Source organism: Cetorhinus maximus, chromosome 1 (assembly GCF_964194155.1).
Source record: "Cetorhinus maximus chromosome 1, sCetMax3.hap1.1, whole genome shotgun sequence".
Classification (NCBI taxonomy): domain Eukaryota; kingdom Metazoa; phylum Chordata; class Chondrichthyes; order Lamniformes; family Cetorhinidae; genus Cetorhinus; species Cetorhinus maximus.
In genome coordinates, this window is record NC_135879.1 from 35,339,924 (window position 1) to 35,484,102 (window position 144,179).

Below are 144,179 nucleotides of genomic sequence, written 5' to 3' on the forward strand. Positions count from 1 at the left end.
GGCACTCAGAACACAGGCATAAGGTTCCGATATTCTACCTGATCCTCACACATCTTCCAATGATGACAGCCTCATTCCCACCACTTCCATATACCTCCAGTTATTCAGCTGTGGCAGGCACCTCACCCAAATACAATGCTACACAATCAATGATGTTCTTCCTTCTCTCTTGAGGACAAGGTGACACACAATAGAAAAAGAGCAGAGCAGAACTGGCTGGGACTAGGATGCCTGCATCTCCTGAACCCTATAGAGGAAATGGGAAATGATTCTCCCCATCATGGGACCAACTGCGACAGAGCCTGTGGCCTCAGGCATCATTGAAAACAACTGAGGATGTATGTTACTACCTTATATCCATTCCCTGTTTATCCTGACCCTGCTAACCAGCGTGGTGAGCAAGCTGAAGATATTGTGACCATCAGCCCCTTGCTTTCCACCCCATCCACCCTTCCCTCACCCTTCCTCTTTCTGATTTCAGACATCCAAGAACTGCCACCTGGCCAATCATACAGCGTATCCAAAAGGAAGAGAGAAAGCAACAGTACAGCACTGATAAAGAGACTTAATCACTTGATCAGATATTTTGAGCCACCAGCTCAGATAATGCCACTGCCCATGCCTTAAAGGCTATTATTTAGTTGGGATTTGCATGTGACAGGTCACTGAGCACAAGTGGGTTGCAGCAAGGCCAGGGTAAGTGTGCTAGCTCACCAGGGGGTGAAAGGGAGTTCAAATGAAGAATTTGATGGGGCTCCTTACTGGAGAATGCTGATGAGGATGCATACTGAAATGCTGAGTACACAGGCTGACTTGACAGAAAGACTCCTGTCACTGACAAGGAGTAGGAAGGAGGATAGCTCTAACTTGGCAGAGGGCATCATGCAGAGCTTACCCTCCTGCAGCCTCAGCTCCATTTTCCTGTCGTTTCGCAGACCCAGAAGCAATGCAATTCCAACCCCCATACTTGTTTGCAGCCTTTGTGTGAACAGGTCACCAAGTCCTCTGCTCTCCTTGAAGGATACAACAATGCTTCCTGCCAAATCTAAAAACTCACCACAACACCTCCAAAAATGCATCAAGGTGCTTCCAGTGACTTAGCGAGAGCAGAAGTTGTTCTAAATTATGTTACCTGGAAGTTTGGTGCCTGACCCTTATAACATAGCTACTGGGCTCCTCTTGCTTGTTGTTTGGTGAGTGACAAACAAATATGTTGAGTATGTCTGCAGGGTCCCAAGTTTTGCATCCAAGAAGCCCTGCATTGTAGCTTCACCTTGAATACAGTACAGACTGCTGCAATTATGCGTCGGTGGTGGAGGGTGTGAATGTTTGTGGATGTGGTGCCAATCAAGTGGCTGCTTTGTCCTGGATAGTGTCAAGCTTCTTGAATGTTGTTGGGGTCGCACTCATCCAGGCAAGTGGAGAGAATTCCATCACACTCCTGACTTGTGCCTTGTGGATGGTGGACAGGCTTTGGGAAGTCAGGAAGTGAGTTAATCTTTGCAGAATTCCCAGCATCTAACCTGCTCTTGTAGCCACGGTATTTATATGGCTAGTCCAGTTCAGTTTTTGATTAATAGTTACTCCTAGGATGCAGATAGTGGGGGAATTCAGTGATGGTAATGCCATTGAGTGCCAAAGGAGATGGTTAGATTCCCTCTTGTTGGAGATGGTCATTGCCTGGCACTTGTGTGGCATAAATGTTACTTGCCACTTATCGACCCAAGCGTGAATGTTGTCCAGGTCTTACAGCATATTGACATGGGCTGCTTCAGTATCTGAGGAGTTGCAAATGGTATGGAACATTGTGCAATCATCAGCGAATGTCCCCACTTCTGACCTTTTGGTGGAGAAAGGTCATTGATGAAGCAACTGAAGATGGTTGGGCCTAGGACACTAGCCTGAGGAACTCATGTAGTGATGTCCTGGGATTGGAGTGGTTGGCCTCCAATAGCCATAATCATCTTCCTTTGTGCTAGCAATGACTTCAACCAGTGGAGAGCTTTCCCCCTGATTCCCATTGAGTTCAGTTTTGGCAGGGCTTCTTGATGCCACACTTGGTCAAATGGTGCCTTGATGTCAAAGGCAGCCACTCTCATCTCCCCTCTTGAGTTCAGCTCTTTTGTTCATGTTTGGATCAAGGCTGTAATGAGGTCAGAAGCCGCATGGTCCTGGCAGAAGCCAAACTGATCATCAGTGAGCAGGTTGTTGCTGTTTAAGTGCTGCTTGACAGCACTGTTGACAACACTTTCTATCACTTTACTGATGATCGAGAGGAGGCTGATGAGGTGGTAACTAGCCAGATTGGATTTGTCCAGCTTTTTATGTTCAGGACATACCTAGGCAATTTTCCACATTGTTGGGTAGATGCCAGTGTTGTAATTTTCTCGTCACAAGTTTTTGGCCAATTTAGAATTTAGGAATATAGGAACAGGAATAGGCCATTCAGCCCTTTGAACCTGTTCCGTCAATCAATAAGATCATGACTGATCTGTATCCAATTCTATCCACCCACCTTGCATCCATATCCCTTCAAGTATTAGGCTCGCAAAAATCTGTCTATTTTAGTTTTTAAATTATCTGTTGAGTTAATATCTAATGATTTTTGTAAGGCAGACATCACATTTTTGCTACTCTTTGTGTGATGATGTGTCCAAATGCTTTTCCCAAATGGCCTGGCTCTGATTTTAAGGTTATACTCATTTGTCCTAAATTCCCCACCAGTGGAAAAGTTTTTGCCTATCTATTCTATCAATTCCCTTCAAAACCCTAAATGCCTAATGACAGCATCCATTTGCTGATATTTTTTCAAAAGATTCTGGTTCAGTAACTTTGTTTCTCTCACAAAGAATAGTGCCTGAGTTTTCCCAGCAGGTTTGTTTTTTTTATTCCATTGTCATTACTGCTCATGAAGGAACTTAACAATTTGTACACTTAATTATCACTTTAATTAGTATTAAACCTATAATTCTCATCCATTAAATTATCACTTCTGCATTTAATATTTCATAGTCCTTTGGCTTATTCATCATATATATTTTACTATAATTAGTCCAGTTGCTCATTCCAGTGAGCCTAATTATGTATGTTATTATGGTGATTATTAATATACGTGTCAGCTTTAATATTTTCCCTCATTGTTAACATGCTGTCCCTTGTGTGTGGTCTTTTTATTGCGTACTTTATTCTTAGAGTTTTGAAACCAGTGAGGCTTCTCTTCAATCTGCACAGAACAGCTCCATGTCAATTCCACTGACTGAATTTCATGGGCACCAGTGAAGCAATGTCACTCGCCTTTGATCACAAAGAAATCTGCCCACCAAGATCTAGCAGGCTCTGTGGTGCAGAATCCCACTTTCCCGATGTCAGTTTGAATCTGATGTCAAGTCAAGACAATCTCCAGGCTTTCAGGAACAGTGATGTCATCAAGCGGGATAAGCAGCCAATCACATTGATGTAATCTCACAGACAGTGAACCATGAAGTGAAAATCATGGAATCCCTTTACTTATAGTTTTAAATTTTACAGATAGAGAAACAAATAATTGAGCTTAAGATAGAAGCTAAAGTATCGTAAATAAAACTGTTTATTATTTTAAAAACATAAAACTTTTCAACATAATGGAGAAACTATTGAACAAATGCAATATTACTCTCTCAGGACCAATGAGGCTGTTTAGCAGCAATTATGAATTTTGGTACACCATTAAAAACACAGTTGTTTAGCCTTCCATCATGCACGAGATGATGGGAATGTAGCCTCAGATGAGACCATTTGCTGCATTTCTTTTGGTGGCTGAACAAGCCAATTCTGAAAAGACAAAGTCTGCCACTAGTGCTACACATGGTGTCCCTCGATGGTGATGTGGGATGATCACTGCTGATGCCTTGTTTGCAGGGCCAGTAGCGGCTTCAGAGCTTCTGGAACCACATGTCATTGTGGTGCCGAATTCCTGCCCACAACTGGCGTTGCCATTTACATCAATCATCAGCATATCCTTGGGATTGTGGCCATCTTCCATCCTGTGTACATACTCAAGCCAGCCAAGCCTCATTTGCTTGGCGTGCTTTCTATAGAAAAGATTGCTTCTTCCAAGGCAGATGTCATATGTTGTCATGGCGTCAACTAAGATCTGGCCACAACTTGATCTGATAACCACCAGAAGATGCAAACTGTCCAGCGTTCTTCACACCCGCACAGTGCAGATTGTGACAGAAACATAGAAAATAGAAGCATAGAAAATAGGACCAGGAGTAGGCCATTCGGCCCTTCGAGCCTGCTCTGCCATTCAATGTGATCATGGCTAATCCTCTATCTCAATGCCGTACTCCTGTCCATCCCCGTCAGAATTTTGTACATTTCAATGAGATCCCCTCTCATTCTTCTAAACTCCAGTGTATACAGGTCTTATCGACCCAATCTCTCCTCTTATGACAATCCTGCCATCCCAGGAATCAATCTGGTGAGCCTTCGCTGCATTCCCTCTATGGCAAGTATAACCTCTCTTAGGTAAGGAGACCAAAACTGCACACAATATTCCAGGTGTGGTCTCACCAAGGCCATGCACAGCTGTAGTAAGACATCCTTGTTCGTGTACTCAAATCCTCTTGCAATGAAGGCCAACATACCATTTACCTTCCGAACTGCTTGCTGTACCTGCATGCTTGCTTTCAGTGACTGGTGTACAAGGACACCCAGGTCCCTTTGTACATCAACATTTCACAATCTATTACCATTTAAATAATACATACCGAAGTGGAAAACTTCACTTATCCACATTATACAGCATCTGCCATGTATTTGCCCACTCACCCAACTTGTTTAAAATGCCTTAAAGTCTGTTAACATCCTCCTCACCTCTTATATTCCCACCCAGTTTTGTGATGTCAGCAACTTGGAAATATTACATTTGCTTCTCTCATCCAAATCGTTGATATATATTGTGAATAGCTGGGGCCCAAGGACTGATCCCGAACCACTTGCTTGCCAGTATCAAGGTGAAGGTGCAACAATGGAAAATGCACAAGTCCAAATGCAGCGATGTGCTGGTTACCAGCATTCCATGCACCAAGGATGAACGACAAATTTCTGAAGTTCTCAGAAGCTCTCAGAAGCACTTGGGCAGTTTCTTCCACCCGAGGGCTCACCAGATAGCACTGGTGAAGTATGGAAGTCTCTGCAGTCAATCTGGGAAATTACAGATTTCTCCTACTGTTTGGGTGGAATTTTATGGCCCCTCCCATCAGCGGGATTTTCCAGTCCCGCTGAAGTCAATGGACATTTAAACATCTCGCCGCATTCCACACTCCATGCCCAGCACAATGGAACTGTAAAATTCCACCCTTTGAAAAAAGTGTATTGATATCCTTCCCAATTGATTTATCTCTACTTAAAGAATTATTTTTTCTTCATCCTCGATTCCCTCGCCAGAGGAAATAGTTTCCCCATATGTATCCTATCAAAACATAAATAAACATTTAGAAACATTTTTTGTGAAGCTCTGAGTGTTCTTTAAGTAAGCTGTTGAAGGTTCAAAGCAGTGCCAGATTACTTTGGCCAGTATCGTAACTAACATAAAGGTTGATTTCTTGAGTGTTCACACATGGGGCAGAATTTTTCACTCGGCGGCACACTTGCACTCCATCCGCTCAAGCTTGAAATAACGCGCGATGATGTTGGCCGAGCATACCCATGTCAACGCGCACTCGCGCAATATTTCACTAGGCGGATGCACGATGGAGGCAGAGGTGCACCCGCCATTAATTAAGAGGCCAGTTAAGGCCCTTGAGACACCAATTGTCTCTGACTTTACGTAGCTCGTGCGATTTTGCAGCCATCGTAAGGGCAAAATGGGCAGGCGGGCAGGCCACAATTAGCAAAAGCTCAACCTCAGGCAGGATAAGAAGGGTCAGTGGCATTGTCAATGCGAGTAGTGAGGAGTTTTGGATCAAAATTGCTTCTGGTCGCTTCTGTGAACTGGACAGCTTCATCTCGCTTCAGAGCTGCACTCTAAGCATTTCTAAGCTTCATTTCAGGACTCATTGGTGTCTTCCAGGTCCACAGAGGATTCAGACCGCATGGGCCCTCCCAGGTATCAGGCAGCCTTCCCCTTTACCCTGGTAATAGGGATTGAGGTCTCCACTGGGGGCACCTCCTCTGAGGAGGAAGAGAGGGGCAGAAGGGAGAGGAGGCTAGGTGTCCCAATGCAGCTCCAGGGGAGGGACCTGTGGGAGAAGAGGTGCAGGCACAAGGTGGGCAGGGTCAACAGGAAGTCCAGGCGGAAGGGGCCGCAGAAGATGTCACTATTCTGCTGCCAGGGTTTACAGGCAGCGATGCAACTACCTCAATATGTTCGAGGTGCAATGCCGAAGGAGGCTCCGTCTCTCAAAGGAGACAGTGACCTACATCTGCCAGGGGATCAGACCTGAGATCAGCTCCGACTGTGTGGGTGGACAGCCTATACCAATGGCACTGAAGGTCACAGTGGCCCTCAACTTCTATGCCTATGGCTCTTTCCAGGGGTCAATGGGGGAATCTGTGTGGAATGTCCCAATCAGTTGTGCAGAGTTGCATCAAGCTGGTGACAGAAGCTCTGTTCAGGCAGGTATTGACTTTCATTCATTACCTTCTGGACGAGGCCAGCCAGGCTGAGCAAGCAAGAGGATTTGCAGTGATTGCTGGGTTCCCCTGCATCCAAGGTGCAATCGACTGCATACATGTGGCCATCAAGGCATCAGCGGGTGAGCCCGGTGCCTTTGTTTACAGGAAGGGCTTCCACTCCATGAACATGCAGACAGTGTGTGATCAGAAGATGCAGATTCTGCAAGTCTGTGCAAGGTACCCCGGCAGCTCCCATGACGCTTACATCCTGAGACACTCCCAGGTGCCGAGGCTCTTCAGTGCTCCAGCACGACTAGATGGATAGCTGCTGGGTGACAAGGGTTATCCCCTCAAAAGGTGGCTCATGGCTTCTCTTCGCCATCCAAGAACAGAGGCCAAGCAGCGGTACAACAGGAGTCATGCCTCCACAAGGGCAGTGGTAGAGGGAACCATTGGTCTTCTCAAGATGCGCTTCTGATGCTTGGACCATTCAGGGGGGAACACTGCAATGCCCCCCAAAACATATGTCACTGATAGTAGTTGCATGCTGCGCTCTCCACAATCTGGCACTGGCAAGGGGGGACCCACTGGAGGAAGAGAATGCTGACGGAGCTGCACAGGCCACAGATGATGAGTCCAGTAGTGAGTCCAAGGATGAGCACGGTGAGCAGAATGCTGAGGGCATGGACGCTGACATGGGTAACCTCCAGGGAGGCAGGGACACCCAGGACACTTTGGTCCAATGTTCCTTCAGCTAGCCTACCAAAGAAGAACCACCACCACATGTCAGCGCTGCAGGCTCCATACTCGATCCCAGACAGGACCATTTTCTTGGCCAACATGCATTGTGTTTTTGCAATAAAGTTTCAGGAGACACACGCCCATCATTACATAATGGCCTACCGTGCATCTACAGAACAAATGAAGCATATAGAGGCCAAGAGCACAAAATAACATCTCATTTAATTGTGAATGAATTAGAGCTGAAATGAACATTAGCCAGTGTTTTTAATCACACCATGAAAAAATTCAAACCAAAATGGGAAAACAAAATATCACCAGTAATAAGTCCGTCATGTGCTTAAGGTTCTTTACATTTACATTTGCAGGTGCTATGTCTAGGTGCTCCCCCTCACTGGCACCAGCATTTGTGACAGCCTGCTCATTCTGCTGTCTTGTTGGCCTTGATGACTTTGGCGGTCATCCTCTGGCCTGTGGAGAGTGTGAAAGCTCTGCCTGGGAGGGAACAGCCAGTGGCATGGCTGGTATCTCTTCACTCACCGTAGCCTCATCAGATGCCATGGTAACTGGCAGAGGGGCGGAGGAGCTGCTGCCGTCATCCGGAGCACCCTGAGCGGAGCCCGCAGAGACAACAGGCAGCTCGTGTGCCAACGTAAGGTCACGTTGGACCTCCCTGCTCACCACTGATGGCCGGGCACCTAGCTGGGATACTGGGTGCCTAAACCATCTCCCACACTGACTAGTTGAGGTCGTTGTCAGTGTGTGAGTTTGCAGGTACAAGTGCATCCCCAGAGACCCCTGATTGAGTCCCTGGAGCAGCCTCTCCATCAGAGTCAGCACTCTCTCCACAGAGGAGGCATTGTGCTCGACCATGAGGGTCAACACAGTGGTCAAGCTCTGCAGGGACTCCTCCACAGCGTACACCATGGCACCCATTCCCTCTTGTATCTCCGCTAGACCCTCCTGCACACCCTGCTGGACTTCCAGCATCTGCTGCATAATGGACAGCTCCATAGGCCCATCATCGGCCATCGACTGAGCAGTCCTCCGAATGTCAGCAACCTGCGCACTCTCTACCTCCACCTGCACCTCAAGCAAGTGTGAAGTGCCCTCACCAATGTGCACCGAGATACTAGACAACAATCTTGTTCCCACCGAGGTGCTGGTATCTGTGCTGGTGTCTGCATAACAGAGAAGGTGTGACGCATATGCGTCATGCATGGTGTCCTCCAGGGTCAGGGGTGGGCCTTCAGGCTCCTCATAGCGACCACCTACTGGTGAGCCTAAAAGGGACAAGAAGGACATGTCATTAGTTTAAGTCATGACACTGTCACTCTGCATGCCAGGCATCCTTGTCTTTCCATTATCAATGGGACTCCAGGTTCAAGGCTCACATCAATATAGAGACTACACTAGAATGATTGCCATAGCTGACATCCTCACCTCAGTGCACTACACTCTTACTTTTGTCTGGCACCCCAACCTCACTGCAGCAGCTTGACCGAGGTGCATGGTGCCTCTCCAGTTCCAGGGCCTCTTGCTCATAACGCATGAGGGTTAGGAGGTGGGGGATCCCCCGCCAGTCCATGACCCCTCAAAATTGTTATGGGATGTCTTCTCCTGAAAAGATAGAGGAGCATTGATTAGTCAACTCTCTACCTGCAGCACCATTGCACCATGACCAACCCAACCTGAGGAACACCTCGCAGGGCTCAGCCTTTCGTGACCCTGGAGCTGCAAAGCAGTCAGTCCAAGCTGCCAGGGCTCACCTCCTTGGCCAGCTCCTGTCTCACTGATATTTGCCATTCATACTCTAACGCCTCTGAGGTCCACAGAGGGATGGGCAGCTCTTAACTTTTCTGCAAAGTGACTCATGCCAACCTGGTACGCACCCTTCGCCATCACAGGAGATCGTTGAAGAGCTTCCGGCACTGCACCCATGTGCACCTCACCATGTCATGGCTGCTGACCCTGGATGCCACTTCTTCCCAGGTCTTTTTGGTGAGGTGGTGGGGATTTCTCCTCTTGTCTCTGAGGACAAGGGTTTCCCTCCCGGCAGCAACCCCCTCCAGGAGGGCTGCGAGGCACTCATCCGAGAAACGCAGGGCTGACTGCCCCGCTGACCTGCCCTCCCGCCTGCCATGTCCAAACGCAACAGGATCCATCTTCACTTCCCCTCCAGGGGCTGCCTGGGCCAGTTTTGAATCGGCCGCGGGGTTGCCATTGGGCCCGGCGAACATCATGGCCCCACCCCTGCGCCCCCCACCACCTTCTCACTGATTCCCCAGCCGCCTTTCATGCTGGGCAGGCCTTAACTGGCCCGCCAGCGTGAAATCGCGGTGCGCTGCCAATCGCGGGCGGTGGTCAGCTTCCCGACAGCTGCTGCCCGCCCCCACTGAGCCTGCATGCCAAAGGTAAAGTTCTGCCCATGGTAAGCTCCCTCACTCACTGTCAGTGCTCATTGCGCATTTCTGGAAAGTAGACACTCCATCTTCTGGTCCTCACTCACCACGTGTGAGATACGTTTCCACATGCGAGGGCTCAGAAAATCCATTTTCTGCCATCAACATTTCAGTTATTGTATAGAGAGCATTTTATTAAAGTGGTGAACTATTTTACTTTTGTATTAAGCACTAGAGTACAGATGCTTTGCTACATCATTAGGCACTAGTTCATATCTTGTAAAACATGCAGGGCATTGTCACATTGTTCACTGGCTTCACCAAGAGAGTCTGGCCACTAATATCAGTAAGTGGAAAGCTGTGAAAATATTTTCTACTATCCTGATGTTTTTACAGATTTATATTTTAGCTTCAGGACATAATGGCCCCAATATTTACCCAGAGATGTGTTGGGAAGCATATGAGGGTGGAGGGGGTGTGGGATCCTCTCTCATGTGGGAAACCCGAAGCAAGTTCAATGCATTTGCTTTTGAACTCAGACAGCTTATTATCAGTTTGCCTCCAGGTTTGTTGTCCCACCTGTGGCAGCAGGCCTGATACAATCCAAACTCCAATATCTCAAGTGGAGCATAAACTCTGGCATGGACAGGTTGGGCCAAATAGCCTGTTTCTGAGCTCTGCATCCTATACAACCCTATGCATTTAAAGGGCTAAATCCATGGATGGAATTTGGAGGAATTGGAGTTTGCAATAAAGGAGCAGGAGATTAATGGGCAGGTTTGAGATGGCATAGGGTGCGTCATGTTTGAAGACACCTCCCTTGATGCTTTGCTGTGGCTGTGAGGAGAAGCAAACTCTTCTCCAAAAATGTGCCAAATAAGGCATGGCTGGAGGTGGCCCATGAGACCAACTGTTGGAGCATTGTGCCATGCTCCTGGATCGAGTGCAGGAAGCATTTCAATGATCTAGCCAGGTCAGGAAAGGAGAATACAGCTGCACATTCAGATACATCTTGTTGTGCACAACACACCAGCCCCTCAGTAGCTCCTGGACAAGATGTGTGTCACGAACATGTAGTTGTGGCATTATAGATTTTTGTAACAAAAACTAATTTTCCTTTTAAATGGACATAATAAGCCTTAAAGATGGCTGCCAGAAGTCAGCTGACTATTTTCAACTGCAATGTGGTCAAACTCCAGAAGGCTCCAAATGGATTGCATGTAGACATATCCAGACATGTGAAGAAATTTGAAATTCAATTCACATTTCCACAACGGTAAACAGAAAGTTATTGAGGCTTCCCTGGAGATGTGAATAGCTCTTTCCTATCTCCTCAAATCTGGGAGAATGGGAAACATTCAAGCTATGGCTGAGGCATTTAAAAGGTTAATTACCTCATCTAAAAAGATAATGGGTGGGACTATGCCTTATGCCTAATATGGAAACATGATTCAATAGTTTGGGTTAGCAGCCATTTTAAGTTTTGGAACTATATGAAGTCTGGCAGTGCAGAACCCCAGGAAGAACTCTGAGAAAAACATCAAGAAGGTTATTGGCCAAGGGATGACAAAGAGGAAGATATTAAGAAATTAACTGCTGTTCTGCTGAAAGAATCCAGGCAATCTGCAAGTGTCGTAATCACAGAGTTAGTGAGGAATAGGAAACCTTCTCTCTCTCCCAAAAAAACCAGCTGACCCGCTGAGTCCATTTGAAAAGGACACCTCTGAATAGTCGACTGCAGAAGCCATCGCAGCTGCTAAAAAAGCCTCAGGTTTCAATAACGTCACTTCAGAAGAAGGAATTCAAGCAACGGCCTGCAACAATATCTCACAGAGACTGATTTGAAATCTCAACTTTAAGTTTCTTTTTATCTTTATCAGATTTTAATCTTTGTATCTGGATGTTAGTTAATACATAATCACTTTTACCTAAACGTTTCAGTAGTAGTTTTTGTAATAAATTAAGCTTTATCTTGTTTAAGGCTAAAGCTTGTCGGCTGGGTTATTTTCAAATGGAACCATTAATAAACTAAAAGGTGGCTACATGCATACACACGTGCATAAATTCTTAGCTCATGGTCAACTTTGAGGAAACTCCTTTTATGTAGTCGTGACAATGTGCCCTTGTCATTTCTAATGCCTAGGTTCTTTGCCAAGTGGTGTGCAGGTTTTATTCTTAATCAATTTTTCTGTCATGGGCTGTACAAATGAATGGTTTGCTAGGCCATTTCAGAAAGTGGTTGAGAGCCAACCACATTGATGTGGTGCTCATAGTGCCTGAAGAATGGATACATGGATCCACAGGCCTTTGTCTGAGCTCCTATCTAAGACAACCATTGACTTTCTCTTCCATCTGTGATTGAGAAAGTGTCCAAAACATAGAAAATAACCTCTAAGCAAATGTACAGTGAACAAGCCTTTTCTCATGAACTGGTGAGTAAACTGTTATCAGTACTGGGTATTTATTGCAAATTGTCCACCTGAATCAGACCCAGCAAATCCCCTTCTGTTCTCACCTTGACTGGCAGATCTCAGGAAGCCTGGGAAACTGGTGGATGCACAGCTGAATTTCAAAATCCGGTGAAACATCACTCTAATTGAGCAATCACCATATGCTAATTGGTAACTCACCTCTTTCCAGGGGGTCATGCAGAAATAGCCTAAAGCACTCCAGTTAAACCAGGATGTCAGCAGCTTGGAACTGCCTTTCCGATGCACTGTCCTTTTTGCTGGCTTTAAGTCCTCAGCCACAGCCAGACCCACAGGCTCCTCCAAGGTAAAATGCCCCCAATCGTACGAAATACAATAGAGCCACTCCATACTGTTATCTTATGGAAAAATATAATAAAGTTTATTGCAAGTAGCATGTTGTAACATAAGTATTCTTCTTGTCTTAAGAAGAGCTGTCACTACTGGCAAATTAAATGGGAGGGGAAGCAGGTTTGTTTTCCAAACTAATTGTATCCATTCCTCAGAGTGTTTCTGTCCATTGGAATATATTTCCATTGGAATTTTTTTCCTATGTACCCATGATCAAGTGCTCATTATTCATGTTTGTGCCTTCAAAGCAACAGTAGACAGGCTATTCAATTCTCAGAAACTAAAGCCCAGTGATGACTAGGTTTCAAGAGAAGGAGTCAGGCGTGGGTTTTGATGATGGCCCTGCTAGCTGGGAAACTGGAATCCAATGCATTAAGCAGCAAAACAGACAGGAAGATTATGCAAGAACTTAATGGCCCAGGTCTTCCGGTCTCCGGATCGTCAGAGACCAGACATTTCCCCCGTGATGCGCTATGGGATCCCTTCAAAGTCCCAACAAACTGAATTTGTGGGAATTGCCCAGGAAGTTTGAACTTCCTGCTCCACGAGATCCTCCGAAAAAGTTTCCAACTCTGAGTTAGAGTTGGAGACTTTGGCCAGGATTTTCTGGCCCTGTCATGGCAGGACCCACCATTGGAGATTTGGCGGCCCAGCCAAAAGCCCACTAACTTTCGGCAGGACCAGACAATCCTGGCGGCAGAATTACATCTAACATTGGACACTGTGTTTTGAGTTTTGCAAGCACAGGCTGTTGGGTATGGTCTGTACCTTGACATGCTGTTTGGCATGATCCACCAGTCTTTGGGACGTATGGATATTTTGAGCGTAGAGTACTGTCTCTTTTTAGTTGAGTTTTCAGAATTTGAATCTCTTTGTTTGGTTTTCTATCTGTTGTGATCCCAGGTGCCTTTCTCCTCCCTTGTTTTAAGTAAAAGTCTTCTGCCTCTTTGATAAAAGCAAAATACTGCAGATGTTGGAAATCTGAAACAAAAACAGAAAATGCTGTAAAAACTCAGCAGTTCTTCAAGAAGGGTCATATGGACTCGAAACGTCAACTCTGTTTCTCTCTCCACAGATGCTGTTAGACCTGCCGAGTTTTTCCAGCATTTTCTGTTTATGTTTCTTCCGTCTCTTTTACGTTTCTTTGAGGGGGTTTCGTTTAATATAGATTTGAAATTTTTTTGCATCTTCACTGATCCTAAATATCCTTAGTGGTTTCCTTTCCTTTCGCTTTTTGTTGACGTTATGCTTGCTTCCATGCCCCTCTGTTTTATTCAGAGTTGCTTCCTTCTGCATTCTCACGTTTGCACCTTCTTAAGTAACCTGGTTTCAGCTTCTAACTGTGAAAGTGCCCCGAGAGGTCCTCCAACATCCCTGGAATCTGTTGGGTCCCTGAAGCCTGCACACTGCCTTCCAAGCGATGTTTACTTTATACCTCATCTGTGTTGTGCAAAGCTAAGCAGATCTCATCCCTAAGGATCTCAGATGAACTACAGGAAAGTTCTGCTTGTTTTCTTTCACATATTAAATGTAAAACACCCATGTAGAAAAGAATTGATTCTAATTATACCACTGTCCATGTCCTCCTAATAGATTCACACATAACTCAGTCCTGCTCATAAACTGCAACATCATTCCTGTAGTTTGTCTTAATTTCCCCCGATTCAAAACCCACTTGCCTATCCATGACTGCTCCGCATTCCTTGAAATACTCCATTAAGAAGCATAACATCTCATTAGCCTAAATCAAATATCAGAGCAAATATTCGATGAAAAATGCTTAAATACCCACACCCCATGCCCCTCCCTCCCACCTCAAAAACACATATTCCTAACCTCTTCGCTGTTTCAGTTCTATTAGGATAATACTAGTACCGTGCTTATTTCCATAGCACATACGAGGCAACAGAGGGCTGAGATTTCTGTTGGCCTAGAATTAATAAAGACCCAAAACCCTTGATTTTCTGAGACTGACAGGAATGGGCTTGAACAGATTCACCTACAGGCAGGTCAGAGGATGAGCTGTGCTGAGTTTTGCGATAGGAATCCCTGCCCCGAAATTGAATAGGTTACTAGCATGTGAAAAGCTACCCTACGCAAAAATGTTGACATCATTCTGCGCACAACAATGTTCATTTGCACTCATGCGATGATCTATATTCTGAGGGAATTTCTCAGTCATCATTTCTCACCTAATAACGGTCAAGTGAAATCATTGATCTGAAATGAAATCACACAGCACTCAAACCACATCAATTGCGAACATTTACTTGCTTCCAAGATGGTCAGAAGCGTCCAATTGACATCATTGGTGTTAAATTGACATGGAATGATGCGGAAACAACATCAACAGCATCAGCAAAGGCATTTCACTGACACCTTAAAACTTAGGCTGTGGGTGACTGTTAGTGATCACAGTTAACAGACATTAGATTTTTCTAAGACCCCAATGTGTAGCTTGTTTAACATCAGTGCACATTCATGGTAGTGATTATTATGGAGGTGCAAACACATCCACCTCCAGATTTTCAGGTAATTTCGTCCTGAATTGTGAAGAAAAGTGAAATCAGTATCGTAATGCAAAAGTAGCGTTCAATCAGGACACATTACTATATTTTAAAATTAACCGGGGCACATACCCTGGAGGTGCCCCGGAAGATTCGCTGGGATCACCCCGGAAGTCCACCAGACAGAGACTCATGGGAATTGCCCTGGAAGTTTAAATGTCTGATGGGCAATTATCCTGCATCTGGAACCCTCCGAAATTCCAATTTAAGTTGGAGACTTCGGATTGTTCTGACTCTCTTAGCAGAATAGTTACCCAGGAAAAATTAGAAGGATTAAAACCTCTTCTAACTCCTGGGCAACTATATTATGAGACCCCGAACCCCCACTGGAGCCCCTGACTAGCTGCCTACCAACTACCCCGCCAACCCCTCAACTACGCCCAGTCCCCAACTACCCCCACCCTCCCTGATGATGCTCCACTGACCACCTGACCCCCCACCACCCTCAACTAGCCCCACTGATTCCCTGAACCCCTAAACCTTCCAACTCCACTGACCCCACACCCCCCACCCATCCTAATCCCCCTCATAATCCCCTCTTTTTGTGTGCTTATCCAATTCTCTTCCGAAAGTCACAGTTAAATCTGCCTCCACCACACTCTCAGACAGTACATTTTAGATCCCAACCACTCCCTGCATAAGAAAAATGTTTTCCTCATATTGCTGTTGGTTCTTTAAATCTGCGTCCTCTGGTGCTTGGCCCTTCTGTCAATGGCAATACGTTCTGTCCATCTAATCTGTCTAGACCATTCATGATTTTGATCAAATATCAAAAATCAAGTATCCTTTCAACTTTCTCTTTAAGGAGAGCAACCCCAGCTTCTCCAATTCATCCACATGACTGAAGTCCCTCATCCCTGGAACCATTCTTGTAAATCTTTCCTGCACCCTCTTTAAAGCCTTCACATTCTTCCGAAAGTGCAGTGCCCAGGAAAGGACACAATACTCCAGTGGAGGCTGACCGAGTGTTTTATAAATGTTCATCATATCTTGCTTGCTTTTGTACTCTATGGGCCGAGATTTCCTGTGGGCATGGGAAAACCCTACCTGTGCATTTTTGAGCCTTCTGAAATGCACACGTATGATGTGATATTGCCCAGGATTTGTGTCTTTTCACACAGGGGTAGAGTTTGTAGTGTATTTTGTGAGCTGTGATGGATTGCTTGAGAAGTGTGGGTGCGGAGGCAAGTCAGTTAGATAGCCTGCCTCATTTCTCCAACACAGAAGCCAGCTCCCAATATTGTTTAAACACCCCCTAAACCTCAGCCCCTCAACCCCCACCCACTCTCATGCCATCCCATACCCCCTCAGATCACAAATGCCACCCCATGCCCTTCATCCCCCACCCACCCCCATATCACCCTACCCCTCAGATCGCCCATGCCTCCATGTGCAACTGCCACCCACTATCCACATGCATGCTTCCTCAGATGGCCCATGCCACCTCTATGCTCCCCATGTACCCTTCATAGTCACTCACAAAGTATCTACTATGTGCAGTCCTCAGGAGCTCATGAAATAGCAATGGGAATTATTTTAAAATCGTTGGGAAAAAATAAACCTCTAACAATCAAATAAAACCTTGACTTTAAAACCGCTATCATTGATACTGGAGAGAAAGAAAATTACTAATAGAAATGGTTGAAGTGCCTATTAGGCCTGTAAACAAACAAGAAACCAAATCAAAGGCATAACTCTGTTATTACAGTTTCTTAAAAGTGTCAGTCATTCTTGGATCAAAGATCACCTGCTGAGCTGAAGGCATTAACAGATTTTTAAATCCAACCAAGCATTTAAAATAACTACGGCTGTCATAACAAATGCTTCAGACTACACTGTATCTGAAACTGACAGAATAGAATGGAGTCCCATTTCAATTTCAAAGTAGAATGCTTGCTTATCAATGGACAGGAGCAGGTGCAGAGATTTTTTTCAGCTTTCAAAAGCAAACTTTTTAACACCCAGTATTGTTAATCAATTTAAATCACAGCACAGGACATGAAAGCAAGGGCTGAGAGAATTTTTTTTACATTTTTGATCCATTATTGCACTTTCTTCAATGGAGAAAGCTTGGTAAAGCATTGCAATGCTTACACAATGGTGGTCAATCTTTGCAGGATAGATCCCTATGATTAATCACCTCATTAAAAGCAGAATAACATTAAAATACAGCATCTAATAGTGACATTTGAAGATATGGAAACATTTTACACTTGCCTTTCAGAATGTTCCCAACTCCTCAGCAGGCTTTGCCCAGTGGTCACAAACTCTTCATGGAGGTACATTTTTTTAGGGCTTACACATCCCACACCAGCACATGAACATTGTGTACAGGAAGACATGCAATTTTCTTGTGGTCCTCACAGTGGGGATCGCGACCTTAGAAGACTTATGTGTGTATTTTTCACCCAAGGCCTTCTTGACCTGTGAAAAGGCCACATGAAAATGGTGAGGGATTGGGAAGGAAAGGGAAAATTGTTTTTGAGAAGAAAAAACTAAGTTCAGCATTTTGATTTGCACCTCCATTGGGAGGTGCCTCTATTTATAAAGCTCAGGAACCTGTATGCCATATTTATTGCTTTCTCAAACTGCCCTGGCACCTTCAACAAATTATGCACATATTCCCCAGGTCTCTCTGTTCCTGCACTCCCTTTACAATTGTCCCCTTTATTTTATATTGCCTCTCCTCATTCCTCATACCAAAATGTCATTTCACGCTTCTCTGCATTAAATGCCATCTACCATGTGTCCGCCCATTCCATCAGCCTGTCTATATCCTTTTGAAATCCATCACTATCGTCCTCACAGTTTACAATACTTGCAAGTTTTGTGTCATCTGCAAATTTTGAAATTGTACGCTGTACATCCAGGTCTTGATAATTTGACTGGCTACATAGTCTGGCATAATTTCTAACTACTTATAGAACCAAACATCCCAAATTCCAATTCCAACTCTACCCCATATCAATATTAGAGGTTTATCCTTGCAACTGGTCAGAAGTTTAGTACATTTTTACAACTATTAACAGCCTACATAAAATAGTCATATGAAAATAAAAACTAGTAGAAGTAGGTGAAGGAGCATGCTTATGGTATAGGGTGTGTGCACTCTCAAATTAAAATTTGACTTGTTTCTGCATGAGTGCAAACTCACGCCCAAAACCAAGAACCACATGAATCTCAGCTATCCATTTTACTTCCAACTCGATGCATTATGTAGCATGCTTTTTGATGAAAGTATAATAGTCTTTCTAAAAACTATGATATAACTTGTAAATAGTTTAGTGTAATGAGTAGATTATTTCTCAATAAGCAAAGGGGAATGGTGTTAGTAATTATAACACTAATGAATAACATCATATGCTAAATACTTGAAGCAAGCTAATGTCAAGTTTCAACAGAATGTAGAAAACACGTCATTAAGGAATTTATCTAATGTTTCATGTTTTCTGTAACAATGCAAATTGCATTTGATAGGAACAGAGTTTTCATTCCTGACTATAACAGGATCTGCATTATGTAACAATTCTGCAGCCATATTTTTTTCTCATCAGCAATTTAGTGGCTTCAACATTATTTATTGTGTATAAATATTGTTCAGCAGTTTATATGACCGCATGATGATACAAATCCCAAATGCCATCTCAACACAACATAAAAACAAAAGCGGATGCTGGAAATCTGGATAAAAACAACAATGCTAGAAATACTCAACAGGTCAGGCAGCATCTGTGGATAGAAACAGAATTAATGTTTATGGCCAACTTGATTGAGGTGCTGAATATTCCCAGTAATTTTTTTTTGCTTTTAATTCCAAATGTCATCTCCACTGGTAATTTTAACTTACTCGTTCAGTATTGACAAGCGTCCACAGTGTGAGTGAACAATGGACTTCTGGTGTAATGAGAAGTAATATTTTGTTTGTTCTATGGAAATTCATTATTAAAGAAACCCTGGGTTTCCTAAAGCCTCAGAGGTAAAGTCACAGGAGTAGAAAAACTACAAGAGGTGGGGCAGGGAACACTCGTTGCTGATCTTGCTAGATTTTCAGGGCCAGGGGAGGTGCCTTGGATTTGGGTGAGTAGATGAGTAGCAGCACCGCCAGGGGCATCTCGGACACCCACCTTCTCCAGATAGGTCGCAATTTGTAGTTGAAGTGCATCTATTGGAGGCAGTCCTGCATCCTCCCTCCCAAAAATAACTTTCAATTACTGCAAGCAGCAGGAGGGCTCCTTTCAGATAATAATAATAAAAAATCAACTTGTTTTTTCTTCAGGGGGCTGACCTCAGCCTGAGCCCTCAGGCAGCCCAATATACTGAGCATCTCCAAATGTATCAGTTGCCTTCCTGCCCTTGCAGGAACTGGGAGACTGGGGACTTTCGTTGTTGGGGACCCACTCCTTTTATACTGCTAGCCTCTAACATGTGGAGGGAGATTCTAATCTTTTTGTGGACATTAGAAATCCCAGCATTAGGTTGGGAGCTGGTGTATCTGGCTACCAGCCTGACTTCTGGGCTTTTAGACATACTCCCACCAAAGTTGTGATTTTAAAAAATTCTTTCACAGGATGTAGGCATTGCTGGCTAGGCTAGCATTTATTGCCCATCGCTAATTACCCTCGAGAAGATGACGGTGAGCCACTTTCTTGAATCGCTGCTGTCCATGTGGTGTAGGTATACCCACAGTTCTGTTAGGGAGGGAGTTCCAGGATTTTGACCCAGTGGTGCCCTCCAAAATCAGACAGCATGTGAAAACTCATTGACCAGTCTCGTAAAACTAGAACCTTATTTTAAATTAAATCATTCTAAACAACAAACATATGCTCATCGAGTCATTTCCTAGATGTCAGTGTTAGTTTTCTTTAAGTACGGAAATAGGCCTGAATAATACCCTCCGATAACAGGAGCAAAATGCACACGTGCCAACGTATTGTTGGGTGTAAAAAGGTTGGGTTGCGTTCCCAGCGTCATCGAGCCGGTCTGGGATAATACAGTTAGCAGGCTGTTCTGGACATCAGGAGCCCACCAGTGCTATGCACATTGAAGGTGATAGGCCAGTTGTGCTCATTAAAAAGACAATTGACTGCCATAATACAGGCAGAATGGAATAAAACGTGGGATTTATGCCAGAGGTATTTCCTGCTTTTTTTCATTAGGCAGGCTGTAATGATGGGTTAGAAGCAAAATACTGCAAATGCTGGAAATCTGAAAGAAAAGCAGAAAATGCTGGAAAACTCCGCAGGTCTGACAGCATCTGTGGAGAGAGAAAAACAGAGTTCACGTTTCGAGTCTATATGACCCTTCTTCAGAGCTACAGAGAAGTAGAAATGTGATGAAGTTTATACTGCAAACACCTTGTCAAACACCAGGAGGGAAATGGAAAGCACCTTAGAGACATCAAAGTGCCACCAAGTGCTCCAAAGCTATTCACCCCCACCCCTGGCACAGGCTGCAAAGTCATGAGCATTTTAGTGGACCGCAGAACAGTTGGACGACTGCGCACATTGAACAATCTCCTTGCTTAAGCTGACCATGGAGCAGTCACTGGTGGAGGCGCTCACAGCCCCTTGCAAAGTCATCATCCCAGTTTGGGTCAGTCTTCCCCATGGCTCAAGCTAACAGTACAGCCTTGCAGCGCAGGTTAGGAGAATGCCTGTGCCTGAGCACAGCATGCCGTCCAGTGGCCAAAGCTGCTGCCAATCGGTCAGGTGGAGTGGGGCGGAGGTGGGTGGGGCTTCAGGCAGCTATGCAGCGCACTACTCTCTGGTGATCCAAGTGGTGGCCAGCACTCTCCGGGAAGCATTAAGGGGCCTTCACACTTAACCAGGGCAGGTTCTTAGTACACCCATGCTAACCACGTATTCTCTCTTTTATCCTGCAAGAGGACTACATCAGGATCATGGAGCCTGGTGAACTAGCTGTATGCCTCATGGCCTGCAGAGAGTGAAGACGATGGAGGAGAGAGCGACTGAGGCTCCTGGCTGCACAGAAGCAGGAGCAGCAACCTCAGGAAGAAGGAACACTGGGGCTCCAGCACATGCTGCCCAAGAGCCACAGTGAGCTGTCGCTGGATGGCGCCTTGACACCCAGGGTCAATAGACGCCACTTTTCATTCCTGCAGATGACCGAGAACCAGTGTTGCCTAAGACTGCGTGTGTCTAGGGAACTGGTCGGACACATCTGCCAGCTACTGCAGGATTTGGCGCCACGAGGACATGGAGGCTATCCACTGCCAGTGGCCTTGAAAGTGACCGCAGCGCCCAATTTCTATGCCAGTGGCTCTTTTCAAGGCTCCCCAGGTGACCTCTGTGGGCTCTCATAACCCTTCACCTACAAATGCATCCATGAGGTCACAGATGCCATCTTTGTGAAGACACAGAACTTTGTGCACTTTGCCTGGGACCAGGACAGCTAGGATGCAAAAGCGATTGGATTCGCCAAGATCTTGGGATTCCCACAGGTGCAGGGTGTGATCGACCGCACTCACGTGGCTATAAGATCTCCATCACAACATGTTGTGAACTGCATCAGCCACAAGAGGGTCCGCTTGTTGAATATGCAGCTGGTGTGCCACCACCAGAAATGCATACTGCAGGTGTGCACGTGGTTTCCATGGAGTGGGTATGACTCCTACAACCTCAGTCGGTCACAGATCCCTGAAGTCTTCCAGGGTCCACAGGAGCTTCAGGGTTGGCTCCTTGGGGACAAGGGCTACCTGCAGAGGCCGTGGCTGATGACACACCTGCGGCGGCCTCAGACTGCAGCAGTGCAACGGTATAACAAGGCTCATGCTGCAGCTCGCGACTTGGTGGAGCAAACCATTGGGATGCTGAAGATGAGGTTCTGATGCCTGGATTGGTCTGGTGGAGCTCTGCAATATAGCCCACAGATGGTGTCACACATCTTCGTCATCTGCTCCGCCCTTTACAATCTGGGGCCGCAATGGGGAGACGAGTTGGCTGAGGAGGGGATGGAGGAGATGGAGGAGCTGGAGGTCTTCTCCGATGAGGAGGACACCGATGGGCATGATGGTGAAGAGGTCCTCGAATGCGACAATAATGGGGATGAGGCTCTTGCACTGGCCAGATGAGGCAGGTGCACTCGGAAGGCCTTCATAGCTGCTAGATTTGTGGAGGATGATGACAATTTGCAATGAGGTGACTCCATAGATCCTCACACTGCATTTATGAATGTTTGATTCCACTGCTTATGCCATAAGCATTGCTGCTTATGGCAGTGCGCATACCCTCTGTGAAAATGCTCCTGTCATGGAGACGCAGTGGAGGCCCTAATAGTCGCTCGATTGCAGGAGGATGATGACAACATGCAGTGAGAACTCTCCATAGGTCTTCACATAGCCTCTGAGAATGCCTGACTCCTGTCTGGCCGAGGGCAGCTCACTGGTGCTCTGTGATCAGAGTCATATCATAGAGACACAGCCATGAAAATTTAGAAGCATCTGATCCTTTGAACCTGACCCCTTCAGGGGCACAGCATCACTGGTCACAGATGCTGAAGAGATGGGGGCCAGCCCCAATTCAAAGGTGCTGGGAGCACACCGAGAGAATGAGAGAACTCTTTTTGGCATCTGCCCACTACATTCTGGTAGCAATGACAAGCACTGTCGAAGTGCAGGCATCAGTAATGTGTCCAGGGAGTGTGAGGCCGGACCATCACTTTGGTCTGAAGGCCGCACAGTGCACAGGGAAGAGGCCCTGGACTGAGACATCTGCCTTTATCTTGTGCAGAAAGGTTTCATATCTGAGTGACAAGAACACTGCTCATCAGAACAAGGAGCCATAGGCAGGGAGACATTTTTGGGGGTTTATTGACAATAGTGAACAGTATGTACAAGTGATCAACACCCGTGCCCAATCTGTGCAACTAATTCTTCTTAACTTTCCTAACCCTGCCACTACGTCTTGGTGCTCCCCAGACATCCACAGCAGAGGTGGGGGCAGCCTATTGGCTGAAATGCCCTGTCTGTGAAGACTTGGCGGGCAACCTCTGGAGGGCCGAGACTTGGAGGGTCCCGGCCTGCTTTCAGGGTCCTGATGTGTGGCAGTGGCACCCTCCTCGGCCTGTGGAGCTGGAGCTGCTGGTGTCGCAGGAAGAGGGGATTCGGATGGGCCGGATGCTCCAGGAGTCACCTGGATGGATGGCCCCGGAGCGTGCACCTGCTGATCCCCCCCAAATGGGTGCCTGGGGGCCCCAAGCTGACCCTGCCGACCTCACTGCCAGCACAGGACTGGTCCAGCTTGCCACTGGCCAGCTGGATGGTTCTGTTTTCAAAGTCCATGATGACCTTGATTTCAGACATTCCTCCACCGGCCTGCGACGTTGTTGTGTGCTAGCTTGTCCTACGCGAATAGAGATGGAAAATGTGTAAGCAGGACAGATGATAAATATGCCTGGCATGTGTGGGCAGTGAGTGGTCCAATGGATGGGATGAGGACAATGATGGTGTATGTGAGAGAGTGAATGGTGATGTCCCTTGAACCGGCAGTGCGTGAGGACCCTGTGGATGTGTGGTGGGTTTGTCAGTGTGAATTGAGAGTGACTTACCCTGGTGGACCGGAAGAGATCATTCATCCTCTTGTGGCACTGGATGGCTGTCCTCTTTTGAAGGGCATTGGCACTGACCACTGCTGCCACTGCCTCCCAAGCCAGGTTGGTCATGCCGCTGCCCATCCTGCGATCAGAACGGGGGTAGAAGACATCCTGGCAGGACTCCACAGCATCCAAAAGCCAGTTCAGTGACGCGTCACTGAACCTAGGGGCTGCAGTCTTTTTGCCTTTCATGGACATCTTCCCTGCAGCAGTTGTGGGCTAGAAGCACTGAGATGTGTGCACGTGGCTGGACATTAAATTTAGCTCCCGGTGTGATGAAGCAGTGAGGTGATGGTGGGCGGGCGAATGAGAACCCACTCACCATAGAAAGGTGTGTTTCCCAGGAATGCATAAATAATACAGCGGGTTTGGACGATACGGCGTGAAAACCTGCCATCATTGTCGGTGGGTAAAATGTTGTTTTATGCGCCCGATACTGCACTTAGTGCAAATCTGGAATGATTACGCCCATTGTCCAAGTCTGGCATTTTTACCAACTGAGTAATGACAAGGTTCGATATCCATGGGGATAAGTTTATTTGCTCAATGATACCATCTGCTTCAAGTTGGTTCAGCTCCTGTGACACTTCAACATGAATTGAAAACAGGAACCTTCTCAAATTTGTGAAACTGATGGAATTAACATGTCAATGCAAGAAGCATGACAATACCCTTAAGTCTTTCCAAACTTGATAAATAAGTAAGGATACTATTGTGCATAGTCAGTGTTATCAATCACATTAACATGTGTTCTGGTGGGGTCTTCAAGTTTGAAGCTAAGATTATCGAACAGGTTTACCTTCATGAGGTTTCCACCTTTGACTCAGTAGAACACGAACGTGTTGTGGTTGACGTTCTGTTGTGCACTGGAACTATGATGGTTCCTAAACCTGGAATAATCGAGTCATTGTAAGCTTGAAGTGCAGCTGTTGCAGGAGTGACAGCAAGCTGTGAATAGCAATGATAGAGTTTGTCACTCAACATAGATACTTTCATACCAACACTGATGCAGAGCGACATTGAGATGCCTGGGATCTCTACTGTGCAATCGTTAAAATGATCTGATGCTATACAGTCCGTGATGATATACACGTGCTATATTTTACACTTATATTAGATTCCTCCATGAGTTAAACTGATGAAGTCTTCTTCTTCGATAACCTACACGCCTTTGCAAAGAAGTTCATTTTTTTCCCTTGAGCTGGACACAGTGCTATGAATCCATGGGCATCTCCATAATTTAGTCACACTTTTTAGGGTATTTGATCATGATGGGGCAACTGTTGATGACACAGCTGAAGTCCCTTTGTCTGTAAACTTTGCACTTGAGCTGGTTGGGAAAGCTGTGTCTGCGACCCTGAGTCTGAGGGTGCATTTCTATGTAATCTCTTTGAATCAAACATGGCGAATTTAATTTGGAAGGCCAAGGTCATGGCTTTTTCCAAAGTTTAATCATCATTCCCCATGAGGACCCATTCCCAAATTCGTGGAATGGAAGTATTTTCAATAAGTTGGTCATGAAATATTTTGTTGGCTAGTGTGCCAAATTTACATGTGGAAGCCAACTGCCACCACATGTTGTTTTATAGGCTCATATTTCCCTGTTTTCTCTGACAGAATGTAAGTTGTTCAATCATCAATCTATTCTTTGGCCTGAAGTATTTTTCAAGAGTGCTTACTGCCATATCAAACATAGACATGTCTTCTGTGAGCTGCTCAAATACTCACTGGCCGTCTGCCCCAAGGCAATGGACGAATATATCTTCTTGCAGGTCACTGATACCTGAAGACTATCTATACCTGTCAAAACAAAATAGGTCTTGAACCCTGTTGAAGAAAAGGAAGACCCTGGAGCTGATAAATTTAAACGACACTTCATTACCAGATATTCTGTTTTTTGCCTCAGAGATATGTAGAGATGACACACTACATGAACAGCATTTTGATTACAATGCTTTAAAATGTCTCCTTTCACATGTTTACTGCTCATTTGCAGTTTCCCTGGGTGTACCACAGGCTTGACTTACAGAGCACAGCACAGTGAGCAGTCAACAGACTTACACAATCAAACACTGAACAATCGAACAATTGAACACAACACATAGGGCAGAATTTTTCAGTCAGCGTGCGGGGGTGGGCCTGACATGCCAACGCGTAAAATGATGCAAGATGACATCGGGCATGTGTCCTGATGTCATCGCATGGTCTCACGATATTTCGTCGCACGCCTGCCAATATGTAAACAGCCTATTAAGGCCATTATGATAGGGATTCATGTAATTAGTAACGCTGCCCAGCCTTAAGTTTGGCCTTCGCGTTTTTCAGGAAACCTTATCCACGAGCAGGGTGAGGTTTCTTAAAGCTTTTATTAAATAAGTTTTAAAATTTCCCGAAACAGTCACATGAGATGGGACATGTTTAAATAACTTTATAAATCCTTTATTTAATTATTTTAATATCGATTCAATCTCCCTGAGGCAGCCCTGTGCTTCAGGTAGATTGAAGCGCTCTTACACGTACATGCGTGAAAGAGCGTTGACTCCGACTCTCCCTCCTCCCCTGGGTAGCGCTGAGTGCTACGGCTCGCGTATTATGCTGGGCAGGCCTTAATTGGTCTGCCCGCATAAAATGGTGACTCCACGAACGCCCCCACCCACTCCCGCCGAGCCCACCCGCCAAATAAAAAATTCTGCCCATGAGGTACTATGGTCTATCAGCAGCAGCAATACTATATTCCACAACAATCTGTAAGCATAGGGTACAGCACGTCCCTTATCTCTCCATCAACACAGCTCAGGAGACTTTGTTCAATGAGCTGCATAGAAGCATATTTCAGGAACAGATATACATGAGAATGAAGTTATCAACCTTATGAAGCTACAACCTAAGGATAAGTGCAAAAACATTCAAAATTGCTGTAGATGCCGGGGACAAATTGGAGCTTTCTGACTATCAAGAGATTTTTACTGGTTGAGGGTATGGAACAAAGGTAGAAAAATGGGGCTAAGCTTCAGATCAGCCATGATCTAATAGAATAATGGAACAGGCTTGAGGGCTGAATGGCCTTCTCCTGTTCCTGTGTTGGAATTGAATGTGCTCACAATTTATTCTGCGTCTCTCTGTTGCAGGCTCCTAAAAGTGACCTGGGAGGCAATGGTGAGATGGGTTCCCCAATATTGGCAATTCTCACCAGACCAAAAGAGCCACCAAACACCAAAAGGAGAAGATTATAGATAGAACTGAGTGGCCCCACAGTTAATGGCTCAGAGCAAATTCCACAACCCTACCAGATTCAGTTGAGAAGCACTATAACTGGAAGTGGCAGAGAAGGCCAGCAGCAGGAGTGTGGTGCCTCAATCCTGGATAAAATACTGGAAGAGGTTTAGTGACCTGATCAGGGCAAGATAATCGATTAACTCAATTCAACTTCCACATTCAACTTCAACCCTTCCCTCACCCTGCCTTCCCTGCCTTCTCCTGCACTTCACTTAGCTTCTCAGATCCTCACACTTTGCAGGTGAACCCACCCCTCTCTCTTGATGTACCTCCTCACATCCTAATCTGACCAGCTACCAATGACATATGCCCTCATGTCACAGTAATGTCGCATCCATCCCTCATAGTGACCACCACAAATCTTGGCTTTCTATCCTCTCAAAACATTCCACAGCTCACACTCATGGGTTTCTATTTTCTCTCTTTGAGGGGAAAGACAGCACTGAACACCAGGGAGAGGGAGAGAGTCCGGGTGGCCCTCCAGTCATCTCCACCTTGACAGCACCTGAGAAAAAGGCATTAGAGATAAGCTGGATCTTCACATGCCTGACCGTTGGCAATGGAGTGATGGGGGCCTCCCAGATACCTAGGTGACAGAATTAAACAAAGCAGACAGCACTCACTCAGGTAGACTTGATGTCACCAGTTATTGAAATATGATGATCAGCACAATGATTACTTAGAAACCTCTCACCTTGTCAGTTCGAATTCATGTTTTTCATCTCTTAAAATTTCCACAAGCATCCTTGAGAAGCTGCCGCTGAAGGTCACTCACTGTGAGGAAACACCATCACACAACTCATATGGAGCCTACACCAGTTCAGATACTTACACCTCAATGGTTGAGAGATAGTTGGGTTGCCACATGGAGAAATGCACATCGCTTGTGAGCAGGAGCAAGTGGTGGAGACAAATACAGCTTTGCTTAGCTGGACACGGATGCTGAGCCCTTGGGGGGTCACCCACAAAGAAGACTATTCTGGAGCAGCAGCAAAAGATTTGTGAGGTTCTACAGCATTTCTCGGGGCACTACGCTTGGCTGGAGAGAGATTGGAGGTGGCTGTCTCTCGTATGAGGGCCATGATGTCTCAAGCCTTTCTGTGTCCGTGTAAAGAGTGACCACCTGCACGGGGCATCAAATGGGGCAGTCCACCAAATGCTGGCCCTTACTAATGGCCTGCACACTCTGTTTGTCACCTTAAACAAGATGGAGACCTTGCCTTGACTGTTCAGCAACTCACTGAAGTGCAGCAATTGTTCTCCAGCTCTTCGCAATCAGTGTGCGGCCATAAGAGGTGGAGAAAGGGCACATGGAAGTTGGGGGTTCTTGTCAATGCAACCCCACTTCTCTGCCCCTGAACCCTCCCTCAAGGCGAAAGCCCCGCATGCTGCCTCTGCACAGGCACATGTAGGGCAGTTCTGGCAGGACCCATGTGGGCTCCAAAACCCAGGGGACTTTAGTCAACAGCATCAGAGCGAGCAGTCATAGATGAGCAGTCTGCCTGCAGTTCTGCTGAATCCATATGTCGGAGTAATAGGAAAGGAAGAAAAAGGATTTGTAATTGCACAAGAATAATCCCATGAGTGTGTTAAAGCTGTGTTACTTTGTCACATTTCTGTTCAGTGTTTATCAACCAGAAACTTTTTTCAAAGTTCCGCAGAGATGTGCTCCCCAATGCTGCTTTCCAGCTGCCAAGCCTTCTGCTCTGTGAAAAATGGTATGAGAAGAGTAAAAGATGAGCAATGCATATCAGTGAAAAGGATGGATTGTTGATTGTGGGACTGCTTTTTGCTGTAGGGTGTCAATATATTCAGAATTGGCGTATTCAATGGCTGCACTGCTTCAGATTAACTGAAGACCGCGTGAATCAGTCTGACCTGGGCATCCCTGTGGGCAATTAAGTGAGCGGCTACCGGCGCCCAGACCCTATCAGGTTCCTCCTCTCCCCCTCTTCCCACAATTCGAACAGAATTAAAGCACTTTTCTTCAGTTCTCGCTGCAGTGCAGTGCCGTGCAAGGTGCAGCATACCACGAGCATTCAGGGCACCTTGCTGGTGCTTACTGAAGAGTGGCTCCACATCTGTCCAGGCACTGAACAAATGGTTCACTCATGACAATTCTTGTGTTCACATGGCTTCGGTTATATCTCTCCTGGGCATTGATCTTCGGGCTTGACATAGGTGTCATCTGCCATATCCTTTTGAGGTAACCCTTGCCTTTTACGGAGACATCCATTGACTCTAATTGGAGCTACGAATATCTGTGAGGGACTTGACCAGTGCAGGATGAAGGCATCACGGTAACTCCCCAGGTATCTTGAACAGACATCCATGATGATCTCTCAGTGGTTACATACCAGATGAACATTGATGAAGTGGAATCCCTTCTGGTTGATGAGTATTGCTGACTGTTCTCAGGTGCTTTGATTGCCGCACATGTTTTACCCGCTGGCCGTGATGGCGGTCTTTCACAACATATCGTCCCAAACCCGCCACATTATTTATGCATTCCCGGGAAACACGCCGTTTCCATGGTAGCAAGGCTCTCATTTGCCCCACGCGCCATCACCTCGCCGCTTCATCATGCCGGGTGCCATATTTAAAGTCCAGCCATGCCCACCACATCTCAGTGCTACCAGCCCATGACTGCTGCAAGGAAGATGTCCACGAAAGGCAAAAGGACTACTGCCCCCAGGTTTAGTGACACGTCACTGGGATGGCTTTTGGATGCCGTGAAGGCCAGCTGGGATAATCTCTGCCACCGCTCTGGCCGCAGGATGGGCAGCGATGTGACCAACTAGGCTTGGGAGGTGGTGGCTGCAGTGGTCAGTGCCAATGCTCTTCAAAAGACTACAGCCACTCAGTGCCGCAAGAGGATGAATGGTCTCCTCTGTTCCACCAGGGTAAGTCACTCTTCTCATCACTCTCAGCTCACACAGTCACAAACCCAGCACACATCCACAGGGGTCTCACTCACTGCCAGTTCAAGGGACATCACCATTCACTCCCTCATTCTCCGTCATTATCCTCATCCCGTCCATGGGACAACTCACCACCCACACATACCAGGCATACTTATCATCTAGTCTGCCAGGCATCTTGCTTACACTCTCTCCATCTCTATTCATGCAGAACAAGCTGGCACACAACAAGAGGGAGAGGTCGCAGACCGGTGGAGGAATGCCCGAAATCAAGGTCCTGACAGACTTTGAAAACAGAGCCATCCAGCTGGCCAACAACAATCTGAACCATTCCTGTGCTGATGGTGAGGTCGGTGCTGCTCTACCAAGCGAGGGTCCAGCAGTGCAACATCCATCAGACAATCATGCTGTGAGTGATGTGCCCTGTTTCACAGGCCACTGCCATGCACTAATTATCTCTCCTTGCTTCCGTAGGCACATCTGGCAAACAGCCCATGGAGTCCATGACCCAGGGCCTCCAATCAAGCACCAAGGAAACCTCTGAAGAGGAATCTGGAGGCACCATCCCTGAAGTCCCATCACAGTGCTCACCCACACCCTCCACCAGCACAGAGACACACACCTCGGTGGGACCTAGCTTTAGAGTAGCCTTGGGATCACAATCTGGTGAGCACATCGCACTGCCTGATACTCAACAGGTGGCAACAGGGACTTTCTAGGTCCCCTGCACTCAGAGGACTGCTGGAGGCCAAAACTTTGCTGAGTCTGAGTCAGACGATGAGCCTCTGGACTCGGTCATGCCACAGTTGCTGAAGCTGCAAAGGCAAGCTTGGGAACATCAGGAAGGGATGTCCGCTGCAATCCTCAGATTGCAAGGCACGATGGAGGAGCCCATCCACCTTCAGGCTGAGGTGATAGCACCGACAAGCCAATGCATCGAGGTCAACACTGGTAGTATCGCGGCCGCCATGGAGACCTTAGTCCAGGACATTGATCCTGCATTGCTTCACAGGCTCAACTCCACTGTTGATGCCACAGTTGACCTCCAACAGTGTGTACACAAGAGGGGTTCTGGGCAGCTCGATCTCACTCCAGCATCCCCTTCTCCTCAAGAAGTCAGCCTGGGGCCCCCGGGCACCCATAGGGAGGAGCATCAGCATGCGCACACCCCAGGTCCATCCATCCAGGTGACTACAGAAGCATCCGGCCCATCCGATTCCCTTGTGACCCCGCAGATCCAGCTCCACAGGCCGAGGAGGGTGCCACTGCCACACAGCAGGGCCCAAAGGCAGGCTGAGGCCCTCCAGGTCTCGGCCCTCCAGAGGACACCTGCCAAGGTCATCACAGACAGGGCGTTGCAGTCAGCAGGCTCCCTCCACATCTGCTGTGGATGTCCGGGAGCTCCAAGACGTAGCAGCAGGGTGAGGAAAGTTAAGAAGATATAGTTGCACAGCCTGGGCTCGTGTGTTTCTCGCTTGTACATACTTCTTACTATTTTCAATAAACTCCCAAGAATGTCTCCCTGTCTATGGCTCCTTGTTCTGATGAGCAGTTTCATGTCACTCGGATGTTTAACCTTTCTGCGCAAGATAAAGGCAGGTGTCTCAGTCCAGGGCCTCTTCCCTGTGCTCTGTGCAGCCTTCAGACTAAAATGATGGTCCGGCCTCACACTCCCTGGACACATTAATGATGCCTGCACCTCGATGGTGCTTGTCATTGCTGCCAGAATGGAATGGGCAGGCGTCACAGAGTTCCGTCATTCTCTCTGTGTGTTGTCAGCACCTTTGAGGTGGGGCTGGCCCCCATCTCTTCAGCATCTGTGACCAGTGACACCGTAATCCTGAAGGACTTAGGTGCTGAAGGCGGACAAAGGATCAGATGCTTCTAAAGTAACACGGCTGCGTCTCTATGTTATGGCCCTGATCACAAAGTGCTAGCGACCTGCCCTTGGCCAGACAGGAGTCAGACATTCTCAGAGGCTATGTGAAGATCTATGGAGTGTCCTCACTGCATGTCGTCATCATCGTCCTGCGATCGAGCGACTTTTCAGGCCTCCACTGTGTTTCCACGATAGGAGCATTATCACAGAGTGTATGTGCGCTGCCATAAGCCAGACTGGAGTCACATGTTCATAAATGCAATGTGAGGGTCTGAGGGGTCTCCTCACTGCATGTCATCATCCTCCACAAATCTAGCAGCTATTAGGACCTCCCGAGCGTGCCTGCCTCGTCTGGCCAGTGTGATGGCCTCATCCCTGTCATCGCCGCCTTCAAGAACCTCCTCACCATCAGCCCCGTCAATGTTCTCGTCATCGGAGGAGATGTCCAGCTCCTCCAGCTCCTCCTCAGCCAGCTCCTGTCCCCGTTGCAGCGCCAGGTTGTAAAGGGCACAGCAGACGATGATGATGTGTGGCACCCTCTGTGGACTGTATTGCAGGGCTCCACCGGACCGGCCCAGGTACCGGATCCTCATTTCCAGCATCCCGATCGCTGGCTCCACCAAGTTGCAAGTTGCAGAATGACCCTCATTATACCTTTGCTCTGCTGCAATCTGAGGCCGGCACATGGGTATCATCAACCATGGCCTCTGTGGGTAGCCCTTGTCCCCCAGGAGCCACCCCTGCAGCTGCCGTGGACACTGGAAGACTTCAGGGATCTGTGACTGACTGAGGATGTAGGGGTCATGCACACTCCCTGGAGACCGTGTGCAAACCTGTAGGAGGCATTTCTTGTGGTCGCACACCAGCCGCACATTCAGCGAATGGAATCCCGTGCGGTTGATATTGTTGGCCGTATGTTGCAATGGAGATCTGAGTGGTCGATCGCACCCTGCACCTGTGGGAAACCCAAGATCTGGGCAAATCCAATCACTTTTGGGTCCTGACTGTCCTAGGCAAAACGCACACAATATTTACCCTCGCAAAGATGGCATCCGTGACTTCATGAATGTATTTGTGGGTGGAAGCTTGTGAGATCCCACAGAGGTCACCTGTGGAGCGTTGAAAGGAGCCACTGGCGTAAAAATTGAGTGCAGCTGTCACTTTCATGGCCACTGGCAGTGGATGCCCTCCATGTCCCCGTGATACCAAATCCTGCAATAGCTGGCAGATGTGACTGACCAGTTCCCTAGACATGTGCAGTCTTCGGCAACACTGGTTCTCGGTCATCTGCAGGAATGAAAGGCGGCGTCTTTGGGTGTCACAAGACGCTGACCAGCGATGGCTCGCTGTGGCTCTTCAGCAGCGTGTGCAGGAGCCCCAGCCGCCCATTCTTCCTGAGGTTGCTGCTCCTGCCTCAGTGCAGCCAGGAGCCTCAGTCACTCTCTCCCCCGTCGTTGTCACTCTCTGTAGGCCATCAGGCATACAGCTAGTTCACCAGGCTTCATGATCCTGATGTACTCCTCCTGCAGGATGAAAGAGAGAGACATGTGGTTAGCATGGGTATACTAAGAAACTGTCCTGGTCAACCCTGAAGACCCGTTTACGCTGCCATGTAGTGCTGGCCACCTCTTGGATGGTCAGAGATTAGTGCACTGCATGGCTACACAAGGCCCCACCCACCTCCGCCCCACTCCACCCGACCGATTGGCTGCAGCTTTGCCCATTGGACTACATGCTGCGCTCTCAACTCAGGCGGAGGCATTCTCCTAACTGCACTGCAAGGCTGCACTGTTACCTTGAACCAACGGGGAGACTGGTCCAAACTGGGATGGTGACATTGCAAGGGGCTGTGAGCATCTCCACCAGTGACTGCTCCATGGCCAGCTTTAGCAAGGAGATTGTACAACATGCGCAGTCGTCCAACTGTTTTGCAGTCCACTGAAGTGCTCATGACTTTGCAGGTCTGTGCCCCAGGGGTGAAAAGCTCTGGAGCACTTAGTGGCACTTTGATGCCTCTGTGTTGCTTGAGTGGGCAGATAAGCTAGAAGCCCGACTCCAATCATATCAATGGCTGCTCTTGAATTGTCTCAGCTGCAGAGGAATGGTCACTTTATATAAGGTGTCCTGAATGTGTCGTCACTTTCCTTGCCCACCCTAACCCCTACTCTGAATGCTTATGCACTATATTCACATGCAAAGCAGCCCTTGCACCCCTCCCCACAAGACACCTCAACTGCAAGACAGCCCTTTCCCTCTCCACTAGTCACCTCCACTGTAGGGCTGTCCTTAGCACCCTCCCCCAACAAGTCACCTCAATTGCAAGGCAGCACTTGACACCCCCCACCAACGTGCCTCAAGCTTAAAATCCAACAGGCGACCCTGACGAGCATTGCACATGGTTGCCGTGCACTCACGTCCGAGTTCCCCTGCAAGTGCAGCCCGCCAAGTGCATGCCTTTTATATGCTGTTGTGAAACAAGTCAGCATGCTTTCCCACCGATGTGGATGGATGATCCAGCAGGCAGGGGTTGTTACCAGCGGGCTGACCTTATAATTACATGCAGATGTGTTACAATGAGGTTCCCGACACCCGATGATGGGAAACGTGACCCGTTGTCGGCGGGCTGTGGACGATCGCAAACTGGTTTCACGCCATCATGAAACCAATCGCGCCACATTGTCCGCTCACGCCATTGAACATGCCTGCCACCGGCAGGCAAGGAAAATCCTGGCCCCTTTACCTGTGGGATCCAGTTAGTGCAACAAATCCCAGACACCTCTCATTCTGACCAGACTCATCAGTAGCTAAGTGCAGTTAAGTGCAAGCCCTGACACGTATGACATCAGGTGGTGCGCTTGTGTGTTGCTGAGTGTGAAATTCTACAAATGTCACCTGTGGATCCCTGGAAAGAGCTGGAGGTGAAGGAATTAAACGCTGTGGTGACCTTAACTGCCACATGCAATGTGTGTCCACCTGGTCCACTTGGCAGGAGGTCGTCTCCTCTGAGGTTGCAAAATGTCAGCAACCACCTAATGGGAAAGTTACAATTATACTTGCCTCAAGCCATTCCTGCATTGCTGCCTCCTGAGGCCCTGGTGCTCAGTCATGCCCAGAAAGCTAATCTTCTGCCTTTCTGTGCACTGGGTGTATCGCCTCCTGTGAACTAAAGCTCTCTGCTCATCCTCTATGTCCTGTGGAAGAGCAGGTGGTTGAGAAGAAAGTTGCTGCTGCTACTCCTGCTGCTGCTGGTGTTGCTGATGCTGTACCTCATCAGAGCTCCGAAGCAGGTTGTGTGAGCTGCTCCCAGGCTACTGTGAAGGCTGACAGCAGGGAAGTGCAGATCAAAGGCAAAAAAGTCCAAGGTAGCAGAAATGACCTCTAAAGTACTCAAAATCACCTCCAAAGCAGTGAAAGCACACTCGCAGAATAAGTCTTGTGTGTAAAAGCCTTTTACTTAGGCAAGGAAGCAGCTGTCATACTTCATTATTTAAAGACTTTCCAGCCTGTTAATTGCACAACCCCACCAACTGCTGCTATCCCCTCACCTTTTTCAACCTGGCGAGACCCAGGAAGCCCAGGAGGTTTATGCACTCACAGTTAAGGATGAAGCCAGGGTTAAAACTGCAGTTAATGAGCATTTAACATATGTAAAGACCAGACCTGCCTGCCCCCAAGGGGGCTCTCCTGTGAGCTGATCAATGAACTCGAGTTAACTGCAAAAGTCAATGTGTTCCAGCCAGTTTCCTGACACGCCAGCAGTTTATGGTGTTTTAACTTGCTGCCTGCACAGAGACTTGCCCACCCTAGCAAATTAAAATTCAGCCCACTGATTCTGTTTTCTAGGTGCTACACAGCACAGTGGCAGACACAATAGGTTTCTCCATTACACTGACCTGAAAAAAATGGAGGAAAGCAACTGGATGAATAAGTGAATGTCTAACAATGAAAATGTAAAATACAAAATATATTTTTAAGAGTTTGCTTGGGGTACATATACATGACCTTTTTTTAAACATTTTTCTCTTACTTTAGCAAATGTGACTTTTTGTTTAGCATCTGTACAGTTTCTGCACAAGTAATTTGAAAATGAAATGAGCCATCTTTAAAAAAACACACACACACAAAAGTATCAAATCTAAAAGATTACTGATGGACCACTTGCAATTGGCGAATTCCATGCTGCCTGTGCAGAATTATCACATATAACACTGTATTCAATGTAGTTTATAAAATGGCATCTTAAAATCGATTATTCTGTGATACTTCAGGTTATCAAACTTCTATCATATGATCAGTTTGATATACCGAATGAAATATATATTTTTACCTAATAATAAAACTGAATTGGTTCCAAGCTACTTTGTTGAACAACTTAAAAACAATCAATCCAAACTAACTGCTGTCTCTTAGTCAGGATTATGAGAAACGCTTAAAAGCACAAACAGAAATACCTTAAACATGGCATACTCCAGTACACTGGTTGCATTAAAAGTGATATTAATGTGGAAAATTAACCCATTAGGTAATGCTTGGAATAGAAGTAAGTTTGTAACATGGCCGAGGATGTGTGAAATCTCCATTGTCAAATATAACAAATTCCTTTCATTTTTTACCCTTAAAACATTGTTAAACTGCAGAAAATGTGGCCCTTCTGTCAGCAATTTGTGATCCTCAGGGATTGACACTGCAGTGTTTGATATGCCCCTAGTCCCATGATTCAGCACATTAATGCAAAGCTACAAACTCAACCATGAAATGCTGGTTAGTTTCAGAAGGGGGAAGGGAAATTTCCAGCTTTACAGCCTATTATCCAAAACTGCCTCAATGCAGCAATGGCTTGAGGCAAGTATAATTGTGACAAAGTCAAATTAATAAGATCCAGTTGCTTAAACCAAAGTAATGAGATTTCACATAAAACAAAATTCAGTTACGATATAATATACCATTACTCCTTTGATTTGGATTTCTGTCATACAAATTCTCAGCCTTGTTGGAAATGTGTTACCGTTTTCATTAAGATGTATTGTGATAAGCAGCAGTCTGAAGCTTCTCTATTGCTTCCAGATAATTTATGTATGAGAGAACATAGACCAGAATAGGCCATTTAAATTAAACTTTAATTACAGGAACATTTTAGCATCGGAGCAGAACCCACCAGACTCTAGCAATTCTCTGTTCCTCTCCACCTCCAATTACAGTCTTGTTCTATGGGTGTGTGAAATATTGTAAGCATCCTCCATTCTTTCTTAAACAGTAATGAGCTATTGATTTTTTTGTTCGTGTTTGACTTTGAGTAAATTTTACTTCAGAGGTATAAGGTTTTCTGATGACATCTGGCTGTCAGATAGCAGCACAAATATTGACCTTTCAGATAATGAGGGGTTTTCTGAACTCAGTAACAAATTTCCTTACAGTCATATAAAATACATACAAACAGGGGATAGAAACTTTCCTTTTCTTTTCCATTGGTAGACAGTTTGGCTTCCTGATTCTCAAAATGTAGCTGGTCAAGCTCCAAGACAGTAGCAGATTATTCTTATTATGCAGCAGATGTTATCTTCCTCAGGACCTTATTCACTGTTTATAGGTAATGGCCTAAAAATTGGGCTGTGCAGCATAAGTTGTTCAAATGCTAGACAACCTCCTAAAGTTCCAAAATGGTGGGATTGATGTGCATGCAAACTGTGCAGCCTGCCATTCTGAGGAGGTAGCACTCGCGGAGATTGAGATTTAAAGCAGCCGGTCATCTGCTGGGTCGAGGACTGCTCCAGCATGCCACATGCTGGCCTCACTTAGCACATCTGGTTGCTAACTAGCATGAAGGACCCCTTGCCAGTCTAGTTAAAGAGATCGTGCATTGCTTGCAGGTTAGTTGCTGGTTCACTAATTCTGGCTTCTGTTTCAGTGCTCGGCAATTTTTCTGTGTTCTAGCATTCACCTGAGTTCACTTTATCTACATAGAGAGAGGTTTGTCTACTTGTGCACAGCTTTTGTTGTAGTATACGGTTGTTCAGCATAGCAAAGGTTAAGTGGGACTGGAGAACAGTACTGCCCACAATATGATGTAGAGACTCACATAACAATAGGCAGTAGACAGAGTTATATGGGGAGACTTGAGTGGAAGTCAGCACGAAGTTAGGTCCTAGGCTGGGCTATACTTTGTACATATGTATATAGTTATGTGTTACAAATAAACACTACTATTTAATATTATAAGCCTCTAAACCTCTTCATGAGAGCTCCTGAACAAACCCTTTCAACAGTTGTTTGTCTCACAGGTGTAACTCATATATGTTTTTGCTAAATATTACATTATACAGGGCTCAAACCGATTTTCTTTTATTCATTCATAGGATGTGGGCGTCACTGGCTAGGCTAACATTTATTGCCCATTCCTAATTGCCCTTGAAAAGGCAGTGAGCTGCCCCCTTGTACCGCTGCAGTCCATTGTCTTTTTAGCAATACAAGAAGCGGTATAAGAATGGCTTGCTGGGCCATTTCAGAGGGCATTTAAGTGTCAACAACTTTGCTCTGGGTCTGTAGTCACATGTAGGCCAGACAAGGTAAGGACAGCAGATTTCCTTCCCTAAAGGACATTAGTGAACCAGATGGGTTTTTACGACAATCAACAATGGCTTCATGGTTATCATTAGACTTTTAATTCCAGGTTTTTATTAAATTCAAACTTCACCATCTGCCGTGGTGGGATACGAACCCAGGTGCCCAGATCATTACCCTGGGTTTCTGGATTACTAGTCCAGTGATAATACCAATACCACAATGCCATTATGCCACTGTCTCCCCGTATCTGTAGCATTACAATAACCAAAGCCAAAAAAAATCAAAGAATGGCTCATGACTGTGCTAATTGAAAACCAAAGTCAACTGATTGGGAAGTCAAAGTCTAACTGAAATACAATACAGAACTGGCAAAATGAAGAAAGTCAAAGCTTTGCAATGAATTATGTTTCAGCGCTGGAGCTCTTAAAATGGAAGCAATGAAGGATAATTTCAGGTGCGAACATTGTGATTCTCAAGGATGCCTCATGGCCTGGCATATCCCCCACCCTATCATTACAACTAAGCCAGGGGATCAACCCTGGTTCAATGAAGAGTGCAGGAGGGCATGCCAGGAGCAGCACCAGGCAAACCTAAAAATGAGGTGTCAACCTGGTGAAGCTACAACACAGCACTACTTGCATGCCAAACAGCATAAGTATCAAGTGATAGACAGAGCTAAGTGATTCCACAACCAACAGATCAGATCTAAGCTCTGCAGTCCTGCCACATCCAGCTGGGAATGGTGGTGCACAATTAAACAATTCACTGGAAGAGGAGGCTCCACAAATTTCCCATCATCAATGATGGGGGAGCCCAGCACATCAGTGCAAAAGGTAAGGCTGAAGCATTCGCAACAATCTTCAGCCAGAAGTGACGAGTGGATGATCCATCTCAGCCTCCTCTGGAGATCCCCAGCATCACAGATGCCAGTCTTAAGCCAATTCGATTCACTCCACGTGATATCAAGAAACAGCTGAAGGCACTGGATACTGCAAAGGCAATGGGTCCTGACAACATTCTGGCGATAGTACTGAAGACTTGTGCTCCAAAACTTGCTGCGCCCCTAGCCAAGCTGTTCCATTACAACCACTATGCCCTGTACAAAAAAAGCAGGACAAAACCAACCTGGCCAATTTCCGCCACACCCTCGATCATCAATAACGTGATGCAAAGGGTCATCAACAGTGCTATCAATCGGCACTTTCTAGGCAATGACCTGCTTACTGACACTCAGTTTCAGTTCTGCCAGGGTCACTCAGCCCCTGACCTCATTACAGTTTTGGTTCAAACATGGACAAAAGAGCTGAACTCCTGAGGTGAGGTGAGACTGTCTGCCCTTGACATCAAGGCAGCATTTGACAGAGTGTGGCATCAAGGAGCCATAGCAAAAACTGGAGTCAATGGGAATCAGAGGGAAAATTCTCTGCTGGTTTAAATCATACCTAGCACAAAGGAAGATGGTCATAGTTGTTGGAGGTCAATCACCTCAGTTCCAAGGCATCACTGCAGGAGTTCCTCAGGTTAGTGTCCTAGGCCTAACTATCTTCATTTGCTTCGTCAATGACCTTCCTTCCATTATAAGATCAGAATTGGGGATGTTCACTGATGATTGCACAATGTTCAGTGCCATTGGCAACAGCTAAGATATTGAAGCAGCCCATGTCCAAATGCAGCAAGACCTGGACAATATCCAGGCTGACAAGTGGCAAATAACATTCACGCCACACAAGTGGCAGGCAATGACCATCTCCAACAAGAGAGAACCTAACCATCATCCCTTGACATTCAATAGCATTACCATCGTTGAATCTCCCACTATCAACGTCCTGAGGGCCACTATTGATCAGAAACTGAACTGGACTAGCCATATAAATACTGTGGCTACGAGAGCAGATCAGAGGCTAGGAATTGTGCGATGAGTAACTCACCTCCTGGCACCCCAAAGCCTGTCCACCATCAACAAGGCACAAGTCAGGAGTGTGATGGAATACTCTCCACTTGCCTGGATGAGTGAAGCTCCAACAACACTCAAGAAGCTTGACGCCATCCAGGACAAAGCAGCCCACTTGATACCATGCACAAACAGTCACTCCCTCCACCACCGATACACAGTGGCAGCAGTGTGTGCCATCTACAAGAAGCACTGCAGGAACTCATCAAGGCTCCTTAGACAGCACCTTCCAAACCCACAGCCACTACCATCTAGAAGGTTAAGGGCAGCAGATAGATGGGAACACCACCACCTGGAAGTTCCCCTCCAAGTCACTCACCATCCTGACTTGGAAATATATTGCCGTTCCTTCACTGTCGCTGGGTCAAAATCCTGGAACTCCCTCCCTAACAGCACTGTGGGTGTATCTACACCACAGGGACTGCAGCGGTTCAAGAAGGCAGCTCACTACCATCTTCTCATGGGCAACTAGGGATGGGTAATAAATGCTGGTCCAGCCAGTGACGCCCACATCCTATGAATTAATTTTTTAAAAAGAGCCATATGGACTCGAAATGCTCATTCTGTTTCTCTCTCCACAGATGATGCCAGATCTGCTGAGTTTTTCCAGCATTTTACGTTTTTATTTCAGATTTCCAGCATCCGCAGTGTTTTGCTTTCATCAAAAATAAAACTCTGCTGCCTGTATCTTACCTAGCAGCAATTCCCATTCTCCTATCACTCCTGTGCTCCTGGCCAAGCAACATCTGGATTTTAAAAATTTTATCCTGGTTTTCACATTGCTCCATGGCCTCACCCCTCCCTATCTCTGTAATCTCCCCCAGCTCAAAACCCTCCAAGGTATCTGTGCTGCTCTAATTCTAATCCATTGTGCATTGCTGATTTTAAACACTGGTAGATGTGCCTTTGGATGCTTGGGCCTTAAACTCTGGAATACCCTCCCTACAACTTTGCGCCCCTCCCCCTCCTTTTTTCCTTTAAGACAGTCCTTAAAATTTGCCTCTTCGTCCAAGCTTTTGGCACCTGACCTAATATTGTCTTATGTGGCTCATTGCCATATTTTGTGTTATAATGCTCCTGAGATGCTTTTTGAGATGTTTTTCTTTAAAGGTACCGTACAAAAATAAGTTGTGGTTGATATAGTTCCCAGCAATTTAGGGCAGAAATCAGAGCTGGGGGATGAAAATGAGACCAGGCAGTTAAACTTTTCCAGATCTCATGCTCTGAAGGGGGCCAGACAGTTTCCAACCTGAGTTAAGAGCAACCCTTAAAAGCTACTCACAGATAATGCTTTGGGGGAAACGCGCAATTGTTGTTTATGTTCTGAGTGAAAATTTCCAGAAATGTATCTGCTTCACCTGACAAACGGTATGTTGAATCATAACAAAGTACAACAAAATCTCAGCAATCAAAGTCTGGGACAGGACCAGTAGGTTCTCATACCACAGATGGAATTTGTATCAATGTGTCCCTATAAAGGCAGAATGTGACTGCAACTGTCGCTTGAGCTGTTGCCAAAAGCTCTGCATGTTTTCCAAACCAAGTAAACTTTTACCCGACCACATTTGGCCGGGCTTGATCTTCTCTTCTCAGACAGTTTACATCTGGAATTTTTATCTTTGTTTCAAGGCTGGTGAAATTATGAAGTAAAACAGACTTTGCGTTTTCAACTGTTTTAAACAGATTTGCTTTTTGTGCATCTGAAACATTCTGTTTCTTTGCATCTAAAGGAATGGAATAATTAGTAGCAATCTAATGTGACGTATATAGTAACTAAATGGGGAGTAAAAAGCAACCTGGTGCCAAAGCAGATGCCAAGGGTGCTCATTCCTGGGCTTCCGAACAGCCCTTTCTGATAGCCTCTACTTGGATTCACTTCGATGGTTTTTAGGAAGGTTGCTTGGCAGAATACTTCACAATTGCAGACCTGTTTAGAGCATGCCAAAACATCCAAATCTCCCTGTCGCTTGCCATTTTAACACTCCACCCTGCTCTCTTGCCCACATTTCTGTCCTTGCCTTGCTGCATTGTTCCAGTGAAGCCCAACGCAAACTGGAGGAACAGCACCTCATCTTCTGACTAGGCACTTTACAGCCTTCCGGACTGAATATTGAATTCAACAACTTTAGATCTTGAACTCCCTCCCCTATCCCCACCCCCTTTCCGTTTCTTCCTCCTCCCTTTTGTTTTTTCCAATAATTTATATAGATTTTTCTTTTCCCACCTATTTCCATTATTTTTAAATCTATAACTGTAATGCCCTGTCAGTCTTTCCACCCCACCCTCACTAGAGCTGTACCTTGAGTGTCCTGCCATCCATTCTTAATTAGCACATTCTCTTAGCTAATATCACCACCTTTTACACGTCTTTGTTCCTTTGTCTGTGACATCTTTTGATTATATGCTCCTATCACTGCTTGCTTGTCCCTACAACCACCCCTCCCCCAACTTCTCTCCCCCCACCGCCTCCCCCCCCCTTCCCCCACCTTAAACAAGCTTATATTTCACCCCTCTCCTAACTTTACTCGGTTCTGCTGAAGGGTCATGAGGACTCGAAACGTCGACTCTTTTCTTCTCCACCGATGCTGCCAGACCTGCTGAGTTTTTCCAGGTAATTCTGTTTTTGTTTTGGATTTCCAGCATCCGCAGTAGTTTTTTGTTTTTATCTCTGTGTCATTTTAATGTCTGTCCCTGATGGCTCATTAAATTGTCCTTTTTGTTTTAGGAAATTATTCTTGAGCTCACAATAGGGAAAAGCACAACATTTCTCAGCAAAGCATCCTTCATCTTGAGAAGGACACAAAAAAATGTGCAATTTATATGTCTTAAAAAATGTATTTCAAATCATGCAACTAGATCATGCTTGTGCTTAACTGTTTATGCGGTTCCTTTGCATTATTATTATAGTCACAGCTATTAAAATCTGACTATTTTAGGATTTAATGATCCTAAAATTACTTTTCCAAAGGAACATAAAATGAATATTTTATTGTGAATCTAATGCACCCTCAAAAGCTCACCAGCAAAATAAGTTTTGTCAACCATTTTGTAAATGGCTCAGTCGGTAGCACTCTTCCCTGTGGACCAGGAGATTATTAATTCAAAGTTGATACTTCGTGCAGTACTGAGGGAGTGTTACACTGTCGGAGGTGCTGTCTTTTGGAAGAGGTGTTAAACCAAGGCCCTGCATGTCACCTCAGGTTGATTTAAAAGATCTAACAGTGCCATTTCAAAGAAGAACAGGGGGGTTATCCCTGGAATCCTGAACAATATTTATCCCTCAATAAACATCACAAAAACAATGTTTTTTAATCATTCATGGGATGTGAGCGATGCTGGCAAGGGCAGCATTTGTTGTCCATTCCTAATTGCCCCTGAGAAGGTGGTGGTGGGCTGCCTTCTTGAATCACTGCAGTCCATCTGGTGCAGATACATCCACGGTGCTGTTTGGGAGAGAGTGCCAGGATTTTGACCCAGCGACCGTGAAACAAAGGTTCCAATTCAGGATGGTGAGTGTCTCGGAGGGGAAGGTACAGGAAGTACAAGAATGCAACTTATATGAGGATAGTTTTGAGGTTGAGATAACTGTGTTCAATTCATCAGTGTTTCATAAAGAATTCTGTCAGATGAAATCTCCATTAGAAAAAGAACATGCTGGCTCGGATTTTCATATGGGAGATGGGAATCACGCATTGGGCCATTTCCTGAAATTGTGATCCTAGCACCTGTCCGGCCGTGTCCGCCCATGCTTTTTTCATCATGGGGTGGCAGAGGTAGCTTGTGTCCGGGGCGCTGCCTCTTGAAGCAGGTTAGAGGCAGAAACGGAGCTAGAAGGCCCATCTTGGTTCCCTGGGACATTGGCTCAGTTCTATACATGAATGTTAGGCATCCTAGACCCCAACCCCCACCCAGCCCTATATCCTTCCCCACCTCCATAGCCCCCATGCCCACTCACCCAGTACTCACTATTGACAGAACTCATGAGCCCTATAATAACATTGGGATGTCTTTGAGATGCTCATGAAACTATCAGAATAGACAAACACTCAAAAAACTTGACCCTATTAAATGGTCACAAACCTGTCAAAATAAACAACCAGCCATTCACAAATTTCCTCAAAAACGTGATCCCTTGAGCTCATAAAAGTAAATCAAAACAAAGTTCACAGTCTCCTTGACAGCTATACCAACAAACCCTACTTAGTGGAATCCATTAGTGGGGTTTGGAGCTCAGCCAAACTTTTGTAATGAGATTCTATTGCACAATCATATCAAAGATTCCAGAGCTGAATACATTAAATCCTTTGAAATAGTGGTACAGATGGTTATCTGTTCCATTGATTCACAGGCTGAACAGATACTGACCTGTCAAACAATGAGAGAGTCAAAGCACAGAGTGCAGCTGACACAGTAAAATCTGAACCTCAACACTGTCCAATGCAGTATAGCACTTTATCCAATAGATAATGTGTTCTAATGCATCTGAAGATTTTTCAACTTTCACAATGCTGATCAATTTAATGGTCACTTACCTTTTCTAAACAAAGCTCTATCAAAAATTACTGTATTAAGAACATACCTAATTTATCATATGCCATTATATTATGATACGTGAAATGCCAACTCACACAATAGAGCTGGCAAGGACAGGAGTGTTGCATGTGGGTTCACTACTTGCACCCTTATCCTATGCCGCTAAAAGTGGATGGCAATGGGAATGAGGGGTGGGAGTTCCATTCTCCATGTTTAAAGCCCACCACCTCTATTCAATCAGGGGCAGAGGCCTGGAAATCAGGCCCTCGGTGTTGTTTATGGTTTAATGAGTAAATATATCACATCACGTGAGATTGACCATACAGATGAGGGAAATTTACTTTTGATCCCTCATGGAGATTGTAGCAGTGAGGATGCTACTCTGGCATTAATATTCTACCACATAGGCCTCTCTCTCCTCAACTTCCTACACTGTTCCACTGAAGCTCAATGTAAACTCACGGAACAGCACCTATCTTTTGCTGAGATATTTTACAGTTGTCTGGGTTCAACACTGTGCTCAAAAATTTCAGCCCCCACGTTTCTGTACAGCCTCTGTTGTTGATGAATCTGCTCTTCCCATTTACACCACCGCTAGAGACCCAACTTTCTTTATTTCTTTATTTATTTCTTTATTTATCCCATTAACACCTCCTTTTGCCTTGGACCATCATCCCTTTTGTTGTTTAATCTCTCCTACCTTTCTCTCAATCACCCCCGCCCATCACCCCATGACCTATCCCTACCTCTGCAATTGCTTAAAACCTGTTACAGCTCTAACATTTTCCAGTTCTGATGAATGATCATCACCTGAAACATTAACATTGTTTCTCTCTGCACAAATGCTGGCTGACCTGGCAAGCATCTCGTGGAATTCCTGTTTATGTTTCAGATTTCCAGCACCTGCATCATTTTGTGTCAATGGCTAGAATTTTATGCTGAGGCAGTGGCTCCACCAGCCTCAGCTGAAAAGTTAGGGGCAAGCCTGTCTCTGTTTGACTAGGACGCACTGCAGCAATTTAACAGCCATCGGGTCATTAATTGGCTCAGGGTGAGACTGCTACCACTATCTGGGGTGTTACGACTGGGATGGAAGGAGTGCTCAGCTGATCTAGCCCCACTACTCCACAGGTCAAACCATTAGTTTAATAGTTTAATTTACTCAGTAACATGGCCAATTGTTTACCTTCATTACTGGCACACAGAATAAAAGAGATTTTAACCAGGCTTCTTTCAATAAACAACAAACTTATTAGTTTATTATAAAGTCAGTCTTGTCAAATGGAAAGGCAAAGCTTATCAACATATGGCACACACACACACACACAAAGTAAAAATAAAAATGGAGGAATTCAGCCAAAGGTTAAAAGTTAAAAATGGCTCAAAAGCAAAGGATAGACAATGTAGTTCTTGAAATGGCATCTGGGTTATACGGTTGGTCTCTCAGCACTGATCCGTGAAACAATCAATGACTCTAGCACTGTTTTTCAGGTGGACTCATGGAATACTTGCGGGTACTCTATTTCAGCATGTAGAGCATCTCAGGTGCAGCATATATTCGCTTCTGGCTGTGGACTGACTCTGGACTGCAAAAGGCTGCTGTCTTTCTTCTCAAGCAGTTGGTCCTTCCCTTCTTGAAGCAAAACCAAAACCCACTTTTAAAACACAGTTCTCCAGGCATGTTGTTTTTTGCCCAGAGCTATAAAACTCATGTGACCCCTTTTGTACACAGTTCACCTGGGTGAAGAGGTTGACCTGCTTAATTACCCTTTCTTGTAAAAGGAGCTTTTTCCAGGAATGAGAGTGCTGCATTGACCCTTTATGGGACAGTGTCTTTTAAAACACAAATTCTTTCAGAAAGTCCTTAGTCCTTGAAGTTGAACCATTTTCTGTGATTAAAGTGTTCATGACAGGGGAAAATCCTGCCTCAGAGAGCTGCTGACCAATCGTATGGCATGCAGCTCTCTAGTCCCAGCAATGCCAATGGGAGCTATAGGCCGTCCCCAACACTGAGGACCCATGGAGCCGGGGGCAGGTTGGCAGGCCTCAGCGAAGGTGTTGGGGGACTAGTTCAACAAGGCAGGGGGGGGAACATAAGTGTGATGGGGGCGTCATGTACCATTGGGTAGGGGCTTTCCATTGGGTACAGGCTGCCCGAACAGGAAGGATCCCCATTCAGCACACACATAAGCCACCAGGTTTTACTAGGATAGGGGGTTAAGCCTTAGAGCAGTATCAGGAGAGGAGGTTGTCAAGGGAGTCGTTGAATGGGTGGGGACGCTAGAGGGACAAGTTTCAGAAGAAATTATGGATGCCAGGCTGGGAAAAACAGGACATGAAAGGGTAATAGTACACCAGGAGATGGCAAGCAGAGGAATAGACGGACTTGAGTATGATGGCAACCATTTTGCATGGATGAGGGTACACAGCGATAGAACTTTGAATCTATAAAATACTTCAGAGCTCATCAAAGGAGCTTTTAAATAGAGGTTTGAGAACATGATGGTAGAGAATATGGGCAGGTGAAGTGCCTCATTGTGTCATGAGGGCAGAGTTCAAGCTCAATGCAATCATGGTGTCCCAAGGCTGAGATTTCTGGTCAGAAAAGTTGGTTAAGGAATGCTGCTCATTCGTTCTCAGCATCAGCTAAGCTTTAAATGGTGAGCAATTGTCAGGAAAATCTCCAAGGGCAAAATTTTTAGTTCGGCGGGCGGGCGCGTGCCTGGCCCACTTGAGCATGAGATGACGCACGTTGATGTCAGGCGAGCGTCCCGACGTCAACATGCAGTCGTGTGACAGTTCAGTCAGCGGGCGCCCACTGGAGTCGGCAGCGCGCCCGCCGACAATTAAAAGACCTGTTAAGGCCATTAAAGAATCAAATAAGTTAAAGTTTTTGTTGCCCGTCCAACCTTACGATTGGCGGGCAGGTGAAAAGGTGAAGCGGCCTTTGCATTTTTTTGGAAACTCATCCACGGGTGGGATGAGGTTTCTAAAAGCAAATAAAAATAAAATAAAAGATTTAAAATTTAATTAATAACATGTCTCTGCTCATGTGACAGAGTCACATTTTGCATGTCACGAGGGGACATGTTTTATTACATTTTTCAAATCTTTATTTTTTTAAACAACACTTTATCCCCCCCGAGGCAGCTCTGGGATATTTTCAAGCGCTCACTCGCGCACATACGCGAAGTTTGTACTCGCCCTCCTCCCCCAGCTTGCCCTCCTCCCCCCACAAGCACAGGCAGCACTGCCGCTCGGGTTTTGCACTGGGCAGCCTTAATTGGTCCACCAGCATGAAAAAGCCTTCCGACCTTGATCGCGGGCGGCGGTCAGCTTTCTGACTGCCCCCACCCACCCCTGCCGTGCCCACCCAACATGGGCTAAATTCTGCCCCAGCTGGTAGCTTTGGTCCTGGTCATGGAGCTGGTCAGTTGCCTGAGAATTGCCTGCTGGTTAGTGCACAGGGTCTGTCTTAACAGTTTGTGACCCAGGCTACCTGAATCGGAACTACTTAGTCACTGGCAGTCTCAGGATACCTGGAATAAAAATAGAAAATGTTGGAAATGTTCAGCAGGTCAGGCAGCAGCGGCAGCAAGAGAAGCAGAGTCAATGCTTTAGCTCAATGGCTCATCATAAGGACTGGGAAAAGTTAGAAAAGTAATAGGTTTTAAACAAGTGAAAGAGGAATGGGTGGAAAAAGAACAAAAGAGAGAGTTTGCGAAATGACAGAAGGCTGGCGCAGGACTAAGGGAGTGGTAATGGGACAATTAAAAACCCAGAAAAATCACCCAGAGAAGCTTGAATGGTAGAATGCTGCACAGCTGCATCTGAAAGCGATAACATAGAAAAACAAGAATAAAACCAAAACTTGCAACGAGAAAGGAAACAAAATAGGGACAAAGATTATAATCTGAAATTGTTGAACTCAATATTGAGTACCTAATCAAAAGATGAGGTGCTGTTCCTCAAGCTTATGTTGACTTTCACTGGAAAGGAGGCCAAGGACAGACACGTTAGCGTGAGACCAAGGTGGAGAATTAAGATGGCAAGTGACCCGAAGCTCAGGTTGGCTGGCCTTTGGTGTACATCCAGAATTACCTAGCTGTTGGTGGTGGAGTGTTGCCTTGAGGTAAGATTCCAGAGCCTGCATTTTTGCAGGATTCAGACTCTATGAAGGCAACCAGCAGCTGAAGAAACTTCAATGTCTTATGAGAAATGCAAAGATCAGCAGTAGGTGATGCTGTACACACTAAACCAGTTAAGCTGCTTCTAGGTGTCAGGTCAATCAGGTTCAAAATAGTTTGCCCGCAATATTCAGTCTTGCATGAGGTCTGGAGGCTACAGTGGTTGGAGGATGTAAGGGGCCACAGAACTCCACATGTTGTGCTGAACTTCGAACACTTTATTGGGCTAATGTAGGGAAGAGTAAGCTGAGGATTCTTCTGCAAAACCCATCATGCAACACCAAGATATGCATTTGCAAAAATCCCATGTACCAAATTTCACTCTGTGCTGACAGAGGAAACAATGGCTAGACATTTTACAAGGCAGATATCAGGAATTTACTTGTTATGGGGACTAATTTGATGTAAAATAAAGATGGAATTTTTTAGATGCTTGATGGATACTACTCTGTATTGTGTAAAATCAGGCTGTTAAAAAGGCAAAAGTACTTGGGTCAGGATATTCTGGCCCCACTCTGGCAGGTTCCCCCATAGAATGAGTCATTCAAATCCCGATTGACTTCAGCGGGACTGGGAATAAAATACATTATTTTCTTGCTAGATAAACATTCTATTTGCAAGTAGAGCAGTCGGTAGAAAAGCAATAACATCTTAATGTAGTACGCAGCTAGCATTTTATGAAAGGTCACTTGTGAGCACTTGTCCCTGCTTGTGATAGGGAGACCCAGTAAACAAGTAATGCTTCTTTCTGAGAACATTCCAGCAGGAGCTGAAGAATGCCTGACAAAATGTTACGCAAGTACCACCATGTTTGTGTCTCTTAGCTGATGACAAATTGATAAATGTCTTTTCTTAGAACAAGAATGAGCTATAGAGATCGGTTTGAGTTAAAACAAAGGAGGTCTTTTTCCAATCCTGTGCTCTCTGTGCTCTTCCACATTGCCCATTGTGGGAGAACATACCTGTCAGAGAGCTGGAAGTAGACAATCTCACTGATGGTTGCAATGTGAGGGTTGAAGCTCAGCCCAGGAATGGGTTTTTGAACTATCTGCTTCAGCCTGAGTGATGCAGTTTTCGAAAGGAGTGGAGTTAGGTGCAAGGGTACACAGTTTTTAGTTGGGACCAAGTAGCATGCCATCAGTCCCTGCCCCCCTGTTCAATTAGAGGCTCCCTGTTGGGTGTGTGTAATGACCTGATGGACTGAACAGGTTTCAACAAGAAACAGATAAATATTATTACAGAGAGCTTTTCAGCTGCTACATGCTCGATCAGGACTCTTGTCAGGAAGCCCCATCCCCTGGACTGTGTGTGCTTAGGGCTCATTGGTCAGAACTTCCCAGAACATCACGTGACCTGCTGATAGACAGCATTTCAGTTGACCCTGTGATCAGAACATCAGCTAGGTAGGCTACCACTCGAGGAAGTCCTTGCAAAAGACTTGTTCTTTTTGTTCTCTGGAACATTACACATGCAGACGATAATCCAAAGGGTAGGCGAGTATACTGATAAAAACCCCTCTGTGTGTTGACAGTCATGTACTCGATCTTGACATGCTATCTAGTTCTAATTGCTGGTAGGCATGGCTCATATCCAATTTTGTATAGGACTTGGCTTCAGCCAGTGTTGCATATAAGTCTTGGAATGGGGTACTTATCTAGTTTTGTTGCCTTATTTGCAGTGAATTTATAGTCCCCACAAATGCATATGGTTTGGCCAGGTTTAACCACTGGAACTATGGGTGCTGCCCATTCCAAGAATTGGACAGGTTGGATGATGCCCAGCTTTTCTAATTGACGCAGTTCTGCATCTACCTTCTCCTTCAACGCAAAAGGCACAGGTCTGGCCTTAAAGAAACATGGTGTCGCCTGAGGATCCATATGTATCCTGGCCTGCTCACCTTTTAACTTCCCTAATTCATCCCAAAATACAATGTTGTATTTCCTTAGCAGTTCAGGAACTCCTCCTGTTTTCAGGTGAAATATCTCAGACCAGTCAAGCTTTATCTTCTGTAACCAGTCTCAGCCTAAAAGACTGGATCGTTCTTTCACTACTATTACAGGCAGCTGGGCTGTTTCTTGCCTGTAAGGCACTGGTACTGTGGCGATGCCCTTTACCTGAATAGATTCTCCAGTCTATGTCTTTAATTTAGCAGTTGTCTGCTCCAGGTTTATTGGCTGTATACCTTCATTAAGGTATTTGAAAGTTTGCTCTCCCACCACTGTAGTTGAGGCACCGTATCCACCTCCATTATTAGTGGCTTCTCTAACTTGGATTGTGACAGTGATAGATTCGGTTTTCTCTGAGGTTACGTTACACAGGGAATAAATGCTGGGGTCTGCAGCTTCAGGTTCTGCTGTATTTTTAAATTCAATCCTGTTGGTTTGCTGGTTTATGGGCTGTTTTGACTTTGCCCTGCATTGCCTTACTATGTGACCTTTCTTATAGCAGTAATGGCATTCTGCCTCCTTGAATTTACAGGTGTCTGGTCCGTGGTCACCTCCACATCTATAACAAATTAACCTTGGAATCACTGCTGAATTGTTTCTACGAGGCCTTTTCATGTTTCTAACAGCGGACATTGCATCTCACTTCGATGCTGTGGGTCTGGTTTTCATGCCACACTCAGCGGTAGGTTCCTGCCCCACATGAAGAACAGCGCCATGTTGTATATGTTGCAAAGCCTGTGAGTCTCTTACAGCATTTGCCATGGCAAGGGAGATTTCTTGGGCGTGTTTCAAGTTGAGATCGACATCGGTGAGGAAATGGTGTTGTATGGCGTCATCCTTAACTCCACAAACCAATTGGTCCCGCAGCAAATCATTTAATGCACCCTCGAAGTCGCTGCGTTCTGTCAACTGCATAAGGTTCGCTACACAGTTTGCGATGGACTCTCCCGGGGCCCTAACTCTGGAATTAAATTTAAAATGCTGCATTAGTACCGATGGCTTTGGCTGGAAATGCTTTTTCACGAGGTCCACTAATTCATGATTGGACTGGACGCGTTCAGGGCCCTCAGGCTGTGAATGAGATTGTATGTTTTACTGCCACACACACTCAAAATGTTTGCTTTCTGCTTTTCCTCCTATGAAATAAAATTCGAGGTGCTCTACATACTGGCTCCAGTCTTCCATAATTGAAACATAGGGATCAATTCTGCCAAAGAGTGGCATGACTGGTGAGTAGTCTTTTCTTGCTTTTAAGATTCGATGTACTCACGGTAACAAGGCGAGGTGCAGCGTCGGAGCTATTTTACCTTCGCCGCCAAATGTAATCACTCGACAGAGAGGACAGGTTTCAACAAGAAACAGATAAACTTTATTACAGAGCTTTTCAGGTGCTACATGCTCGGTCAGGACTCTCGTCAGGAAGCCCCACCCCCCCGGATTGCCCGCGCTTAGGGCTCATTGGTCAGAGCCTCCCAGAACACCACGTGACCCCTGATAGGCAGCAGGAGAGGCTATATCTTCAGTTACTACAGCGTGCAGAGTTCTAAAGTTACTCCTCAAGAACATTTAGGCACAGGAACAAAACACAAGATGCAACCAGCCCCATTCCATTTTGATTGATCTCAGCCCAATGCACTTTCTTGTTCATTCATGTTTTCGCCCCACAGACAAGACAGCTCTGTTATAGACATGTACTGAGAATTTGACTGTGGCCCGTATCATGATTAGAATTTTCTGAATGATCAAGTAGATTATTTTTAGCCTGTATTTCACTAGTGGCTTTTTGCTCTAAACTGTCCAATTTTCTCAGAAGGAGATGGCAATAGAACAAGTAAAGAAAGAAAAGGAGAGTCTCCAGAAGGGTAAATGGGGAATAGCAGCATCATTGCCAAAAGTCAATGCCCAGGAAACTTAGGCAGTGGTTATAATTTGAATTTGTTGAACTCAGTACTGAAACTGGAAGTCTGTGAAGTGCAAAAGAAAAGATGAACAGGGTTGGAGGCCGAGGACTCCTCAGAGAGGTCAGAGTAGGAGTTAGACAATCAAATTGATAAGTGGTCTGAAGCTTGGAATCATGTTGTCAGTGTGTGATGGGTCAAATGGGCAATTTTATTCTATGCTATTGAGTACATTTTTATTCTCTATAATCTAAAGTATCAATTTTAAAATTATACCCCGAAAATGGATATTAGGACTCGCTCAAATGTTCAACCTTACTTGTGGTTCTTACTGTATCGGTTTGTAGGTAATTTAATCTGAGAGTAATTGATATATTCCTCTTGAAATAGGAGCATAGGATTGGCCGCTTACACTCTGAAATATTGTTTCTGCTCTGAAGTCTAAGTTCGGTGGCAGGTGCGGAATGGCGAGTGATTCTGAGTGGGGGTGGGGGGGGTGTTGGCGGGATGGTTGAACACATGCAATCTTGCACTGGTCAGCTTATGCATCCATGCGGAGCACAGCGAATCTTGTGGCGGGTTGGACATGAAGCCTTCTGTTACCTCATGGGCTTGAGGGTCCGGGTGCAATATTTAAAGGGCACTTGGACAGCCTCTCTCCCTTCTCCCCTTGGCCAGCCTCCCAGATTCAGCCTCCACTCCACCCTTCCACTCTACCCCCCACCCCCCACAACCGCACCACCACCCCCCCACCCCCCCCCCACCCCACCACTTCCAGCCTTCACATAACTTGTGTTACCGGCACCCGATATGAGTGAAGTTATGAGTGGCCCCCAAAAAGGTGAAAGCAACATCTACTGACCTCAAAGTCATGGAAGAAGTGAAGGTCACCAGGTGCACGCCACTTGTATACTGTTGTAGAAGTGAACGTTCTAATTTCCCATAGCAGGGAGTGTAATTTGGAGGGATGAACTTAATTCTGGTGGGGAGGTCTTTTAATCAGCGTGCAAAAGATGCTGATTCATGCCAAAGGGCTTCCTGATGTTGTTGGTCAGGAAGCTCGACCCGTCTTTAAACTGCCTTTAAAGCTCCAAAAACAGAATTCCTACAGCCCATCCCGAAGACAGGAAACTGGTTTTTGGCCTCCCACCAAATTAAGTTCCCCAGCCCACCAGGCTTCTCGCTGTGGTGGGACTGAAAGATTCCACCCAATATTTCTGCATATTCATTTTGAATTTACCACCCCTCCCTCTCTGCATTGCTTCCCCATTTCAAGTGTAGGCTGTGTGCTCTAGCTCTACTGTTCTGCACAAGGTAAAATAGCTTGTCATGGTCGACATCACCTAGTCCCTTTAGAATCCCCAAAACAGCAATCATATCACCTTTTTTCTCTTTCTAATGAGAAAATGCCCAATTTACCTATGCACTCACCAAAATCCAATCCCTCCATTATGCTGGTTGCTCTGTTCTGTGTCCTCGCAAAACCTGCAGTATCCTTATTGCATTCTGTTGACCAGACTGTACAGAGTTATTTATGGTATTTATATTTGTGGTTTATTTTATTTATAGATTATATTTATAAATTACTCCCAAAGGATTATAGCGCTGAATCCTGTGTGAAGTTTTGAATAAACACTGAATGATTGAAGGGGTGAATCCAAAATTAAGAATTATATCCTGAATGCAGCGACTTTTCGCACTCATAGCACATATTTCGTATGTTACCAATTATGCTCTCCATGCAGAGTGATGTCCATTAAAAGACTGGATTTACTGGCAGATAGTTTTACAAAATTCTTTTAAAGCCTTTTCTGTTATGTCACTGGGTCACCACATAACCCAGTATGTGATGACTTAATCCCAGCTTGTTCAATATTGTTGTGAGTGCTCCCTTTAAGATGTTACGATCTCTGTAGAGACCGATAACTTTTAAAAAGAAGTTGGAACTTCCGGTTCATAGCTGAAAGGATAACAGGACAAGATTTCTCTTTTTAAGATGTTTACTGTAACAAAAGACTAAAAGTAAATTGGCTAAACACTATCTTTATAGGCAACTGATGCTTTAAACCACAGGATGGGATGCCCCACTTCTTACTTTTAGCACAACCGAATAAATACACTTCACAGTTACACTGTCCTTTAAGTAGGCATTCAATTCTCCTGAAATCAGTTCAAAGTGATTCTTAACTCCCAAGACTTTACTTCTATCCTTTTCCTCTCTCAGTGTGGTAACTTCTAACCCCAGAAGTGTGCTTCACAGTGAGAATATTATTGAAGACCCTTCCTCTAGTGCAAGCTACGCAAATCTTCGAGCTTCAGTTTGACTCCTCACGAATTTGCTCCTTTCAACCCGAGCATGAGCTTCCACCCACATTCTGGAATGGTGAACCACAGCATCTTACTGTCTGTAGCTCCACTCTCTCTCTCTCTCTCTCTCCTTCTGTCTCTCAATCACATGGACACTGGCAGACTAAGCCACCTGTCTGTGATGCTCAGTGATATTTTAGGAATGTCTGTAACCTGATCTTTACAATGGCTTCCTCTGCAGCCTTCCCCATGTCAACACGAATCACATTGATCTTGAATCCAGGTAAAGCCACTGATTAGCTACTCTTTAGACTGCAACTCTATCCTCCCTGGAATCAAATGTACAGTTCAAAATATATCCATTTACAAACTTCCATTTTTGACAATTCCCTGAGACTTGGAGAATAACAGTCTGTCCAAAGGCATCACAGCTGCCTTTGCCACTGCCTGCAAGTGTGAAAACCTTGCACCTTTTTCCCAGTAAAACAATCAAGGCCTTCCTTTAATCTTTACCAGCCCCATCACCCAGACCTGTTGTCAGGCAGACTTCTGCACAGGTCTCATGGCCCCTTCATTTCATCCTAACTTTAAAGTCACAATCCCAAAACATAATAATCTTATGAACTTCATAACTGTAGCAAAGAATCTAGTTAGGTATTATCGATAGAAGGAACATGTTGTAAAAATCTTTTTTTTTTTACTATTGTAGGGTTCTTTCAAACTCAAAGAATATTATTTCACTAATGGGGCAGTTCAGCAAATGTCATCCATGTAAATGAGGTATTACAGTTGCTGCTTTCTGACAGGAGCATTTAAGCAATTGAAGAGCCAGTACAGGAACATTATCACAAAGTGCAATGTTTGACAGTAGTATGGGCAGAGTCAGCATTATGTTTTCCTGGCAGCAGCACTGTAGAAGTGCTTGATAATGAAACTTGGAGCCCAAAAGAGCAAAAAATATTCTATCACACAGTTCACCAAGCACCAAAAAATTGTAACAATATATAATTTTTTCAGTTGGCATGTTGATAAAACAGCCTGGAACAACATTTATCTGTACTGTATTGTATTGTACTGTTATGTATTGTACTGCATTGTACTATACTGTATTGCATTGTAATGTATTGTATTGTACTTTACTGTACTGTATTGGACCATATTGTACTATATTGTAGTACTATAATGTATTGTACTTTACTGTATGTTATTATACTATATTTTACTGTACTGAACTATATTGAATTATACTCTATTGTATTGCAATGTATTAACTGCACAGTATTGGTCACTAGCAGGAGCACAACAGCAAAATAGAGCACCTTTCATGTTATTAGGATGTCCCAACGCACCTCACAGCTAATGAAGTACTTTTAAAGTGTAGTCACCATAGTAATGTAGCAACTTTGCTAACCAATTTGCATACAGCAAGATCACATGAATAGCAATAAAATAAATGACCAGATAACCTGTTTTTGGTTGTATTGGCTGAGGGATAAATATCGACCAGGACCCTGTAATAACTCCCCTTTTTTACTTTAGGAAGAACCTTGGAATCGTTTACATCCAACTGAGAGGGTAGGTAGGGCCTCAGTTTAACATCTCATCTAAGAGACAGCACTCCCTCAGTACTGCATCGATTTGTCAGTTTAAATTAAGTCTCTGCAGCAAGATTTGACTCAGTGGTAAGAGTGCTATCACTAAGAAAGGCAGCTCAAACTTTAACAGAACATAGTTTTGATTAAATGCAATTCATTTTGAGGCTGGCTTTACCTCAACACATGCAAGTATTGATGGCATATGATGACATCACAGCATCACCAATGCATATTTGATGCATGGGGCGGAATCTTCTGCTCTCGCTGGAGGCAAGCTTGGAGGTGGGAAGGGCACATAATTAGGTAAATGGTGGCGTACCAGAGCCCACCGCCTTCCAGCCTGCCCCAGAATTAAGTTCTGGATGGAAAAACCCATGGTGGGCCTTCCTGCCCTGCGGCCAACTGAGGCCTTTAAGTGGCCAATTAATGACCACTTAAGGGCCGCATTCCACCGCAGCTGTGATTACCCCACTTGCAGGTCGACCTGTTGCCGCACGGCAGATAAAGCTGTGAGGCCAGATTGTCACCTCCAAGCCGGGGGGGAGGTCCCTTGATCAAAAGCACTAAGTGCCTGATCGAGAGGCTGGACATCAGGAAGTTGGGGGAGGCAGGGATTGGGGCGCCAGGAGCCAACACCTTGCTATTGTTGCTGACCCCTGTGCCCCACTCCCTGCAATCTCCACTCTGCGCAACCACCATCCCACCCCACACCCCCCTCCCCGCCCCCTCACCCTCATTACTTACCTGTGGCCTGGGTCGCTCCACAATCCTGAGGCCCCAGTGCCTATCCTTCCTACCGGCCTTTGATTGGCCAACGGTTCTTGGTAGGTGCAAATTGCACCCCGGAGGTCTTGATTCCAAGGGAAGGCCCACCTCTGGCCTCGCCATTGCCTGATTGGCTTTTGGTTCTGCAGGCCTTCCTGAAAAGAGGCAGCACAGGTCTTTCACTGGCTCTTCTGCTGGCAGATGAGACCCCTGGTGCATCAACAAGATTCCGCCCATCAACTCATCTCAGAAGACAATTTAAAAGGCAATAATTTTCTTTAAAATACTGAACTATCTATGGACTCCACCATTTCATGATAACCACTGTTGACCATTACTCAACAAGTATGTCAAAATCAACAATCCTTTAAACCCAGAAATTGCATAGCTCTGTTCCCAACTCTGAGTATCTTTTGACGGGATGCAAAACAGATAATCAAATGAGGAGGTCATTGATGTTAATGGCCAGAAAATTGGGATAGTCATGAGTCGAGCGTGCTGACTTCTCCACCAGATCCAGTGGTCTATACTGTGAGACAAGATACTGCATCAGGTGCAGACTATGGTAACTTCAGGCCTTTAGTACCAATCTGGCCATGAGGGCAGGTTTTAAAAAAAAAACATAACGAACTGGCAAAGCCCTACAGTATTTTCAAATTACATAAAAATATAGCTGGATGCAATTCAAAATTGCAACCTTAACTGAAGAGTTCAACTAGTAGTTATAAAATATTAAAACTTCAGTTTTTTTCCTGTTTTTATGATTACTTCTAACTCCTCGTGGTGAGATTATGGTTTGCTATTACTCCCAGGTAACCGTTATTCCCTGTTTAATGAATTGAGACAATTTTGGCATTGAATTCAGAAGCTTGCTCGTCAATCTCTTCCTTAGAGCACTCACCCACTATAAAAGAAAATAACTATGGCACCTCAGCACAGATTTCTGGCCCTGACCTTGCTCCGAGTTTGTTACTATATATGGACAAAATAAAAAAGAAAGAAGTAGCCAATATAAGTGTCACTTTGTTTATGATATAAAACCTAAGGGACGTTCATAAAATCATAGAATGGTTATATCACAGAAAGAGGCCATTTGGCCCATCATGTCCATGCTGGCTTTCCTCAAGAGCAACTCAGCTTGTCCCACTCCCCTGCTCCTTCCCTGCAGCACTTCAATTATTTTTCTCTCCAGATGCTATCAATTTCTTTTGAAAGCCACAGTTGAATCTGCCTGTACCACATTCTCAGGCAGTGAATTCCAGATCCAAGCATCTCGCTATCTGAAAAAGCTTTTCCTCATGTCGCCATTGGTTCTTTTGTCATTCAGGTTATATTGGTGTCCTTTGGTTCTCAATTTTTTTTTACTTGTTCATGAGATGTGAGCATCACTGGGAAGTCCAGCATTTGTTGCCCATCCCTAGTTGCTTTTGGGGAGGTGGTAGTGAACCATCTTCTTGAACCGCAGCAGTCCATACAGTGTAGATACATACAGAGTGCTGTTAAGGAGGGACTTCCAAGATTTGGAGCCAGCAATGGTGAAGGAATGGCAATATTGTTCCAAATCAGGATGGTGTGTGACTTTCCAGGTGGCAGAGATCACGGGTTTGGAAGGTGCTATCAAAGCAAGTTTGGTGAGTTGTTGCAGTGCATCTTGTAGATGGTACACATTTTTATCATATTATATGCCTATAGAAGACTTCTGGATCCTCTTTTATATTAACTTTCTGTCTCTTCCCATGCTCTCTCATTGCCTCTCTTTCTCACTTCCCCTCTGCTCTTTCTACATGCAGCCTGGTTCACATTTGCATTATCAACCTGACATCTGTCATATGCACCACTTTTCTGATTCATCTTACATTATCTTTCATCCTTCAGGGAGCTCTGGCTTTGGTTCCCCTACCTTTCCCCTGTGTGGATGTGTACATTGATTGTACTCAATTCTCTTTTAAGGCAGCTCATTGTTCTGTTACAGTTTTGCCTGCCAATCTTTGATTCCAATTTACCTGCGCCAGATCTTTCTCAACGACTAAAATTGGCCATCCTCCAATTTATTAACAATATTGGTTTCCCAATCTCCCTTCTGGCTCCCCACAGCTGAGACACTTATGGTGCTGTGGACTTGGCTCTGGCTGTACTCCCCAGAGGAACCATCACCCTCACCAGTGTTTAGAATTGAATGCCAGTTAGAGACCGAGATGCACTCAGGGCCTCAAGGGCCTCCTGTGCTACCTGCCTGGTCCTTCTAGGCTGCCAATGGGGATCACCCATTCCCTCTATGCCTGCATACCCTTAAGCTGCCAGGTGACCACATCCAGAAATGTGCTTCACATGAAACTCTCAGCCTTGTGGATGCACCTTAGTGGCACCACCTGCAGCTACGGCTCCAAAAGCCAGAGCTAGAGCCCTCCAGCTAACAACACTTCCTGTACATGTACCCTGGAGTTCCCACATAGAACAAGCTGTGGACTCCATGGGACATGCGTCTATTTATTAGACTAACTAAACTTACCAAAAAGAAACCAAAGGCTTATAAAAAAAACTCATCAGTCAGCGCATTCCAGTGCGCTGATGTCATGTATGGTTTTTTTTTCGCCACGCTCCCTAACGCTTGCCCTCTCTCTACTCGGCTGCTCTTCTCCAGAACTCGGTCTGTTCCTTTACTTTTACCTGTTGGTCTCTGGTACTGTTTCCCCTGAGGCTTGCTCTCACTGACTCATTTGTACTGATGGTCTGTACTCAGTATCCGGATCTGTTTCATAACCACCCTCACTTGATTGACCTCTACTTTCAAACCAACCAGCAGTACCTGCCAAAATAATCACAAAGTATTTCCCATGCACTTCCCTTATGAACTCTCCAGGTTTCTCTATTCCAGCAAGCCCAGATGGCTGTTGCTGTTAATAACCTGGGAACTGGCAATGAGTGGTTTCAGGGTATTATGCTTATGTGTCCTTGAACTTTGAAATGTTGCATTGGGAAAGATCAAGTTATTGTATGCAAGCTGTATCTATACATTTATATCCCAGTGCAGCCATTGTCACTGAAGGTAATGTGGCCAGAAGCAAAAAAAGAAACTGCAGGCACTGGAAATTTGAAACAAAAGCAGTCAATGCTCAGCAAGTCAATCAGTAACCGAGGAGAGAAGAGATAGATTCATGTTTTAAGTGGGGCCCCTTTGACAGAATTAAAATGAAGCATTGTGCAGCCAGCTGCAGCACTGAGTACATGGGATAGTTTCACTGCGATGGCATCAGCAAGCGAGCTCGAGCAGTTGTCTTTGTTCCTGGCATCAGCAGTGATTCAAGAAAAGAAAGGGAAAAAAAAATCTTGACATTAGTTCTGGTTTGTGTCTAAGGGGCCAAGAGGAAAATAACTTCCAATCTGCAAAACAGACAGGAAACAGAGAGTAGCTTTCACAGAAAGAAGAAAGATATACTGCGGTCAAAGAGAGCAGCTGCTCTAATGGATGCTGGCATTCGTTTTTGACATGGAATTTGAAAATTACAAATGGTCATTTGTTTTCACTTCTTTGATTAAAAATATTTTTTCCACATTCCAGTTCTCCCAAACCAACTGTTTTAATGTAGAGAAAAGAATCATGGGCTGATAGTTTGTTTTCATAGAACCCTCTGGTTGTTCTGTTTAAAAGTAATGCAAACCTATGCAAACAGATGAGGGAGGATGGTAAAATTAGTAACAGATATTTCAGCCCATCTTACTTCTACTCTGAGTTTTCTTTCTATGAGTGAAAAGAAATGTGAAAAAAATTATCCTGTTTAGAAGACTTTCCTGTGAAACTGCATTTTGTGCACGAGTAAACAACGTGAAAGATGAATATTGATCTCAGATTAATAACAGGAGGTAGTTGTATGAAACTATTAGCATATACTCTTGCCCTTTGTGTTGTAACAGCATAATACTAACGAGAAATCCAAATGGGAAGAAACTAAACACCTTTAACACACATGTTATAGGCAAAACCTGCCAAATGTTTAACCATGCTTCCTATTATTTCCTTCTTTGCTTTTTATATCAGTGACCTGGATCCAATTGTACAGGGCACAATTTCAAAATTTGAGTACGATACAAAATTGGATGCATCGTGAACATTGAGGAGGATGGTGTGGAACTTCAGAAGGATATAGACAAGTTGGTGGAATGGGCGGACAAGTGACAGGTGGAATTCAATGCAGAGAAGTGTGAAGTGGTTCATTTTGGTAGGAGGAACGCTAAAAAGATAATATAAAATAAAGGGTACAAATTGAAAGGGGCTGCAGGAACAGAGGGATGTGGATGTATATGTGCATAAATCGTTGAAGGTGGCAGAACAGGTTGAGAGTGCAGTTAATAAAGCATACAGTATCCTAGGCTTTATTAATGGGGGCATAGAGTACAAGAGCAAGGAGGTTATGTTAAACTTGTATAAAACACTGGTTCAGCCTCAGCTAGAGAATCACATCCAGTTCTGGGCACCACACTTTAGGAAAGATGTGATGGCATTAGCGAGAGTACATAAATCCCTCGTATCAGTTACATAGATAGATCGGAGACATTGGCACTGTTTTTCTTGCTGAGGTAATGTTGAAAGGAGGTTTGATAGAGTTATTCAAGGTCATGAGGGGTCTAATAGATGTGGGAAAACTCTTCCCAATGGTGGAAGGATCAAGAACGAGAAGGCACAGATTTAAGCTAATTAACAAAAGAAGCAAATGGAGAAATGAGAAGAAACTTTTGAATGCAGTGAGTGGTTAAGATCTGGAATGCGCTGCCTGAGGGTATGGTAGAGGCAGGTTCAAAAGGGGATTGGATTATTATTTGAAAAGGAAGGTGGGGGAATGGCACTATGTGCACAGCTCATTTGGAGAGCCAGCACAGGCTGAATGGCCTCCTTGAGCCCTTTATCAATTCTGTGATTAAAGGCACAATAAATTCAAGTTTGTGTTGCTGCTGGTCTTACGGGTTCAGACTGTTTGTAGCTATACAACAACAATTAGATGTATAATCAGGTTGATTTTGGTGTTGCAGACTGCTAAATTGAAGAAATCACAGCTTCATATGGGGGAGTCTGGTATACTGGAAGTTATGCATCTCTCAACATAACTAATAATGAAACACCTGGGAGGAATAATTAATCCAGATGCTTCATGTCAATAAATCTGTTGTCCTGTTGATTTACAGCATTACCTTGGTGGTCTTTTACATGTCATGATCCTCAAAATACAGCAGTCAAATTCCATCCATTCTAATGCAAATTATCAGAGTATTTGTATTCACCACCTGGGTTGTAATCTAGAGAAGCCCATTGATTGTCTATTATACAGTATGATATATTGGCATTTTTCCTTTCTTATAATGCATTCCACCCAGAAACCCTTGTAATCTGACTTCGTTCTCTAGGCCTTATCAAGCCGAGGTATTAGTAACTGGTGGAAGCCAGAGAGAGGGCACTTCAGAGCAGGTGGTATTACAAACTCAATGGCACCAGATAAAACAACAAACACAAGAGAAACAAATGGAGATGGCACCTGAGGAACAGCAAACAGTAACCCATGGACACAGCCCTGGATATTCCCCTGCTGCATAGCAGAGGATTGTGTTGTATTTAGAAGTGAGATTATCAATGAGCACGAGGCCTTCATAACATATTTTTGACATAATTTTATAAGATGGCTTCATTTTCTCAACCCATCTTACATTACTTTCTATAGTTATCTATATACACAAACCATTACATTACCATGTGCATGCATTAACATAACAATATATACAAATTCAACAGAGGTCATTTCAATCCAGAGTCCAGGTTTTAAATGTCCTATTTCCTTAGAGCTTTAAACCTTCGACAATGCATCTGCAATTAGATGTTCTTGTACAGCCACATGTATAATCTGTAAATTAAACAGTTGCTGTAATAAACTCCAACTGAACAGGCTCACATTTCAGTCTTGAAATTTGTCCAGAAATTTTAAATGATTGTGGTCTGTATAAACAATTGTTTCTGAAGAACTGCTTGCAACAGAAACCTCAAAATGCTACAATTCTAATACCAGACCCAGAGTCTCCTTTTCAATAGTTGAATATCTTCTCTGTTGTACATTCAGCTTTTGTGAAAAATATCCCCTCGGGTTCTCGATTCCAGTTTCATCTTCTTGCAACAGTACAGCACCCATGCCTACATTACTTGCATCAACTGCCAACTTAAATTGTTTGGTGTAATTAGGCACTGCCAAAACTGGTGTCATAGGCAATACAGTTTTTAAACAGTCAAATGCCTTCTGACACTCCTGTGTCCAGTGAAACTTCTTGTTCTTTTTTAACAGTTCAGCAACCACTTGGCTAAAACTTGGTACAAACTTTCAGTAAAATCCACTCATGCCCAGAAATCTCAAAACTTCTTGTTTTGTTGTAGGCACTGGGAAATTCGTGATGGCTTTTACTTTCACATCTCGGAGCCGCCTTACCACGGCCAATGGTATGGCCTAGATATGTAACTTGAGCTTTTGCAAATTCACCCTTAGCCAATTTCACCACCAAATTAGCTTCTTGCAGTTGATCAAACAGTTCTTCAGATGTTGTAAATGCTCCTCTCATGTTTGACTGAAAACTAGCAAGTTGCCAATATAAACAGCACAATTGCTCAACTCTGCAATTACTTTGTTTGTCAGTCTTTGAAATGTTGCTGGTGCATTTTTCATACCAAATGGCATAACTTTAAACTGATATAGTCCACCTAGCATCACAAAAGCCGATATCTCCTTTGCTCTCTCCGATAAAGGTACTTGCCAATATCCTCTCAGCAAGTCAATCTTTGTGATAAACTTTAATTGTCCCATTTTCTCAATGCAATCTTCTAACCATGGTATAGGATATGAATCTACATTTGTCACTGCATTCACCTTTCAATAATCCACACACAGTCTTTGTGTTCCATTCGGTTTCAGTGCCAACACAATAGGTGAACTCCAGTTACTGCAACTAGTCTACAATAAGGCCATTTTGAAGCATGAATTCATTTTCTGTCTGTACTTGTGATAATTTTGTTGGACTTAATCCATAAGGATGTTGCCTTATTGAAACTGCATCACCTACATTCACATCATGTGTAGCTACATTTGCTCTCCCTAGTTTATTCCCACTAAAAGCTTTGTGTGGCTTCTCCAAATCACTCTGACATTTGTGTGGAAGGTAACTCAATATTACATTTACATTTTTAAGCTCCCCTTCATTATCCAATTTGATTAGAGGAAAATCAATTTCAGGATCCTTCATTTCTACCTCTTTCTCTTCATCTACCACCACTAATGCCTCATTTTGGCCATCTTCCCTGTCAAAGTACATTTAAGCATATTTACATGATACACCCTCTGATTCTTTCTTCTATCTGGAGTATTTATTAAATAATTTACTTCACTCAGTTTCTTTTCAATCCTGTAAGGCCCACTAAACCTGGCCTTTAATGGTTCACCCAATACTGGTAATAAAACTAACACTTTTCCCCCCAGCAACAAAGCTATGAGCTGTGACTCTGTTATCTGCCTTCGCCTTCATCACCTGCTGTGATATCTTTAAATGTTCCTTAGCTAACTCATGCTCTGTTCAATCTTTCTCTGAGAAATCCAGGAGAGTAGTTTCCAAATGTTGATCCACTAACTTCTCTTGAACCAACTTTAGTGGTCCCCTTACCTCATGACCATAATTCAAAAGGACTAAATTCTGTCAATTCGCTACCTAACAGCAAATAATAAGAATGAAATTTCTCCATCCCAATCCCGTGGATGGTCTTGACTATGAGCCTTCATCATAGTTTTCAAAGCCCGATGCCATCTTTCCAAAAACACCTTGTGATTCAGGATGATAGGCTGATGATTTAAACTGTTTCATCCCCAAGCTGTTCATTACTTCCTTAAACAGCTGTGATATAAAATTTGAACCCTGATCTGATTGTATTTCTTTTGGAAAACTAAATTTGGTAAAAAATTTAGTCAGCTCTTCCACAATTATCTTTGCTGTAGTATTTCGCAAAGGTATCCCTTCTGCAAACCTTGTAGGTACATCATTTATTGTCAGCAAGTACTGATTTCCACTTTTAGTCTTGGGGAGGGGTCCTACACAATCAATCATGACCCTAGTTAAAGGTTCCTCAAATGCTTGAATCAGAATCAAAGGTGCCGGCTTAATCACTGCTTGAGGTTTTCTTGTCATTTGACATGTGACATGTTCTACAGAATTTAACTACATCTCTATGCAGTCTGGGCTAATAAAAATGCTTTTGTATTTTCACCTGAACCTCCTTAATTCCTAAATGTCCCCCCATTTGAATTTCATGAGCTACTCTCACTATCTCACTTCTGTACCCAGGTGGTATAACTATCTGATGCACTACCACTCATTTTTAATCAGCTGAAACATGAGACAGTGTCCACTTCCTCATTAACAAATTACCTTGAAAGTAATAACATTCTGGAATACATGCTGCCTCAGTCTCTGAGTAAGCTGTCTGATGTAACTGCTTTATTCGTGGATCCTTCTGCTGTAACTCTACCAACTTCCTTGAGCTAAACACTTCAGCTTCATACTCCTCCATTCTTTCTCCCTGAACAATCTTATCAAAGGTAGTGTCAGCCAATTGAGTATCAGCATCTTTTCCCTGCCTTTTAAATTCCTCCTTTGCCTGTTTTAAGCTGTGAGTTTGTGATCTCATTACTATACAATCCAGGATGCTCTTTCTGCAACACTCCTGTTGAATGCATCTCCGGAGGCTGCTTGACAACTGCAGGCATCACCAACATCTGTGACCCAGCTATATCATTACCTAAAATAAATTGAACCTCTGCAATGGGCAATTTTCCCACTACTCCAACAATCACCTCACCTGTTTTCAACTTACTCTTTAAATTAACCTTACACAGAGAGAGTGAGAGATAAACAGCAGGGTCCTTTACAGGGAGAGAGTGTGAGTGGAGTGGGGACATTTACAGTGAGAGAGTGTGTGAGAAACAGCAGGGCCATTTACAGAGAGAGAGTGTGAGGGAAACAGCGTGGTCATTTACAGAGAGAGAGTGAGAGAGAATCAACGGGGCTATTTACAGAGTGTGAGAGGAATAGCGGGGCCATTTACAGTGAGAGAGTGAGAGAGAAACAGCAGGGCCATTCACAGCGAGAGAATGTGAGAGAAACAGCATGGTCATTTACAGCGAGAGGGTGTGAGAGAAACAGCATGGTAATTTACAGCGAGAGAGTGGGAGAGAAACAGCATGATCATATACAGCGAGAGAGTGTGAGAGAAACAGCGTGGTCATTTACAGGGTGAGGGTGAGAGAAAAACAGCATGGTTATTTACAGTGAGAGTCTATATATTTCCAAGTCAGGATGGTGAGTGGTGTGGAAGGGAACTCCTAGGTGCTGGTGTTCCCATCTATCTGCTGCCCTTGTCCTTCTAGATGGTACTGATCATGGGTTTCGAATGCGCTGTCGAAGGAGCCTTGGTGAATTCCTAAAGTGCATCTTGTAGATCGCACACACTGCTGCTACTGAACTTCGGTGGTGGAGGGAGTGAGTGTTTGTGGATGTGGTGCCAATCAAGCAGGTTGCTTTGTCCTGAATGGTGTATAAGATTCCTGGGTGTTGTGGGAGCTGCATTCATCCAGGCAAGTGGGGAGTATTCCATCACACTTCTGACTTGTGCCTTGCAGATGATGGACAGGCTTTGGGGAGTCAGGAAGTGGGTTACTCATCGCACTATTCCTAGCTTCTGACCTGCTCTTGTAGCTACAGTGTTTATATGGCTAGTCCAATTCAGTTTCTGGTCAACCCCCAGGATGTTGATAGTGGAAGATTCAGTGATGGTAATGCCATTGAATATCAAGGGGCAATGGTTGTATGAGAGAAACAGCGTGGTCATTTACAGCGAAAGAGTGTGAGAGGAGCGGGACCTTTAACAGTGAGAGAGTGAGAGAAGGGTGTGAGACCATTAAAGAACGTGAAAGGGAAAAGAGCGCAGAAAGCAGCTGATTGGTGAGTAGGATTGGTGAGCATTTCTAGCCTTTAGTTTGTGTTTAGATCCCTAGCCTTTTTTCCCTCTTTTCTTAAAGATAGCTTGTTAAGTATAGGATCGATACTGGTGTGTATTAAAAAAAATTATAATAATGTGTAAGTGTGGGGATACTAGAGTAATTAATTAATAAAATAAAATATGATAGCGGTGGCAGGACGGGTGATGTGTTGCTGCTGCAGCACGTGGGCGCTGCTAGACACCAAGGTGATCCAAAGCGAACACATCTGTACCAAATGTTTGTAGCTTGAGGAACTGCGGATCCGAGTTAAGGAGCTGGAATCCGAGCTGCAGACATTGCACCACATCAGGGAGGGGGAAAGTTACCTGGACACTTTGCTCCAGGAGGTGGTCACACCCCTCAGATTGGGTAATTCAAACTTGGTCTGTGATAAGGGACAGGAGGGTGTGAGTGCAGGTGAAGCAGGTGTGGGGATTCAGGGGGTGGCGGTCAAGGAGCCTCAGTCCCTGCAACTGTCCAACAGTTACAGTTTCTTGCAAGGTGTGTGGATGAGAGCGGGGACTACAGGGAGGATGAGTGAACTGATCATGGCACTGTGGGACAGGGAGCTATTCAAGTGCGGGGAGGAAATGGGATCGTAGTAGTGGTAGGGGACAGAATAATTAGGGGGATCGATACTGTTCTCTACAGCCATGAGCATGCATCCCAAAAGCTTTGTTGCCTGCCTCATACCAGGGTTAAGGACATCTCCTCAGGGCTGGAGTGGAACTGGGAGTGGGAGGGCAGGGATCCAGTTGTTTCATCCATGTTGGTACCAACGACATTGATAGGATGAGGAAGGAGGTTCTGCTGAAAGAATTTGAACAGTTAGGAGCTAAGTTAAAAAGCAGAACCTCCAAGGTAATAATCTTGGGATTGCTACCTGAGCCACGGGCAAACTGGCATAGGGTAAAAAAAGTCAAGGAGTTAAATGTGTGGCTCAGGGATTGGTGTGGGAGGAATGGGTTTCAGTTCATGGGGCACTGGCACCAGTACTGGGGTAGAAGGGAGCTGTTCCAGTGGTACGGGCTTCACTTGAACTGTGTTGGGACCAGTGTCCTGGCGGACTGATTAACTAGAGCTATAGAGAGGGCTTTAATCTAAATAGAGGATGGGGGGGTGGGTGGGGAAAGGGGATATGTAGGCTTGCAAAGCAAAAGGACATGGAAGCCTTGCAGGGCAGTTATTTAAGAAACGATACCCAGAGTCTGACAGGAAGGGACAGAGTGTGCAAACATAAAAAAACAGCAGCAAATAGGGTCAAAATGGGAAAAAATGGTAAAAAGGCAAAATTAATGGCTCTTTACTTAAATTCAGATAGTTTTCGGAATAAAATAAATGAATTAACTGCATGAATAGAGGTTAATGGGTGTGATCTTATAGTCATTATGGAGGCATGGTTACTAGATCAAAGCTAGGAACTAAATATTCAGGGGTATGTGACTTTTCGAAAGGACAGGCAGGGAGGAAAGGGTGGTGGGGTAGCTTTGTTAGTATGAGAAGGGATAAGTATGATAACAAGAAAGGATCTTGGATTGGAAAATGTAGAATCCATATGGGTGGAGGTAAGAAATATCAAGGAGAAGAAGACACTGGTGGGAGTAGTCTGTAGGCCCCCTGACAGTAGCTATACTGTAGGACAGAGAATAAATCAGGAGATAATGAGGGCATGTAAAAAAGGCAGTACATTAATCATGGGTGACTTTAACCTTTATGTAGATTGGGAAAATCAAATTGGCAGAGCTGGACATGAGCAGAAATTCATAGAGTGTATGCGGGACATTATCTTAGAACAATATATTGTGAATCCAACCACGGATCAGGCTATTTTAGATCTGGTAATGTGTAATGAGACAGGTTTAATAAATGATCTCCCAGTAAAGGATCCCCTAGGAAACAGTGACCATAACATGGTAGAATTTAGCATTCAGTTTGAGAGTGAGCACCTTGGGTTGGAAACAACTGTGCTAAACTTAAATAACGGTAATTACAATGGAATGAGGGCAGAGTTACCTGGAATGGACAGGGAAAGCAGTTTAGCAGAAAAGATGGTTGATGAACAATGGCAGATGTTTAAGAAAATAGTTCATGACTCTCAACAAAGATATATCCCAATGAGGAAGAAGGATTCAAAGAAGGGGATAAACCAACAATGGTTAACCAAGAAAGTTAAGGACAGTATAAAATTGAAAGAAAAAACATACAATGTGGCAAAGATTAGTGGTAAGCCAGAGGATTGGGAAAGCTTTAAAAACCAACAAAAGATGACCAAAAAAATAAAAAGAGGGAGAAAATAAACTTTGAGGGTAAACCAGCAAGTAATATAAAAATGGACAGTAAGAACTTCTTCAAATATATAAAAAGGGAGAGAGGGGCCAAAGGGAACATAGGCCCCTTAGAGAATCAGGCTGGGGAAATAATAATGGGGAACCAGGAAATGGCAAAGGAGTTGAATAAATACTTTGCTTCAGTCTTCACAGTAGAAGATACTAATAACATTCCAAAAATACTAAATAATCAAGGGGAAAAAGTGGAAGAGGAAATAAATACAATAACTAACATTAGAGAAAAAGTACTAGGGCAACTATTGGGGCTAATGGCCAATAAGACCCTTGGACCTGATGGGTTGCATCCTAGGATATTAAAGGAAGTAGCTACAGAGATAGTGGATGTACTGGTAGTAATCTTCCAAGAATCCTTAGATTCTGGAAAAGTCCCAGAGGATTGGAAAACTGCCAATGTAACACCCTTATTCAAAAAGGGAGGAAGACAGAAAAAAGCAGGTAACTATAGGCCAGTTAGCTTAACATCTGTCACTGGGAAAATGTTGGAGTCTATTATAAAGGATGTAATAGCAGAGCATTTAGAAATATGTAATCCAACCAAGCAGGGTCAGCACAGCTTCATGAAGGGGAAATCATGCCTAACAAATTTATTAGAATTCTTCAGGAGGTAACAAGCAGGATGGATAAAGGGAAACCAGTTGTAATATATTTAGATTTACAAAAGGCATTCAATAAGGCACCCCGCATAAGGCTACTTAATTAGTTAAGAGCCCATGGTGTTGGGGATAGTATTTTAGCATGGATAGAGGATTGGTTAACTAATAGAAGACAAAGAGGTGGGATAAGGGGGGCATTTTCGGGATGGTAGTCTTTAACTGGTGGAGCGCCACAGGGATCAGTCCTGGGGCCTCAATTATTTACAATATATATTAATGACTTAGATGAGGGAAGTGAACGTACTATCACCAAGTTTGAGGATGACACAAGGAGTCTACAGAGGGATATAGACAGGCTAAGTGAATGGGCAAAAACTTGGCAGATGGAATATAATGTGGGAAAATGTGAGGTTATGCACTTTGGCAGGAAGAATAGAGGAGCTGAATATTATTTAAATGGAGGAAGACTGCAGGAGGTTGCAGCAGAGAGGGATTTGGGAGTCCTTGTGCATGAATTCCAATAAGCTAACATACCAGTTCAACAGGTAATAGGGAAGGCAAATGGAATGTTGGCCTTTATTTCAAAAGGAATGGAGTATAAAAATAGGGAAGTCTTGCTAAAACTATACGAGGCACTAGTTAGACCACACCTAGAATACAGTGAGCAATTTTGGTCCCCTTATCTCAGGAAAAATATACTGGCATTGGAGGCAGTCCAGAGGAGGTTCACTAGGTTGATCCCGGGTATGGAGGGACTTTCTTGTGAGGAAAGGTTGAGTAGGTTGGTTTCTGTACTCATTGGAGTTTAGAAGAATGAGAGGTGACCTTATTGAAACATATAAGATTCTTAGGGGGCTTGACAGGATAGATGCTGAAAGGTTGTTTCACCTTGTGGGAGAGTCTAGGACCTGAGGGCATAATCTCAGAGTAATAGGGTGCTCATTTAAAATAGAGATGAGGAGGAATTTCTCTCAGAGGGTAGTGAATCTGTGGAATTCTTTACTGCAGAGGGCTGTAGAGGTTGGCGCGTTAAGTATATTCAAGGCTGAGATAGACAGATTTTTAATAAGTAAGGGAATCAAGGGTTATGAGGAAAAGGCAGGAAAGCGGAGTTGAGGATTATCAGATCAGCCATGATCTCATTGAATAGCGAAGCAGACTCGACGGGCCAAATGGCCTACTTCTGCTCCTACGTCTTATGGTCTTAATACTTTTTTTTTCAATTAATTCCCTTTAAAATCACTTTTACCTGCGATATTCCCCCTCAACAACAAATGCTACCATCCATAAAATTAAGGATTGACTAGCTCCTGTGTCTCTTAAAATTTTAGTATCTTTGCCTACTCCACCCTGTACACATGGAAAGACCTCCCCTTCACATACAAAATCTTTAAACATTTCTGTAACCTGCCCTTCAGCACTCCCTTGGGTAAGTTGTGAACGCATTTCCACTTCTTTACCTATCACTGATTCTTCCTGCTTCACCTGTACACAAACCATTGTTTTTTTCCTGAGCCTGGGTCTTAGAACCCACTGTATTCTTATTTCCAGAACTTTTCTGCATTCCGGTTACTGCAGCAGATTTTCCCTGTAACCTCCAATACGTTGGGCAGAATTTTCTGCCTGCCGGGCAGATGGGCCCAACCCAACCTCCAGTGGGCGGGGAGCCGATCCCTGCCGGAGAAGCGGACCGTGCTGCCATTTTACGTGGGTGGGCCAATTAAGGCCCGCCCAGTGTGACATCTGCCGGGAAGCGCTATGTGCTCCCTGTGTGGGCCGGGGGTGATTCCCCAAAAGCGAGAGTGCGCTCTTTCGTGCACATGCACGAAAGAGCGCACATCTCCATGAGGCTAAGTGCAGCCTCAGGGAGATCGCTTACACATTTAAAAAGATTAAAAATAGAAAAAACAAAATTCCCTAACATGGCCCCTTCATGTGACAATGTCACATGAGATGGGACATGTTCATAAATTACAGTAAAACTTTATTAAACTTTTTAGAGCCCTGTATGAAACCTCATCCTGCCGCTGGATGAGGTTTCATGTTTCTCCTATTGCCCACCAGGGCTCCTGGCCTGCCCGCCAACCTTAAGGGTGGACAGGCAGGTCCTTTAATTGTTTAAATGATCCTGTCAATGGTATCAATTGGCCATTGACAGGTTGGCGGGCGCACAGCTGATTTTGCTATGCCCCCTGCCTTCCTGAAAATTTAAATGGGGCGGGATGACGTCGGGGGTTCCGTCCGACGTCATCCCGCGTCATTTTACTCATTGGCGAGCGGGCCCTGCCCCCTGCTCACCAACGGCAAAATTCTGCTCGTTGATTTTGTGCATCCAACCTTATTGCAATGTAAACACCTCAGTTTCAAGTGTCACTTCTACCCTCAGGATCCTCCTTTCTGGCCTGAGAAAAAACATCCTGAGAATTTCCAACTGCTCTTTCTCCCCCTTGACTACCTACTTTCCTTTTACCTTCCCACTTTCTATCCTTCTCAGATTTAAAAGGGTGACCAAAAAAAAGTTTAGATCTATGAACTAGCTCATAATCATCAGCTAACTTTGCTGCTTGCCTTGCTGTTTTAATCCTCTGTTCCTCTACATGAGTTCTCACTGCTGGAGGAATTGAATCTTAAAACTCTTCCAAAATAATTACTTCTCTAAGAGCTGCATACCTTGTCTCTATCTTTAATGCTCGTATCCACCAGTCAAAATTACTTCGTTTTACTCTCTCAAACTCAATATAAGTTTGACCAGGTTGTTTCCTTTTCTCCCTAAATTTCTGCCTGTATGCCTCAGGAACCAACACATATACACTCAAAATAGCCTTTTTTCCTGTACCATAATCTACTGATACTTATTCTGACAGTGAAGCATAAATCTCTACCTACCAACCTAGATTGTAAAAGCAATGTCCAGATTTTTTGTGGCCGTTTCATCTGCTTAGCTATCTCCTCAAGCAAAACAATGAATGCCCCTACCTCCCTTTCCTCAAATTTCAGAAGAGCCTGCACAAATTTAAACATCTCCCCACTGGGCTTTAGATTGGAAGTAATCATTTCATCCTCAGAGCCTCCCTCGGCCTTTGAGATCTCTTTTTTAACTTCCAGATCTCCCGCTTCTTCACTCTTTCCTCCATTGCTAATTTCTTCAGTGTCAAGTCCCTTTCCTGTTTTCTTTCTCTCTCCTGCCTTTCCGCTTGCTCCCTTTGAAATGCCCTTCCTCTTTCCTTTCCCTTTTCCTCTGCCTCTATTCAATTCAAGTTTTTTCATTTCCATTGCTTGTTCATGTTCAAGCTTCTTCATTTGTAACTGAAGACTCAGTACCTCCAGCTATGACTCACTAGTCTCAGGTATCCTTTCCAATTTCAAATGCTGTGCTACCACTTCAATTATGTCTACGTTCCATGGTCCCATAGCTAACCTTAAATGTAACTTATCCATCAATTCTGCTAACTTACCCTTAGATACTTTTTGTAAACCAATCAGAGCTATGTCCTCTACTCCCAGAAATGTCTTAGCTATGGATAAAGGCATTTTTGCAGTCTCACCACTTTAAAATTCCTCAACACCAGCTCCTAAGTTCAATGTGCTTCTTGTACTCTTAGGCTCAAGATTCACCAACTCCAAAGCAATCAAGGAATTTCAAATATCTCGCAAAGAGCACCCAATTTTGTTAAGACGTAGCAGGTGATATGTGCCAGGTAGACCAAATCCACAAGGGAAACTTGGCCACGCTATCACAACAGTTTTGCAAATTGCATTTATTATGAGATATGTGCTTGAATCTAAAAGTAACAAGTCCACTAACACCCTTTAGAGGTTTTATAAATTAAATTAAAACATTTATTAATAAAAGAAAAGATTTCAAGCACATACATAAGATTACAGTTGCTTAATGCTACACTAAATCTTAAAATTCTTAATTCGCCTAACTCCCAGCTACATAACAAAAACAGAATTACCTGGAAAAACTCAGCAGGTCTGGCAGCATCGGTGGAGAAGAAAAGAGTCGATGTTTCGAGTCCACATGACCCATCAACAGAACTGAAGTATAGTTAGGAGAGGGGTGAAATATAAGCTGGTTTAAGGTGGGGGGCGGGGGGAGAGAAGTTGAGGGTGGGGTGGTTGTAGGGACAAGCAAGCAGTGATAGGAGCAGATAATCAAAAGATGTCACAGACAAAAGGATCAAAGAGGTGTTGAAGGTGGTGATATTATCTAAGAAAAGTGCTAATTAAGAATGGATGGCAGGACACTCAAGGTACAGCTCTAGTGGGGGTGTGGTGGAAAGACAGACAAGGTATTAGTTGTAGATTTAAAAATAATGGAAATAGGTGGGAAAAGAAAAATCTATATAAATTATTGAAAAAAAAAGGGAGGGGGAGGAAACGTGGTGGGGATGGGGGGAGGGGGAGTTCAAGATCTAAAGTTGTTGAATTCAATATTCAGCCCGGAAGGCTGTAAAGTGCCTAGTCGGAAGATAAGGTGCTGTTCCTCCAGTTTGCGCTGGGCTTCACTGGAACAATGCAGCAAGCCAAGGACGGACATGTGGGCAAGAGAGCAGGGTGGAGTGTTAAAATGGCAAGCGACAGGGAGGTTTGGGTCTTTCTTGCGGACAGACCGCAGGTGTTCTGCAAAGCAGTCGCCCAGTTTGCGTTTGGTCTCTCCAATGTAGAGGAGACTGCATTGGGAGCAACGAATGCGGTAGACTAAGTTAGGGGAAATGCAAGTGAAATGCTGCTTCACTTGAAAGGAGTGTTTGGGCCCTTGGATGGTGAGGAGAGAGGAATTGAAGGGGCAGGTGTTGCATACCCCCTTTAAGGCAACAGTCCAAAATATATTTTAAATTTAAAAAGCAAGCCAGCAAGTTACCAAAGCACTCACTTGACAGTGGAATTCCAAAGGCTTTTTGCCAACTTTAGTTACTGGACATAGCAGACTTTTGCAAAAATGGCTGGAGGCTTCTTCAAGGCTATTTTACACACTCCTGTTAGATCTTACATCCAGCAAGTGCTAGACATAGCCTTTCGTTCCTCTTTATATGTGTCTCTCTTTCTTTAATTATTTCATTGTTCCATTTGTCTTTGCAAATTTACTTTCCCCGTAATATAGAAGTCTTTCATGTTGCCAATATGACCTCTTTCCTTTTGGGAAAAATAAACACACTGCTTGTCCTGCTTATCTTACCAGTTGTAAACATCCTACCATCCCTTTGAAATCTGAAAAACTCCTTCACTTATCTAAAAATGCAAATTTCCTTCACACCTTATATGCTAAGACCTCATCCATGTTTACTCATTAGTATTTCAAGTACCCTTCTACACCTAACTCCTTTTGATAATTCCAATTCAATTAAATCACACATAGACAGAATCACCCATATTCACCCCTATAAACCTTCTTTACAATAACCCACAATAATATTATGAAAATCATTATAGTTTCATGACACTTGTCACATGATTCCTCGCCTCTCACCTGCTCTTGTAGCCACAATATTTATATGATTAGTCCAGTTCAGTTTCTGATCAATGGTAACCCCCCAGGATGCTGATGGTGGGGCATTCAGCAATGGTAATGCCATTGAATGAAAAGGGGTGATGGTTAGATTCCCTCTTGTTGGAGACGGTCATTGCCTGGCACTTGCGAATGTTACTTGCCATTTATCAGCTCAAACCTGGATATTGTCCAGGTCTTGCCGCATATGATCATAATGCTTCAGCACCTGAGACATCACAAATGGTGCTAAACATTGTGCAGCTATCTGCAAACATCCCCACTTCTGACCTTGCAATGGAGGGACTGTCATTGATGAAACAGCTGGGCCTAGGGCACTACCCTGAAAAACTCCTGCAGTGATGTCTCAGGACTGAGATGATTGATCTCCAACAACCACAACCATCTTCCTTTGTGTTAGATATGACCTCAACCAATTGAGAATTTTCCTCTGATTCCCATTGACTTCAGTTTTGCTAGGGCTCCTTGAAGCCACACTAGGTCAAATGCTGTCTCGTTTTCAAGGGCAGTGACTCTCATCTCACTTCTTGAGTTCAGCTCTTTTGTCCATGTTTGGATCAAGGCTGTAATGAAGTCAGGAGCTTAGTGACTCTGTTGAACCCAAACCGAGCAGGTTATTGCTGAGCGAGTGCCAGTTGATAGCACTGTTGATGACCTCTTCCATCACTTTGCTGATGATCGAGAGTAGACTGATGGGGCAGTATTTGGTAGGGTTGGATTTGTCCTTTTTGTGGACTGGACATACCTGGGCAATTTTCCACATTGCTGGGTAGATGCCAGTGTTGTAGCTGCACTGGAACAGCTTGGCCAGGGGCAAGTTCTGGAGCACAAGTCTTCAGTACTATTGCCAGAATATTGTCAGGGCACATAGCCTTTGCAGCGTCCAGTGCCTTCAGCCATTTCTTATTATCACATGGAGTGAATTGAATTGGCTGAAGTCTGGCATCTGTGATGCTTGCTCCTCAGGAGGAGACTGAGATACATGATCCAGCACTTTTGGCTGAAGAGGGCTGGAAATGCTTCAGCCTTGTCTTTTGCACTGATGTGCTGGGCTCCCCCATCATTGAGGATGGGGATATGGATGTGGCAGGACGGCAGAGCTTAGATCTGATCCATTGGCTGTGGGATCACTTAGCTCTGTCTATTGTATGCTGCTTCCATTGTTTGGCATCCTGTGTTGTAGCTTCCCCAGGTTGACATCTCATTTTTAGGTATGCCTGGTGCTGCTCCTGGCATGCCCTCCTGCACTCCTCTTTGAACCAGGGTTGATCCCTGGCTTGATGGTAATGGCAGAGTAGGGGATATGCTGGGCCATGTGGTTGCACATTGTGGTTGTATACAATTCTGCTTCTGCTGATGGCCCACAGTGCCTCATGGATGCCCAGTTTTGAGTTGCTAGATTTGTTCGAAATCTATCCCATTTAGCATGGTCGTGGTGCCACACAACAGGATGGAGGGTATCTTCAATGTGAAGACAGAAACTTCACAATGAGTCTACTGGCTATGGTTCCTTTGGATTAGTTTATGGACATGAGGTGAGAGGTCCTCTGAAACTGATCAAGGAAATGTTCTTAAAGCAAAGGGGCAAATCTTCTATGTTAGATCCTCCTGGCATCACCTTTCATCTCCCCTCTGGACAATATCTGTGTTCTGGGAGCAGCTCATGTGGTCCAGGAGGAAGTTAAAATTCACAGACAGTCATGAAAATAAGAGCAGACAAACATGCCAAGACCCAAACATTTCAGCCAGGGGATCATGTGTTAGTTTTCTACCCTTACAGGTTGAACAGCTGAAGGCCTGGTTCAGTGGCCCATATAGAATTGTGAGGAAGATTGGTGAGGTGAATAATTTAATTGACACCCCAGAATGCAGAAAATAGAGCAGACTGTGTTACATCAACATGCTGAAGCAGACTCACAGTTGGGAGGAGGATAAACAAGCACAGGTCTGACAGGCAGCAAGGATAGTGGAGAATGAAGGGGATAGTGAGGATGAGGCAGAGGGAGGCTTGGACAAATCCCAAATTGAACCCCCTTCTGTCTGGTTAGCTAGCACAAACTATTAGGGAGATTAGATACTGTGCTCCACTATTTAAATGCAGAATGGAGAGGAGACGTGACAGAACAGCTCACAATGTTTAAAGGAGTCTGTAGGACTGGTGGGGATCAGGCATCTGTGAGGTCCGGTCCAGGTCAGATGACGAGCCTCTGGGTTTGGCCTTCCAACTCATCCTGGAGTGTTGGCAGAAGGTATGGGAGCATCACGCAGAGCTATTGGAAGGCCTCAACAGAGTGGCACGTTAGTCAGAGGAGTGCCTGCTCACTGATGAAGTGGTGCCCAGATGTGCATGTATGGAGGTCTCCATGGGAAGGATGGCGGATGCCATGGAGACCCTGATCCAGCAGAATGTGGAGGTATGTGCAGAACTGCACTCCATTGCGGTAGCCATGGGTGAGTTCCTGCAGTGGCAACATGAGAGTGAAACGGGGCACCTTGACATCCCTCCAGGTGCTCTTTCCCCTCAAGGAATCAGGCCGGGGCCCCCAGGCACCCAAAGGGACGAGGAGCAGCAGCTGGACATCCTGGTCATCCATTCAGGAATCTCCGAGGCTGTCCTCTCCCTTGAGGCCCCTTTGCCTGTCACCCCCTCAACCTCATCTTCTGTCACTGCAGAGGGAGCAGCTGGCTAGTCAGTGATTCTGGAGGGAGAAGTGTGTGTGTGGCAGGGCCATTCGGAGCCTCGTGCAAGCATTCTCCCAAGCACATGGATCCTTCCCATATCATACTCACCTCATTGTCCTGAGCATTTTCAATGCTGCTTGCTGGGGTTCGCTTTCAGTTGTCCATCTGAGCTGACCTGCATCTCCGCGCACCCAATGATCACACTCCCATGCAGCACCTGATTTCGCCCATCATGACTGTCATTTCACTTTCGATTTAGACAGCATGGTCTTGATTTGCTTTTTGTAAGCTCCCCTGTCTTTTCCCCTCCCCCAGTCACACATTTCTATCCCCCATCACTGTTGACCCCCCTGGCATCACCTTTCACCTCCCCTCTGTGACCTACCAGTCACAACCCTTTTCCTTCAGGGATGTCCAGGTGTACGTGCATGTTCCCTTCCTTCCTGAAAATCCCACCCCCATCCGGTTGCACCTCCCCGACCTCTTCCTTCCCACCCCCAGGGTCCGTGTCTGCCTCTGAGTCCCCAATTACCACCCTCACTATCCCTTCTACCGCTACCGTCAAACCCTCACCCTCCCACCTTGCCGCCTCACTCTGCCCTAGGTCATTCCCACCATTCCCTCATTCCAAGCCACCCTCTGTTCACTCCCTGGGATACAGTCAGGGACTCATCAGAGCCGTCCGTTGCACATTCACCTTGACATTCCCACCTCCCGACCCCTTCCCCTCTTGGAACCGTATCTCCCCTTGGAACTCCTTCCCCCACAGGCTTCTTCCCTCTTGCTCCTCCCCCTCCACCCAAGACTCCACCCCTGCTTAGTCCTTCCCGCTTCCTGATTCCTTCAGACACCCTTACTTCTGCCGCCACCCTTAGTCCTTCCCTTCTCCTGGCTACTTCTTCCTCCAGCCTTACTCTTTCCCCCTTCTTTACTCCTTCAGCCACACTTACTTCTTCCTCCAGCCTTACTCCTTCTTCCAACCTTAGTCCTCCCCCATCCCGACTCCTTCTTCCACCCTTACTTCTTCCTCGAGCCTTACTCCCTCCCCTGTCTGCACTGCTTCCTCCCCCCCGGACTCCTTCCGCTTGCTGCGCTCCTTTCTCCCCCCCGGACTCCCTCCCCTCTCCGCACTCCTTCCTCACCGAAGGACCCCTCCCCTCTCTGCACTCCTTCCTACCCACAGACTCTCTCCACTCTCCACAGTCCTTCCTCTCTCTGAACTTCTTCCATTACACCTTCCACCACCCGTACATCAATCTCTCTAGTTGCTTTCTTCTCCCCGTTATCCCCTCTTCCCTCGTACCCCTTCCCCCGCCAACCTCCCCCAACACCTTCATTCCCCCATCCCAACTTTACTCCATCCTGACACCTCCTCCTCTCCCAGTCGATAATAGACCTTTCTCTCCCACTGCCCGGTACTTCTTCCTCTCCCAACGGCGACTTTCCAACTTCCGTGAGCTGCTTCACAGCAGAGCGATGTCCATGAGAATCCACCCAGCAAGCCATAGACGTTCTTCCAGTGGGCCGTTGGTGTCGGGCTTCAGCATCTCCTGCTCCTCGGATGTCCGAGGTGTGACCAAGGCCCTGGCGGTAAGTCCCGACTTCTGTACTTGTCAAGATGTGTTCTGCACCAATGTTTGATCATGCCGACGTGGACGGATGATCCAGTGGGGGTGGTGGGGGCGGGGGGCGGGTGGGGGGGGGTGATTCTGGCGGGCTAGCCTTATAATGATATGCAGATGTATTACAATGAGGTTCCCAATGTTCAATGGTGGGGAACGCTGCCCGACATCGATGGGCTGAGCGGGCAATTTCAAACTGGCTTCACGACGTCGTGAAACCGATTTTTGGTCTTCTCAACATATTGTGCGTTCATGCCGCTGAGCAGACCTGACGCCAGCGGGCACAGACAATTCTACTCGTTATCAGCTGGTCGTGCGTAGGTATCAAATTTTTTTTGAAAAGGACATTTATTGCTAAGCAATAGACACTTGCTACAGCAGCTATTGTGTTGCATTTGCGAAGGAAAAACTTTAAAGGAAACTTACAAACATTAAACCAAAATGTGATTAAAGGGGTCAACAAAACACCCCAGTCCCCGCGGTGCCCACCGGGCACGGAAGGCCTCGATGGTGCCGGCAGACACCGCGTGCTCCCTCTCCAGGGACACCCGGCCGCGAACGTAGCCGCGGAAGAGGGACAAACAATCGGGCGGGACTCCCCCCTCGATTGCCCGCTGCCTGGACCTGTTAATGGCCAACTTGGCCAGGCCCAGGAGCAGGTTCACGAGGAGGTCCTCCTCCTTCCCGACCCCCTTCCGCACCGGGTGTCCGTAGATCAGGAGTGTGGAACTGAAGTGCAAACAAAACAGTAACAAAAGGTTTTTTAAATAACTAAAAAGGGAGTGCAGCCTACAACACCCTATATATGCGTGGTCCACGGACTCCACAAGACCGCAAAAAGGGCAAGTGTTCTGGGAGTCCGTGAACCTAAACATCCTTCGATTGTATGGGACTGCTGCATGCAACACCCTCCAACCCAGGTCCCCGATAGAAAAAGGTTAACTTCTTTTAGAGTTAAAATAATTAACTAAATTAACAATAACAAGGGAGAAATCAAGCACAGCCCCTAAATCAGGTCAGCTGTAAAATCAAGGAAAAACTTTAAAGGAAACTTACAACCATTAAACCAAAATGTGATTAAAGGGGTCAACAAAACACCCCAGTCCCCGCGGTGCCCACCGGGCACGGAAGGCCTCGATGGTGCCGGCAGACACCGCGTGCTCCCTCTCCAGGGACACCCGGCCGCGAATGTAGCCACGGAAGAGGGACAAACAATCGGGCGGGACTCCCCCCTCGATCGCCCGCTGCCTGGACCTGTTAATGGCCAACCTGGCCAGGCCCAGGAGCAGGTTCACGAGGAGGTCCTCCTCCTTCCCGACCCCCTTCTGTACCAGGTGTCTGTAGATCAGGAGCGTGGGACTGAAGTGCAAACAAAACAGCAACAGAAGGTTTTTTAAATAACTAAAAAGGGAGTGCAGCCTACAACACCCTATGTAAACATGGTCCACGGACTCCACAAGACCGCAAAAAGAGGTGTCCTGGGAGTCCGTGAACCGACACATTCTACGACTGTAGGGGACTGCTGCGTGCAACACCCTCCAACCCAGGTCACCGATAGAAAGCGGGAGCACACCTCCGTAGAGGGCGTCCCATCGGGGGCCTCCACCGCCGGACGGCAACAAGGCACGCCAGGGTGTGTCCGGGCGGCGGACGAGGGTGAGAAAATGGAAGGTGTGCAGCAGCAGTCCGTACAGGAAACTCCTCCGCGCTGTGCCAAATGGCACGGAGGGCATGTCCCCGAGGCGGCTCATGTTATTGCGGGGCACCGGCACCCGAGGGAGGGTTCAGGGCTTGGGGCCAATGTGGAATTCCGTCCGAACAGGGGAACGTTCAGGCAGAAGACCACCGCGCACCTGGGCCACCTCGAGACCTAAAATGACATCGGGTCCGAGCACGACCGTCCTTAGGTCTTAGATGGCATCGGCTGCGATCTGGACACTCACTGACGCGCGACACGCCAACTCCTGCGGGAGCATCCAGCCCAGTCCTCCGCCACCCAGCACGTCCCCGATCCTGGTCACCCCGGCAGCCACAGCCCTCCTCTCTGCCAGCCACTGAAAAGGCCGGAGGGGCGGATTCCTGAGCAGCGGCTCTCTGACGATAGCCGCTACTCCTGACGGGGGAGAGCTGCGTCGCGAGGCGACCACGTTCCAGACTTTGATCAGGTCCTGGTAAAAGACGGGCAACGCCTGGAAGGAGCCACCGAGGCCCCTCTGCTCTATAAACAGGAGCTGCACGTCATAATTCAGGCCGTGCACCTGGCGGAAGAAATACGTTGCCAGGGCACACCATCTCGGAGGAGGCTCGACGTAAAGGTATCGCTGCAGGGCCTGAAGACGGAAAGTCGCCACCTGTGTGCGTAGGCACACTAGCGCCTGACCGCCCTCCCTAAGCGGGAGACTCAGAACCTCAGCAGCGACTCAGTGCAATCTTTTGTCCCAGAAGAAGCCGACTAGCATTCTCTGGATTTTGGCGACAAAGTCCGAGGGAGGGGTCAAAGTGACCAGCTAATACCACAACATGGCGGCGATCAGCTGGTTTATGACCAGAACTCGACCCCGGTAAGACAGCACTCAGAGCAGTCCTGTCCAGTGCCGCAGGCAAGCGGTGACTTTCGTCTCCAGTTCCTGCCAGTTCGCCGGCCAGGATTCCTCAGCAGGGCAGAGGTGGATCCCCAGGTAGAGGATGCTGGTCCTGCTCCAGGTGAAAGGCCTGAGCTCCTCGGGTAGGGGATCCATCTGCCATGGGCTGACCAGGAGTCCAGAACATTTCTCCCAGTTGATCCTAGCAGAAGAAGCCGCAGAGTAGACCTCCTGGCACTCGCGCATCCTCCGCAGGTCAGCCGGGTCGGTGAACATGAGGAGCAAGTCATTGGCGTATGCCGAGAGGACCACCCCGATGCCCGGCCCACGCAGAACCAACCCCAACAACCTCCTCCGCAAGAGGGACAGGAAAGGCTCCACGCAAATAGAATACAACTGGCCAGACAGGGGGCAGCCCTGACGTACCCCTCTCCCAAAGCGAAGGGGCACCGTCAGGGACCCGTTAACCTTCACTAGACACTCCGCGGCGGTGTACAGAAGTCGGATCCGGGCGACAAAATGCGTCCTGAACCCAAATGCTCGCAGAGTCCTGAGTAAATATTCGTGATCCACCCTGTCGAACGCCTTCTCCTGATCAAGGGACAGGAAGGCGCTCGACAGACCAGCCCTCTGGGAATGGTGGATAATGTCCCGGACCAGATGGATGTTATCATAAATTGTGCGGCCCGGGACGGTGTAGGACTGGTCAGGGTGGATCATGTGGTCCAGCACGGTGCCGAGCCGAGAAGACATGGCTCTGGCGAATATTTTGTAGTCCGTGCTGAGGAGGGAGACCGGGCGCCAGTTGTTAAGGTGGCGGAGATCCCCCTTCTTCGGCAACAGGGCAATCACGGCCCTGCGCCACGAAAGGGGCATCTCTCCGGTAGCAATACTCTTCCCCAGGACCCCCGCGAAGTCGCTCCCCAGGACGTCCCAGAACACCCTGAAGAACTCCACGGTCAGCCCGTCAAGTCCCGGGGATTTGCCCCTTGAGAGACTGTCGAGGGTGCCGGTCAGCTCCCCCAGACTTACAGGGGAGTCAAGCTTTCCGGTGCCCTCCGGGCCGACCTGCGGCAGGTCCTCCCACAAAACTCTGCAAGCATCCTTGCTGGATGGATCCTGAGAGAACAGGGCAGTGTAAAAGTTTCGGGTGATGGCCCTAATGCCCTCCGGATCCGAGACAAGGGATCCGTCGTCGGCCAGCAGAGTAAGGAGCTGCTGATGGACCCCGTGCCTTTTTTCCAGCGAGTAGAAGAAGGGGGAGCCATGGTCCAGGTCCTTGAGGAACCGGATCCGTGACCTCACAAATGCGCCCCGGGACCCGATGAGTTGCAGGTCCCGCAGCGCGCCCTTCTTCTCATCGTACACCGGCCGCAGGGCCGGGTCCGCATCGGGCTGACGGAGACGTGCCTCCAGGTCGAGCACCTCCTTCTCCAACTCCTCGACCCTGGATTTCCGCCTCTTTGTCGACCCCGTGTACTCCTGACAGAAAACTCGGACGTGAGTCTTGCCCACGCCGCACACCCCAGGCGCACAGTCAGGTGCAGCAACCGGCCTGGCACCGGTTCCTTAACCCCCAAGATCTCCGGCTGAAAATGCGGGGCCAACAAGATAGCCACCCCGCCAGAATTGGAGGCTAGGTGACTCATGTAGAAACCCCCTCGCCACTCCAGGAGCCACGTAGCTTCATCTCCCGGAACGGTATGGGTTTCTTGCAGGAAGCACAACGCATACTTCCCGTCCCCGAGGACCGAGAAGTTCTGGAACCTGCGCTGTGCGTCCCTGCTGCCGTTGATGTTGAGGCTGGCTATAGTCGTCTTCATTGTCAAAGAGTACATACGACCATCACCTTATTTAAAAGGAGAGGACTCTTAATCCTTCCTCTCCTTCAGGAGCCCAGCGAGAAACGTTTGGGCCCTCCGCTGGGCGTTCCTGTCCAACTCGGGATCCTTGAGAGCCTCGCGAGTGGACCAGAACACCAGCGGAAAAGAATGCCACCGGGCCAAGGCCAACTGGACTCTGTTTCGGCGACCGCGATGACTCGCCAAAAAGTCCCGGAGTTCCCGTGGGGGGATGAGGGGAGAGTCAGTGGAGGGCACCAGGGTATCCATCGACTCGCTTGAGAACGAGTCAAGGTCATCCCCGGTGCTCACCACCGAAACTCCGTCCTCCTCCGGGTCGTCGCCTCCAGCTTCCAACCCCTCCCCCGTATTGAGTATGGGGGCTGGTCCGGAGCTGCCAGTAGGCTCCACCCCCACCTCGATCCCACCCCCAGGATCAAGGCCAGAGTGGTTCTCTCTGGTCTCCTCTAATAGAGTCGGGCCAGAGGGTGGCGGCGCTACGGATGCCCGCTCTCCTCCCGGCACCGGGTCGTCCGGGGAGCTCAAGACGAGCTCCTGACCTAAAACTAGGACGCCCAGTGCTAAGTTCTGGGAGGGAGCGGGAAGGCCTTCTTCGCCACCACCACCCAATGACCAGTTAAATTTTTTAAATCAGGGAGCCTGCAGTCCCCCGACGGGCCAGAGGATACCTCGGGGGTATTCAATGGGTCTAAATTTGGCACCCCCACAAGGGAGGTGCCCTCAGTGACCCCCGAGGGGCCCTGCTCAGGGGACTGCAGCAGGTTGATGGGGGGAACTGTGGGTGCGGGGGTTTGGGTCTCTCCCAGAGGGCAGGTCGAGGTCTTACTTGGTGGTGGAGACGCCACCACCTCTTCATCAGGGGAGGGGACACACCCAACCTCTTCAGATTGGGTGTCGCCCTCCCCCTCCTCTTCCTTCTCCGAGGGGTGGCGTCTCTTCCGAGGGAGGCTGGGGGCTAGGGAGACCTCCATCTCTGGGGCCTCCTCTACCTTGTCCAGCCTTCCCGGACGCCCCGCCCTCTGGGGTTTGGGATTTTCCTCTTGCACCGGCTCAGGGGCACGAGTCTCACCCCCGCTAGCCCCGGGAACCCGCGCAGGGACGACGCCGGGCCCAACACATGGCGCCTCAGCACCTACAGGCCCGGGAGCACGGGCGGTGACGACGCAGGGGCCGGATGATGATTTTTACCCCGAGCCGGTGTCTACAGGGGTCTGGGGATCTTTGGGGGTTTGGGGAGTCTCAGGGACCGCCCCTAGGTTGCAGGTCTTCCTCCGCGTCTTCTTACGACGCGGGGGGCTCTCCCCCCGCCTCACCGGCAACCAAGATGGCAGCGGCTGCCGGCGACGCCTCCCCTTACGGGGAGGGAGATGGAGAAGTGGCAGTGGGAGGAGGGTCGGTGCCAGCCACGGCCGCCTGAGTGGAGCTGGCGGCCTTGAGGACGGGGCAGTTCTTTCTGACATGCCCCGCCTCCTTGCAAGCATGGCACCGCACGCCCTCCGCAGTCCAAAACACCCGGTAGGCGGTCCCCTCGTAATTTATAGAAAAGGCCCCCTCCAGGCACTCCTCCCGGGCCAAGCGGACGAATACTTGGCACTGGAAGGTGTACACGTGGCGGAGGGCTGCGTCCTTGAGGCCGAGCGGGATCGGCGGCACCCCCGACCTGACCTCCCCCAGTTTACAAAGGTGGGGGAGGAGGAGCTCACTCAGTAGAAAGGGCGGGACGTTGGAAATTAAGATCCTCTGTGCGGTGGCCTCAAGAGGGTCCACCGCCAGAAAGGTCCCGCCCACAGTGAGCTCCTTTTGTAGGGCGAGGTGCACCGCCTGCTCGGACCTCAGGAAAAATATGGCCTTCCCATACATTTTAGAGGCTGCAACTATGGCCGAGGGGCCGACGACCCCAGCCATAGCCTTCACGCATGCCTCAATAGTCATATCAGGGTGAGCATATCTCTTTACCCCTAGGGCCCTCGTAAGGAGGCGGAATGGTGACAGGGCTGCGGGAGCAGCAGGAGCTGCAGAAGCAGCCACCCCCGCATAGGTCTTTTTGGGAGGCCCTGCAAACGGTGACAACACCGCCTCCACATTAGCCCTCGAGGGCCCGGCCACAGGCGATGGAAAATTGGCCTTTGGGCCTGAGCTACACCCACCCTGGGAAGGATTGGCCATTGTATTACTGTTTTTTTCCTTAGTTTTTTTTTGTTTTTAAATTGAGTTCCTCCCTAGGAAAGTGAGAGGGGGTGAAAGGTGGATATATTCTCCCCCTTTAATGCAGGAGAGGAGAGGAGGGAGAGGGGTAGAGGACAGGGAGGCAAAGGAGAAAGTCCAGGTGGGCGTCTCCTGATGCAAATATGGAAGGTGGGTGGGGGCTTGTTGGTCTTCCGGCAGGGGGAGGCGATGCCTTCAGCCAGCAATGGCCACTGGAAAAGGCTGGGTGGGTGGGTGGGGGGGAGGAGTGGCAGCAAGATGGTTGAACCACACACACACCCTCCCTCTTCCTTCCCCAAGTCCTCCTGGTAGTCTTCTGGCCTCCCCCTACAATACACAGTTCTTAATAACCCCCACCTGAACAAAACCATAAATTCAAGACACCCACCTAGGATGTTATATAGTCCCAAGCTCTGGCCTCCTGGCCTTCCTGTCCTGCAGCAGCCAAAAAGTGGTCTTCCTCTCTCTTCCTCTGGCCCCTCTGGAGCAGCAGTAGACACAGCACCCAGGAGCAGCAGTAGACACAGCACCCAGGAGCAGCAGTAGACACAGCACCCAGGAGCAGCAGTAGACACAGCACCCAGGAGCAGCAGTAGACACAGCACCCAGGAGCAGCAGTAGACACAGCACCCAGGAGCAGCAGTAGATGAAGTCAGTCCTCCGGAGCAGCAGACACAGCAGCAGGAACACCTCCTCTCTCCTCTGAGTCCTGCTCCACACTGAGCAACCAACGATTTCAACGAGGTTGTTAAAATGCAGTTGCACAGTGTTGGAACAGGTGTTAATCATTTGTACATAATATTCACTGTTGTCTCCCTGCTTATGCTCCTAGTTCTGATGAGCAGAGTTCGTGTCACTCAGATGTGAAACCTTGGTTCCTGCGCAAGATAAAGGCAGGTGTCTCAGTCCAGGGCCTCTCCCCTGTGCTTTGTGCAGTCTTCAGACCAAAGTGATGGTCTGTCTTCACACTTACTGGACATAGTAGTGATGCCTGCGCCTCCACTGTGTCTCCATGACATGAGACTTATCACAGAGGGTATGTGCGCTGAATTCAGCCAGACTGGGGTCAAACGTTCATGGATGCAATGTGAGGATCTATAGGGTCTCCTCACTGCATGTTGTCATCATCCTCCACAAATCTCGAAGCTATGAGGGCCACCCAAGCACGCCTGCCTCGTTTGGCAGTGCGATGGCCACATCGCCCTCATCCTCGCCTTCGAGGACCTCTTCACCCTCTCCTCTGTTGAATTCCTCCTCTTCGGAGCGTCTCTGGACCCTTGTAGCCTCTGTGGACCCTGAAGATATCAGGGATCTTTCACCGACAGAGAATGTAAGCGTCGTGGACACTCCCTGGAAACCATACACAGACCTGCAGGATGCATTTGTGGTGGTCACATGCCAGCTGAACATTCAGCGAATGGAAGCCTTTGCAGTTGACAAAGTTGACCACTTGTTGCCACGGAGATCTGAGCGCCATGTGAGTGCAGTCGATGCACCCTGCACCTGTGAAAAACCTGAGATCTGGGCAAATCCCAGCGCACTTGCATCCTGGCTTTCCTGGTCCCAGGCGAAATGCACAAAGTTGTGTGCCTTCATGAAGTTCGCCTCCGTGACCTCATGGGTGCATTTGCCGGTGGAGGCTTGCGATATTCCACAGAGGTCACCTGTGGAGCCCTGAAAGGAGCCACTGACGTAAAAATTGAGCGCCGCTGTCACTTTCATGGTCACTGGCAGTGGATGCCCTCCACGTCCCTGTGGTGCCAAATCCTGCAGTAGCTGGCAGATGTGACTGACCAGTTCCCTAGACATGCTCAATCTTCAGCGGCACAGGTTCTCAGTCATCTGCAGAAATGAAATGCAGTGTGTATAGGCCTTGGGTCTAACTAGGCGCCGGCCTCCGACGGCTCACTGTGGTTCTTTGGCAGTGTGTATGGGAGCCCCAGCAGCCCCTTCTTCCTGAGGGTGCTGCTCCTCCCTCTGCCCAGCCAGAGCTGCCTCAGTCACTCTCTTCTCCTTTATCTCCACTCTCTGTAGGCCATGAGGCATACAGCTAGGTCACCAGGCTCCATGCTCCTGATGTACTCCTCCGGCAGGATGAAAGAGAGTGATGTATGTGTTAGCTTGGGTGTTCTAAGAACCTTTCTTTGTTAGGTCTGAAGGCCCCTTCACATATTCCAGAAACAGCTGGCCACCATTTGGATGGCCAGAGTTTAGCATGCTGCATGGCTGTCCGAAACCCCACCCACCTCTGCCCCACTCCACGTGACTGATTAGCGGCAGCTTTGCCCATTGGACTGCATGCTGTGCTCTCAGCTCAGGCGCAGACATTCTCCTAACCTGTGCTGCAAGGCTGAGCTGTTAGCTTGAGCTACGGGGAGTTGGTCCAAACCTGAATAATGACATTGCAAGGGGCTGTGAGCGCCTACAGCAGTGACTGCTCCATGATCAGCTTTAGCAAGGAGATTGTACAATTTTCCAGTAATCCAATTCTTCTGCAGTCCACCAAAGTGCTCATCAGCTTGCAGTCTGTGCCCGAGGGATGAAAAGCTCTGGAGCACTTGGTGGCACTTTCATGCCTCTGCGTTGCTTGAGTATACAAGGTGATTAACACCTCTTCCCACGCTGTGCAACAACATTTTCTTAACTTTCCTAACCCTCCACTATGTCTTGATTCTCTCCCGACAAAGCGGATGTGGAGACAGCCTGCTGACTATTATACCCTGTCTGTGATGACCTTGATGGGCGTCCTCTGGAGGGCCCTGGCCTGATTTTGGTGTCCTAATTTTTGGTGCCTTCCAATTCTTCTTTCGTTGTGTCTTCAGGGCTTGATTGGAGGTCCTGGGTCGCGGACTCTCTTGGCTGTTTCCTGGATGTGCCTGCAAAAGCATGGAGGGAGAATTAGTGCATGGCAGTGGCCTGTGAAACAGGACACATCACTCACAGCATGGTTGTCTGATGGATGTTGCACTGCCGGATTCTCTCTTGGTAGAGAACCGCTGACCTGACCGTCAACGCAGTAACAGTCCAGATCTTCACCGGCCAGCTTTATGACTCTATTGTCAAAGTCGGTGAGACTCTTGATTTCAGGCATTCCTCTACCAGTCTGTGACCCTCTCCCTTTTGTTGTGTGCCAGCTTGTCCTGCATGAATAGAGATGGAGAGAGTATAAGCAGAATGCCTGCCAGGCCAGATGATAAGTATGCCAGGCATGTGAGGGTAGTGAGTGGCCCCATGGACAGAATGAGGATAATGAAGGTGAATGTGAGAGAGTGAATGGTGATGTCCTTTGAACTGGCAGTGATTGAGATCCCTGTGGAGATGTGATGGGTTTGTGAGTGTATGATTTGAGACTGACGAGAAGAGTGACTTATCCTGGTGGAACGGAGATCATTCATCCTGTTGTGGGACTGGGTGGCTGTCCTCTTTTGCAGGGCATTGGCGCTGACCACCGCCACCACTGCCTCCCAAACCAGATTAGTGATGTTGCTGCCTATCCTGCGGCCAGAGCGCTGGTAGAGGAGATCACGGCGAGCCTCCACTACATCCAAAAGGTGTTCCAGGGATGCATCACTGAACCGGTGAGCTGCAGAATTCTTGCCTTTCAGGGCCATGTCATCTTTGCAGCAGTTCTCAGCTGGAAGCACTGAGAGGTGTGGTGCAGCTGCGCTTTAAATATGGCACCCGGCGTGATGAAGCAGCGGAACGACTGTGGTGGGCAAATAAGAGCTTGCCCACCATGGAAATGGCATGTTTCCCAGGAATGCATAATTAATGTGGTGGGATTGGGACCATATAGTGTGAAAAGCTGCCATTGCGGCTGGCGGGTAACACATTCTTTTTCCCGCCCGCTGCCGCGCTTAGTGCAAATTTGGGATGACTCCACCCTTTGCCTATGGCTCTTTTTTAATGAGCAGTCACTCAGATGTGTAACCTTGGTCCCTGCACAAGAAAAAGGTAGGTGTCTCAGCCCAGGGCCTCTTCCCTGTGCAGTGTGTAACCTTCAGACCAAATTGATGGTTCGGCTTCACACTTAGTGAACACACTAATGATGCCTGCACCTCGACAGTGCTTGTCATTGCTGCCAGAATGTCATGGGCAGGCATCACAAAGTTTTGTCATTCTCTCTGTGTGCTCTCAGCATCTTTGAGATGGGGCTGGCCTGCCCATCTCGTCAGCATCTGTGACCAGTGACACTGTGTTCCTGAAGGGGTCAGGTGCTGAGGGATAACAAAGGATCAGGCGCGTTTAAAGTTTCACAGCTACGTCTCCATGATATGACCCTGATCACAGAATGCAAGTGAACTGCCCTCAGCCAGACAGGTGTCAGGCACTCACAGAGATTTTGTGAAGATCTATGGAGTGTCCTCACTGCATGTCGTCATCATCCTCCTGGGATCTAGTGACCACTGGGGCCTCAGCTGAGTCTCCATGACATGAGCCTGAGCACTGAGGGTATGTGTGCTATAGATCTTCAGCTGCGTGCACAGCAGGCCCTGCCACCCCTTCATATTGAGGGAGGTGCTCCTTCTTTTGCCAAGCCAGGTGCCTCCACCACACTCTTTTTCTTCTTCTTCTCTGCTCTCTGTAAGCCATGAGGCATACTGCCACACAGAGTCAAACGTTCATCGGTGCAAGGTAAGGATTTCAGGACTGTCCTCACTGCACCTCATCAGCATCCTTCACGAATCTTGCAGCTATGAGGGCCTGCCTCATCTGGCCAGTGCAATGACCTCATCGCCGGCATCCTCATCTTCGAGGACGTCATCATCATCCTCGTTGATGTCCTCCTCATCGGAGGATACATGCAGCTTTTCCATCTCCTCCTCAGCCTCTCCCTGTTGCAATGCCAGGTTGTGGAGTGTGCAAGCAAGCAACGATGATGCACAACACCCTCTGGGGATTGTATTCCAGTGCTCCACTGGACCTGTCGAGGCACTGGAACCTCAGTTTCAAGATGCCTATTGTTTGCTCCATCAAAGTCTGAGTTGTGGCATGAGTCTCACTGTACCATCGCTCTGCTGGAGTCTGACGCTGCCACACGGGCATCATCAGCCATGTCCTCTATGGATAGCCCTTGCCCCTGAGGAGCCAACCCTGCAGCCTCTGTGGACCGTGCAAGATGTCAGGGATCTGAGACCTGCTAAGGATGTAGGAGTCATGGACGATACCTCGGAATTGTGCGCAGACCTGCAGAATGTGTTTGTGGTCACGTACCAGCTGAACATTCAGGAGTGGAAGACCTTGCGTTTGACATAGTTGACTGCTTGTTGCCTTGGAGGTCTAAGTGCCACATGAGTGCAGTCAATGGCACTCAGGAAAACCTGAGGCCTGCCCTCCATGCCCACGTGGCGCCAAATCCTGCAGAAGGTGACATATATGACTGACTAGTTCCCTAGACATGCGCAGTCTTTGACGACGCTGGTTCTCAGCCATCTGCAGAAATGTTAGGTGGCATCTGTAGGCCCTGGATCTAGTGAGGTGCCTACGAACGACAGCTCTCTGTGGATCTTCAGCTGCGTGAGCAGCAGACGCTGCCACCCCTAAATCTTGAGGGTGGTGCGCCTCCCTTTGTTGAGGCAGGCACCTCCACCGCTCTCTTCTTCTTCTTCTCTGGTCTCTGTAAGCCATGAGGCATACCGCTAAATCACCAGGCTCCATGATCCTGGTTTTCTCCTCCTGCAGGATCAAAGGCAGAGACACGTGGGTTAGCATATACGTCCTAAGAGCCTCTCTTGGTTAAGTCTGAATGCCCTTCATGCATGCAGGAGAGTGCTGGCCACCACTTGGACGGCCAGTATGTACTGCACTCATTGGCTGTCAGAAACCCCACCCACCTCCGCCCCACTCCACTTGACCGATTGGCGGCCAATTTGCCCACTAGATTGCATGCTGTGCTCTCAGCTCAGGCGCAGGCATTCTCCTAACAGGCACTGCAAGGCTGCACTGTTAGCTTGAACCATGACGGATACTGGTCCAAACCTTAATAAAGACATTGCAAGGGGCTGTGAGCACCTCCATCAGTGACTGCACCATGGCCAGCTTTCACAAGGGGATTCTACAACCTGCCCAGTCGGCCAATTGATCTGCTACCCCCTAAAACACATATTAATTTGCCATCTGCGCCCGAGGGGTGAAAAATTCTGGAGCATTTGGTGGCACTTTCAGGCTTTTGTGTTTATTGAGCGGGCAGAAAATCTTCAGAGGCCCAACTTCAATCATGTCAATGGGGCTGATGGTAAATGGTCTCAGCTGCCGAAAAATGCTCACTTTTGACAAGCCTTTCCAAGTGCGTGGCCGCTTCCCTCAACTCTGCTCCCCACCTCCCACCCAGCACGTGCTTGAGCATTCCCTTCAGTCTGTCTGTGCTGCCTTGCCCCCTACCCCAACCACCCCCCCCACCACACCCCCCAGGTCTGACCCGCAACGGAGCCCTTGCCCCGGTGCCATACTCGAAAGCCAGCTAGGAGAAAGTGACTTGCCTGTGCCCCCTGCAAATGTGCAGCACCTCTTCCTTGATGTCCTACAGGCGATGCTTGTGAACGCTGTGCAAGGTTGTGTGCACTTACTTCTGGATTCCCCTCAAAGTTCAGCTTGCCAGATGCATGCCTTTTAAAGGCAGTCATGAAGCACGCCGTCCTGAAGTCACGCTGACGTGGGTAGTAAATTTGATGTGGGAGATGATTCCGGCAAACAGGGCTTATAATTAGATGCAAATTCATTAAAACGACGTTCCCGATGTGCGATGGCGGGAAACAAGGCTCACCATTGACGAGTGGAGCAGATGATCATAAACTGGTTTCATGATAGTGTAGAACCAACTTTTGGCCTTCCCGTCACATTGTTTCCCACCCCCACCCCCACCCACCATGGCGCCCAATGCCAACGGGGCTGGAAAATTCCAGCCATAGTGTTTAGACTTTCAGGATGAATGCGTGAATAAATAATCTTCTTTATTTAGACCCACAAAAGCTTGGTGCTGTTAATCAAATTGATTACATACTCAAGGGGCTGAGAGACAGGTTTCCACCTCACTTTCCAAAATGACCCTGATTACAGGCAGTAAGGGAAGAGAAATAGGCATTTCAGTTTATCTATGCCCCCCCCTGTAACACCAGAAAAAGGTGTGACAAGTCCTCATCAGACATTTGCTCTGCATCAATAAAGCCGCAGTAGCGTTCCATACTGAGGAAAACATTCAATAGCTATTTGACAAACTCTCTCAATGCCTGTGAAGTGTTTGGCTTGACCATCGGAATCAAGCGACGGGATTTTCCATACCTGCCCGCTGCCGTGATCTTCCGGTCCTGCCACAAGTCAATGGACTTCTGGCTGGGGTGTTGCCTTGTCCCGCCCATGACGGGGCCGGAAAATCTCAGCCAAGAAGACAAATGTCATGGTCCAGGATTTTGTCATGCCTGTCAATCAGCATTGATAATGTGATGCTGGACGTTGTTGGTTGCTTCACATCTCTTGACTCCACAATCACCAATAACCTGCCACATGATGATAAAATCAACTGGTGCGTTGCAAAAGCTGCAGCTGTTATGTTCAAGGCTGTGTGGAACCACAGTAACTGGATCGAAAGCGCCAGGCTGTATGTCTACCAAGCCTCAGTGCACTCGCTACAGTGGGGAGACATGAACAGTATGTGCTAGGCAGGAATAAAGGCTGAACATTTTCCACTCTCGCTCTCTCAGGTGTATCTTTACTGTCTCTTGGCAGGCCAAGGTTGCCAACTCAGAGGTCCTGGTGCATATTAGTCCATTAGCATATTCTCGTTGATAAGCAAACAATGTCTGCACTGGTTCAGCCATCTTTATCGGAAGGATGGTGGTGGTATGCAAAAAGCCTTCTGTACCCATGAATGGACTGCTGGGTCATGATCTGCTGGACATCCACATCTCTGCTACAGGGACAGCTTTAAGCAAGTTATGAAGATGGCAGACATTGACACAGACCACTGGGAGACAATCGCCGATGGCTGTGACTTCTGGAGGCTGACTGTTAGGAGGGGTATTGGAAGTGGCAAGGAGAGATGGAAAGCTCAGCTGGCTGAAAAGAGGGCCGAGAGAAAACAAAGGCCAGCAAGTCCTGCACCTTCTCAGCTCACTATCTTTGTCTGCAGAAAATGGGGCAGATACTGCCATGACAGTGGAGCTCCTGTGTCACACCAGGCGATGTTTAACACAGAGTTGGCCACCTAGGTGAAAAACATAATCTCACGAGATGGAAGGGTGCAAAAGGATATCACTTTGAGTTAGTAATTTGCCATTTTAGTGGGGTGCAAATAGTTACCAAAGCATAGGAGCAGGAGTATGTCATTCAGCTCTTTGAGTCTCACGGTTAGGTGCTTGATTTGTTACTCAACTCCATTTACTTGCCATTGCTCCACAACTCCCATTGTTGGCTTGGCAAGTTTGTACTGTGTGGATACTGCATCTGTTGCAATACATACTTTATTATTGTGGTATTTGGTTTGTACTCTGTTTTTATTGAAACATAGTTTAAAAAAATAGTTGAAGCAATAGAATCAGCAATACAATTATGTCTTCATTTCAAACATATCTCTGAACCCTTTCCCAATGATACTCTGCTTTCATGAACAGTCCCTTTAAAACTTATAGGATTTTCTTACACCAACACTTAGACAGCTAAGGATGCACCTTTCCACAAACCCTCACAGCCAAAATTATTGGAAACCACAGTTATGTGGATTCTCATAAGTTTTGTGAATAGGCATCTTTGTCTCTTGCCTCAGTTATGAATTAAACACCTTCCTAGCAAAGTACATAAACAAAACTATGGACTCCTTTGTTTTTTGTGGTGTATCAGATACCATAACAACATGATAGAGTCAGAACAATTGCAATAAGGGTGAATGACTCATGTAATTAACCCTGGTGATTTTGAGGAGATAGATAGACTTGCTTGAATTCTATGATAGCATCTTTGGCTTTCCCATTGATGCTATGTGCTCCAATGCATGCACCACTAACCCTATTTAGTAGATAATATTTAATTCTGTGTTTGAACCTCTGCACAGTACTCTGGAAGTGAGTTCCACAGGCAGAAGCAGTTGTCTGTGAAGATTTGTTGATGGTATTTAGTGTGGACTTTTTGGGCCAATAGTGGGAATGGAGGCGCAGCAGCACCTCCAGTGTTGCTACTGTATAAACGTGTTTAATTCTTGTGATACTGCTCCAAACATTATCTTGAAGCAAATCTTGCCATATCTCCAGTTTGGGAAAACATTGTTAAAAATTGCCCATTTCTTAAACATGCAATCCATATCTGCATACTCAACTTCCTAAAACTACCCGTGCTTATGCTTTCCTTCCCTGTTCCTCCAATTCTCTGGTTTTCTCTGATTTCATTTATTCTAATTAATGGCACATAAACACTGAACAAGAATATTTGGTGTGAAGTAATCCATTCTCGTCACACCTATTGGTTTTCATAGCTTTGGACGGTAGTGAGTAGGGAAGCTAGGAACAGCCTTTCTCTAAAACTAGAAACAAAATATGTTGGCAATACTCAGCAGTTCAGGCAGCATCTGTGGTGAGAGAGAAATAGAATTAATGGGCTGGATTTTATGGTGTGCCAGCTTTCTCACCCACCATCAACCACACCACCACCCCCACCCCCCCCCGCCACCCCCGCCAACCTCCCCACCAGCTGACTAAAAAGTCAGTTGAGAGCCAGCTCAGCAAAAGCATTTTACGCACAGAGGGGTGTTAATTAGCTCAGGGTGAGACGTTTGCCCCCGCCTGGGAGTATCAGAGAGCTGACAGCTATTCTGATTGGCCAGAAGCTCTGTAGTCCCAGCAGGCTGGAGCAGCGATCACTGCCGGGACGACAGCCAGTTAAAGCCAGTCCCCGAACAAGAGGTGGTTACGCAGCCGGACTTCAAGGCAACTCCGGGGTATTGGTGGGGCCTGGTTGGCAGACCCCAGCGAGGGAGTGACGAGGGTGCAGGGGGTCGGGGTGGGGGTGGGAGCTGGGTATGAGAGGCTGGGTGGGAGGGTTAAAGAGGGCTCTGACCTTTTGGGTGACTTGCCTCCAATGGGCACAGAGGTGCCCCAAAGAAGCTTTGCCTCCCCACCTGTCGGACACCAGTCTGCGCAGTAAAAGCTGCCGGGCTAGCAACCTGGCATGGGCCCCTCCCTGCCGTAGGTAAAATAGGAGCGGAGATGGGGTGAGGCAGTTTGTGGCTGGTTTTGGCCTCTTAGAGCTTAAAAGGCCCAAGGGCAGGCTGGCCGTCCGCCCTTCCACCAGACCCCGTAAAATGGGAGACAGGTTGGGGACGGGTGTGATGGTGGTGGGCAGGCGCACGCTACAATTTACAAGTCTCCTGCCTTCACTTGCTGGAAGGCTGCCGTAGAATTCAGTCCAGGGCAGAACTTTACGCCTCATGGGTGGGCCGAGTGGATATGAAATAGTACAAGAGGATGTCGGGCTAGCATCCTGATGTCATCCCGCATGCGAGCAATCTGCAGGTCGGCAGGTGCGGGTGTCAGGGCCACACCCACCAACAATGAAAAGACCATTAAAGGCAATTGTTCGTGATGTTACGTTGCCCATGCAATTTTACGCTCATCGCACAGGCAAAACTGGCAGGCGGGCAGCCCACTTTTGACAAAACCTCATCCAAGGGCGGGATAAAAAGGGTCAGCAGTATTACTGTTGTGAGTAGTGAGGAGCTTAGGAGAGAGTTTTCTGCTGGTTGCTTATTTGAACTTGACTTCATCTCTGTTCTGAGCTTCATTCTTAGCATTTCCAGGCTTCATTTCAGGGCACCTTGGTGTCTGCAAGGATCCCGGAGAATTTTGACAGTGTGGACCCTTCCAGGTATCAGAGAGCCTTCTGTGACCCTGGTAATGGGGATTGAGGTTTCCACTGGTGGCACCTCTGAAGAAGAAGAGAGGGGCAAAAGGGAGAGGAGGCCAGGCGCCCCAATGCAGCTGCCAGGGTAGGGACCTGTGGGAAGAGAGGCACAGGCACAAGGGGCACAGGGACAGCAGGTAGTCCAAGGCGTAAGGGGCCGCAGAAGATGCCACTATCCTACTGTGAGGGTTTACAGGCAACAATACAGCTACCTCAGAATGTTCGAGGTGCAATGCTGAAGGAGGCTCCGTCTCTCCAGGAAGACTGTGACCTCCATTTGTTAGATGATTGGGCTTGAAATCACCACAACTGTGTGGGTGGACACCCCATGCCAGTGGCTCTTAAGGTCACAGTGGCCCTCAACTTCAATGCCTCCAGCTCATTCCAGGTGTCAGTGGGGGATTGTTGTGGAGTGTCCGAATCAGCTGTCCACAGTTGCATCAAGCAGGTGACTGATGCTCTGTTCAGGCGGGTAATGACGTTTATTCATTTCCGTACGCATGACGACAGCCAGTCTGAGTGAGTCAGAGGCTTTGCAGAGATTGCTGGGTCCCCCCGCGTCCAGGGTGCCATCGACTACACGTATGTGGCCATCAAGGCGCCAGTGGATCAGCCGGGTGCCTTTGTCAACATGAAGGGCTTCCACTCGATGAACATCCAGATAGTTTGTGACCACAAGTTGCAGATTCTGCAAGTCTGTGCAAGACCCTTGACAGCTCCCATGATGCTTACACCCTGAGACACTCCCAGGTGCCAAAGCTCTTCAGTGCTCCAGCCTGACTGGATGGATGGTTGCTGGGTGACAAGGGTTATCACTAGAAAAGGTGGCTCATGACGCCTCTCCGCCACCCAAGAGAAGAGGCAGAACAGTGTTATAATATGAGTCATGCCTCCACAAGGGCGATGGTACAGAGGACCATAGATCTTCTGTTGATGTGCTTCCGATGCCTGGACCGTTCAGGGTGGGCAATACCCCCCAGAGCGGGTGTCACTGATAGTGATTGCATGCTGCGCTCTACACAACCTGGCACTGGCAAGGGGGGACCCACTGGGGGAAGAGAATCTTAAGGCAGCTCCACAGGCCACAGAGGATGAATCCAGTGGTGAGTCAGAAGAGGAGCACAGTGAGGAGAATACTGAGGGCGTGGAGGCAGACCTCTGGATCTTTCAGGGAGGTGCCTTAAACTTATGTTTACGAGTGCTGCATCTTGTTGCGTTCCCCTCATCGCTCTCACTGGCAGCGGCATTGGAGACAGCCTGCTGACTCTGCTGTCTTGTTGGCCTTGATGACCTTGACAGTTGTCCACTGGTTAGTGGAGCCTGTGCTAGCCCCGCCTGAGAGGGAGCGGCCAGTGCCATGGCTGGCAGCAGATGCACAGTTGCTGGCAGAGGGGCGGAGGAGCAGCTGCCATCATCCACAGCACCCTGAAAGGAGCCTGCAGAGATGACAAGCAGGCCATGTGCCAACATGAGGTCACCTTCTTGCTCACCATTGATGGATGGGCGCCTGGCTTGGATATTGGGTGCCTTATCCATCTCCCACACTGGCATTGACCACCTGAGGTTATTGTCTGTGTGAGGGCTTACAGGTCCGAACGCAACCCCAGGAACCCCTGATTCTGTCCCTATAGCTGCCTCTCCGTGAGAGTCACCACTCTCTCAATGGAGGAGGCAGTGTGCTCGGCCATGAGGGTCAATGCACTGCTTATGCTCCGCATGGTCTCCTCCACAACAGAGACCATGGCACCCATACCCTCATGGATCTCTGCCAGATCCTCCCGCACATCCTACTGGACATCCAGCATCTGCCGCCTAATGGACGACTCTGGATGCTCATCAACTGCCTTCAACTCAGCATCGTCCTGGTCTTCAGCGGTCCTCCGACTGCCAGAGAGTCCTGGGCACTCTCTGCCTCCACCTGCTCTTCAGGATTGTGTGAAGTGCCCTCACCAGTGTGCACTGACATTCTAGCCAACGATCTAATGCCCACCAGGGTGCTGGTATCTGCACTGGTGCTTGGTGCAGAGAGGGGGTGTGATGCAAGTGACTCTGAAGACTGGTGGTCCTCTGGCGTCAAGGGAGGCTCTTTGGGGTCCCGCATACGAGTGCGAGCTAGCGAACCTAAGGGAGAACAATGACATGTCATTAGTTTAAGTAATCACACTGTCACTGTGCATGCCAGGTGCCCTGGTGAGACAATGGAGATCTGCATCATGCTGCCATCATCTTTCAATGGTCAATGGGGACTCCAGGTTTGAGGCTCCCATTAATGATGAGACTACACAAGAAAGTTTGTACAATCTGAAACTCTCACCTCTGTGCACTGCACTCTTACCTTTGTCAGAGACCCCTGCTTCTCCATGACTGGCTGACCCAGGTGGGTGGTGGCTCTCCAGCTCCAATGCATCCATTTCATACCTCATAATGATTAGGAGGGTTGGGGTCCTCCGCCTGTCCTTGACCTCTTGATGATGTTATGGCTCCTCTTCTCTTGAAAGGACAGAGGAGCATTGATTAGTCCAATCTCTACCTGCAGCGCCATTGCAGCCTGGCCAACCCCACCTGACGAACATCTTGCAGGGCACAAGTGAGTCATGGCCCTCGAGCCGCAAGGCACTCAGTCCAAGCAGCCAGGGCTCACCCTCTTAGCCAGCTCCAGTGCCAGTAACAGTTGGCACTCTCAGACTCTAACACCCGAGCTCCATGGGAGGACAGCCAGCCCTTAACACTTCTCCACACTGATCCATGCCAACATGGTACTCCCTCTTGCCGAGTGCAGCAGGTCGTTGAACCTTTTGTGGCACTGCACCCATGTGCGCCTCACAATGTTGTGGCTGCTGACCTCGGCTACTACCTCCTCCCAAGCTTTTTTGGTCTGATGCGGTGGCCTCCTCCTGCCATCCCTGGGTATGAGAGTGTCCTGCCTGACACCGACCTCCTCCATGAGGACCACGAAGCACTCAATCGAGAAACGGGGGGCCCACTGCCCACCTGACTTGCCCTCCCGCCTGACGTTTCCTGTGCTGGTGAGGCCATTGTTTCAGTCTCCGGGCTGACTCTAAAGATTCTCCCCTGGCAGCCTTCAGGGAGCTTCCTTTGCTGGTTTTAAAGCACCCGCTGGGTTGCCATTGGACCCGGTGCCCAACAGGCCCCAGCCCCTGGCCAGCCCTTCCCGACCATTCAGAAGATGTGTTTCACGCTGGGCTGACCTTAATTGGCCAGCCAGTGTGAAATCGCAGGCAGGGGCCAATCACGGTCAGGGGCCCGTTTCCCATCCGTTTCTGGGCTTGTCGATCACGCGCACCCGACGAGGGAAAAATTCAGGCTCAGGGATATCTCAGAAATGTGAGATGTGTTTCAATGAGAAATGGGAAAATGGAAATAGGCACCTAGAATGTTATACGTGCTTATGTGTTGTCCAGTTTTAAGGGCATCATGCTACCTTTTAGCCAGCTTGTGCCATTTATCCCTGTTTAGAGAGCATATAGCTACCTACCTATTGGATGGGATGATTATGAACTAGGTTTTTCTTGAAATAATTGATTCCTAAGCATTAGCAAGTTGAATTTTATTCAAACTTTCTCACTTTTCATCCCGAACAAAATAATTCTCTTAGTTTCGGGAAGGTCACACCTTGTTATGTCTAAGGAGCTTCCAACAGACAAATTGTACAGACCAATTTCAAAGGGAGCTATAGAAATGCCATTTGCATTTGATAAGCCAACCTTTCTAGCAGAGCCATGGGTCTGTTGAGTAATAGCTTCCCAAACACCATACCCTCAACACGAACTTTCAGCCCATAATTCTGAGACAATATCAGTCCTGAAAACAAAACCATATTCCAGGCACTGGAAAAACATACTTTGTTGAAGTCACTGTGGAGAAGAAAAGCTACATGACCCAAGGGTCTGGCCTTTTGGGAAGTTTAATGTTACCTTTCTGAGCTGTGCAGCCGGTCTGCTGTTTAACATCCAACTGGCAGGCCACACAGAAGCAAGCTCTGTCCAGGTTGGACCACCGGCCTATCTAACCTGGCTCTACTGGAAGATTTTGTATCCTCGTCTACAGAACTGGTGCCATCTCTGCGTGCCTATTTTATCTTATGACATCACGCCACCTGACAACACTGTTCTCCAGTCAGCTGACCATCGAATGCCCACCTGAAAGATTTCCTCATCGGATTCTGACTTTGGGACTCTGGAACTCACGTGAACCAATATTCAGTTTTTCTGTGGTCCTTGTACTGTAAACCCCCTTTCCTCTATCTCTCCCTTTTCTGTGTGGAGGTGGAGTGGGAAGTTGCAAACATCCCTTTTCGTGGGTTTTGAATACATAAAAATAAACTAACCTCCTGAGTTAATCCTAACTTAAGTTTGCTGCGGAATTATTAGTAAAAATGGATCACACAAAAAAAAGGGGTTGGGGAAATACACCACTGCTTATTCTAAAAAAAACTAATTCAAAACATCTGTTTACGGACAGGTGGTAAGAGGAAAACAGTGCTGATGGAACTGAACACCTTCTGTCCATAACAAAAGGTTCTGACTAACGACAGGATATGGTTCATTGGTACCAACAGCTCTCTAATATTTTACCCAAATAACCGGTCTCCATGTATGAGTCTAGATATTGGAAGTTGGAAGGTTACTCAATAATATGAAGTATCATAACTTAGTCCAATTCTGTTCTCTTTCAATGTCCACACAAGCACATTTACTCAGCAGGAGTTATTGGACTTCACTGAGGAAAGGCAATACTAGCTGTTTCTCCACCCAGGGTGTTGAAGCCACTTGGGACCCCTAATTGCTGTCTCTGCTGTGATCAGCAATGAACACAGATGGGGCTGGAAACTAAAATCTTCTGCTTTACAAGGCTTAACTGGTATCTTAACCCACTGATCACAATTCACCTACTACTTATTTTTCCTTCTTTTCCCCCAGAATTACAGCACTGCATACTTAATTTTAATGGGATGTCGTGGGTCCCGTCTTCGGGACCGAATATGGGACCAGTATTTGTGCAGGCGAATAGCAGGATCATGGAGGGGATTTTATTGGTGGTGGGCAATTAAAAGGCCACTGCTAGGACTGCTATCCAATTAAGGGCAACGGCCCAGAGCTGGACACAACTGAAGCTGCAGGGAGAAGGAGAGGGCACCTCCATGTTGAGGCACTTTTGAAGGGCCAATGAGAAACATTTCCAATATTTTGCAGCCAGGCAGATAGGCCCCAGCAATTGGATGAGTGAACCCTTCAACAGCTGTGGTGGAGCTCAGTAGTGGCCACTGCTGCCGGGGAGGGGAGTGTAGTGATCGTAAGTCAAACCTTTCATGCTGTTTTAAGGATCTCATGATTATGCTGATGAATCAGCCCTAAGCGCGAGTAATCTTAGGGGTGGAGCTTTCTAGTCTTGGACCTGGTTCAAGCATGTAACTTCTTCAGGAGCTCTGTAAATAAAGTTTACTGTTTCTAACAAGAAACCTGTTTGGTACACCAAGTTTATTACAGGAGGAATCCCCCTTCATGGGACATGAAGCTACCAGGGAAGGAAAAATTCTTCCGGAAAGCCAAATCAATGTACCTGCTGGTCTCCTCACATGGCCATCCTGACGCCTGTAAAATGCTGGCCGGGGCATAAAATAGCTGTTAATAAGCCAGTTAATTGGCCAAACGCCTCCGGTTGCAGGTGGCCAAGCTGCTGCCTGCGAATATCCTGTGGTGGAGGGAAGAAATCGGGCTTCCCACTCTTTGCTTTCGGCCACCATTGTACCAGCCCATCTCCAGAGGAGCTTGTGTTGGAAGGGCAAGCAGGTTAATAAGTTTCTATTTGCAAGATATGGATAAAAAGTACTGCACAGCTATACAGGAAGCACTTCAGGAAAAGTGCAGATGTTCTGACACATATTGCATCCTATCTACTTAGCTGCCATCATGTTAGAAATAATTATTTAAGATCAGATATTTCGCTGCTTTTATTAGATTCATATTACTGCAGTGGTTCTGTCTGAGCAAGATATATCAGCATTGCCCAAACAGTTCTCCAATTCCATAAACTGTTATTGATCTTAAGAAATACTTAGCTTTCACTGCTTAATACTTGCAGATTAAATACTGGTTTATAAATGCTCATGTGTTATAAAATACAAAGCAATGTCACAAAATTTCTTATAGATGGCAAAGCACTGAATGCACTTTAACATGGCTGCCAGTGGTACCTCGCTGCAATTTTGATAAAGCGACAGTCATTTGTGTGGAATTTGTATCATAATCAGATTTTATTAATTAGCTGATAACTCTGTGCATACTCCATTTGAGGAAATGGTATTGACATCATTAAGAATCTGAGCACACCTACCCTATCTTATTTCAATTTGCAATATTTAGGAAATACACACACGGTAGGTCAAGTGTAAAACAAACAGCTTTAACATGCTTTTATTGCAATTTACCTTTAACATGCCTGTTTATTATGAGTATTGCTTCACCCAGTAAAGCATTGTATTCATAAATTTGGATTTTGATGTTTAAAATTAGAATTTAATTACAAAAGATTCCAAAGTATTCATGCTTAGATATATATTGGTTTTAAGTTATCTATGCTACATTTATGCTTTATATTCTAATAACTCTCTCATTTGCTAATTAATGACTATTTTAATTATGTTAATTGAATTTTGACATTTTTTGGGATAGGATTGAATTTACTCCTTGCAGATATCTTAAACTACAATCAATCATAATGACTCTGATTATTAAATCTGGACAATTACACAGGGTATATATTAATTAATTCGTATAATAGGAAGAGAGAGGCGCATTAAGATGAATATCTGGAGAAAAAGAGACCAAGAGACAGAAAGATTAGAGACACTTAAATATAGAGACAGATAGGCTAAGAGATGGAGTGTGTGCATCTGTCAATCTCTATACATTTAATCTGCATTGTGAAATGTATTAAATGCATGCTTTAAGAAAATGCCCCCTCAGTACAAATAAATAACTGGTTTAACACACTAAAGTGCATTATTATGATGCATGTAAATAAATATTTTAAATTTGGTTAAATAGTACCAACTAACATGAAGCTACTTTTTAATAATAGACTCCCTGCTATCCATAAAAATAATAGGAACACTATCTTGATAAATAAAACTACATGAAAAGTGTATGCATTCTAAGCTTCACCTACTGATTTAATTGCACTTAATTCAAATCCTCTGAATTTTTCCAATGTGGCACAAATTTAAATATAGATCAGTTTTTGTGACCTCAAGTGACCTCAGGTTATCAGTATCATATTGCGTGTCAGAATACTTGCAACATGAAGCATAATCACACAAGCGGTGAGTTCAATTAAGTGGATGACAACAAATCAAGACAGCTTGGGTACTGGAGGTTGGTGCTAAAGGCTAACAGTTAATTACTGTGCAAAGCAAATCAGCAGATGCCTTTGTTGATGTTGTAAATGGTCATTTCACAGGTTAGAACATGAGAAACGCTCATTGAACAAGAAAAGATTGCTCGATCAATCATGCCTGTTCCACTTAGAGACACGAGACACAGTTCTATCACCGAATCCATCCAGCTCATTTAATCTCCTGTGAAAAAGCCCTACAATATTTCCCCCTGTTCTTATTTAAAAAGGTAAATCCGGAAAAACAGCATCGGTTTTTGACACGGATGTTCAAAAATAAACAAAATCATTTAAAGAAGGTGATCGGGCGGAATGTTCCGTGCTTGTGCGGCAGTGCGAGCGGACAATATGGCGAGAAGGCCAGAAACCAGTTTGTGATTGTCTGCTCAGCCCGTCGGTGGCGGGCTGCGTTTTCCGTCGTCGGACATTGGGAACCACATTGTAATACATCTGCAGATCATTGTATGGTCAGCCCGACGGACTCATTCCACCCCTGCTGAGTCATCTGCCCACGTCGGTGGGAAAACACACTGGTGCAGAACACATCTTGTCAAGTGTGACGTGCAGAAGTTGGGACTTAACATCAGGGCCTTGGTCATAACATGGATATTCAAGGAGCAGGAGATGCTGGAGCCCGACAGCAACAGGACCCTGGAAGAACGTCCATGACATGCTGGGTGGGTTCTCATGGACATGGTTCCGCTGTGAAGCAGCTCGTGGAAGATGGAAAGTCATCACTGAGTGTCTGTTCACATGGTTGATGGTTGACGGGGTGGAGAGGACGGTCCAGCTGTGTTTGGGAGAGGAAGATGTACCGGGGAGGCGGCTGGGAGAGGAAGGTATAGGATTGACTGGGAGAGGAAGAGGTGTTCAATGGGGGGAGGGGCAGCGGGGGAGGGGGTGAGTTTGGGAGGAGTGGAACAAAGGTGTTGGGGTGGGGGTGAGGTTGGGAAGAGGCAAATGAAGCTGTCGGGGGAGAGGTCATGAGTGGGAGGGGCTACGGGGGGAGGAGGGAGTACTGGGGGAGAAGATGGCAACTGGGGAGGGGGGTTGAAGGTGTAAGGGAAGGAATTCCGAGGGGTGGAAGGAGTGCAGCGAGGGAAGGGAGTCCAGGGTGAGGAAGGAGTCCAGGGGAGAAAGGACTGCGGAGAGAGGAGGGAGTCCAGGTGGAAGAAGGAGTCCTGGCGGGGGAGGAAGAGGTAGGGTGGAGGAAGGAGTGTGAAGGGGGAGGCAGTAAGGATGGAAGAAGAGTCAGGAAGGGGGAATCAGTAAGGTTGGAGGAAGAAGTAAGGCTAGAGGGTGAAATAAGGCTGCAGGAAGGAGTTGGGAAGGGAGAAGGACTAAGGGGGAAGGACTAAGCGGAGGAGGGGACAGAGTCCAGTGGGGGGGAAGTCTGGAGGGGGAGAACGAGTTCCAGAGGTGGAAGGTGTTCCAAAGGGGGAAGAAGTTCCAAGGGGGGAAGGAGCTCCCGGAGGGGAAGGAGTCCAGAGGGGTGGATGTCCAGGTGAATGTGCAAGAGAGGGCTCTGATGAATCCATGACTGTATCCTGGGGAGCAAACTGACTGTGGCTGTGGTATGAGGGAATGGTGAGAATGATCGAGGGCCCAGTGAGGTGGTTGGGTGGGACAGTGAGGGTTCGATGGTATCGGTAAAAGGGACAGCGAGGGTGGATGGTGGGGACTCAGAGGCAGACACGGATCCTGGAGGTAAGAAGGAGGAGGTTGGGGAGGTTAATGTGGAGGGGGTGGAACTTTTGGGAAGGAAGGAAACGTGCATGTTCACCTGGATATTCCCAAAAGAGTACAGGAGCAAGGATGTCTTACTGCAGCTGTACAGGGCCTTGGTGAGACCACACCTGGGGTATTGTGTTCAGTTTTGGTCTCCTTACCTAAGAAAGGATATACTTAGAAATAGAAACATAGAAAACAGAAGCAGGAAGAGGTCATTCGGCATTTCGGGCCTGCTCCGCCAGTTAATATGATCATGGCTGATCCTCTATCCCAAAGCCACACTCCCGCTCTCTCCTCATATACCTTCACATCTTTAGAGTCTAGAAATCTATCTATTTCCTTCTTAAATATATTCACTGGCTTGACCTGCACAGCCTCCTGTGGTAGAGAATTCCATAGGTTCACCTCTGAGTGAAGAAGTTTCTCCTCATCTCAGTCCTAAATTGTCTACCCCATATCCTGAGACTGTGACCTCTTGTTCTAGACCCCTCAGCCAGAGGGAATATCATCCCTGCATCCTACTTGCCATAGAGGAAATGCAGCGAAGGTTCACCAGACTGATTTCCTGGGATGGCAGGATTATCGTTTGAGGAGAGATTGAGCCGACTAGGCCTGTATTCACTGGAGTTTAGAAGAATAAGAGGGGATCTCTTGGAAACATATAAAATTCTGTTGGGGTTGGACAGACTGGATGCAAGGATGATGTTTCCTCTGGCTGTGGGGTCTAGAACAAGGGGTCACAATCTCAGGGTGTGGGGTAGGCCATTTAGGACTGAGATGAGGAGAATCTTCTTCACTCAGAGGGTGGTGAGCCTGTGGAATTCTCTACCACAGGAGGCTGCAGAGGCCAAGTCACTGAATATACTTAAGAAAAAATAGATAGATTTCTGAATTCTGAAGGCATCTGGGGGTATGGGGAGAGTGCAGGAGTACGGCATTGAGGTAGAGGATCAGCCATGCTCATATTGAATGGCGGAGCAGGCTTGCGGGGCTGAATGACCTACTCCTGCTCCTTTTTTCTAAGTTTTAATGTTACAAGGGTTGTGGCTGGTGGATCACAGAGGGGAGGTGGAAGTTGATGCCAGCGGGGGTCGACTGTGATGGGGGAAAGGAACTGGGTGACTGTGGGAGGGGAAAGGATGGGGGAGCGAATGAAAAACTGTTTTGCCACCATGCTTGCTAAATCGAAAGTGAAATGAGAGTCATGGTGGGTGAGGTCAGGCGCTGCCTGGGAGTGTGATCAGTGGGTGGGCGGAGATGCAGGTCAGCTCAGATGGACAACTGAAAGTGAACCCCAGCAAGCAGCATTGAAAATGCTGAGGGCATTGAGATGTGTGTGACACGGGAGAGTGCAGGGGAGAGTGCCTACACAAGGCTCCGAAAGGTTCTGCCACACCCACACTTCTCCCTCCAGAATCCCTCATGGGTTTGCTGCCTGCAGCTGAACTGCTAGTGGGGAGGGGAATGCAGTGGGAGGACTCACAAAGCCTATCAATGAAGCTGAAAGACACCATTACACATTATTCAGTGTAAGTGGATTTATTTCCTGATTGAAAAGTGACAAAATGTGTTCACCAAAACAACCAACTGTGATCAGCATTTCTTAACTGTTGAACGCCTTAGACTTCTAGTTGCTGTCTTGACATCAGCAGCAGGGGTGGAGACAGCTTGTGCAATGGTTGGCCCTGTTGCCTCTGATGCCTTTGGTGTGGGTCCACTGGAGAGCCAAGGCCTTGGGGGTCCCGGCTTGCTTTGACTGTCCTCCTGTGGGCCAGCTGCTCCCTCTGCTGTGACAGAAGGTGAGGTTGATGACAAGCAAAGGGGACTTGGAAGGAGAGGACAGTTTCTGAGGCCCCTGAAGAGATGACCCAGGGATGTGCAGCTGCCGATCCTCCTCCTTTTGGGTGCCCGAAGGCCCTGGCCTGACTCCTTGAGAGGAAGGAGCACCTGGGTGGATGTCAAGGTGCCCCGTTTCCCTCTCACGTTGCCACTGCAGGAACTCACCCATTGCTCCCACGATGGAGTGCAGATGTGCACACATCTCCATGAACCTCACAGATGCCTCTTCCCCAGCAGTGCTCCAAGTGCTGGGGAGCTCGCATGAACCTGCCTCCTTCTGCTGCGAACATGTGTCCATGTGGTGACCACCAGATTGTGAACCTGAGCCTGCTCTAGACCTAGGTCCCACCGAGGTGTGTGTCTATGTGCTGGTGGAAAGTGTGGTAAGCACTGTGACAGGTCTTACAGGTTGCTTAATTTAGCTCTTCAATGGAGGAGGACTCCTCTTGGCCGGAAGTGAGGATGTGGATGGAGCTGAGGGACTGGCTGTCTGAGGGTGTCGGTCGCTTAGTAGAGCTCCCTGTGAACCAAAGTAGAGATAATTAGTGCATGGCAGCACATTCAAAAGTAGGAGAGAGAGCACTCACATTTGGGTTGAGAGGGGGATGATGTGGTGCAGGATCCTCACGAGGGTGTTCGCTGCCGACCTCACTGTCACCGCAGGCACGATCCACATCCTCACCAGTCAGCGCAATGGCACACTCCTCAGAGTGAGTGAGATGTCTAATGTGAGCCACTCCACCCCCCAGTCTGGGATCGCTCCCTGCTGATGTAAGCAGGCTTCTCCCGCATGAAAACAGATGGAGAGAATATGGGCAGATACAAAGCACTGCATGGAATGTTTGTGTGGTGAGCAGAGACATGGATGGGCTGAGGATGCGAGCTCCGGAGAATATGAATCTGAAGAAGATGTGAGGGTGTGTGTGAGAGTCAGTGATATTGTCCCTTGAGGCGTGAGATCCATGTGGCTGTGTGATGGGCTGGTGAGTGCGTCAGTTGAGAGTGATGAGAAGAATGACATACCCTGGCAAAACTGTGGAGATCATTCATCCTCTTGCGGCACTGGGTGGCTGTCCTCTTTTGCAGGGCGTTTGCACCGACCATCGCTGCCACTGCCTCCCAAGCCAGATTGGTGATATTGCTGTCCATCCTGTGGCCAGAAGGGGGAGGTAGAGGACATCATGGTGGGCCTCCAATGAGTCCAAAAGACACTCGAGGGACACGTTATTAAACCTGGGGGCTGCAGCCTTTTTGTCTTTTGGGGGAATGTCTTCTGTGCAGCAGGAAGCACTGAGAGATGTTTGCGCGGTGGCACTTTAAATATGACACCTGCGTGATGAAGTAGCGAGGCAATGGCATGGCGGGCGAATGAGAGCCTACCCACCATGGAAACAGCGTATTTACCTGGAATGCATAATTAATGCAGCAGGATTGGGACGATACGGCGTGAAAAGCTGCCATTACGGCCAGCAGGTAAAGCATCGTTTTTCCTGCCCGCTTCTGCAATTTGATTCCGCCCGTCATCTTCATGAAAGGAGAATAAAAGCCACAAACAGATTTACACTCAATGGACCTATGAAGGGTAAAAGGGAATATTTATTTTCAAACTGTTGAAAATATAATCAGATTTTAAGCTGGTTAGATTTGCAAAGATGGCAAATAGCTTGAACCAGATTGGGCGGGAAGGTTACCAACATGAAAGAAAAATAGATAGCTTTCAAGATTATCTTCATGACTAAGGATGCATGTATCTCCCTACACTTAAAGTAGAATATCGTTAAATAAAGGCAAAAAATTAGTTCACAGGTTATGTTGAAAGGCATATCACACTCGAGCATAAATATTTTATTTAGAGGCTACAGAACTGAAATTCTGCATACAGTTATTGATTGTAGCTAAAGGAAATGAAATCTGCCATCAGAACAGCCAAAAGAACACTGGAGTAGAAGATAGTGGATAGTAATGTGGTCCTTAACCTATTTTGGGAGTTAAAAGGCCAATAATGACTATATAGGGCTATTGAAGGACTTTGCGGTAGATTCAGATGGACACCCAGGAAATGGCAGGGAATTTAAATGGATATTTTGCCTCAGCCATTTCTCCATTAAACTATGTTCAGTTATCAATAGCACAAATCGAGTCAACTGTACATTATAAGTGTCAAAGCGGGTGCAAATACAATTCTAGATAGAATGTGAGGTCTCAAAACAGATTAGGCTGTTGACCCCGATGTCACTCACCCAACAGTATTCAAGGAATTGGAGTATGCATTCCGTGAGCCACTTGCTCATGTATTTAATAGATTGTTGTTGTTTGAGATTGTTCCCAACAACTGGAAATAGGGTTTATACAGTGCCAATATTTTTAAAAAGAGAATAAGGTTGAACAGGAAATTATAGGTCCATCCTCTTGACATTACTTTAAGGCAAATCGCTAGAAGGAATCATTAGAGATACACTGGGTGGAATTGTCCCAGATTTGCACTAAGTGCGGTAGCAGGTGGGGAAAACGGCATTTTATCCACCGGCCACAATGGCGGCTTCTCACACCATATCGTCCCAAACCCATCACATTAATGATGCATTCCCAGGAAACACACTGTTTCAATAGCAGGCAGGCTCTCATTCGCCCGCCATGCTATCACCTTGCCGCGCACCACATTTAAAGTGCACCTCTCAGTGCTTCTGGCCCAGGGCTGCTGTCACAGAAGACAGAATGGCCCCAAAAGGCAAAAAGACTGCAGCCCCCCCACCTCCCGGTTCAGTGACGCGTCCCTCAAACGCCTTTTGGACGTTATGGAGGCCCGGCAGGATGTCCTCTACCTCCACTCTGGCCGCAGGAGGGGCAGCAGCATCACCAATCCAGCATAGGAGGTGGTGACAGCGGTGGTCAGCAATGCCCTGCAAAAGAGGAAAGCCATCCAGTGCTGCTACAGGATGAATGATCTCATCCGTTCCGCCAGTGTAGCTCACTCTTGTCATCACTCTCAACTCACACACTCACAAACCTATCACATATCCACAGGGATCTCACACTTCAAGGGACAACACCACTAACTTACACACATGCCCTCACATCTCCAGCAGGCTCATATCCTCTAGAGCTCGTGTCCTCATCCTGTCCATGGCTCCGTTCACCACACAATCATTCCATGCAGTGCCATGTGTTCTGCTCACATTGTCTCCATCTGTTCCCATGCAGAGGAAGCCTGCTCACATCAGCACAGAGGTCCCAGGCCAGGAAGTGGGTGGGGGGTGGGGGGGGGGGGGGGGGTTGGTGGAGTGGCCCACAATAAGCCCCTCACCCACTTTTAGGAGTTTGCCATCATGCTGACTGGTGAGGACATGGACCGTGCCTGCAGTGAGCATGAGGTCGGCGGCGAACACCCTCGTGATGATCCTGCACCACATCATTCCTCTCTCATCACAGATGTGACTGCTCCCTCCCCTTTTTACTGGGCTGCCCTGCACTAAATATCTCTACTTTGGTTCACAGGGAGCTCTGCCAAGCTACTGACACCCAAGCCAGTCCCTCAACTCCATCTAGGTCCTCATCTCCAGCCAAGAGGACTCCTCCTCCATTGAAGAGCTGGAAATAAGCAACTTGGAAGACCCATCACAGCGCTTACCCTGCACCAAGGTAGAGACACACACCTCAGTGGGACCTAGATCTAGAGCATGCTCTGGTTCACAATCTGGTGGTCACCGCATGGACACGTGTCTGCAGCAGGAGGAGGCAAGTTCAGCCGAGTCCCTGTCAATCAGAAGGCTGCTGGGGAAGAGGCATCTATGAGGTCCGAGCCAGATGACAAACCTCTGGATTTCGCCTTCCAACTCATGCTGGAGAGCCTGCAGAAGGCGGGGGAACATCACACAGAGCTGCTGGAGTGGCACATGAGTCGGAGGAGTGTGTCTGCCTGCTTTCTGATGAAGTGATACTCAATTGTACACTTTTGGTGGCCTCCATGGGGAGGATGGCAGATGCCATGGAGACCCTGGTCCAGCAGAACACAGAGGTGTGTTCAGAACTGTACTCCATCGTAGGAGCCATGGGTGAGTTCCTGCAGTGGCAAAGTGAGAGGGAAATGAGGCACCTTAATGTCCCTCCAGGTGCTCTTTCCCCTCAAGGAGTGAGACCAGGGTGCCCAGGCACCTGAAGGAGGGAGGAGTGGTAACTGGACACCACTGGGTCAGCCACTCAGTAATCTCAGAGGCTTCCTCTCTCTCCGAGTCCCTTTTGCCTGTGAGTCCCTCAGCCTCATCCTCTGTCACAGCAGAGGGAGCAGCTGGCCAATGAGTGATTCTGGAGGGGGAACTGTGTGTGTGGGGCGGGGCCTTTCAGAGCCTCGTGCAAGCACTTTCCCATGCATATGGATCCTTCCCATGTCACGATCTCCTCAATGTTCTGAGCATTTTCAATGCCGCCTGTTGGGGTTCGCTTTCAGTTGTCCATCTGAGCTGACCTGCATCTCTGCCCACCCACTGATCACACTGCAGGGATCAGCCAGGAACAGTACCAGGCAATTAGGTGCTAACCTGGTGAAGCTATAACACAGGATTACTTGCCTGCCAAACAGCATAAGCAGCAAGTGATAGACAGAGCTCAGCAATTCCACAACCAATGGATCAGATATAAGCTCTGCAGTCCTGCCACATAGAAACAGAAACTAGCAGCTGAGTAGGCCATTCGTTCCTTTTAGCCTGCTCCACCATTCAATATGATCATGGCTAATCCTCTAACTCTATCTCCAATGTGAATGATGGTGGGCAATTAAACAACTCAGCGAAGGTGGAGGCTCCACAAATATCCCTATCCTCAATGATGGGGGAACCCAGCATATCAGCACAAAACTTAAGAATGAAGCATTTGCTACAGTCTTCAGCCAGAAATGCCGAGTGGATGATCCATCTTGGCCCACTCCAGAAGTCCTCAGCATCACAGATGCCCGTCTTCATCCAATTTGATTCACTCCACGTGATATTAAGAAATGACTCAAGGCACTGGATATTCCAAAGGCTATGGACCCTCGCAATATTCCGACAATAGTACTGAAGACTTGTGCTTCAGAACTTGTCATGCCCTAAGCCAAGCTGTTACATTACAGCTACAACACTGGCATCTACACAGCAATGTGGACAATTTTCCATGTATGTCCTGCACATACAAAACAGGACAAATCCAACCCGGCCAATTACTGCCCCATCAGTCTACTCTCAAGCATCAGTAAAGTAATGGAAGGGGTTATCAACAGTTCTATCAAGCGGCACTAGCTTAGCAATAACCTGATTCCCAGTTTGGGTTCCGCCAGGGCCACTCAGCTCCTGACCTCATTACAGCCTTGGTTCAAACATGAACAAAAGAGCTGAACTCGTGAGGTGAGAGTGACTACCCTTGATATCAAGGCAGCATTTAACCAAATGTGGCATCAAGGAGCCTGAGCAAAACTTGAGTCAATGGGAATCGGGGGAAAACTCTCCAGTGGCTGGAGTCTTACCTAGTACAAGGGAAGAGGTTGTAATTGTTGGAAGTCAGTCATCTCAGCTCCAGGACATTACTGCAGGAGTTCCTCAGGGTAGTGTCCTCGGCCCAGCCATCTTCAGCTGCTTCATCAATGACCTTCCTTCCATCATAAGGTCAGAAGTGGGGATTTTCTCTGATGATTGCGCGATGTTCAGCACCATTTGTAACTCTTCAGATACTGAAGCAAACCATATCCAAATGCAGCAAGACCTGGAAACATCCAGGCTTGGGCTGACAAGTTGCAAGTAACATTCGTGTGACACAAGTGCCGGGCAATGACCATCTTCAACAAGAGAGAATCTAATCATTGCCCCTTGACATCCAATGGCATTACCATCACTGAATTTCCCACCATCAACATCCTGGGGTTACCATTGACCAGGAACTGAACTGGACTAGCCTTATAAATACTGTGGCTTCAAGAGCAGGTCAGAGGTTACGAATCCTGTGGCGAGTAGCTCACCTCCTGACCCCCCAAAGCCTATCCACAATCTACAAGGCACAAGTCAGGAGTGTGATGGAATACTCCCCATTTGATTGCATTCGTGCAACTCTAACAATACTCAAGAAGCTTGACACCATCCAAGACAAAGCAGCCTGCTTGATTGGCACCCCACCCACAAACATTCACTCCCTCCAGCACTGACGCACATTGGTAGCAGTGTGTACCATCTACAAGATGCACTGCAGGAATTCAACAAGTCTCCTTAGACAGCACCTTCCAAACCCACGACCACTACCATTTAGAAGGACAAAGGCAGCAGATACATGGGAACACCACCACCTGGAAGTTCCCCTCCAAGTCACTCACCATTCTGACTTGGAAATATATCGCCGTTCCTTCACTGTAGTTAGGAAATAGAAATAGTTAAGTAAGTTATATTTGTAAGTTTTGAGTGTTAGGAATGAGTTTTAGCTTTAATGTTTAAGTTTGATTTGTATTTCTGTATCTCTGTGTTAAGAAGAGGTCATGTTGAGTTTTAGTTTCACTTTAAAAGGTGCTTGCATTTCTAATGAGAGTTTTACGATGTAAGCTAAGTTAAACAAGCAAGAATAAAAAAAATAGTGCTGTTGCCTAGCAACAGGAGCCCAGAGAGGCAAGTTCCTCCCACAGACATGGATAGAAAAAACTAGACAGTAGCAGTCTGATTTGGAAGCTGTTGAGTTCAGTTAGTTTTGAAGATAGCTGCCAGGCAGAAGCAGCCTAGAAAGGGCAGACAACCAGCTCCAAGCTAAAATTGGTTGAAAATAGCTGCCAGAGAGAGACTGGAGCAAAAGGGACAGGTAGCAAGTCCCAAGCTAAAGAAAAGACCCAAAATCCAGGGGAGTGGAAGAAGAGAAAGTCCCAGGCAGACCTTCCAGTCAAAGGAAGGACAGAAACCTGGAAAGGTCCTGTTAATGAAGTTAAGAGTGAGGGGCAGAGAGAATGACTCCAAGCTTCAGAATTAAAGGGACAAAAGCTGCAGAAAGCAGGTTTAGAGCGAGAACAGTTCGCAAGAGGCAAGAAGGTCCAAAGAGACAACTGGAGGCCTGTGACTCTTTGCTATGGGCATGTGAAGCAGCTGCACTGTTGACGGCTGAGTCGGTCAGAGAGACTGCATGGAAGACAGCTTGAATGCATGTGGTGACTCAGAGAAGAGGAACATCAGAAGGAGAGTTTGAAAACCTGGAGGCAAACCCTTGCAGAAGGCATCTGAGAGAAAGGCTTGGGAGAATATTCCAAGGCGAGGTCTTGGAGAGTGGAGATTGGAAACGCTTGTTTGAAAGACAGAGTGCAGTGATACCGTTTGGCTCAGGGTGTGACATGCGTCTGGGGTGGTGTTGAGGAGAGATTTGTTTGAGGTGGCATCTGTCACTTGGTTTCAGAGTATGGTGTGTCTGATCACAAGGTGCCTACTGGTTTACATGGACTGTGTATTTACAGTGAACATTTAAGTATACGATAGCTTTTGTAACTTGTGTTATTCTTACAAATCTGTAAACACCTATAAAGCTGTAGTTGTGGGTGAAGGAGTAATGTAATATAGTTAATCTTTCCTTGTTGAATAAATGTTTCATTCTTTTGTTAAAAGTTCCTCAGCTGACTCCTGTGACTTTGTTCAGTAGCTACTCTCCATGTATCTAAATAAACAAACAAAAGCTAGGGTCTATCAAACTGGTTTCCACTCTGGGATCAAGCTTGTCCAGGGATATCCTCATCTGGGATCATAACACTGTCACTGAGTCAAAATCCTAGAGCTCCCTCCCTAACAGTACTGTGGGTGTACCTATACCACATGGACTGCAGCAGTTTAAGAAGGCAGCTCACCACTACCTACTCAAGGGCAGTTAGTGATGGGCAATAAATGCTGGCCTAGCCAGCAATGCCCACATCCTGTGAATGAAAAAAAAACTTCACATGGAGCACCTGATCCCACCCACCTCAACTCTTGTTTCACTTTCGATTTAGACAGCATGGTGGTGATTCAGTTTTTCATTTATTCCCTTAGTCCTTTCCCCTCTCCCAGTCGCCCATTACCTTTCGCCATCACTGTTGACCCCCCTGACATCACCTTCCACCTCCCCTCCATGACCTACCAGCCACAGCCCTTTTCTGTTCAGGGAAGTCCAGGTGAACGTGCAAATTCTGTTCCTTCCAGAAAATCCCACCTCCATCCACATTAACCTCACCGACCTCTTCCTTCCCACCCCAGGGTCTGTGTCTGCCTCTGAGCCCTAAAGACCACCCTTGCTGTCCCTTCTATCGCTACTGTCAAACCCACAACTTGTCACTCTACCATCTCACTCTGTCCTTGGTCATTCTCACCATACACTTGTACCATGGCCCACCTCAGTTAAAAGGGTCATAGATTCATCAGAGTCCTCTGCTGCGTGTTCATCTGGACATCCCCCCCTCCAGACCTCTTCCCCCCTTGGAAGCCCTTCCCTCCCCACCCCTTGGACTACCCCCCTGCAGCTTAGTCCTTCCCCTTTTCTGACTCCTTCACTCTTATTTCTGCCAACATCCTTAGTCCTTCCCCCCTCCTGACTCTTTCCTCCAGCCTTACTCCTTCCCCCTTCCTGACTCCTTCAGACACCCTTACCTCTTCCTCCACTCTTACTCCCTCCCCTCTCGGCACTCCTTCCACTTCAAACTCCTTCCCTTACACATTCCACACCCCCCCTTATACCTACCTCCCCAGTTGCCCTCTTCTCCCCCATTACCCCATCCTCCCCCCGTAATCCCTTCTCCCCTCGCAACCTCCTCCCAACACCGTTGTTCCCCCCCTCCCAATATCGCCCTCCCGTGCCACCTCTTCTCTCAGTAGATCCTAGACCTTCCTCTCCCACTGCCCGGTACATCTTCCTCTTCCAAACACAGGTTGGACCTTCCTCTCCACCCCCTCAACCATCTTCCGTTGTGAGCAGACCCTCAACGGTGACTTTTCAATTTCCATGAGTTGCTTCATAGCAGAGCCATGTCCATTACAATTCACCCAGCATGCCATGGATGTTGCTCCAGTGTTCCTTTGCTGTCGGGCTCCAGCATCCTCGCTCCTTGGATGTCCACGATGTGAGCAAGGCCCTGGTGGTAAGTCTCGACTTCTGCACGTCACACTTGTCAAGACCTGTTCTGCACCAGTCTGCAATCACACCGGCATGAGTGGACGATCCAGTGGTAGGGGGTGGGGGGGGTGTGGTGGTGAGGGGGTGTTGATTCTGGCGGGCTGGCCTTATAGTGAAATGCAGGTGTATTACACTGCGGTTCCCGATGTCTGATGGCGGGAAACGCGGTCCATCATTGACAGCCTGAGCGGACGATCTCACACTGGTTTCACGAGGCTGTGAAACCAATTCCTGGCCTTCTCACTGTATTGTCCGCTCAAGCCACTGAGCATGCCTGATGTCAGCGGGCACGGAAAATTCCGCCCACTGAATGACAACCAGATGGAGAAGGGGTTATTATGGAGTCATGGCAATGTGCTTGCAAAATAATTTGTGTCTCACAAGCCTGGTTGAACTTTTTGAGCAAGTTACTGCTATATTCCAGATAACTAGGTAGTGAAGGATAGCGCTGGAGCCAATCTTTCAACACTTTTATTAGCATTTATTTACAGAGGTATACATTACAAACACTCACATCCTTACCCAAGAAACAAAGTCTGTTACTTTTTAAAGTTCCTTTTGAAACCCACCTATTAAACGTCACATTTGAAAGGGTCACTATTAGCCCGCTGTAAGAAAAACAAATATTTTAAAGGAAATTTGTCAACTAAAATTTAAATGTGATTTCCAGGGCTGGTGATGCACCTCAGCCCCTCCCCTGTCCCTGACACCCAGCAGTTGTTCCTTTTTGAAGGGGCCCAAATGAATTTCCAGCTAGCGCCCATCACCTGCATGAAAATAAGCACAATTAATATACAATTCTCATTTTAGCTAAAAATTTGCATTATATGCACAGCCAAAATTTCAAAACAAATTAAATCAAAGACCTTCACATTCTGTATAAAGTGAGATTGCAAATCACTTCTCGTCTAGAATTCAAAAATGCAGGAAAAAATTTGAACTAATTGTAGTACATTCCAGGACAGGATAGAAGGCAATTTGGGATTTCACCCGTAGACTAGTTTATAGGGACTATACCCTACAACCAGTGTATTCTTTGCATGAACCGCCCATGCAAGGGCAGTTCTCAACTTGTGGGTCGGTTGTTAAGACCATTACACGATTCCTTTCACAAAGTCGATTGCTAAAAGGACTTTCAACTGTGGTAGTCATGACCATATTTTCACACATCTCTAAACTCATCAGGGGAGTTAGGGGCATTTCCTTTATTCTGGCAGAAACAATGTTGTGGTTTTCTTGTTCACTCTTTATTGAACGTTCATGTTAATGTCCAGTGTTGCACTTGCTACTCTGTGGGACATGGTTGAACTTGCAGGCTCAGCTGGCTCTCGCTTCTAAGCATTTTAAAGGACATTGTCCAAGATCACTCTCAGTGGGGATCACTGAAATGTTGTAGGTGAACTCAAAGCCCTGTGAGGATTCTGCCAGCCAACACCCTGAGATGGACACATATTTGGGTAGTACTGACAACTCCCTATAAACCCCTCATTTTCTTACCTTGACTGATTGTTCTCACTAACCCGCCACCCAGGACACCAGGCCCTTCCCACTTCACTCCTCTATGCCTCCCAGATCTCTTTGTTCACTGCTCCATGCCTCTGACCCCACTCCACACCCCACTCACCACTGACTCACTCTTGCCAGTCCCAAACCTCCAAACAAGTTGCCATTCTTCTGCTCCCCTCCCCTGTGCTGTGGAGTTAAACAAGGCAAACTGCTGACCTTGCACACAACTGCACAAAGCCAACTTGTGCACGCCATCTTTAGACAAACATGAAATGGGTGCCACAAGATTCTCATGCGCCACTGAATGATCTTAAAAGCAGGATGTAATTTTTAAAAGGTTTTATGCTAATGAGCATTATGGAATGTAAATGTGTTACAAGTAGGAACCTGCCACAGGCGTAAGGTTCGACACGCCACAAGAACATTGCTGACTTCATCGCTGCATCTTAACCCACCATCGGGAAATTGAAATTTCACATCCTGCCTCATTAAGCCTCCCCGCACGCCATGTTTCCCGCTCTTGCAGGCTCTATGAAATACTCCCCTAAGTCTGGTCACCAGATCTTTAATATGTAGACTTAAAACATTTCTGTCTTTTTCCCATACCTTTAGATCCATGGCAACTAGTTTGTTAAAGTCATGTGCCAATGGAACGCTTACAAATACGATGTGCCAGGTCCTCCAATACGTTTGACAGATTTCACAATTCTCACTAATCTCTTCAATTAGCTTCTTGTGTTCTTTAAGTACAGCTAGTAGGATTTTGCAACCTTTGTTAAATAGGGTGAGAAATTTATTGATGTAACTTTAAGACAATTGTCTCTTTTTCCTCCCTGATTCTTATCGCCTTATGCCAGTAATACTTGTCTAACACTCTAATGAGAAACACCCTGGGTTTTGTTGAAGCAATACAATCATATCCTGATTGGGTAACCTGCAAAACCATTAACTTTCCAACAATAATTGTCTTCTCATATTCCAAGTCAAGCTTCATTTCAGCCTCTGACATATAAGCTTTTCTCAATAGCATAGGTATCTCACTAGTAGCTACATCAGCAATGGCTTAGTCCTGCTTTTATATAAGGAATTATAACTCTCCTTAGTGACCTCAATGTGTTGTCATCACCAAACCTAAAGCAAGTAGTACTTTTATATTGCTTAACCTTGTGCCAATCTTCACTATTAAGTGAATCAAGGTAACATTTTAAATAATCTGTCCCACATACTGTTGAAGTACGAGAACTGTCTTGCACTGCACAGTTAAAGGAGTCTGTGGCTAACACATTCATCAAATGATAAAACTCCTTGAGACCAGTAAAATTTGGTATATTAATTCTTTTCCTCTGAATTCTCTTCATGTATCATTTTGAGGATCCTGCCTCTTCATGTTGGGTCATTCGCTACACAATGATTCTTCAAGTCGCACCTGAAGCACCTATTAACTGTTCCTTGGGCATTGCTGAGATTCATTCACCTATTATTGCTGTTTCAATTTTGTCTTCTGCTCTAACAACCAGGTCTGCTAAGGTGCTTCCATCTTCATTCTGCCAGTCTTTAATTCTTCTATTGTATTGACAGTTGCATCCAATATCTGGATGATTTCAAAATCTGGCAATTGTTGAGCTTTCTATACTCTGAGTTACCATTGATTGTCTGATTTGTTTCATGAAGGTTGAAGGAAATGACTGTTTCCCCAAGATTTTTTTAAGGCTGCAGATATCTGATTGAACAGGATCTCCTTCTCCAAGAACCAAACAGCAGTTAGAACCATTAGCCTGTCCATTTCAGACACCTGAGCACAATCCAGTAATTTAAATGCTATTACCAATCTAGGGATCCCCAAATTTACTATCATCAATCTTTTATTAAATCTGTTAAATTCCCATGATATAGTCTTCCATGGAATTACCATCTGTTTTCCAAAATCTATCAAATACTGACCGTGCCTCGTGGGCATTTCACCAATCAACTTTCTTGTAGATTTCACCTAAGAATTCTAATGGGTCAAAACCTTCATCACTATCCAACATGATCTTATTGAATGGCAGAGCAGGTTTGAGGAACCAAATGGCTCCTCCTGCTCCTATTTCTTTAGTTTTTATGTCCTGATGACAGGCATCCATTTCACAAAATACTTTACTTATGGTAAAGGGCAACAATGCCATTGCGTGTTTTGCCTTAGCCCCTGTATATCCACATATCCACTTCATTCTTCCACTGGTCATATAGTTCAGACTCTAAGAATATGAGCATGTAATGATACCCCAACAATTTACACTTGTCTTCTGTCATTTTCCAGAATGGCCAGTAGGATTTTAATTTTCTGTTTGATTTCTTTTCTTAGTTTCCAACCCTCATCTTTAGGCAATAATCCTTTGCTACCATATTATATTCCAGAAATCCAGGCGGTGAAGGATAGAATGGGAACCATTCTTTAAACATTAATTTACAGAGATACGTATTATCAACATTTTCCTCCTCACCCACCCACCAATCGTAATTCCTTTTATACTAGCACAAGTGAGTCACCAGTTGATGCCTACCATCTGCATATAGTCAAATACAATTAATATACAATTACTAGATTGTTTAATGCAGGAATTCGATAGATATTGTGTACCTTGATTTTCAGAAAGCCTTTGCAGGGTACCATGCAATGAGCTACTTAATAGTATAGTGTCCTGTGGAGTTGGCAGGCATACCCTGGGTTAGATAAAGTTTTGTTTGCATTCTCAAAGGCAAAGGCTGTTGTTAATGGTAACTCTTTCGAGTACACTCACAGTTCTTGGTTTTTTTTTTCCGGGGGTGGGACATGAACCCACAACCTTCTGACTCAAAGGCGAGGGTGCTATGAACTGAGCCACAGCTGACGTGGTACTGCATGGGGATTAGTCAGTCATGAAGTTATGCAGGAATTGTTGTTCAGCCAATTGATTTTTACACTCTTTATTAATGATTTAGATGAAGGCATTGGAGGGAGAGTTATCTGTAAGTACCTCATTTGAGGGCTTAATATTCTGTAATGACTTGACAGAGTGGACAGGTTTCAACAAGAAACAGATAAACTTTATTACAGTGAGCTTTTTGGGTGCTTCATGCTCAATCAGGATTCTTGTCAGGAAGCCCCACTCCCTGGATTGTCCACGCTTAGGGCTTATTGGTAGTAGCCTCCAACATCATCACGTGACCCCTAATAGATAGCAGGAGAGGCTATACCTTCAGTTGCTACATTTCCTCCCCCTTTAGTTTTTTTTAGTTTTTATTTACAGGGAACATTTGAATATCCAACAACATATACATATATACAACTTCAGGTGATCAAAGATGAGGTCTCTGAGAGGCTCTCCTTATATGGTTAGAGCGGCGTAGCTCTACCACTTGAGATCCCTCAACAGGATCGACATGATCAGGAACTGCAGCACGAGACACATCATTATAAAGTGGCAGGTCTGGGTTTGGAAACTCTACAAAGACATCGGGCATGTCTATTCTAGGTCAGTCTGTCACCTCAGGAATTGATGGTTCGATGTTAATCACAGGTGGATTAGTTGGTTGTTGGAATGTCTCTCTATCATGAATCTGGTCGACATGTTTACGAACAATTCTATCTTGGAAAGGCAGGGGACTGGTCTCTGAGACAATGGTTCCAGGAACCCAACAAGGTCCAATTCTGAAATTTTGCATGAATACTGTGTCACCTACACTGAATGTGTAAGCTTTGCTGTGAATATCATGATTCAATTTTTGATTACTCTGATTGCTCTTTAACTTACCCTCTAAATTTGGAAACACCAGACTTAACCTTATACATGGGCGGCATTTCACCAATAATTCATAAGGTGTTGAACCTATAATCGAATGTGGCATTTTACGATAACTGAGAAGAAAGTGGGAAAGTCGAGTCTCTAGACTACCTTCTGATAACCTCTTCATACCAAACTTGAAAGTTTGCACAGCTCTCTTGGCTAAACCATTTGATGAGGAATGGTAAGGAGCTATTTTAATGTGTCTGATTCCATTCAGACTCATGAATTTCTGAAACTCTGTACTGGTAAAAACTACCATTATCAGAAACGACAATTTGAGGTAGGCCATGTATGCTAAAACAGTGACACAGCTTCTCGATAGTTGTGCTCAATGTCGGTGATTTGACTTCGTATACATCCATCCATTTAGAATGTGCATCTACAATCAACAAAAACATGGTACCCAAGAATGGTTCTAGATAACCAATATGTAGTCTAACCTAGGGTTGACCAGGTCACTCCCACGGATGCAGGGGAGCTGAAACAGGCAACTTATGTTGTTGCTTAATGGAGACAGTGCTTGACCATGCTTTCAATATCACTGTCAATGTCTGGCCACGAGACATAGCTTTGTGCAAGTATTTTCACCTTTGATATGCTTGGATGAGCACTCTGAAGATCCATCAAAAGTGGTTCTCGTCCTTGTGAAGGGACGACAACTCTTGATCCCCACAACAAAATTCCATCTTGACAACTTGACTCTGTTTTCCTGGCATGGAATGGTCTCAACTCTTCAGATACAGGCAAATTTGCCCATTCTTGCAAAACAAGGCCTCTGACTTTCGACGATATTGGATCTCTGTTCATCAATTTCTAACCTGCTTTGCACACACAGATGAAGAATCCAAGAAATTCAGTACTAGCACAACTTCTTGTGGAACAGGAGCATGTACAATGTTATCTGGTAATGGGGGATGACTGAGTGCATCTGCATTTGCAAAATGTAAGCCAGGACGGTACATAAAAGATAATATCAAAGCCCAATGATGTATTTTTGCTGGTGCTATTGGCAGAATGGCCTTATCCTCACTGAATGAACCCAATAATGGTTTATGGTCCAACACAATGGTGAAATGTTGTCCATACAGGTACTGGTGGCATTTCTTCTCTCCGAATACCACCAGTAAACCTTCCTTTCCTAGTTGTGAATAGCCCTTCTCGGCTGTGGAGAGGGTTCTCGAGACATAGCCAATGGGCCTTTCTGATCCATTTTCCATTCTATGTGATAACACAGCTCCCACACCATAAGGAGAGGCATCACGTTAATACCAACTCTTTCAATGAATCGTGGTGTACCAATAAACATGACGAATGCAACAGTTTTTTTACTTTCACAAAGGCTTCTTCTTGTTGTGAATTGCACAACCAACGGTGATTTTTTTTGACAACAAGAGTAATGGTGCAAACACAGTTGATAAGTTAGGCAAGAAGTGGCTACAGTAGTTGATCATACCCAGAAAGGAGCTGAGGTCAGTTAAATTGGACAGTGAGGGTGTACCTTTTATTGCCTGAATTATCTCTTCTACCAGTATTAGGAAATAGAGACAGTTTAAGTAAGTTATATTTATATTTGTGGGTGTTAGGAATGAGCTTAGCTTTAAAGTTTAAGTTTGATTTGTATTTCTGTATTTGTGTGTTAAGAAAAGATCAAGTTGAATTTTAGTTTCACTTTAAAAGGTGAAACCTGGGATTTAGTTTCATCTTTGAGGGACACAGCAGGTCTAAAGCTGTTTGTATACCTGCATTTTATGATTCTTCAGTTGAAGTGAACACAAGAGTAGAAAAAACTGTGCTGTTGCCTAGCAACAGGTGTCCAGAGAGGCAGGACCCACCCCACCCCCTACACACACACACACACACACACACAGGAAAAACTAGAAGAAGCAGTTTGAGTTCAGTTGGAAGGAGTTGCCAGCAGAAGCAGGTTTCCCCAAAGTAACTAAAGAATAAACTCCCCAAAACCAGGGGAGTGGAACAGGAGAAAGTCCCAAAGGAGATCTTCTAGTCCAAGGAAGGACAGGAACCTGGAAAAGGTCCTGTTAAGTGAAGTTAAGAGTGAGGAGCAGAGGAAGGGTCCAAGTTTTAAGCTTAAAGGAAGAAAAGCTGTAGCATACAGATTTAAAGCGAGAGGCCAGAAGGTCCAAAGAGATGGCTGAAGATCTGTAACTCCTTGCTGTGGGCATGTGAAGCAGTGGTGTACTGTTGATGGCTGAGTCACTGAGAGAGATTGCATGGAAGAAAGCTTGAATGCATGTCGTGATCCAGGGGAGAGGAATATCACAAGAAGAGTTCGAAACCCTGGAGGTGGACCTTTGCAGGAAGTGTCTGAGAGAAGATTCCAAAGTGAGTTCTTGGAGAGTGGAGATTGGAAACCCTCATATGAAAAATGGAGTTCAGTGAGACTGGTTGGCTCATGGTGTAACAAATATCTGGGGGGAGTTGATGAGGGATCCATAGCATCTGTCTGGGGTCAAATTTATTACTTGGGTTTAGTGCATGGTGTATCTGACCACAGGTCACCTATTGGTTTACATGGAGGGGACTTACTGTGAACATCAGCGTTTAAAATAGCTTTTGTAACTTGTGTTATCCTTACAAATCTGTATATCTGTAAAGATGTAAATGTGGGTGAAGGAGTAATGTAATATAGTTAATCTTGTTTGATAAATATTTTATTCTTTTGTTAAAAGTTCACCAGCTGACTCCGGTGACTTTGTTCAGTAGCCACTCCCCACATATCTAAACAAAAAAATAAAAATTAGGATCTATTGAGCCCGGTTCCACCCTGGGATCAGGCTTGTCCAGATGTAGCATCAGCTTGGATCATAACACTGAATGCAAACCCATGGCATCCACCCTGTGACCCAGGTAAGTAACTTCTGGTGCTTAAAATGTGCATTTTTCCTTCTTCAATCGTACGCTGGCTTCCATGAATCTTCTTAGCACCTCCTCCAAGTTGGCCAAATATTCTGTCTTGGTTGATCCTGTAATCAGAACATCATCTAGGTAAACTAACACTTGGGGAAGTCCTTGCAAAAGACTCTCCATTGTTCTTTGGATGATAGTGCATGCAGACAATACTCCAAAGGGTAGATGAGTGCACTGATAAAGACCATTGTGTGTGCTAATAGTAGTATATTCTCTTGACGTGCTATCCAGTTCTAATTGTTGGTTCACATGGCCCATATCCAATTTTGTATAGGATGTGCCTCCAGCCAGCTTTGCATATAAGTCATCATCCTTGGAATGGGGTACTTATCTAGTTTTGCTGCTTTATTTACAATCAATTTATAGTCCCCCCAAATGCGTATGGTTTGGTCAGGCTTAACTGCTAGAACTATGGGTGCTACCCATTCCGAGAATTGGACAGGTTAGGTGATGCCCAGTTTTCCTAACCTGCACAGTTCTGCATCCATCTTCTCCTTCGAAACATAGGGCGCAGGCCTGGTCTTAAAGAAACGTGATGTCACCTGAGGATCCACCTATATTTTTGCTTTCAAGTCTTTTAATTGCCCTAATTCATCCCAAAATACACTGTTATATTTCCTTAGCAGTTCAGGAACTCCTCCTGTTTCCAGGTGAAATATCTCAGACCAGTCAAGCTTGATTTTCTGTAGTCTTGGTCTAGAAGACTAGGCCCTTCTCTTCTCCTTTCACTGTTACCACAGGCAGCTGGGTTGTTTGTTGCCTATAAGACACTGGTACTGTGGCAATGCCCTTTACCTGAATAGACACTCCAGTGTATGCCTTTAGTTTAGTGGTTGTTCGCTCTAGGTTTTGTGGCTGGGTACCTTCATTTAGGTATTTAAATGTGTGCTCTCCCACCACTGTAGTTGAGGCTCCCCTATCCACCTTCATTATTGATGGCTTCCCATTAACTTGGACAATGATAGGTTAGTTTTTTACAGCGGCTATGTTATACAGGGAATAGATGTCGGTGTCAGCAGCTTCAGATTCTGCTGTATTTTTAAATTCAACTATGTTGGTTTGCTGGCTTACGGGCTGTTTTGACTTTGCCCTGCATTGCCTTACTACGTGGCCTTTCTTATGGCAGTAATAGCATTCTGCCTCCTTGAATCTACAGGTGTCCAGTCCATGGTCACCTCCACATCTATAACAAATTAACCTTGCAGTCACTGCTGAAGTGTTGCTACGAGGCCTTTTCATGTTTCTAACAGTGGACATTGCCACTCGCTTCGACGCTGTGGGTTTGGTTTTTGTGCCACGCCCGGCAGTAGGTTCATGCCTCCCATGAAGAACAGCGCCATGTTATATGTGTTGCAAAGCCTGCAAGTCTCTTGTAGCACTTTCCATGGTGAGGGAGATTTCTAGGGCACACGTAAAGTCGATGTCGACCTCGGCGAGGAAACGGCACTGCCTGGCATTGCCCTGAACGCCACAAACTAAATGGTCGCCCAGCATCTCATTTAATGTGTTTTCCGAAGTCACAGTGTTCTGTCAACTGCTTCAGATTCGCTACAGGGCCTTAACTCTGGAATTAAATTTAAAATGCTGCATTATTACGGATGGCTTCAGCTGGAAATGTGTTTTCAAGGCGTCCACTGATTCGTTAAAGGGCTTTGAATTGGGCGCGTTCAGGGCCGTCAGGCTGCGAATGAGATTATATGTCTTACTGTCACATACACTCAAAAGGATGGCTTTCTGCTTTTCCTCCGCGGTAATTTCGTTCACTAAGAAATAAAAACCAAGGCGCACTACCTACTGGCTCCAGTCTTCCATAGTCGCATCATGAGGATTGATTCTGCCAAGGAGTGGCATGACTGGTGAGTAGTCTTTTCTTTTTTCTTAAGATTCGATGTACTCATGCTAATAAGGCGAGGTGCTGTGTCGGAGCTATTTTACTCTCGTCATCAAATATAATGGCTTGACAAAGCAGACAGGTTTCAACAAGAAACAGTTAAACTTCCTTACAGAGAGTTTTTCAGGTGCTACATGCCCGATCAGGACTCTCGTCTGGAAGCCCCACCCCTCGGATTGCCTGTGCTTAGGGCTCATTGGTTGGAGCCTCCAAGAACATCACGTAACCCCTGATAGACAGCAGGAGAGGCTATATCTTCAGTTATTACATAGCCATATAAAAATTGCTTCACTATTTGGACCTTGGATGAGAAAACCATAAATTAAAGGCAGACCTAGATATGATGGGGGAAGGGGCACATGTTGAATGAAGTCATTTAATGCAGGTAAATGTAATGGGCAGTGAGAACACCAGGCATGTGTGTAGCAATCAAGGTTGTGAGCTTAGATGTTTTGGTGCAGTAATCTCTAAAAGCCTAAGCTGTGCTATGAAGCACTTGTAAAAAACAGAGTGTTTGGAAGTGGATGATTGCCAGGATGGTTAAATATGAAACAGAAAGTCATATCCTGTCACAATACAATAGCTTGTTTAGGTCTCATTTAATATTCTATGTGCAGTTTTGGTCCTCTCGTATGATTGGTGGTCGAGAAGCCCTGGAAAATGTTCAGAGGAAAGCCATTGAATACATGTGAAGTGAATTTCAATTTGTTGTAAACATTCAAAAGAGAGCTGGACAAGTTCCTGAATGTGGATGAAAATTGCTCTAAAATGAAGTATTGGTCTAATGTTTTTGGCCATCTACTAATCGATGCTAAGAATCACTAGGAACAGCCTTACGCTCATCCAACAATTGCAACACCTTGAATGCAAAAATAAAGTGGATTGGGATAACATTCAAAATGAATAGTAGGGGATTGCAGAAAAGTGGGAATCTTTTGATTAAGAACTAAGATTGCAATGCAAGTTTACAGCCTCTTATGAACTTCCAATAAGCCAGAACTCAAAATCCAACATTAGGAGGTGTTCATTCATAGCTGCAGTGGTACTGTCCTCTGAAACTGGTCAATTAAGAAGAGTATTATTGATTCATAGTTTAACATGTGCATAACTGCTTGGCTGCAACCTCATTTAATGCTATTCTCTACATTCCACAGAAAGTTGTCATAGGTGCACGCCTCTGGTTGACATGGCTGTAACAATTAGGTACAATTTAGTGATTATGTAATGTGACAGGGGCTTTCTTGTTGTTCTGTCACCTAATTTAAAACTGCTAGTTGCTGTTAGGTTAGTCAGAGTATTTCTAAGTAGTGAGAAGATAAGGACTAAGGAACAGGGAAGTTTAAGGGTCCATGTACAAATAACATTAAATATTAGTGGACAGATAGAAAAAAATGTGTAAAAAGGCTAATGGAATGCTTGCCGTTAAGTCAAGGGTGCTGAAATACAAAGCAGTGGAAGAAACCACAGTAAGAGAGCAATGGGAATGATCCCAGGCACTGAGATATCCGTACTCCTTCAATTCTGGCCTCTCAATTTTATTGCAACCCAGATTTTACTTGTTCCGTCACTGCTGACTGTGCTTTCAGTTACTGTGGCCCTAAACTTTGGAATTCCTCCACTAAACGTCTCTGCCTGTCTACTCCTCTTTCCTCCTTTAGATGCCCCTTAAAACCTGCCTCTTTGACCAAGCTTCTGGTCATCTGGTCTAATACCTCCTTGTGTAGCTTTGTGTCAAATTATGTTTATAATGTTGCTTTGAAGCATGTTCGGACGTTTTACTACATTAACGGCACTATATAAATGCAAGTTGTTGTTGATGTAGTGTGGGATCTACTGCAATTATGGGATCTTGCTGTGATGGGAGAAGAGGAGTCTGGCTACGATCATGGGTGGGTGGGTGTGGGATCTAATTGCGATTGAGGGGATGGAAGAAAAACCAATCCAAGGAAGGTTCAAGGAACCTCTGGTTCTCAGGAAAACCTGAAACATAAATTTAAAATTGATCTTCTTGGACTTTTCTAACTCAGAATTCAGCTTCTGCCAGGTCTTACCTACCTCCTTCCCACACCTACCCCTGCTCAGGCCTCAGTTTTAAATTGCAGATAACAGATTCCTGATAAAATCATCAGACCTGATCTGTATATTTGAAATAGGACCCTGATTTCTTTCTACACGTGTCCTACTCAGAAGAACAGGATAATATCAGGACTGTTTAGCAGGTATTGTCCAATCATGGAATCACATCTAATGTGGGTGCTGAGAATTACACTAAAAACAAATTTGAGATTGTCAGTTGGGCTTGCAGTGTGGCTCACTTACGCTTGCTAGGAGCCACGTGGATTGACACACAGGGCCCTGCCCTTTGCAGGCAGAACGAACATGTCCACACATTGTGCCTTTTTCAACTAAACAAAAGGCTGGGGAACAGTCATTCCCTGTTTCATTCCCCAGGGCAATGCCTTGTCAACCTGCCAGTTTGAATTTGAACAAAGCTGGGCAGTTAACTGTTCCATGCTGCATTCCCAACGGCAATGCCCTCACCAATCAGAGTCCACTTGCCAACCAATCAGCACTCTCTTTAGCAATATAAATTGTTGTTCACACTTTACTGTTGGCAATTTCCTGCGAGCTGTCCTGATGAGTGCAAGACGAAAGACTTTGAGAATATGTCTATTTCTTCAGCAAGAAGCAATGGGCGGAATTATCTTAGATTTGCACTAAGTGCAGTAGCAGGCAGGAAAAAGGGCGTTTTACCCGCCGGCTTCAATAGTGGGTTTTCACATCGTATCATCCCATTCCTGGCATGTCCGCCTCATTAATAATGCATTCCCGGGAAAAACGCCGGATCGCTGGCAGGGCAGCCTCTGATTCGCCCATCCCGCTGGCACCTCGGGCCTTCAGTAATCCCGGCGCCATATTTGAAGGGCACACCTGCACAGAGCTAGCTCCACCTAAGGAATTGGTAGCTGCTGCAAAGTCATGGCTGCCAAAGGGAGGAAACATGTTGTCCCCAAATTGAGCAAAGCCTCCCTCGGGCGCCTAGTGGATGCAGTGGAGGCCCGCTGTGAAGTCCTCTACCCCTGTTATGGGTGAAGACCAGCAAGCAAGGTGACAAATCCAGCATGGGAGGCAGTGGCAGCAGTGGTCAGCACCAACACCTGCAAAAGAGGACAGTGCCGAAAGAGGATAAATGATCTTTGTTCCGCCAGGGTATGTCATTCTTCACATCACTCTCAACTCATACACTCACAAACCCATCACACATTCACAGGGATTTCACTCACTGCCAGTTCAAGAGCCATCACCATTCACTCTCTCACACACACCTTCATTTGCCCTGCGGATCATGTCCTCATCCCATGCATGGCACCACTCACCACCCACGTGTGCCAGGCATCCTTCTCATCTGGCCTGGCAGGTATCCTGCCGACACTGTCTCCACCTGTTTTCATGCAGGACAAGCTGGCACACAAGAAAAGGGAGGGGTTGCAGACTGGCGGAGAAATGCCTGACATCAAGGCCCTCACAGACTTTGAAAAGTCATCCAGCTGGCTGGCGAAAATCTGGACCGTTCCTGTGCTGACGGTGAGGTTGACTGTGCTCTACCGAGTGAGGATCCAGCAGTTCAACATCCATCAGGCAACCGTGCTATGAGTCAATTCCCCTGTTCTGCAGTCCCCTGCCATGTACTATTTATCTCTCCTTGCTTCTGCAGGCATATCTGGGAAGCAGCGAGGGGGTCCATGACCAGGTCTTTGACTCAAGCCCCGAAGACACCTCAGAAGAAGAATGCGATGATACCGTCATTGGAGATCTGTCACAACACTGACCCACACTCTACATCAGCGCAGAGACGCACACCTTGGTAGGACCCCGTTCTAGTGTAGTCTCAGGGTCACAATCTGGTGAGCACATCGCACAGTCTGATCCACTGCAGGTGGTGGCAGGGACTTCCCAGGTTTCTGGCACTTGAAGGACTGCTGGAGGCCAGGTGTCTGCTGAGCCTGAGTCAGATGATGGGCCTCTGGACTTGGTCATACATTAGTTGCTGAACCTGCAAAGGCAAGCACAAGAACATCAGGAAGGGATGTCTGCTGCACTCCTCATATTGCAAGGCTCGATGGAGGAGTCCACCCACCTTCAGTCTAGATGATGTTGCCGGCATGCTGACGTACCGAGGTCAACACTGGTAGGCTAGCGACCGCCATGGAGACCTTGGTCCAGGACTTCGGTCCAGCACTGCTACGCAGGCTGAACTCCATTGCTGACAGCTTAGTTGGCCTCCAAAAATGTCGATGCTCGATCGCACTCCAGCTTCCCCTTCTCCTCAAGGAGTCAGCCAGGGGTCCTGAGGCATCCATAGGGAGGAGGATCAGCAAGTGCACACCCTGGGCCTTCCAACCAGGTGACTCAAGTAGTGTCTGGCCCATCTGAATCCACTGTTCCTGTGACCCCAGCATCTCCAGCTCTACAGGCCAAGGACTTTGTCACCGATAAGCAGCAGAACCCTGAAAGCAGGCCAGGGCCCTCCAGATCTCAGCCCTCCAGAGGACGCTTGTCAAGGTCATCACAGAAAGTATGTAGCAGTCAGCAGACTGCCTCCACCACTGCTGTGGATGTTAGGTCAGCACCAAGAATAAGCGGCAGTGTTAGGAAGGTTAGGAAGATGTAGTTGCTATGGCTCCTTGTATGGCGAGCAGTGTTCGTGTCACTCAGATGTGAAACCTTGGTTCCTACACAAGATAAAGGCAGGTGCCTCCATCCGGGGCCTTTTCCCTATGCAGTGTGTAACCTTCAGACCAAAGTGATGGTGCGGCCTCACACTCACTGGACACATTAGTGATGTCTGCACCTTGATGGTGCTTGTCATTGCTGCCAGAATGTCATGGCCAAGCATCACAGAGTAACGTTATTCTCTCTGTGTGCTCTCAGCACTCTTAACGTTGGGCTGGTCAACATCTCATCAGCATCTGTAACTGGTAACACTGTGTTCCTGAAGGGGTCAGATGCTGAAGGCTGACAAAGGATCAGGTGCATTTAAAATTTCACGGCTGCGTCTCCATGATATGACCCTGATCAGAGAGCACAAGTGAGCTGCCCTCAGCCAGACAAGAGTCAGACATTCACAGAGGAAATGTGAAGATCCTCACTGCATCTCTTCATTGTCCTCCACGAATCTGGCAGCAATGAGCACCTCACGAGTGTGCCTGCCTTGCCGGGCCAGTCCGATGCCTCTTCGCCGGCATCCTCGCCTTCGAGGACCTCATCACTGTCATCCCCTTCTACGTCCTCCTCATTGGAAGATATGTGTAGCTCTTCCATCTCCTCCTCAGCCAGGTCCTCCCCTCATTGCAGCGCCAGATTGTGGAGCCCGCAGCAAGCAACGATGATGCGCATCACCCTCTGGAAACTGTTCTGCAGTGCTCCACTGGACCTGTCGAGCCACTGGAACCTCAATTTCAATTGCCTATTGTTTGCTCCACTAAAGTCCGGATCGTGGCATGAGCCTCGTTGCACCATCACTCTGCTGGAGTCTGAGGCCGCTGCACGGGCGTCATCAGCCATGTCCTCTGTGGGTAGCCCTTGTCCTCAATGAGCCAGCCCAGCAGCCGCTCTGGACCCTAGAAGATGTCAGGGATCTAGGACCTGCGAAGGATGTCGGAGTCATAGGCGCTCCCTGGAAATCCTTCGCAGACCTATAGGATGTGTGTGTGGTGGTCGCACATCAAATGAACATTCAGTGGGTGGAAGCCCTTGCGGTTGATATAGTTGACTGCTTGTTTCCATGGCGTTCTAAGCATCACATGAGTGCAGTTGATGGCACCCTGCACCTGTGGAAAACCTGAGATCGGAGCAAATCCCAGCACTTTTGGTTCCTGGCTTTCCTGATCCCAGTGAAATGTACAAATTCCTGTGCCTTCGCAAAGATGGCATCTGTAACCTCCTGGATGCACTTGTGTATTGAAGTTTGGGAGATCCTGCATGGGTCACCTGTTGAGCCCTGAAAGGAGCCACTGGTGTAAAATTTGAGCACTTTCACAGCCACTGGCCATGGATGCCCTCCATGCCCTTGCGGTGCTAAGCCCTGCAGCAGGTGGCATATGTGACCAACCAGTTCCCTAGACGTGTGCAGTCTTTGGCGACACTGGTTCTCAGTCATCTGCAGGAATGACAAGTGCCATCTATAGACCCTGGGTCTAGCGAGGTGCCTATGAGCAACAGCTCTCTGTGGATCTTCAGCTGCGTGTGCAGCAGGCCCTGCCACCCCTTCGTCTTGAGGGAGATGCTCCTCCCTTTGCTGAGCCAGGTGCCTCCGCCACTCTCCCCTTCTTCTTCTCTGGTCTCTGTAAGCCATGAGGCATGCGGCCGAATCATCAGGCTCCATGATCCTGTTGTTCTCCTCCTGCAGGATCAAAGACCCTTTTTCATGTGGGTTAGCATGGGTATATGAAGAAACACTCTCGATTAAGTCTGAAGGCCCCTTCATGCATGCAGGAGAGTGCTGGCCACTCTTGGATGGCTAGTGTGTGATGTACTCATTGACTGTCCGAACCCCACCCACCTCCACCCCACTCCGCTTGATCGATTGGCCGCAGCTTCGGTCATTGGGCTTCAAGCTGTGCTCTCAGCTCAGGCGCTGGCATTCTCCTAACCTGCACTGCAAGTCTGCACAGTTAGCTTGAACCATAATGGATACTGGCACACACCTTAATAAAGACATTGCAAGGGGCTGTGAGCACCTCCACCAGTGACTGCACCATGGCCACCTATCGCAAGGGGATTCTACAACTTGCTCAGTTGGCTAGTTGTTCTGCTGCCCCTAAAACGTACATTAATTTGCAGTCTGGGCCCGAGGGGTGAAAAGTTCTGGAGCATTTGGTGGCACTTTCATGCTTTTGTGTTGCTTGAGTGGGCAGAAAAGCTTCAGATGCCCGACTCTAAGCATGTCAATTGAGCTGCAGCTGAACGGTCTCATCTGCAGAAGAATGCTCACTTTTGACAAGCTTTTCCAAGTGTGTGGTCACTTCCCTCACCCACCCACCTCCCCCCACACTCCCAGCATGTGCTTGAGTATTTCCTTCAGTCTGTCTGTGCTGCCCCAGTCTGACCTGCACTGGGCCCTTGCCCCAGAACTGCATTGAAAGCCAGCCAGGAAAAAGCACTTGCCTTTGCTCCCCGCGAATGCAAGGCACCTTTTCCTTGATGTCCTATGGGTGATGCTTGTGAGCGCTGCGTAAGGTTGCGTGCCCTCACCTCCAAGTTCCCCTTGAAGTTCAGGTCGCCAGGTGCACACCTTTTAAAGGCAGTCATGAGGCACGCCATTCTGAAGTCATGCCGATGCGGGTGGTAAATTTAACCTGGGAGGATAATTCCAGCGACCAGGGCCTAGAATTAGATGCAAATGTATTAAAATTACATTCCCGATGTGCGGCTGTGGGAAAGATGGCCCGCCATTGACCGGTGGAGCGGACGATCCTAAACTGGTTTCATGATGGCACAAAACCAATTTTTGGCCTTCTTGCCATATTGTCTTCCTCCCCCGCCACCACAATTCCAGTCCGCCATGGCACCCGACACCAATGGGGCTGGAAAATTCCGGCCAGTATTAACATTTCAGATTAATGATCCTTCACCGGAACAGCCTGGCCTACCCTGGTCCACTTCTCAGCCACCCAGACAACCCCTCCCTTTTCTACAGCACTTTTACATGCAAGCACAAGAGAGGTAACATCTGCTCTTCTACCTCCTCCCTTCTCACCAGCCAAGACCCCAACCACTCCTTCCAAGTGAAACAGTGATTGACTTATATTTCTTTCAATTTATTATACTGTATTTGCTGCTCATGATGTAGTCTCCTCTACATCGGGAGACCAAATGCAGACTGGTTGATTCCTTGCGGATCACCTCCATTCAGTCTGGAAGCACGATCGTGAGCTTCCTCATGCTTATAATTTCAATTGTCCACCTAGCTCTCACTATCTGACCTTTCTGTCCTTAGCCTGTTACAGTGTTTTAATGAATTGCAATGCAAGCTCAAGGAACAGCACCTCATCTTTGGACTTGACACTCTCCAGCCTTCTGGACTCAAGGCTGAGTTCAACAATTTTAGATCATAACCTCTGCCTCCATTTTGTTTCATGTTATGTTTTTCTGGTTCACTTTCCTTCTGATCCTCTTTCTTTATTCCTTCACAACAGTGGGAAGGAAGTGGGATCAGAGGAGGATATCTGACTTGCATTCTTTTAACATTTCCCCAGCCCAATTTCCAGCAGGCAGGTCAGGGGCAGTTAAAATCAAAGTCCCCAGGTGGAAGAGTCCGGAACAAAAGGGCATAACCTTACAATTAGAGCTAGGCCATTCAGGGGTGATAGCAAATATTTCCACATGCACAGGACAGTGAAAATCTCAAACATCTCCCTTCAAAAGCTATTGAGGCTATGTCAATTGAAAACTTTGAAACTGATTTGATAGATTGTAGGTAAGGGCCTTAAGGGATATAAAACCTAGACAAGTAAATGGCGAAAATACACAGGTCAGCAATGATCTAGTTGCAGACCAGGCTTGAGGGGTGGAATGGCCTAGTCCTGTTCCTATGTACTTTTAACAATGTCCAGATTAAGCGAATAATGGTTCCCCAGGTCCTAGGAACAATCAGCATGCCAGCTGAAAATGCAATTCACTCATGGATTTATTGGTTCCTTTTTGCACATAAAGGCTTTTAAAGACCTATTATTCTCAACAATTAACTAACTTGACTAAACAAAAATATCTATTGAATGTAAATTAGTAGTCATTCACTCACAGGAGCTCTGAATACTTTGACTTGTGCAAGTTTACAATTTTCGTGAGACAAACCTTAAGCCTGAATGTGGTTACTCCAAGGACAAAATTCTCCTCACTACATCTTTTGCTCCTCTATGCTCAGTCCCAACCTCTCCAATCTATCCTCATAGCTGAAGTTTCTCATCCCTGGAATCATTTTTGTAAACCTCTTCTGCACTGCCTCCAATGTGTTCACATCCTTCCTATAATATGGTGCCCAGAACAGTACAGAATATTCCAGCTGAGGTCTAACGAGGGTCTTATATCAATTCAGCATAACCTCCCTGCTCTTGTACTCTATGTCCCTATTAATAAAGCCCAGAATACTATATGCTTTACTAACTGTGCTCTCTACCTGTCCTGCCACCTTCAATGATCTATGCACATATACACCTAAGTCCTGCACCCCCTTAAAAATTTCACCCCTTATTTTGTATTATCTGTTCATGTTCTTCCTACCAAAACGCATTACCTCACATTTCTCCACATTGAACTTCATCTGCCACCTATCTGCCCACTCCACCAACTTGTCTCTGTCCTCTTGAAGTTCCACACCGTCCTCCTCGCGGTTCACAACATTCCCATCTGCAAACTTTGAAATTGTCCCCTGCACACCAAGATCTAGACCATTAGTATATATCAGGAAAGCAAGGGTCCCAATACCGACCCCTGGGGAACCCCACTACAAGCCTTCCCCCAACCCAAAAAATATCCATTGACCATTACTCTCTGCTTCCTAGTTTTCAGCCAATTTTGTATCCACATTGCTACTGTCCCTTGGCTGAAAACTTAATTTTCGACAGAGGTAGCAAAATTTGGATGCGTAGTGCCCATATTTTCAGCAGTTGAGTAAGTCACTAATGCGGGCACTGGGAATGCGTGCTGGAAGTATTTAGAGTAGGTAGGTTGTGACATCAAACAGCATCAGAGCTGAAGTTCCTTGAGCTGCAGACACTTACTGCAGATATGGTTGCTGTGGATCAGACAGGTGTCCAGCTCCCACAGCTACAGCTGTTCTGCCATCTTTATTGTGTTTAATTTCACTAATTAAATTTCAAGTTTAGAAATATCACTCAACTGTTGTCTGTAGTTACACCATGTTGATTAACTAGTTAAGCTATAAATTAAATCTGCTCACCTAATTAATGCCTTGAACACTCACCAACTTCTAGAGGCTGAAAAGAAGATATAAAAAACACACCTCTTATTCCCTCTGTAGCAAATTTCCACCTGCACCAAATTACCAAGATGGCACTCATACCTCGTCACACTCAGGCCTCATCATACTCTGTGTGATAGCAAACCTGTACACCTTTGCAGCAAAATGATGACTCACATCCAAGTTGCAACTGCTCAGACAGCTTCCTTTTACAGCAATTTTTTTCCCCATCTGCTTGGGTTGAATTCAACACTAGACCCCAGAGACAAAATGACCCTGTGTAGCATCTATTCCTTCATTAATCTATAAGCGCCTTGGGATGTCTTATTATGTTAATGGCGCTATATAAATGTACATTGTTCTTGTTGTTGTGTGAGTAATACAGTAATCTGGGATATTGCCTGTTGGTCGTCATCATTATTCACACCCCATCGGATGCAAATCATCTGGTTCATGGCCAGAGGAGTTAATTCATTCAATGCTGGGACAGCAATGATAACAATTAATGATTCCAGATACTTATTAAAAAAAAATCTACCTGAGGAATTGAAAACATCAAAGCTCTCAGAGTCACTTATATGGAAGAGAAATATTGCTTCGTCATATGTAACTTGACAATATGTGGCTTTATTTCATCACCATCTCTCTTGACCCCTCCACTGTCTCTCATTTGCTACACTTATTCAACATCCAGTATGGGATGAGCAGAAATTTCCCCCACTAAAATTGAGTCCCTGCCACAAACTCAGTTCTCTGACTACATTTTCCACCCCTCTGCCTGCAATGGTCTGAAGCTGGGCCAGGCCATTCTCAGCCTTGTGTTATGGTTGCTCCCAAGATGAGTCACTGACAACACATCTGCATCATCACCAAGACTCCCCAATTCCACTTCCATAACATCACCTGACTCTGATCCTGATTCAGCTCATCTCCTATTGAAACCCTCATCCATGCCTTTGTTATCTCCAGACTTGACTATTCCAGTGCTCACCTGGCCAGCCTACATCAATGTTCACTCATCCAAAACTCTGCTGCCCATATGTTAATGCACACCAATTTCCATTCACTTGTTACCCCAACACTTGCTGACCTATACTAGCTCCCTGTCCAACAACAGCTCAATTTTAAAATTCTCTTCCTTGTTTTCACACCCCTCCATAGTCTCACCCCTCCTTATCTATGTGACATCCTCTAACCTTACACGCCTTCAAGATCTGTGTACTCCTCCAACTCAGGCATCTTGTGCATCCCATCAGTGGTGGCTGTGCCTTCAGCTGCCACAGCCCTACGCTCTGGAATTCCATCGGAATCCTCTCCATCTATCTATATCTCTCGCATCCTTGAAGATACTCCTTAAAACCTATCTCTTTGACCAGCACCATTGGCAACTCCTCAGACACTGAAGCAGTCTATGTCCAAATGCAGCAAGACCCATACAATATCCAGGCTTGGGCTGACAAGTGGCAAGTAACATTCGCGCCACACAAGTGCCAGGCAATGACCATCTCCAACAAGAGAGAATCTAACCATCACCCCTTGACGTTCAATGGCATTACCATCACTGAATCCCCCACTATCAACATCCTGGGGGTTACCATTGACCAGAAATGGAACGGAAATAGCCATTTAAAGACTGGCTACAAGAGCAAGTCAGAGGCTAGGAATCCTGTGACGATTAACTCATCTCCTGACTCCCCAATGCCTGTCCACCATCTACAAGGCACAAGTCAGGACTGTGATGGAATACACCCCATTTGCTTGGATGAGTGCAGCTCCCACAACACTCAAGAAGCTTGATACTATCCAGGACAAAGCAGCCTGCTTGATTGGCACCACATCCACAAACATTCACTCCTCCACTACCGATGCACAGTAGCAGCAGTGTGTACCATCTACAAGATGGACTACAGGAATTCACCAAGGCTTCTTCGATAGCACCTTCCAAACCCACGACCACTACCAACTAGAAGGACAAGGGCAGCAGATAGATGGGAACACCACCACTTGGAAGTTCCCCTCCAAGTCACTCACCATCCTGACTTGGAAATATATCGCCGTTCCTGCACTGTCTCTGGGTTAAAATCCTGGAACTCCCTTCCTAACAGCACTGTGGGTGTACCTACACCACATGGACAGCAGCGGTTCAAAAAGGCAGCTCACCATCACCTTCTCAAGGGCAATTAGGGATGGGCAATAAAGCTCACATCCTGTGAATGAATATATAAAAAAACCTTTGGTCAATTGCCTTGTATCTCCTTCTGTGGCTCAGTGCCCAAAGTTTTATTTTATGACACTCTTGTCAGTGTCTTTGGACGTTTTGTTACATTAAAGCACGACATAAATGCAAGTGATTTTTGATTTCCAAGACAAGGGCAGAATTTTCTGTTCATCGGGCGGGCGCACGCACGACCCGAACGAGTGTAAAATGGCGAGCATCCTGACGTCATCGCGCACTTGTGCGATATTTCGGTTGGCTGGTGCGCACAGGAGTTAGCAGCGCATCTGCCAACAATTAACAGGCTTATTAAGGCCATTAAAAATGTAACTGAATTAAATTTTTCGCTGTCCGTCCAACGTTACTGTTGGCGGGCAGGCAAAAAGGCCAAGCAGCCTATGCATTTTTTGCGAAACCTCATCCACGGGCGGGATGAGGTTTCAATACGTCATTAAAAAAATAAAAACTAATCATGCTAATTTCTAACATGTCCCTGCTCATGTGAGAGGATCACATGAGGGGACATGTTTTTAACAATTTTTTAATTCTCTGTTTTTAATTTTTTATACCTTCAGCTCCCTGAGGCAGTTCTGTGCCTCAGGGAGCTTTTCCTGTGTGCACCTGCGCGCATGCGCAAAGTTGCCCGCTTGCCATCCTCCACCTCCCCACTGACAGGCAGCGCTGAGCGCTGCAGCACACCTTTCATACTGGGCAGGCCTTAGTTGGCCCGCCAGCATGAAATCGCGGTCGGGCCCCGATCACGGGCGGCAGTCGGCTTCCTGACCACTCCCGCTTGCGCCTGCCAAGCCCACCCGAGAGCAAAACCGTGGCCATAAAATACCATGGCAATAATTAGTTCCAATTCATATTACACCAAATTTTGCTGTAAAAGAGCATCTAATGGTTTATTTGCATTAGTTAGACTTGCCCTTGCACACTTCAGCTCCAAAACCTTGTTGTAATTAAATTGCTGTAAGTGCGAGCTGATAATGGCATAGTGATGTAACAGGGAATCTGGGACCCTTGTGAATATGGAAATACACAGGAAGGACTGAGAAGGAGCAGGAATTAAAAGGGATAAATTTAATGTTAAGTCAAAATCAGAAAAGAAAATAACAGGCTGCATTTTACTGGTTTGTTCATAGTCAGCAATCCAAAAATGACCATGATGGGGCATGGCTCACAACCATCCTGGAGGGAGCCAATTAACCTCCAGGAGCCCCATCCAGTCAAGGACAGCAACAGTAGACCAGCGAAGTGGGAAGCCCAATGGGAGGGCCTGCAGAAATGTCCAACCTGCAGCCCCACCAGGAGGGGTGGGTGCTACTAAAGCAGGCTGGAGACCACAAGGGTGCCTCAAAATAGAGACATTCTGTGCAGGATTAAAAAACATCAAAAAGCCCTCATGGCCAGAACAGTCAGGCCATCAGTGTGGAGTTGCTGCCCCTTCACAGGATGGTGTGCAGCTGCAACTGTAGCCATCGTGTTCTAAGGGGTCCGTGTTGGAGAGGAGGCGTTGATGAGCCCCTATCCACATGCACCCCCCCCCCCCCCCACCCTTCCCCGCCAGATTTGGCACTTGGAGGCTACCTCAAGTTATGGGTTTCAACCTTGGCATGGGTCCTGGTGGCGAGGGTGAAATCTTTCCCCAACTGGTTACCCGTCACTACGATGCTCACCCTGCCTCCAGCAAGAATGATTGGAGGTGGGAATGCATTGGATAGCTGACCCAATGCACTCTTTTCTGCTTTTGTTCCTGGTCTTGCCTCCTAACCCACCACTGCAGGCCAGGAAAATTCAGATCAAAGAGAGGGAAAGAAAGATTGCATTTAAAGAGAGGATAATGAGACAGAAAGGAAATAAAATTATAAAAATGGTAAAATTTCACGTTTTTACAAATCTTCTAAAACAATTCACAACCTGAAGAAATTAGACTCCACACTTAGATAGTCAATTTTCAGTGCTAGAGAGATTGAGTGGTAATCAATAATACAAAATACATTGTGAACCAGATACTTATATATGTAATTTCTGCCCCTAAATATCTGTGGCAAATTTAATTATCTACCATGCAAATACAGAATCTTCATCACATTAAATGTGTCATTGGTGAGGCAGACAGCAAAATACCGTTTCATGAAACTACTGGCAGAGCAGTGCAAATCGGACAGCACCATTTTACATTCTCATTTCATCTGCTCTTTGCAGAAGCTGCAGTAACATTTATGCATAAATAACAGCGAGCATCATTAGCCTCACCATAATTTGACAGTAAAATCTGGACCATTGTTTACTCAAAACACTTAATTTTGTTTCAAATCACCAGTAAGCCTTAGGTCCATTGTTGTGCAAGCCTCACTAACTTAAATTCTCATATTTCATACTTCACTTGCTCAGAAACATCTTGGGATGTTTTACTACATTAAATGCACTATATAACTGCAAGTTGCTGTTGTACTGGCTTATGTGCTTCCAGGCACAACAGTGAAGCAAATGGGTCCTAAAAGAAAGCCATATTCATCAAGCACTTTGAATTTCCACAATGATTATATTAACTGGATTCCATAGGGAAAGTTTTCCATTTGTGTATTTAGATTGCCAATATTCCTTGTCCCTCCCCATGTTACCAGGGAAATCTCCTTCTCAGTCATTTTGATGGTGCAGTAGTCATTATCAAGAGACAAAGACCTTTTCTCTATTACAAATAATAAATAGAAAGATTGCACACAAATTACTTAGGGATCAAGCAGATCCCTAAAGTTGATGATCAGAAACAAGACTATATTGTGTCCCTGCTACAGCCAGAAAGGCATAAATAGCAGTTTTAAACAAGAAAAATTCTTAATCAATTTGAGCTACAACTCTGAGGGGAACTTAAAAAATCTTAGTGCACTGAATTAGAGTGGAGCAACCAAAACGAATGGGGCTAGAAATTTGTGATCACTTGTCAGAGGTATACAGGGTGAATATTCTGCACCAGAATGGTGAGGTCTGAGAAAGCCTTGATAATGGACATTGGGCCTCACTGTCTTAGAGCTGGCCTGGCACTACAGCCAGCAAGTGAAGAATGGAGGGGAATGCTAACACCACAGTGGCCTGAGTAAGTGGTCCAGTCATACTAAAAACAAAATTAATTTCAAAATAAATTCTGCTGTTAGCTATGCAAAGACTTGAAGTTGTGTTAAACCACTGTGGCTGGCACTTGTACAAGAACCAGCAGGAATAAGAACTTCATGCCTTATCATTGTGATACATGTCTGAAAAAATATCTAAAACTACACAAGTGTTAGAGATAAAAGTAACAATTCCAACTCAAAACAATTACTCATCATTCCAGGACAAATCCTTGGTAGAATAAAAAAACACCATGGCCTTATATTAAGACCTCAAAGTGGTGGGCAGGAAGTGCATGCCACTTCTGGCTGGAAGTGGGACATCCACCATACTGGGTAAGGACTTAGAAACCATATCCCTTACCATGCGTGAAGCAGGCATTAAGCATTTTGAATGTGCAAATAAGGGACCCGATGCCAGCTTGCAGTCCCTGTTCATGGGCTGCATTCAGGGGAAGCAAACCTGTGAAATATCCAAAGCAAAGAAGGTAAGTAACTTACCTGAATAAGAGGTGCTCTTCCCAACCTTCCCTATCACCGCCACTCCTGATCCAACCCTCAGGCTTGAGAAACTCCACCCCCGATCTCCCATCCCTTGGCCCCAAGATGCCCAACTCCAAATCTCCCAACCCTTCCTGGGGTCCTATGACTTCTTGTCTTTGATTTCCCATCCCTAGCTCTAAGCCCTGATCTCCCCCATCCACAACCCCCAATTTCAACTTTGAATTC